At 36.6% G+C, this 144,179-nt stretch overlaps 3 protein-coding genes across 7 annotated transcripts; 2 read left to right on the top strand and 1 right to left on the bottom strand.

The window, feature by feature from the left end:
• Window positions 1-31,945: 31,945 nt before the first annotated feature.
• LOC129277678 (glutamine synthetase-like) lies at window positions 31,946-45,114 on the top strand. The gene is made up of 7 exons (XM_064110672.1): window positions 31,946-32,721; window positions 35,069-35,241; window positions 40,257-40,418; window positions 41,018-41,164; window positions 41,957-42,096; window positions 42,534-42,721; window positions 43,324-45,114. Exons 2-7 carry the CDS (start codon window positions 35,079-35,081, stop codon window positions 43,619-43,621), a joined length of 1,098 nt encoding a protein of 365 aa, XP_063966742.1. The 5' UTR covers window positions 31,946-32,721; window positions 35,069-35,078; the 3' UTR covers window positions 43,622-45,114.
• A 2,199-nt stretch (window positions 45,115-47,313) lies between these two features.
• LOC129277676 (uncharacterized) lies at window positions 47,314-110,316 on the bottom strand. Of its 5 annotated transcripts, none has more exons than XM_064110716.1 (34): window positions 110,079-110,316; window positions 106,775-106,847; window positions 105,723-105,823; window positions 103,973-104,062; window positions 102,139-102,374; window positions 100,308-100,457; window positions 98,759-98,818; window positions 97,121-97,384; window positions 96,549-96,668; window positions 94,644-94,817; window positions 92,149-92,344; window positions 83,310-83,506; window positions 82,259-82,386; window positions 80,438-80,546; window positions 79,051-79,125; window positions 73,495-76,430; window positions 71,459-71,513; window positions 70,984-71,112; window positions 70,324-70,494; window positions 69,139-69,309; window positions 67,229-67,333; window positions 65,989-66,096; window positions 64,051-64,221; window positions 62,761-62,931; window positions 62,336-62,440; window positions 60,683-60,790; window positions 59,148-59,318; window positions 58,368-58,472; window positions 57,089-57,259; window positions 55,974-56,035; window positions 53,258-53,358; window positions 52,615-52,777; window positions 51,755-51,870; window positions 47,314-49,086 (listed from the first exon to the last, which is right to left on the bottom strand). In XM_064110716.1, exons 2-34 carry the CDS (start codon window positions 106,819-106,821, stop codon window positions 48,914-48,916), a joined length of 7,239 nt encoding a protein of 2,412 aa, XP_063966786.1. In that variant the 5' UTR covers window positions 106,822-106,847; window positions 110,079-110,316; the 3' UTR covers window positions 47,314-48,913. The 5 variants fall into 5 exon arrangements, with proteins under 5 accessions (XP_063966786.1, XP_063966787.1, XP_063966788.1 ...); XM_064110717.1 differs by having other exon boundaries at window positions 83,310-83,485; window positions 110,079-110,169; XM_064110718.1 differs by lacking the exon at window positions 62,761-62,931 and having other exon boundaries at window positions 47,622-49,086.
• A 16,698-nt stretch (window positions 110,317-127,014) lies between these two features.
• On the top strand, window positions 127,015-138,897 carry LOC129277675 (1-acyl-sn-glycerol-3-phosphate acyltransferase alpha-like). Its single transcript, XM_064110635.1, has 5 exons — window positions 127,015-127,082; window positions 129,321-129,454; window positions 130,640-130,821; window positions 135,169-135,264; window positions 138,213-138,897. Exons 1-5 carry the CDS (start codon window positions 127,015-127,017, stop codon window positions 138,306-138,308), a joined length of 576 nt encoding a protein of 191 aa, XP_063966705.1. The 3' UTR covers window positions 138,309-138,897.
• The last annotated feature ends 5,282 nt before the right edge of the window (window positions 138,898-144,179 follow it).

The following is a 144,179-nucleotide window of genomic DNA, read 5'->3' as shown; positions in this document are numbered from 1 at the left end:
ATGTTCACTTTTCTTTCATCCAGGCCACTTCCTCACATCCACCAGGCTTTCAGTCTGATGATGAACCATCACACAACATTCACAGTGCTTCACAATAAATATTTCACTTCTGTTCATACATGCAATAAATATTGTGGAAAACAAATAAAAGGCGTACCCATATTCAAATACCGTTTAAAAGGACAAATATATTATACCTTTCGAGAAAAATCAGCACGTTAAATATCTTATAACAAAACATAATTATGGGGCACTGCAAGAAACTTATGTTCAATTGCAAATCAAGCGTAAGTCTTAAATTCAAATTTAAGCGTAATAAGGTCGAGTTGCAATCGCAATTCAACTACATGTTTAATCAAAGGACTTTCCCTTGATTTGGGACGTGTGATTGAGTATAACATTTCTCGCAAAATGCCCTAGTAACATTAAAATTGTTCTTTCGTTTTAAATTGTGTGTTATTATTTTTGACAAGCTGTATTCCTGTCCGAGTAAAATTTCTTAGTTCTCTCCAAAACTGTGCTCAAAATTGTTTCCAAGATTGATAAAGAAATTTTTTCTTTTGTATCATTATCATTCCACAACTTGCAAACCGTAGGTCCTGGAAAGAGTGAAGAAAAAAATGGCTATATCCAAATCATAGTAAAAGGACATGATGGAATCTCCCAGATTGAGGTAGCAAGCAGAGACCAGAAGTCACCAGAGTTAGCAATTGTGCAGATCTGTGTGTAGAAGAGAGAAAAAAAGAAATAGTTTAAATAATCAAATCAAAGTATGAATTTAATTATCGTGATGATTGATGACGTGCGGTGGCATGTAATTCCCGGTCAACAACAAATGATAGTAGGTTTAGACACCTGAAAAATTCCACTCAGAACACTGGTGCTCTACCTCAAGTGATGTTTGTGTAGGCCCCACTCCACTTCACTACCGCTACACTACCGTACATGTACGCCACACCTACCCGGGTAAGTGTGTAGCGTAGTGTAGGCTGTAGCAGTACTCCAGTAGTGAAGTGGAGACTACACGAACATCACTTGAGGTACGGTGCTCTCTGAGTCTCTGTGTCATTACAAAGATTGCATTTATCTTCATTGTTGAAGGCATTACGCATACATATATGCAGCAACACTCTAATCAGAAAGAAACACCAGACTCTAATTTTGGCCCACCCAAGGGTTCATTACATGCCGCCGCGCACAGAAAATTCAAGCAATAGAAGTCGTGGACCCAAGAAGTGAGATCCCAGCACGCGCGACCCACTAGTTAGAAATCCACTGCCAAACGCGGTTCGTGGTTAGTATACTAATACTAACCTCGCAATACGTACTAGTAGTATACTAATACTAACCTCGCAATACGTGTGAGTGATTTTGGCCAGGAATCAGGGTAATCACTGCTGAAAATTTGTCTGGCTTCATGACATCGGCATCATGGTGATATAATTCTGTGTATAATAAAAACTTAAACATTCCTCTGAAACAGCAGATTTTCAGCCACGGTCCATACCACTCAGTGCTCCTAAATAATTTAATTGCCTGCCTGAGTCCTGACCAGTTTTAGAAATCTGAAGAAAAAATCTGCTGGAATTGTGCCACTCACACGTATTAAGTATACTAACCCCGCACCACGAACCGCGTTTGGCAGTGGATTTCTAACTAGTGGGTCGCGCGTGCTTAGCCTGGAGGCGTCTGGGATCTCACTTCTTGGGTCCACAACACACGACTTCTATGGCTTGATTTTTCTGTGCGTGGCGGCATGTAATGAACCCTTGCTTTGGTGGAATTGTACAAAAACATTATTTCTAAAATAAAAACTTTTTAATTTTAATAGTAGTTATGCCAAAATGCATGATTCTAAACTTATATCAGATCTGTATCTGTCATCTGACCTGAATGCATCGTCAGAACAAGTACAGTTTCCAAACATGCTTACCTTGACTTTTGACTGGATCAAACAGCGTAGCCTGCAACATGCATCGGGAGCGAGTGAATGGGACCGTGCAGCTTGGAGTTTTTCAATAGTTAGTAGAGCAACACAACGAAGACTGTCGAGTGGACAAAATCGATCTTTCCAGTTCACAATTCAATAAAAAACGGGCAAAATAACACAGTTCTGGTTCCCTTATAGTCTGAAGTTGTCGAAAACAGAATTCGGATGTCACATTACATGAAGAAAACGGTAAATTCGGAAGATATTGAAGAGGTCAGTAAGGTGATTCAGTGTATTATGCACAGAGGGATGATGAGCTCGATTATTGTGTGACGTCATTATTCTCGACTGTTTTCACTGCGTGAACTGTCGGTCTGGGGGGCGGCTGGGGGGCTTAGAATGGTCTCTAATAATTTCATTTCTTGCATTTCCACGACATCGATAAGACTTTTTAGTGACATATTTGTGTATAAAAAGACAAGACCTTTCCATTCATATATAATTTGTCTATAATCATCACTTTCGTGAATTTTCTTTGTGTGTATACTTTAAATAAAAAAGGATCGATCAAGCCTTTTCAGGGGATGGATACAGTCTGTAGGTCTGGAAGTATTTCCTCTTGAAGTAGTTACCGGTATTGATCAGGCCTTCTCAAGTTCAGGCTTATTGTTTCGATTGAAGCATTGAATATATTGTCTGCTGTAACCAGAGAGAGTTCTGTTGTAGTAGGTCTATGGTGAAGGTGATGGACACAGCTCAAATATGTGATCTTCTCGTGTGTGTCGGCAGAGGATACCCAGAAGATAGAAAAATCTACTAATGCAAATTTGTATCACAAAAAGCTGCTCACTTTGATTTAAGATCACAGACTTACAAATATTTACCTAAGAACACACAAGTTGTAGCTGAAGAATAACTGTCATATGCGATTTCAAAAAGTCTCACTGTCTATTCTTGCAAACAATGATTTAATATTTTCTTTTACTAACATCTTGAGCATTAATTTGAAATCAACTGTCACATTCTATGCAACATCCTACTCTGGTCTGTAGGCAGATCCCTGTATTTGAATTACACAAGGGTCTTTCATCTTCATATGTATATACATGTATATGAGTGGCTATTTGTAAGGTATAAAACCATATTTTATCATTTGAACAAAAATCAGAAATAAAAATGAATTTTTCCCAATCGATTGTGGGCCAGGCAGTCATTTAGCACCGCCAGATCGACGTATTCAACGCCAAACAGGGCAGCATCTTTTGGTATGACTCGGCCGAGGCTTGACGCTCTATACCATACCTACTGAGCCAACACACCGTTTACCCACATAAGATTAATTCTTCATGTATGTTTATTTTCTTTTACTTATTTTTGCCTTTTCTCAACAAACTTTGCTTTAACAGTGTAAGAAAAATATTTGAAAATCTTGTGTTGAAATTTAGCATCTAATATAGTGGCATCATTTTTATTCCAGCTGACGAAGCATCCAATGGCCGACTCTCCCCTAACCAAACAATTAACTTTAACCGTATAATTGGTTGGAGCTAGCAATGACTGATAGTACCAGTCAATGTTTGTATTGGCAGCCTCTGTTCCTGAGTAGGAAATGATGATCATCCTCAAACCAGCTGATTCCAAGGTCTCGGGTCAACTGTTTGAACTTGACCTGATAATACCTACCTTTATTAGTCTTTCCATACAGAAATGTTTGTTTGCAGGTTGATGACATGTAGGACATAGTCTGCAGTCACAGACCCTGATTGAAACTTTGATCAAAAAGTGTGTCTTTACACAGAACTAGCACAAATACAACTACCAATTCAATTTCTTAACAAGAGAGGCCAATTACACAAGTCATTGGCAGTCATTGGTATACCAACAAATATCTGTCTTTGCAGCAGCCTTCTGCTTTTAGCAAAAATAGCTGGATTTCTCTCCTTTTTTTTAATTTTTTCAATCCTAACACCAAACATGAATGCCATACATTTATAATGTTCTCATATTTCCAGACAGTGTTTGGCACAATCGGTCCTATTCCCAGAAGGTGATTTTACCTTTAAATCTATTCACATTCTAATCACACAGTGTGTGAATGTAAGGACCCTGCAGTTATCCATCTTGTATTGAATAACAGCCCAGTTGCCTGTCAAATGAGCAATGCATGGTAGATTTTGCACTAGTTTACATGAACTTTAAAGTGATGTTCCTATATTGAGAAAGAAGAAAACATTTTGTGAGCTTTCAATTTCTTTTCATTAAATTAGGAAGAAAATCGTAGACTACAAGGAATTAGTTCACAAATGCATGCATTTTTATATCATGAGAAAAAAATAACAAATGAGCCAAAACAAAATAGTGAAAATACTAGTTTGTTTTATTTTGCACCATGCATTTCAACAAAATATAAATTGACAGATTATGATAATACATTGATAATAAAAATAAATAGTAGGAACTAAACATTTGTTACTTTCAACTAGTTGAAAGAAACAAATATTTTAAGTGATTTTTCAATAACTTGTAAATAACAAGGGTTTTTTTAAATAGGTTGAGTTTGAGACAACCTTTTTTTTTTACAATTAAAACTCTCAACCGGCCCTCGGTAAGTTTAGTGCCTAATGATCGTAGGGATGATTTTTATGATTTATAACAGTTTAATATTTTCAATCATAATGTTCATGCTCGGAAACTGACTAGTTCCACCCCACGTCTACCACAGTGGCAAGAAGTCGGGCAGTAAAGTTCCACCAGTCATTTATTCCAAGTCCGTGATGACACCCTGCCTTATTGTAATGTGTTTATGTGATTGAGGAATGATCTCTTGGCATGCCGATTCACAATGCACGTGCTCTTGCCCTCACGTGCTCTTGTCCTCACGTGGTAGTGAAATGAATGAGGGTTTTGTTTGTCATACATTTGATTGTTGACATTGGACTTGAACACTTCCAAAGGATGAGCATTTCTAGCCTGGGAATGTTCCAGGGTATGTTTTTCATGTTCTTATATGTCGAAAGCCATTGACAATCCCAGAAGACATTTGATGCATTTTTAGTGGGTGACACGACATTTGCTCAGGCGACAATTGCTCCGGGCTTTAGATGTAGGGTTAGGATTTGGGTTGCAATAGGGTTTTATGTTAGGTTTAGGGTAAATGTTTAGGATAGGGTATAGTGTTAAATAAAGGGTTGAAATTAGTAATTCCCTTAGTGTTATGGAATTTAAAGCGGAGCAATTGTTGCCGGAGCAAATGTCATGTTACTGTTTCTTGACCCTGTTCTCATCTACTTTCTTAAACCAGTCCATTGGAGAACTAGTTAACGTGCAATTGGTATTGTTTAAAGCGGTCTTGGAAGCAAACTTAAGTGGTCTTTCAAACCAGTTCGAAAATCCGCCTAGCGATGTGGTTTTCGAGATTGCTTTGCCTCATACACTGGTTTAAGCCTAGTTGATGACAATATTGTTCTTCCGGAAGCGGGCTTCTCCCGGAAGTAATGAAGTGTGTGCATATTTGGCTCGCTACTGGGTACATACATTACACCATGTGTATGCAGAATACTGATGATTATGCCTTCGCAATGGTTTCAAATTTCGCACTCAAATGCAGTCAACTGGGAGCGTTTCCTTTGTAACAAGTCCACTTTATGTGAAGTGGTTTTGGAAATCATTTCAGGAGAAGATGAGAATGCTCGTGAAGCGATTTTCTCAACTCGTTTTGCGAAGTGGTTCAAGGGAAACCAGTTCAGGGAAGTAGATGAGAACGGGGTCATTGTACTTTGATCATGAAAGACCAGACCAACGCTCCTATCTCATTTCATGTAGATTTGATATCATGTTCAAAGTTTGGTTCATTCTCAAATAAAATAAAAGAGGATAACATCATCAAAGGTCAAGAAAAGTTGGATTGAATGAATGAAGAAAAACCAAACAAGCATAACACTGAATATTTCGTCATATTCAAATGGAAACTTTATGACATTATAAAGTTTTGCTTATTCAATTCCTGCCGAGCTATAGTATACAAATATTCCAGGCTTTGAGAAGTTAGCGGAATTATTTGTCCGAAGTTGGACTGGCATCACTATTTTTGCGGCCCCGAGGGAAAAATAGTAATTTTGCCAGTACAAGGATGAATAATTCCTTTCTATACTAACAAAGCGATCTTCTAAACTGGTTGAAGGGAAATCGGTTCAAGAAAGTAGATGAGAATGTGGCCTCTGTGTGAGACATAATTGGCTCCCTCACATCACTTTGATATGCATGATGCACTGTTTTGTGCAAATAACATACCTGCCAACCCTGGCAGACAAAAAATGGGAACAAATTTCCAGAAATCAGTACAATATCAAATTTCCTATTCAAACTACAGAAAAAGGAACACACAACTGACACAAGATAAAATGACAATTTTCTCCCCCCCCCCAAAAAAAAAAAAGAATTTTCCTATTTCCTATATAAAACAAATTTGCAAGGCCTTTATTTCAGAAGTATAGAAAGGAATTATTCATCCTTGTACTGGCAAAATTACTATTTTTCCCTCGGGGCCGCGAAAAATAGCAGTGCCAGTCCAACCTCGGCAAATTTGTAGGGGAAGGCGGGGTAAGTTGAGCCACCGCCCCCAGGCCAATAATGAATTAGTTAGACATTATGGTGGTGTCATGTATTGATGACCCATTACATAACCCTTAACCCCACCACATTGTTTTCAACTTTGAAACAAAAAGTACTTTTTTAGAGGGAAAAGTACAAATTTCAGCCAAAAAAGTAAAAAAGGGTGTGAAATAGATAAGTGTTTTTTACACACACACTTCTTTACATATAATAAAGCATATGAACAACATTGTCAGTCCAGGTATGGATCTTCATTCTTGTCACAGTTTTTTACATGATGGATACATAAGAAATGTGTGGATGCGAAATTATCGCATTAAGTTCGGACTGGGGTAAGTTGAGCCAGCAAACATGGGGCAAGTTGAGCCATGGTAATTCTTATGGTAATGTAAATGAAAACACAATCAAACCTTAAAAAGCCATCGATATGCAGGCAGAAAAGAGCAAATTCACATGACAGTTCTTCTACTTTTAGAGAATGTTAGTATTTTTAGAGAATTAGCAAGTGAAAAGACTTTAAATAAAAAATTAACATGCTGGTTCTTCCCGCATACATTTTGTACATAGTTTTTGTGGCTCAACTTACCCTCGAAGGTGGCACAACTTACCCCACAGATGGGGCGAGTTGTGCCACTTGTCATCGTTTTTTTCAAAGGTCACAACGACTTTCAGTGTGGGGTAGAAAGTTGAATATAGGTGAAAAAGACTTCCCAATAATCATATTTAAAGGCAAGGTACTTATTTCTACAATATTATTAGTCATATCAATTCTATCATGCAAAATGCAAAAAGTGTCACAACTTACCCCGCCTTCCCCTATACTATAGCTCGGCAGGAATTGAATAAGCAAAACTTTCTAAATTCAGAAAGTTTCCATTTGAATATGATGAAATATGCAGTGTTATGCTTGTTTGGTTTTCTTTATTGATTCAATCCAACTTTTCTTGACCTTTGATGATGTTATCCTCTTTTATTTTATTTGAGAATGAATTCAACTTTGAACATGGTATCGTATCTACATGAAATGAGATAAGAGCGTTGGTCTGGTCTTTCACGATCCAGGTACAATGGCCCCGTTCTCATCTACTTCCCTGAACTGGTTTCCCTTGAACCACTTCGCAAAACGAGTTGAGAAAATCGCTTCACAAGCATTCTCATCATCATCTCCTGAAATGATTTCCAGAACCACTTCATATAATAGTGGACTTGTTGCAAAGGAAACGCTACCAGTTGATTGCCTTTTTTAGCGTGAAATTTAAAACCATTGCATAGGCATAATCATCAGTATTCTGCATACACATGGTGTAACTTATGTACCCAGTAGCGAGCCAAACATGCACACACTACATACATTTCTTCCGGGTGAAGCCCGCTTCCGGAGGACCAGTATTGTCGTCAACTAGGCTTAAACCAGTTTATGCGGCAAAGCAATCTCAAAAACCACATCGCGACGCGGATTTTCAAACTGGTTTGAAAGACCACTTAAGTTTGCTTCCAAGACCGCTTTAAACAATACCAATTGCACGTTTAACTAGTTCTCCAATGGACTGGTTTCCACTGAACTGGTTTAAGAAAGTAGATGAGAACAGGGTCAAGAAACAGTAACATGACATTTACTCCGGCGACAATTGCTCCGCTTTAAATTCCATAACACAAAGGGAATGACCAACTTCAACCCTTTATTTAACACTATACCCTATCCTAAACATTTACCCTAAACCTAACATAAAACCCTACTGCTACCCAAATCCTAACCCTACATCTAAAGCCCGGAGCAATTGTCGCCTGAGCAAATGTCGTGTCACCCAATAAAAATGCATCAAATGTCTTCTGGGATTGTCAATGGCTTTCGACATATAAGAACATGAAAAACATACCCTGGAACATACCCAGGCTAGAAATGCTCATCCTTTGGAAGTGTTCAAGTCCAATGTCAACAATCAAATGTATGACAAACAAAACCCTCATTAATTTCACTACCACGTGAGGGCAAGAGCACGTGCATCGTGAATCGGCATGCCCAGAGATCATTCCTAAATCACATAACACATTACAATAAGGCAGGGTGTCATCACGGACTTGGAATAAATGACTGGTGGAACTTTACTGCCCGACTTCTTGCCACTGTGGTAGACGTGGGGTGGAACTAGTCAGTTTTCCGAGCTTGAACATTATGATTGAAAATATTAAATTGTAATAAATTATAAAAATCATCCCTACGATCATTAGGCACTTAGCATACCGAGGCCTGGTTGAGAGTTTTAATTGTAAAAACAAAAGGTTGTCTCAAAGTCAACCTAATTAAAACAACCCTTGTTCTCTACAAGTTATTGAAAAATCACTGAAAGTATTTGTCCCTTTGAACTAGTTGAAAAGGAACAAATGGTTACGGTATTATTATTATATATGTAACATTACATTGTCAATTTATATTTTGTTAAAATGCATAGTGCAAAATAAAACAAACTGTATTTTCACTTTTTTTTGGTTCAGTTGTTATTTTTTTTCTCATGATATAAAAATGCATGCATTTGTAAACTAATATGCTTTCACACTGCACTTCCTTAACCCCATACTATCCTAAACCCCAAACTATCCTTATCCCCATACTTTTTTTTAATTCACACTGTCTTTCTTATCCCCATATTATTTGCTTAGCCGGGGTCAATGCCTCAACCCCGGATTATCACACAGCTCATGAATATTGATGATTTCATCATACAGAGCGCAATTAACGTGCAATTTTGACTTCTGTGATTGGCTAAGCCTAATGCCTAGCCCCACTTTTCCTTAGCCCAGTTACGTTTCACACTGCATCTTTTAGCACCGCAATTGTGGTGTTAGCAGTAGACAAACTGGTTATACATAAACCAGGATTAATAGACCATCCGGGATGAACCTATCAACAAAAATGGACAAAATAAGTACACTGTAAAGATGGTGTGTCAAATTTTCATACAATGCTGTTTAAAATATGAACCTTACACTGGTTGTTTAAATGGCCAAAACAAGTGTTCAAAGTTTAACTTTTAATATTAAATTTTCAATAAATTAAGCAGGATTGTTCAAAACTGTTACACAACAGCTGTAAGGTTCATACTGTAGTAAACAGCGTTGCATTATATCATGCAGCGTTTTCACTTTTACTGTGTATAGACCAGATGGCAAATTTATTCTCAAGAATGACATAATCGGAGTATATCGGACAACCCGTCCATGATAATCCTTTACTATTTACACATTCAATATTTGACTTTAATCTTCTTGACAATTGAACCAAATACTTCTACGAGAAGTAGGACATCCTTATCTCCCTTTTTATTTCATGGTCAGAGCTGATTGTCACAAACAGTATTGTTTTTAAGCCATTGGTTCCAAAGTTCAAAGAGAACTCCTTGTTGGTTTATAGAGTAAACTCAAACTATTAACAATAAAATCCTGACAGTTGTCAGAGTGTTTGTATATGAACAAATTGTAGTAAATTCCGGGGGGGGGGCACTTACATTGACAAGTGGATACCATGTGCGACCAAAAAACACGTAAAAAGGATGTCTTTTTCAAGATAGGGCACGTTACGTAAAGTGATAAGGGTGTCAAAAACAGAAAAATAATGAAAAAAGGGTATCTATTTCGCTAGGAAAGCTACGTGTTTAGGGTCAAATTTGCAGGGATGATTAAAAAAATTAAAATGTTTTATAAAGGATATCCTTTTTGCCCCAACACTACGTGTTTAGAGCCCAATTTGCGCGAGGTGTGGAAGGTAGGGCCGTACTAAACCAAATAGTGTGTAAAGGTAAAACCGACGACCGACGGACCCCTGACATAACAATAGAATATTGCTGTACTTGTTTAGGGGTTTATTTCAGGGAACAGAGTATCGTTTTGTTTCCAATACTTGTTAAGGGTAGGGTTTCCGATGCCAATACTTGTTAAGGGGTGCATTTTCAGAATATGGAAAATATGTGTTTAGGGTGCTTTTCGAGACCCCATGGTCGCGCATGGTATCCACTCGTCAATGGAATTGCCCCCCCCCCCCCCCCCCCCGGAGTAAATTGAGGGGGAAGGGGGAAATTGGTTTAAATCTACTGTTGAATGAGAAAGAATATAAAATGAGAGGAGCAATCTAAATCTTGTTTCATCAGAATTGTTTATAGAATAAGCGAGTTATGGAAGTTTGAAGTCTTGTTGTACTTTCTATGGGGATCCTTAAAGGGGAATCCAACCCAAATGAAAACGTGTTTTTATAAGGAAAAGAAAAATCAGACAAGTTGATAGGTGAAAGTTTGAACAATATTGGACAAACAACAAGAAAGTTATGAATTTTCAAAAGTTGTCAATATTCGTAATCACTATACCCATGGACACTTCAAATTGGCCGCATATGGGATGTCATAGTGATGTAAGGCAAGGACTACTCTTCCATGTACTCCAATACATATCATGGCTAAAATGGCTAAAAAATTGCATTTTTCCCAAAAGTTTTTTTTCAAATTATAATTTTCTTTCATGGGGACATAAAACAATATACTACCTGGGTTATAATTAGATTACTGCCCCAGGGGAATGGGTACTTAGGAGAAAACCACAAATCCCTGATAATAAAGTACATGGCCTATGGGAAAGTTGTCCTTGCCCCTTGTCATAATTTACTTACCCAGTTGCCAATTTGAAATCTACATAGTATTATTGATCTGTTTTACCAGGGAAGTGTTATAGAAGGAAATGAAACTCGAAAAGTTCCCTTTGTAGCATGCGCGGAGCCGTTGTTTTTCTCCATAATTGGCTTAATCCCACTCTATCAGGCAAGCTCGTAAAATGATCCCCTGCAGTCGGTCGTAAAGTCCGCTCACGGTCGCGACAGCTGGCGGAAGTACAGGACTCGCGCAGTGCAATATGGGATAGGCTTATCTGCTAAGATGGACGCCGAATGTAAACACAGTGACATTGACGATATTCTCGACGAAGAATTGCTGTTAGAGCCCTCCGTTTGGGAAGTCAGCGACTTGGCATCATCTGTTTGCACATGTGACATTCCGTCTACGGAAAATTTGATTCAATGTCGCGGACCCGACCCCCCATCCTACTTGTCCCATATTTAGATAAAACTAGTCACGGTTCTGCTGCCGTTATTACACTGTATGCCTGATTTTATGGTTTTAATAGCATTAACATAAATAAATTTCACATTAATTACATTTGTATTCTTCGAAACACAATTCTTGGTTTCAAGATAAATAATTGAATTCAAATATCTTTAAAACTTAACAAGTTAGTCTCCTGCATTGTCATTGCAACGAGACTTCGTCTTCGGGGACTGTATACACCTCGTAAGCCTGCGCTCCGGGCCTACGCTATGCCGGTAGCTGTGCAGCCTGAGCCGCACGCAAAATCGTTCCCATCGAAACTGAACTTAAAATGAAACTTCCCAAAGCCCACCAAACACAGCATTTAATGATTTAATAATGGAACATAAACTGAAATAAATAAATCATGGTCATTTCTATGCAATCTTATACCATTATTCAGCTGCACGAAAGTCGCTTTCCATGCACGCGTGGCGCTCGAATCGAGTCGATCAACGGCCAAACTGGAGATTTCGGTGAAAATCAACCAACTTTGAAGTACCATAGCTTTTAGGCACGCGAGAACACGCCGATGAGACAACTACCATCATAAAGATATTTTATTCCTCTTCACTTACATATAACAGAAGAATAGCCAAGATTAGCGGGTCATACAATGAAATCTATATATCATATCATATACAAAAATGTAAACAATTAGATAACAAATCTTGTTACTCCGGTATACGAAGGGTGAATTTGATGAATGAGATATCGGCTGAATCGTTAGAATACACTGGGTGCGAATGTGATAACTACGCATGTCTCCAGCAATCAACAGAGTGGTGCGCAGCCAAAACGTGTACATATAACTTTTCACTCTGAACTCAGCTATTGAGAAATCATGTAAATGACGTCGTGTTATCGGCTCCGAGGTAGTGAGATCAAAAGACGAAGTCGTTTGGCTAGGAGAGCGGAGATTAGGAGCGAGGCAGGGAGAGCGATAAAAGTAAGCCTTCGTTGCGTAATCATTGCGGCCTGCAGGGGTATTTTGGGGGCTGGAGGAGATAATGTGAAATACGTAAAATAAAGTGGAAAATCAGAAAATTTGTGTACAAAACAAATGGAGAATTGTCCACAGAATCCGCCATTTTGAAGCATTTTTGCCAATTTAAGGATCCCACAGAAAGTACAACAAGACTTTTCAAACTTCCATAACTCGCTTATTCTATAAACAATTCTGATGAAACAAGATTTAGATTGCTCCTCTCATTTTATATTCTTTCTCCCTCAAAATTAGATTTGAACCAATTTCCCCCTTCCCCCTCTATTTACTACAATTTGTTCATATACAAACACTCTGACAACTGTCAGTGAAGTTTATCAGGATGTTATTGTTAATAGTTTGAGTTTACTCTATAAACCAACAAGGAGTTCTCTTTGAACTTTGGAACCAATGGCTTAAAAACAATACTGTTTTTGACAATCAGCTCTGACCATGAAATAAAAAGGGTAATTTTTAAGGATGTCCTACTTCTCGTTATAGTATTTGTTTCAATTGTCAAGAAGATTGAAGTCAAATATTGAATGTATAAGTAGTAAAGGATTATCATGGACTGGTTGTCCGATCTACTCCGATTATGTCATTCTTTATTTTATCATTATTTATTTATTGGTATATGCACATATATTGACCAGCAGCAAGGCTGAATGTGTCAATTTACAATATCAATACAAAGTACAAAAAATCAAGTACAGTAAATATAATTTTTGGCTTAATGATTGAATGGCATTATGGAAATCAATTTACATGGGGATATATTTATTTCTTGAAAACAAAAGGATATATAAGAGAAACAAATGTGAGGGAGCAGGGGGGGGGTAGAAGTAGAAATGTATTGCAGAATGAAAAACTTGAGACGGTGAAATAGAGGGAGGTCAGAGAGACTAAAGAGGAGACAGAAACCAAGAACATTAGTGAACATTCTATACATTCACATATTTCTTGGCACAAAGTACACAAAGAAGGATAAAGAAGAATGGGAGTAGGAGAATAAAGGAAAGAAGAAGAAGGAGACAAAGAAGAAAAAGATGAAGAAGGATGTGTTGAAGAATGAGAAAAAGAGGGGAAAGAAGGAAAGGAAGAAGTTGACAAAGAGGAAGGAACGTCTGCATGTACAAACAATCCATAACTATTTCAAAAGTAAATTAAAGGAGAATGAAACTCTTGGAGCAAGTTAGCTTTTGTGAAAGCAGAACAACCAAAGAATAAGATCAACAAAAGTTTGAGTAAAATAGGACTAGCAATAGAAGAGTTATGAGCATTTGAATGTCGAGATCACTAATGCTATGGAGATCCTATCATTGGCAATGCGACCAAGATCTATGATGTCACAGATGAACAACTCTCCCCTTTTGGACACTGAAAATATACCCCAAAACATCTCTTTTTGCTCATTCTAATCATATGACAAACGATTCATCAGTGATATAATGTTGTGAAACCTCTGTACTTGTCCTCTCATAAAGAGAACACCTCACCTTGTGACAGACTCTATACAAGTGAGAATATAAGTGAAATAAGTACTAAAGTAATGAGGGAGTTGTACGTGTGTGACATCACAGATCTTGGTCGCATTGCCAATGGGAGGATCTACATGGCATTAGTGATTCAATATTCTAATGCTCATAACTTTCTTATTATTCATTCAATCCTCCTCAAACTTTCAACAATATGTTTCTTTGATTTTTCTCTTTGATATGGATTCAGCTGGTTTCAAGAGTTTCATTCTCCTTTAAAGGCACGCATGCATGTTAAATTTGTCATAAAGATCAAGTTTGTAAGTGTCTCGACAAAAAAGGTATTGTTGATTTCCGAAATCTTTCGTTATTATTCAATTTTATCTGCCAGTGTTTCCATCAGTGAGGTATGCCAAACTGGGCATGTATACTCAAAAACTGGCCTGATATAACAAGAGTAAACCGTCACCATGTCTTTAATTAGTGTTTTGCACTTCCTAAGAATACACAAAGTATATAACTTACGAGATGCCTTTGAAACTATGTTTATATTATACAAATATACCAGGCTTTGAGTAAGTATAGCAGGAATTATTTGTCTGAGGTTGGACAGGCATTCCCCGAGGAAAAATAGTAATTTTGCCAGTACAATCGAGGTGGAATAATTCCCTCTATTTACTTTCAAAATAATGGCCTGGTATGATTTTAAGTTTTGAAATAGTATAATTAACTTTGTAAGTAAATGGATCTAATGCATGAAACTTGACCATAAGGGTAATCAAGTATCACTGATAATTTGCACCATTGTCAGGGGTCACGTGATCAAGGTCAAAGGTCATTTAGGGTCAATACACTGACTGTTGTGGTATCAACTTTGAAATCTTAACCATGATTAAGTTTTGAAATAGTATCATAGTCACATGGTCAAGGGTCAATGAACTTAGTAAGAATAGTGTTTTTTGTAAATAATTATTCATCTTCGTTGTTTTCAAAATCAGCAATGCTGTTATATTGAATCGCGTAATGCAGGCAAGACTGGCAGATGCGTTCCTCTTGTAATATTTTACTCTCCTGTGGTATTCTTTGTTGTGATGAACAAATTGATTTGCACCAAAGTAAAAAATGATTTTGATGAATGATCCAGGTGTTCATGAAATCCTAAAGCTACAAGAGTTACAGGAAATATGGTAAAATTCATTGCAAAATAGTGTTTTCAAGTTAACATGATGATTGTTTAATAAACACCTTTGAGTATTCATTTCAATGTTGATTTAATTGAAACAGTATTTTGCAATTACAGATACTGCAACTCATGTGGGATTATGACTCTATAGACCTCTGAATTCATTCATGAAAATGATTTGATTTTAACGGATACAGAAAAATCAGACAAACAAAACACTGAAAATTTGATGAATATCAGACAAGGAATAACCAAGTAATGACATTTCAAAGATTTGCATTATTCCTGTGAAACAGTTCTGTGCATGTCCTCATGAATATTCAATGAGCAAACTGATGACGTGGAGCGTTGTGGCCCAGTGGATTAGTCTTCGGACTTTGAAACAGAGGGTCGTGGGTTCGAATCCCAGCCATGGCGTAATTTCCTTCAGCAAGAAACTGATCCACAGTGTGCTGCACTCAACCCAGGTGAGGTAAATGGGTACCGGTAGGAAGTAATTCCTTAAAAAGCTGTGTGCGCTATGAACGCCTAGCTTAGCCGGGTAATAAAGGAGCGCCTTGAGCACCTAACAAGGTGGATATGTGCGCAATATAAATACCCTATATTATTATTATTATATCCCACTCAATCTTTGTATTTTATTACATGAAATTATGTTTATTCACATTTTGCCCTCCAAGAATTAAAAAAAAATTGGATTGACAACTGATTTTAGTGCATTAGATAGAGTTGCTGCAACATGTTTCATTATAAGGGAGACATATCATACACGCATGTATGAAAATATGAAATAATTATGTCATATAATACTATAAGAAACATGAAAGAGGGAATGGGACATCATCAGCCCCCCCCCGGGGGGGGGGGCACTTCCATTGACGAGTGGATACCATGCGCGACCATTAGGGTCTCGAAAAGCACCCTAAACATGTATTTTTCATATTCTGAAAATGCACCCCTTTTTTTCATAAAATATTGCCAAACTGTAAAGTTGAATAGCTTTGTTATTTGTTATCAGATTTTGATGAAATTTCCAGCATTTTGCTCAGTCAATTTTACTCTATTAAGATTTAAACCAGGGAGTTGAGAGTCTACTCCAAACTCCCTGCTGAAACTCATCGTTTGCCTGACTTTCCAACCATGATCTAGTCCCGTGCCTACCTTGAATCTCTGTTTGACGTAGTGTCTAAACAGGAAATATTTGTTATCTCCAATCTCAGTGTCGATCTTGATTATCTATTAGGAACAATGAGAAGTCATATGGATGTATGAGGTTATGCTTTCAATGTCCATAATATAGCTAGGTTCATACTAATACCTAACTCTGTCGGTTCCAAAGTTCCATCAAGGATTAACTTTAAACTGTAGGGTTGGAAATCATTTGTTATTCTTTAGGGGCTATTTTTCTTTCAAACTTTTGAAGCTTTTTGGTTTATATCAGTATTCAGTAGCTACTTCTTTGTGCATCAAGCAACTTGTGCAGTAAATGAAAATATTAATATTCTGCCAAATGGATAATACTGATTTTTAAAGTATTTATGAATATCGTTGGGTGTCCTGTTTTCCTTTTTCTGTTTTCTGTTTTTACCAAATTGCATTGTGCTAAAGGAGAAATCCCCCCCCCCTTATTTGGCTTATTCTAAACTTCTTGTCATAGTAGACTATTTTTAAAGAAGCACGTTCTTTTTGAAAGTATATACTACTGTCACACTTGTGAAGACCAACGAAAGCATATTTCCAATGACCAAGTCACTGTTCTCACTACCGTCCTAAAACTAGTGAAAACTAGTTTAAAGTTTAATGAAAACGGTTGAAGTAAACTTGGAAGCGATCTTCCAAACCAGTTCGGAAAATCACCTCGCGATGTAGTTTTCAAGATCGTTTTCCCTCCTTAAACTGGTTTTAGCATAAGTGAGGACACAGCCGTTCTTCAGGAAGCGATCTCAGATTTTGAGCGCGCTACTCCCCACACTGTGTAGAATGTCTACGCTGCAATTTCGAATTTCGCGCGAAACATGTCACCCCCATTGAGAGCGTTCACATAGCAACAAGGCCACTTTACGTGAAATGGTTTTGAAAACCACTTTCGGCTGATCAAGTGGGAACGCTAGCAAAGCGATCTTCCAAACTGGCTTCGTGAACCGATTTCCAGTAAACTAGTTTTAGAAGGTAGAATGAGAACAGTGTCATACCATCGCTCAGTTTGGTCTCTGTTTCGTTGGTAAAACTGTAGCATAGTAGCAATGAAATGTGTGAACACAGCTTATCGAATGGTAGGAATGGCCATTTGTGTCAAATCCATCCATTGTTTCCAAACAATGGCAGGTGTTCACCAAAAAGCATCTAGTTATTATCAAATTTTTAACTGATTTCATTGTTCTAGATGAAACGATATGTTTGTTATTGAGTAATCTTACAAAACATATACTTGAAATGATGTGGGTTGATAGTGCATTGTGATTATTCTTCTGACAGACACTCCTGGTGGGTGTTTCATAAAGCTGTTCGTAAGTTAAGAGCGACTTTAAGAACGACTGGTGATCCTTTCTTGTTTATGGTAGATTCATTGGCGATGGTTTAGCGTGTATGTAAGAAAGGATCACCAGTCGTTCTTAAAGTCGCTCTTAACTTATGAACAGCTTTATGAAATGGCCCCCTGGTTTAGAATTTACCCATATTTGCTTGTTTCATTGTTTGCTTAACTTTCTTCTCGGGCTCTGCATTCATAAGTGATACATAACTTTTCACAATATAGCACACACCTGTGTGATACAGAGTTATAGATTTCAGCAATAGATGATATAATGAAACAAATTTTTAAATGCATTTTGAATGTGCTATGCTAACGAAATTTATAAAAATATTAAATGTTGAATAGAAGTGAAAGGTTTTAAGACCCCCGAAATTATTAAATGAATTCAATATGATGAATTGTCAAAGACTTTTCAAGATCACATGGGGGGCTCGGGGCGATTGCCCCCCCCCCCCCCACCTCTAATATTTAAAATAGCCCTGGAACATTAAAAAAGTGCCCCTGAAAATTACCACGATATTTTGCAGATTTAGTCGTGGGCTGTGAAAAGTAGCTCCCCCCAAAAAAAAAACCCTGGTCGATGCATTTTATTGTTATTGATTACAAAATTTCATTGGCCTCATCATGCAAATGTATTTAACTATCATTGACCCAGTTCAATTACGATTTACACATATTGTGGAAAAATTATTTAAAAGACCATATTTGTTTTGGTTCAGATCATGGTTTATTTGAAATTACTTCCAATCTAAATGGAGACAGAATTATTATTTAAGTAGTGTATTGTGAATTTAGGAAATATTGAGTTAATGGAGATTGTAAAAAAGCTGTAAATGTATACTGAGGCTACACAAACTTTTATACCACTGCGTATTGTGAAGCGCAGGGACAGATCCAGGATTGATCAGGGGCACTTTTCACAAAAATTACCAGCCCCCCTTTTCCTGTACAAATTTATCAACAAAGCAGAAAGGGTAAGGGGGCATGCACCCTCTCCCCCTTGGGGATCTGTGACTGGTGCAGTGTAGCTGGGCTGTGAAAATAGATAGTGGTAAAACTAATGTTATCTTTCATATTGAATAGCATGCGTCTAAAGCGTGAGAAACGTTTCTGTACTAATATTTGTCTTTTGGGGCGGAAAACACAGTCATTGACAAATAGTTTTAATACATATGTTTACATTTGTTTACATTTCAAACGTAGAAGATTCAATAATGAACACAGCACTGGGTGTATGATTTCATATTTTGATTCATTTATTGTCATATTTACTATCTTGGCCATATAGAGCAGGGGCAGGGGAGCTGTTGCCCTCCCCGGCATTTTCAATTTTCATTTTTTTCCCCTCAAAATTCGCCGCAGAGCATTGTGCACTCAAGCCTTTGCTTGTTGCTTTACTTACATTAATTATAGTCTTGAGCAGTTTGCACACCCGCCCCTCCCCAGAAATAAATTTCTGTGTAAAGTCAAATTTGTTGTTTAAAATCTATGCACTTCTATTCTGTAGACCACTTCATTTGGAGAAGGAAAAGAACAGCACACCACACAAGGGCATAATACTAGCATGAAGCTACTAACACTAGCTCCATGATACTAGTATTATGTTATTCATAGACACCGTTCTCACTAGGGCCGTCTGCACCATACCGAGTTTTCAAATTAGCGCGCTATTTCTGATCCGGCAAATTATCCCGATCTGAACAATCTCGAGATTATTTGCAATGTAGACGCAATTATCGCGCTAGTTCGTAGGATTTATCTCGAGATTGCAATCCCAAGTCAACTTGGGATTATTTGCAAAATAGCGCTCTATTTTACGAATTATCGCGCTCATTCGTAGGTGCAGACGCACTCGGGATTATTTATTCACGGCGTCAGACCATAATGCATCGATGCTTCGCTCGAGCAGGAATCGCTCTTCTTGCGATGGTGGAGACGGGGTTTCTTGAATCTCGAGATTAATCACGAAGAGGGCCGATCGGGCTAAAATCTCGAGATTGAGCAAACTCAGGATGGTGCAGCAGCGCCTTTTATGTTCTTAAAACTAGTTGACTGGAAACTAGTTCGCGTAGTGAGAACGGTCAAAGCATTCTTCCAAACCAGTTCGGAAAATCACCTTGCGATGTAGTTTTTAAGATGGTTTCGCCTGAGTACTGGTTTTAACGCAAGTGAGGACACAACCTTTCTTCGTGAAGCGATCTTCGCACATTTTGAGCGCGCTACTCCACAGGACAGGTGTAGAATGCCTATGCTGCGGTTTCGAATTTCGGGCGAAACGTGTCACTCCACTGAGAGCGTTCCCATAGCAACATGATTGCTTTATGTGATGTGATTTTGAAAACCACTTTCGTATGATCAAGTGAGAACTCTAGCAAAGCGATGTTCCAAACTGGTTTCCTGAACCGGTTTTCCAGTAAACTAGTTTTAGAAATCGTAATGAGAACAGTGTCATAGTATATCTTCGACTTGTTTTGCATTTTCTTGCTAGTTATACACTCTACCTGAAAGCAAAAGAAACTGAGTTCATTTGTTTTCGAGGTCTTCTCAAAACTGTGATTGGCCTTAGCTTTTGCAAACAGAGTGGAGAGAACAATAGTGCAAGTTCATGATGTCATAAAGTCTTGTTAAGTGAGTCAATGCAAAAGTGCTTTTTTTATGGGTCACATTACAGACCTAAATCAAGAAGTGCAGTATTTCCTTCAGGTCACGGTGCAGGAAGTACAATTGGAGCAGCACATTCTTGTCAATATACTTAAAGCCAAAGGGATGCTCCAGGCTGAAGATAATATAATTTGAATAGATAAAGAAAAATCTGAAGGCAAACATAACACTGAAAATGTGATCAAGATTGGACAATGCATAAGAAAGTTATGACATTCCAGTAAAACAGTTTTAGGCATGTCTTCATGAATAAAATTAGGTTTATTCAAATTTTTTCCTCCAAGAACTAGAAAAATTGGATTGACAACCGATTTAGTGCATTGGATATTCATTCCTGTAACTTATTTCATTATAAGGGAGACAAATCATTTACACATGTATGAAATAATGAAACAAATATGATTTCATGTAATAACATAAGATAAAGTAAAGTAGGGATCATCAGCCCACCTAATGAATATTCATGACGATGTACATATAACTCAGGCCGTTCAGACCGTCACCCGGGGGAAGGGGGAGAGAAATCTTATCTCTTTATGACCAACCGTCCATACATCCCCCGGTGTCCGGGAGATTGGCACCGGGGGACGAGTGGGCTAGGTCATCGGCATGGTTACGTAAGGCGCGCCTGCACATGATAACGCGGGAAATGCAATTGCTTGCAGCTAGCCGAGCACTAGCACAGTACTGAGCAGAAGCAGTTCTCTTGACACCACATTTCGCGCATGCGCACTTAAGATTAAAACAGGTGCGCGATCTCGGATTACGAGCCAAGGTCGCTCTTCCTTCGAAAAACCCACGGGATAGAACCGGGAGACGGGGGACAATCCTCGAGACCGTCCAGACTGTCGATTTTCCAGGAGATGTCCCGGGTACCGGGGGATGTCCTGGGTGACGGGGGACAGTCTGAACAGGGGGACTGTTTTCACAGAATATTGCAAAACTTTAAATAACTTTGTTATTTGTTATCAGATTTTGATTATATTTTCAGAATTTTACTCCATTAAATTTGATATATTTTCAGCCCAGAGTACCCCTTTAAATTCACCTGACAAATTTATTTGAGCAACTAAGAGAGAAATCAGACAAGTACAGTACTGAATATAAAAAAAATGGATGTTTAACAAGAAAATGAAGAAATGGTATTATTTAAGCTTTACTTGTATCCTTTAAGAAGGGTTCAGCATTTTGTAAGCTACCCATTTGTGAAGAAAATGGGTGTTGCTTTATGTGCATGTACTTAAATGCATTTAATATGGGCCATGGACCTTAAATCTTAAAATTCCGTCACATCGGAATCAACAATAGCTATCTAATTAAATCATTTACCTAATTCAATTGATATATCTAGACTTTACTAGCATCAAATTGTATTGATATCTTTATAAAGCCTTTGCTCTGTGTGGCATGTCCATTATGGTTGTCAAAGATGCTACTCTGTTGGTAGATATAGTGACTTTTGGAGTTGGTATTTAACTTAATAAAGGCTTACATAGAGCAGGATACGGAAGCACTGTTTCTTTGGTATTAAAAGAATCAATCATTTGTATCAGAGCTATTCAAAGACCATGCAGTTGGTTGAATGTGTTAGCAATTTTGAATTCCCTTGTGGATGGGGCGTGAAATGAGATTGCATTGTGTTGTTTAGTGGAAGAAATGTAATCCGTTCAAGACCAATATACAAACTTTGGTTTTTGTTCATGGACTTGTTGGTAGCTTTATGTAGATTAGATCATCCTATTCAATTTACATGAAAGGACTTGAACTTTGCATGTGTAAGAATTTAGAAATCTTTTCCTGAAAAGACCGTGCACTGAGTGATTAATATTATTATGTGTTGAACACTTTGATATGTTAGAGTTCCCTTTTTCTATTGATGTGGATCGAGTTTTGCATGCATCATTGCCTATTTCAAGTAAAAATTGGTGTACAGAAATTTGAAAATAGAATAGCGAACTGATTTTGCTATGCACGGTTTAGTGAAGTCTATTTCTGCAAATGTTTGCATGGCTTTAAAAAGGAAAATCTGAACTAACTACTCTTTGAAAGGTCATTAGCCTGGTTGATTTCTTTTGTGATTGTATGATATAATCGCTATGACCATATAGTACAGTGTGTAATTGGTTTCAGAGAATCCAAGCTATGCAAACTGGAGTTCAATTTTTTTTAAATGACTCGGTTTGCTCTCACAGGAATTTTCACATACTGAAGCATATCCCCAAATTTAGTTGTGGTGTTTTATAACAAATTGTACATCTATATATTCTGAACATGCGTACCAGCTATAACAAAAAATCAATTGAATAAAACCCCAGTGAGGGTTGATTGCTCATTCGTCAAAGTAAACAAAGCTTCTATGAATTACAAAACAAACTCATACCATTGTCTGACTACATATGAAATACAATATGGGCTAAATTTGCCATGCATAATTTAATTTACTACATTTTGCTGTAAGACAGTTTTCATTTTGAAAATGTTATTGAATTTGCATACAAGTTTTTATTAATCACATCATTACATGGATTACAATTATCATGATCATTAGGGCAACTTTTGCTTATAGTATAATTGTATTTCATCCCTTTCTTATTTTTATTCTTTCTTCATTTGCAGGCTCACATCTACAATGAACTGGGCTACACGGCTGAAAGGAACAAAAGTGCCCTCCTCTTCCGAGACTTGGACCAGCAGTATTCCATCTTTCAAATACCACCTTTTCAGATCCTATGGCCCATAATATAACCTTATTCCTACAAGGGGACTGTTTCATAAAGGCAGTGGCGGATCCAGGTGGGGGCAATTTTGCCCCCCCCCCCCCCTTTGAGAGCCTTTAAAAAAAAAAATTTTAGTGGATAATGTCTGTCATGCACTTGTGTAGACTTTTTTTTCTTTGCTTGTCAAATTTTTCCTGACATAAATCACCATCATTGGAGAGTGAAGACTTTTTTTTAGGGGGGGGGGAGCCTTGTCAAAAATTTTCTTCAACAAAAAATGCCCCCACCCGCCCCTGCATAAAGTTATTCATAAAGTTATGCACACCTTTACAAGCAGTTGGAATATAGCAAGCAAAATGTTATTTGTTGTTCCATCATTAGGGTCCCTGTAACACATAGCGTAGTGATTGATCATGTAATGTATACTTACAATTGATTATTGATGGATCATCACTTGTAAAAATCATCCTTGTGATTAATTGCAACGCTTTGTTTAAAAGGATCCAGATGTCGAAATGAAATCTAGATGTCCTTATACCACAACTAAGGTGAGAGGAAAGCATTACTCAAGCTTTGGTGATCATAGGCTGCTGATTATGATTTGAAACATATGTTTCATGCACATGTGTAGACTTTTTTTCTTTGCTTGTCAAATTTTTCCTGACATAAATCACCATCATTGGAGAGTGGAGACTTTTTTTTTTTGGGGGGGGGGGGGGCGCTCGTCAAAGTTTTTCTTAAACAAAAAATGCCCCCACCCGCTCCTGCATAAAGGTATTCATAAAGTTATGCACACCTTTACAAGCAGTTGGAATATAGCAAGCAAAATGTTATTTGTTGTTCCATCATTAGGGTCCCTGTAACACATAGCGTAGTGATTGATCATGTAATGTGTATTTACAATCGATTATTGATGTATCATCACTTGTAAAAATCATCCTTGTGATTAATTGCAACGCTTTGTTTAAAAGGATCCAGATGTCAAAATGAAATCTAGATGTCATTATACCACAACTAAGGTGAGAGGAAAGCATTACTCAAGCTTTGGTGATCATAGGCTGCTGATTATGATTTGAAACATATGTTTCTAAACATGTTTTAAATCTTGATTCTGGGATAAAATAGTGGCGCATTAATGCGGTCATAGATGCATTGGGGCTATTTCACTTGAAAGTTAGACATGATTATTTGTTTTATTTGAGAGCAATGCTGGCATTGATTCTGAACTACGTACTTCCAGTATTCATGTTAGGAATCCTATCTTTGTAATATCGAACATGGATCAAGAAAACAGAGCTGTGATCATGTACACAGTACAGTACTGTAGGTGGTACGTGTGTACATTTCTTCTCAAATTATTTGCTTTTGTTGATATGTTTTCATTGTTGTAGGCCTTCATGTGAGCTGAATGATGCATAGTTCTTCTTTTTTTAATAATCTATCTTTCTTTTATTCATTCCTCACTTAATTCCAGTGCAAATAAACTGTTCATGCCTGAAATAGCAGAGAAATTGATTTTCATTTGTGTTTTTTAGTTTATGCTATAAAACCATCAATATTGGAAGGAACTAGAGTTACATGCTGTAGTCAAATCAGGACACCAGAATCCACATACCGATATATTAAAAAAAAGAACTATGCATGGCATTACTTTGATAGGAAGAAGTATAATTTTTTATTTCTTCCTTGCATTGTATCATATATTTCTCATAACTACAAAATTGATTGAAGATTCACCATGAATAGGAGTTTATGCGTCAAGCATTCCAGAATGATTGAGAAAAAAATATTTTCCTGAAAACTTTAAAAGTGAACATACCATATTCTGAAGTCAGGTTTAAATTAAACCCTGGTTTAAGTATGGTGAGCCAATTGGAGCACAAATCCATAACAGTACACACCCAATGTTGTTCATAATTGCCTGGGAATGATAACTCAAGCATTTTGAAGTATATTTCCTCATTATGAAAGCAAAAGGGACCAAAATGGTAAACATAAGAAATAGACAATATAAACAGAAAGTTTTTAATTTTGGCTCCCCATAAGTTTTATCTCAGAGTTAAATTGTGGTCCAAGTTAAACCCAACTTCAGAATACAGGCCACCAAATCCATTTATGTAGTCTCCAGATACAGACCCAGTCTATATAATTTCATGTTTTCAGCGGCAGCATGTCAAGCAACATATGAGACAAGCTAAGACTTAGTCTCTTGTCAATGACAAATTCGAAATCTTCTATGTAGTCTGCAGGCAGACATTGATTGACACTTAAATAAGCAGGTCTTGATGCAAGTCTAACATAATTTCCACTTCCAACTTCCAAACATTCATAGCAGAATGAAACACGCCATATAAACTAAAACAGCAAATATTGCTCATTTGGATTGAGCATGGTTTGATTCAGCTCGCGTAGGCTGAAAATTCAGACCACTTTGCACCTGTCAACTATTTCCTGTGTTTACTTTCAGTGAAGGTCTATAGATGTAAAAATGTAGTCTACTCCAGCAAAATCTCAAACCTTGTGTGTTCATGCATGGTTGATTGTCCAACCGTGTAGTTGTGCGACTACCGAGGACTGCTTCTACCAGACAGCAGATATTTCTGGAGAGGAGCCAAGAAACAATCTGGTAAAAGATAGGAAATATCAAATGGCCTTCATGCTTGAAAGTATAACCACACCCTAGTCAAAAGAATCAGATTTTCCCCATATGTGTTTGAAAGAATTCTATACTCAGCTTTCATGGAATCCTCGATCCTATATTCATTCCTCATTGTTTCATCATTTAAATTGTGTTTTCCAATTCAGGTGGAGCAACTTGTGACCCCCCCCCCCCCCTGAATAAGAAAATATTGATATACAAGTACATGGCATGTCATAGTAATAGACGAGTGGATTTGATAACATTTATGTTTTTTCTGCCTTTGAAAGTACTACTTTATATGTATTTCCCTGCATTTTTGTCTCACCTGTATAGCAGAGCGAGACTTGGCTCCGCTTTTCCGACGGCCAGCGGCGGCGGCAGCGTCATCAACATCAAATCTTAACCAAAGGTCAAGTTTTTGAAATGTCATAACTAAGAAAGTGTATGGACCCCGGGTATGGACCTAGTTCATAAAGCTTGGACAAAAGGGTAATCAAGTATCACTGAACATCCTTTGTGAGTTTCAGGTCACATGACCAAGGTCAAAGGTCATTCAGGGTCAATGAACTTAGATTATATTGGGGGAATCAAAACAAAATCTTAACCAAGGTTAAATTTTTTAAATGTCAATTCTGAAAGTATGGATCTAGTTCATGAAACTTGAAGCATCAGTGAACTTCCTGTGTGAGTTTTAGGTCACATAACCAAGGTCAATGAACTTTGGCTGTGTTGGGGGTATTTGTTGAATTGCCATCATAACTTTGAAAGTTTATAATAATAATAATAATATTCCGCATTTATATAGCGCTTAACACATCGGAACGACGTCTCTAAGCGCTTTACAGATATATTATTACCCCGGTCATCGGATCCTTGCATGCCCGCATACAATGTATGCACCTTCTCCACTCCCTGGGGAGCATTCCAACAAGAGTTCTAAGACTCAATTGCTAGGCATACTACATAGGCTTTCGCATCCTACCGGGTACCCATTTAACACCTGGGTGGAGAGTGGCAAATTTTATGGATCTAGTTCATGAAATGTGGACATACGGGTAATCAGTATCACTGTTCGTCTTGCACAAGTCTTGAACAGTCACACGATCAAGGTCAAATGTAATTTAGGGTCAATGGACATAGTATTTTATCATCATAATTATGATTGATGTTTTTTGTGAATGATTATTCTGTAGTTGTTTTCAAAGCCAGCACTGCTGCTATATTGAATCGTGTAATGCAGGCGAGACTGCCAGAGGCGCTCCACTTGTTGTTTTTTACTATCAGATTCATTGCGTTTCTCGGAGTAATTCTTAAACATTAATGCTGCAGTCACATTTCCACTACGGCAGCCGTACGGCGAGTCGCAAACAGCCGTTTTATTCATTTTTATTCAACCATCCATATGTAGCTGGTACAAAAAATGTATAAACGGCCGTTTTTGTCTCGCCGTAGGGGAAATGTTACTGCGCCATAAAAGAGATCAATTCAAACTATGTTATGTAATGCTTCTATGCTCTTCTCCATCTTTGCCCCCGTTTGTCTTGATGTTGATCCAAGTTTATAAAATCTTTACCCATCATAAAGTTGCCTGTTTATGCATATTGTACTTTTTGTATAGAATAATTACAAATGTGTTGCAATAATGGATTTTTTTTTAAATCTTGATTTATTGTGATGCAGAAGTCAGATGTATTTTCTGAAAATAAAATTCTTGTGGATAATATTTGTATTTTTCATTGAAATATAAATGGTAAACAATCTGTTCTTTTACTATTTTGATGTGGTGAAAATGATTGTTGGAAGTGTAGCATTGAGATTGAGCATGAGAAGAGGGGAGAGAGAGTTACATTGAGAGATAGATAGACAAGGGAATAACAAGAGACTGGAGTGAGGTTTTTGTGTTTTAAAGGTCAAGTCCACCCCAGAAAAATGTTGATCTGAATAAATAGAGAAAAATCAAACTAGCATAACACTGAAAATTTCATCAAAATCGGATGTGAAATAAGAAAGTTATGACACTTTAAAGTTTCGCTTATTTTTCACAAAACAGTGATATGCACAACTAGGTGAGCCAGTCGATGATGTCCATCACTCACTATTTCTTTTGTTTTTGATTGTTTGAATTATACAATTTTTCTTTTTTTTTATAGATTTGGCAATAAGGACCAACTTGACTGAACCGTATAATATTAAACAATGCTTATTCCACATGTTCAGGGAGGAATTAATCGTTGTATCACTTGACAATGAGGAGAAAATCAGAATATTTTATATTATAAAATACAATGAAATAGTAAGTGGATGACGTCATAGTCTCATCATTTGCATACCAGCCAGGATGTGCATATAACTGTTTTGTGAAATTAAGCGAAACTTTAAAATGCCAAAATTTTCTTATTTTACATTCGATTTTGATGAAATTTTCAGTGTTATGCTTGTTGGATTTTCTCTTTATATTCAAATCAACTTTTTGTTGGGGTGGTCTTGTCCTTAAAAGCCCATGTACATCCTAGTATACCTGTTTATCAACATATTCAAAGTTTAAGCATCACTCAAAAGGTGATTTTATAAGGGCCAAGGAGTGACAGTGTATTCCACGCACCCTTATCGAAAATATTAACACTCATCTGGCTGCCCTTTAAAAGCGTTTTTACCCTTTCTCACCCTCCCATATTTTTAGAGTTTACTTTCATTCAAACGTCGTTATTGACATCCTGAAAGCTTGACAGAGGCTGGTCAGACATAGCATCATGCATTGTAGTTCATTCATTAAATTAATATAATTCCTTGTCACTGGAGAAATTATTTTTGAATAGTGATGAGTGTTATTGTCATTCATTTTCCTATACACAGTGCAATTAACCAAAATCTCAAATTTCCTCTCTTTATCTTTACCTGTGGTTCTGATAAATGATCAAAATTTAATTGTTCGAATTTTCTCGATACTTTTAAATCAAATTGTTGTTTGGGATAGACTTGGTCTAAAAACAAATATTGAACCAGAAAATAAAATCACAGGTAACTTGGTAAAAGCAGAAGATAAAGTTTTATTGGCCTATACTGGGAGAACAAATGTATGAAAAAATTGAAGTATTAAAGAGGTGGGAGACAAGGGAAGAGAAGAGAGAAAGGGGAGGGTGGGGCGGGGGTCAGGCCTTCCTTCATAGTAAATCAAGTATTACTTGATGGATAGCATATTTAAGCTAACAGAATTATCAGATCACAATCTTTATATCAGATGGCTCCATTTTAAACTACTGAGATGAAAAGACAGAGGCATATTCCAAGTGGTTACCTTTTTTCAAGTAAGGATTGGGAAAAAGCGAAGGTGAGAATAGAAAAAAGTATAAATAAAATACAAAAAAAAGATAACAACTTTGTCTCTACACGCTCTTTGGGCAGATCCAAAATATCACGATGGGGAAGGGGGGTGGGGGTGGGCAAATATTGCCCTAATAACCTCACCCACCCCCCCCCCTCAAAAAAGGGAAATAAATATCTCTCTTTGTAGGCCCTATACAAAGGCTAAAAACCTATAACTTCCTATTGAAACAAAGAGACACCCCCCCCCCCCAAAAAAAAAAAAAAAAAAAAAAAAAAAAAAAAAAAGATACAAAGAACAATTTGCTCAAAAAGGAAGAAAAATGCATATTTCCATTCTCGGTTTCAATTCTGTCGAGGATTCTGCCATGGGGAAAAATAGCCGTTCAATCAGATCAAAACCTGCTTTGAATTGCTGATTAGAGGGGTACTCCAGGCTGGAAATAATAAGATTTGAAGAGATCCAAAAAAAAATCGGACAAAGCCTATAACAAAGTTATGACATTTTTAACATTTGCACTATTTAAGAGTAGGTCTGTACTAAACATGTCTTCGTAAATATTCAATGGGCAAATTAAATCCTCATGGTTCGTTTGTAGTTTGTAAATTATTTCTATTAAAAAAAAATCCTCCAAGAACCAAATAAAAAGAATGATTGATCAATTATTATTTAATGCATTAGATATTCACCGCAGCAACTTATTTCATTACAAGGTCTATGCACACCTTTATGAAAAAATGAAATTATGATTTCATGTATAGGGAGAGTGGAAATGTTACATCATCCCACCTAATTAATATTCATGACGATGTGCATGTAACTATTTTTTTTATTAAAAAAACTTTGAAATTCAATCACCTCGTCATTTGTTGTCAGATTTTGAAACAAAAAATCCTAGCACTTTCTCAGTGAATTTGACTCTATTTATGTAGGCCCTATAATTATTTTCAGCCCGGAGCACCCCGTTAAAGGGATGGTCCATGCAGGCTGGAGATATTTATATCTCAATAAATATAGTAAAATTCACAAAGCAAAATTCCGAAAATTTGATCAAAATCTGCATTAATCTCGCATTAATGCATGTCTTATGAATATTCATTAGATGGGCTGATGATGTCATATCCCCATTTGTTCTTTTTTATCTTATTATAATTATTGAAATTAAGTTTATTAAAAAAATTTCTACCAAGAACTAAAAAAAAAAAGCAACAAAATTATTGGATTGACAACTGATTAAGTGCATTTGTTATTTACTGCCGCAACTCAATTCATCATAATGGAGACACGTCATTTACGCATGTATGAAAAATGAAACATTTATGATTTCATGTAATAACAAAAGAAAAAGGAAAGTGGGGATGTGACATCATCAGCCCCCCTAATGAATATTCTTGACGATGTGCATATTACTGTTTTCACAAAATATTGATAAAATTTGTTATTTGTTATCCGAATTTGATGAAATTTTCAGCATTTTGCTCTGTGTATTTACTCTATTTATTTAGATATATAAATCTAATATTTTCAGCCCGGACCATCCCTTTAACCAGTGGCGTACCTAGGATTTTCCACAGGGGGGGCAAAATCGGCCGCCCAAAAATTTGACAAGCAAGTGCCTTTAACTCAGGACAAGTACAGTGCGGCCGTGCGGGCTCCACTGAGGTCAAACTTTCCCACTCATGATAATTACGAGGGATAACTCGATGATGGGGAGGGGGGTTCACCGGTACAACCCTGAAGAAATATTTGTCGCAGTTTAATTATACCAGAAAAATATATATATTCGTGAATCTGAGGAAAAACCAGCAAACATTAAGAAAGTTATTAGAATTTTTAAGTTTTGGATCTCATATGAGCAGCTGTCCCATATGTTATGTAATATAGAATGCATAGGCCTTATAGGCTTTACATTTCAATTTTTAATGGTTCATGCTGACAAACTTTTCTTTATTATATCTGTTGATATAGGTCTACTGAAGGTACAATAAAAACATTTTCCATTTTTTAGTATACTACATTTCATTGATTTTTTACTGCACGATATTGGGGAGCTGCTCGCATATGACGTAGCAAATGGAGAAAAAAATCCCCTTACCATGTGCACCTTTTTGGCTAGGTCTGCACCACCAGACTAGACACGCCCCTGCCACGCCCCGCCAGCCCACGCCCCGCCAGCCCGCGCCCCACCGAGGCCAATCCAGTAGGGCCGTCTGCACCATCCCGAGTTTTCAAATTAGCGCGCTATTTCTGATCCGGCAAATTATCCCGATCTGAACAATCTCGAGATTATTTGCAATGGAGACGCAATTATCGAGCTAATTCGTAGGTGCAGACGCACTCGGGATTATTTATTCACGGCGTCAGACCATAATGCATCGATGCTTCGCTCGAGCAGGAATCGCTCTTCTTGCGATGGTGGATCACTATTTCTAGTTCAGTGTGGAGGAGACGAGGTTTCGTGAATCTCGAGATTAATCGCGAAGAGGGCCGATCGGGCTAAAATCGCGAGATTGAGCAACTCGGGATGGTGCAGCATATAGAGATATATACGGTACTAATAATTAGTATACATTTCTATGGGCCAATCCAAAACCGTGCACACAGCAGTGCCCTGGGCGGCCCTGGATCCACACCCAAACAGCTTATACACACTGTCACACTGACCAGGCCAGGGACGTGTGACGTCCCCCTGCGCCTGCATATCGCATGCACTGCACTGACATATAAACACATGACATGAACCCCAACATTGACATAGGGACACAGTAAACACATGACATGAACCCAACATGAACGCTTGTACGAAACATTGAAATAACCTTCCCCTATCTTCCCATATCTTCGAACAAATAACATGATCATCATCTCAGATTATGGTTAATTGATTATGTATATCATCTGGGCATCTGATCTGATTCTGAGCTGGGGGACATTCCCTTTTGACTTTCAGGCACTCATGTTCTCCGCACCATTGTATAAATTTGTAATGCATCCCGCAGTGCATTCCATAATATTAGTGATGCATGATATGATGATCATACAGATATATCTCTATGAACATGATTATGAATTCCATACATCTCTCATATTGTTAATATTCCAATTCACTGGTATTTCTCCGGTCCTTTTATTTCTAAACATGCCACGCAGTCTTTGAACGCAGAATTAAAAGGTGGAAGTACAGACTTCTACGGTTTTGTTTCCAAACAATCGGTGTGTACTTTTCGTTCGCGACATACGTACACCCACGTGCTCTTTCAAGGACATCCATACACAACACGCGTGATGGTTGATGTCATTGACAAATCATGCTTCCGCAACGACCATACCAATGAGAACCTAAATTCTGCACACGGCCAATGCAATGGCCAATGAAATGATCGGAGCTGTGACGTCATTTTCGTGGATGGTTCACAAATTAATGGAACATGATAATTCCCGCAAAATCGCTTGCCGTAACATTCTTGATTGTCTGCTCAGCGGAGAAGTAACGTTGCGTTGGGATCTCTTCTCGATTTTGTAGTACTTTGTACAACTTAGGTGAGTTACCTTACAATAATCCTACGTTTACTTTTACGGTACTTGTTTTGGCCTCCCTTGTTTTTACTCCTGTTGCTAAGTATTTGTACAAGCGGATTCATATCGGCCTCACTTGATACCGCGCCGGTAATGTACCGTACCGTACCGGTATGTACATTACAATTTACATGTTGCATGTACCGGGTACGTTCCAAGTTAACGAATACCGTACTCGTTCAGAACTTGGCAGACGAAAAAAAAAGCACGCGCCCATTCTCTATATTCTGGAAAACAATTTGCCCTTAACTAGATTCCAAGAATTCCCTCAGGAAACGAGGATTGCTGCTAAACCAACAATTATTTGTAAGGAATGTTAAAACCGAATTTCCAGGCCATGTTTACATGACGAACAGGCCACGACTTAGTAGAGTGAAGCTTTTTCGCATGCTCGCGATCGCATGCGACATGACCATGCGACGAGGCGATATACCGGAAACGGAGATGGCGCGGCCGCGTAGGTTTCATGCTTTTGCAGCATGTGTGGGGAGCGTGTGTGTAATTGAATTTATTTAACTTTAAGATACGATAAATCGAATTTGCTCTCGGGCCTGACGTTTGTTAGACCCTGAACTTTAATTTGATCTTCCCGAACTCTGAAGTAAGTTCCCGCGTTACGTTTGGCATTTCGAACGTGGATTCGGTGTTCAAAATAAATGCGATCATGCGTGTCGCGCGCTAAAGTTATCTCCTGCAAAAATGTGGTCGATCATGGTTCCCGCGCCGCGCCCAGCTAACTGGCTAAGCAAAGAAAATGCATGAATGTGTATACGGTACCGTATGTTGCACGTGGTTATGTGTGTTCCATCGTTGAGTGAGAGAAGGGGTAACAAATTCCATCGTTGAGTGAGAGAAGGGGTAACAAAGGGCGAAGCGACCTTCTGATGAGTGACAATGCATGCATGAATAACATGCAGTGCGGCCAAGTCCCCGAGTGATGATGTGACAATAAAATGCCGATTGATGAAGAGGACTGTGACCTGTGTTATATGTATGCCATGGACCTACCACCACTATCCATGCCATGGTTGAGGGTTCACTTTGACTAACTTTAGTTTGAGCTTGTCATTTTTCATTGCACATAATTTAGATCAATTCAATGGGGTCAGGAGTAATAACACTAAATCTAAACAGAATCTGAAATATGCACCCTACACTGCACTCGGACTCTTGATTCGTACTACTACTAGTAGGCCCTAATTGATTTGTTTAAAATGTGGCTGATGCTTGTTTGGACAATATTTTTCCTAGTACTACTACTAGTAGGCCTATTACTAGATCTAGATCTAATTATCTCATAGATAATGAGTTTTGACAGTCACTGAGTCAGTTCAGAAATAGTTACGTTTTTGCCAATTGTAAATGAATTTCTTTTTATTTAAAATTTTAACTAATAATTTATTTTAAAAAAAAGGTCTGGTCAAGTCCACCTCAGAAAAATGGTGACTTGAATCAATAGAGAGAAATCAAGCCAGCATAACTGGAAATTTCATCAAAATCGGATGTTAAGTTACGGCGTTAAAAAGTTTTGCTAATTAAAAAAAACCCAGGCCTACATGCAAATGAGAGTTGATGATGTCCCTCACAATTTTTCAAAAATTGTTTCAATTAGGGTCTGCATACAATATTTCATGTTTTACAGATTTGGCCAACTTGACCGAACCATAAAATATAAAAAACTTTTACAAGACAAGAAAATTAGAATATTTCACATTTCATATATAATAAAATACCCCCAAAAGTTGATAGTAAGTGACGCGTGACATCGGTCTCATTCGTATACCGCTGTGCATAATTGTTCTGTGAAATTAAGCAAAACTTAAAACTCATAACTTATTTTACACCCAATTTTGATGAAGTTTTCAGTCTTCTGCTTGTTTGAATTTTCTCTTATTCTAATCATCTTTTTGTTGGGGTGGACGTGTCCTTTAAATTGGTTGATGTTGTAACTTCATTTGACAATTAAAATGTGATTTGTGAAGATATCAAACATGACAGTGGGGAGAGACTTGCCAACTCGTCCATTTGCACCAATGCACAAAATGACTTTAATTTGTAAAACTGTCAATGACTCTTGCACGGAAGGATGGACAGATAGGCCTATCATAGGCCTATATGTCCATCCTTTTGTATAGGCTATGTTACAAGTTTTACTCACAGCCCAGATGGGGAAAGTATATGGACTATTGGACTTGGCTCTATTCTAGTTGTCCATGTTACCTCAGCTTTTGACCCCCCCCAAAAAAGAAAGTTGTATAAACATCTTTTTCCCAATGTTTAAATCTCTATTTTCTTGTATGTTATATATTAGGTAACTCAAAATGGCTGAATACTCGGCAGCTACAGATAAGACAGTATCAGATAGATATTTGACATTGGATACAGATGGCCATTGTCAGGTCATGTACGTCTGGGTCGATGGCTCTGGAGAAAACCTGAGAGCCAAGACGAAAACGATGGATTTCGTGCCTGAGAAAGCTTCCGGTAAGTTGAGAAGTCAATTATTGTAGGTCCTTATTTGCCTTGCTTAGAAAATAGCAACATTATGTCAAGTGTTTAGTGTATATTTTTGTTTGTGATTATTTATTTCAAATGGTATATGGAATGAAAAAGCATTAGACCAAGGCTTGTTTCCAACATCGACATGATTTTAAAAACTTATTTCAGGGCTCCACACTAACCCTTTTTTTCTACTGGTCCAACCTGTTCATGTCGGACCAGTAGATACAGTTTTTCCATTTTCTACTGGTCCGAACCTAAAATTTTCTGGCCCCCAAAAATAAAGAAAAACATAAAAAAGTCTATAGAGTTTATTTTGCCATCTTTTATTGTTTATATTGCCCCCCCCCCCCAAAAAAAAAAAAAACAGTACACACTACACACAACATAATTCATGAGAGCCATTTCTCAATTTTGGATAGCCATTTTTGTCTCGCCTGCATTGCAGAGCGAGACTATAGGCGCCGCTTTTCCGACGGCGGCGTCGTCAACATTGAAATCTTAACCAAGGTTAAGTTTTTAAAATGTCATCATAACTTAGAAAGTATATGGGCCTAGTTCATGAAACTTAGACATAAAGGTAATCAAGTATTACTGAGCATCCTGCCTGAGTTTCAGGTCACATGACCAAGGTCAAAGGTCATTTAGGGTCAATGAACTTAGACCATGTTGGGAAAATTATTTTCAAAATCTTAACCGAAGGTTAAGTTTTTGAAATGACATCATAACTTAAAAAGTATATGGACCTAGTTCATGAAACTTGGGCATAAGGTTAATCAAGTATTAGTGAACATCCTGCTCGAGTTTCAGGTCACGTGACCAAGGTCAAAGGTCATTTAGGGTCAATGAACTTTGGTTAAGTTGGGGGCATTTGTTGAATTACTATCATAACTTTGAAAGTTTATGGATCTAGTTCATAAAACTTGGGATATAAGAGTAATCAAGCTTCACTGAACATCCCCTGTGAGTTTCAGGTCACAAAACCAAGTCAAAGGTCAGTTAAGGTCAATAAACTTAGGCCATGTTGGGGTAATTGTTGAAGTGCCATCATAACTTTGAAAGTTTATGGATAGAGAATGAATGAAATGTGGACATGGGTGTAGTTGACAAGTCTTAAGTCACCGTTCAAATGTCATCTATGGTCAATGAATGTGGTATTATATCATTATATGAATGGTGTTTTTGTGAATGATTATTTTATAGTAGTTTTCAAAGTTAGCACTGCTGCTATGTTAAATTGCGTAATGCAGGCGAGACTGCCAGAGGCGTTCCACTTGTTTATTAAAGATACCAGAGCCATTTTCATAATTTACAAAATAGGAGAAAATATCACTTATAATTTTTATATCAGATATAATTTTTACTGGTCATTTCGGACCAGTAAATCTGGCCATTTCTGAAAAGTTACTCGCCCGACAGCAATTTTTACTGGTCTTGGACCGTCGGACAAGTGCCAGTGTCGCGAGCTGCTTATTTGAAAAAGACTTGTGAGCATCAGCTTGGCACTAACAACATGTTTGTGTTTTTTTTTTTTTTTTTTTTGGTCTAGCTTTTACACTTTTAATGGGTTTACCTAATATGCTATTTAAAAAAAATTTTGTTGTGGGGGAGCGGAAGTAACCGAAAAACAGTTACAATATCGATTGATTTGCATTGTCAATCCTTAGTTTAGACCTGCATTCTAGTCAAGTAGATGTTTGATACGTCAAAGCCAATTAGACTGAAACGAGTGTACAAAAAGGTTGAACTTGAAAAGTTTTGGAACATAGTTCGTAACCGAGTTTATTCACATTTTGACATCTAGTTCACATTTGTACTTTATCTTCAAGCGTCTGGAGTACACCTGTCATACATATATATCAGGAACTATGAGATAATGTGAAGTACATGTATATATTAGATAAGAAATGATATTGACATTCAACTCTACATGTATAAATGGCTGATAATTTCGTTGCAATAATTGCATTGTCTGGTTTGATTAATGGGTTCTCATTGTGATAACCTTTTGATTTTACGACTTGTACCTTTGGCTTTGGATATACTGGTAAAACTACTTGTGATTATTAATCCCCTTATTTCTGATCTCTTGTCTTTTTTTTTTTTTGGGGGGGGGGATCGTGATCAACAAATCACAAGTTGCAATTTGAAACTTTTTGAAACTTCAAAATTCCATCATTTTGTAAGCAGTTGGGCAGATCTACAACTTTGTGCCCTCTGAATATAAAGGCCAAGAAGATACTGGTTAAGATTACAATTGGAAATTTACAAGAAAATGATTTTGTGCCGCTCTGAAGTTCATGAAGTTATGTCATAAGAGATTTCTGGACATGTTATTTCTATTTTCTTTAGCATCCATTAAAGCCTATTTGCAGGAGATATTATTGCAAATGAGTTGCTCTTCCCCCCACCCCACCCAGTGAACATTCAATGATTCGGTCTCGCTCGCACTAGGGGGTTAGGTTTAAACTTGTCTTAAAAATTTATAGTTTCTCATTTTTGATCAACCAAATGAGTATTAGGTGCCGTGTTCTTTTCAAGAATGTATTTATCTCCCATTGAAAATGAAAAGCCTTTAGAAAGAGAGCTTTGGGAGCATAACAATAAATTGTCCTTGGCGAAAACGTAGTAGTGTCTCCACAAAGAAAATGGTATCTTTGTATACAACGTTTATTGACATGTTAAATGCAACCCGGTTTGACGCACATCCGCCTGTTAAATTCTGACACACCCAATCTTTCTACCACATATTCAGAGCAATAGAAGAGAACTTCACTTTGATTTTCTCATGCCCTACCCTGTTGTGTTTATTTAGAATCCCATTTTTGTGGATTTAAAGCCAGACTCGGACCATTTTGTTTATTCACATGAGCGATTTTGGCTCTGCCTGGGTGTAAAGGAATATTGACAAGACTGCAAAAACACCATATGGGTGTATTTGCTTCTGTTTGTGATCATGCACATACTTAAAAAGTTGAGAATTGATCTACTAGCTGTTTAATGTCTGAAATGTTAGGGTTGATGAAACTATTGTGCATGAATTTTCATACCACTTCTCCCTACAAATACAATATGCTCATGTGTACAGTTAGAAATGCACCAACAGTACAATACCAATGATGTAGTAGTGTGTGTAATACTACAGTTGCCTGTGTGTGCATAGTGCATATACATAAATGTGTGTCTGCATTGTGATAACATATGTCTGTGTGCAACATGTTACTCACAAGGGAATTTTCACTATTTGGGATGATGCAATCACACGTGCATGAATGATGCATTTAATATACATGTATCATGAGTCACAAATTTACCAATTTAACACCCTGCCAAAATGTTTATGGATAGAAAAGAAATTGTGGAAAATGGCAGTGGAAATGGAGTCTTGTCAATACTACATGTAGCTAAGATTTTTAGTACAATATGTTCAGTAAATCCTCTATGTATACTACATGTACATGTGTGTGTACATACACATGTATGCGTCTGCATTGATATAACATCTGTGTGCATCGTCGTAATTCCCCACAGAGGAATTTTTACTTGAGAGAGGAGTACGTGTATGTATGATACATTGGGGCCTATAACAAACTATAAAATTCTTTTTTTAAAGTCTTGATGGATGAAAAGAAATTATGGAAATGGCAGTGAAAATAAAAATTGATCAATACTACAGGTAGTTAAATGCTTGATTTGTATGTTCAGGAAATCCTCTTTGTAGTAATTCACAGATCCTAGCTGTTCTATTTATGGCTTTACCACTGGCAGACTTCCTTATTGCCAGGCTAGAGCCAACATACATACATGCTTAAAGGGGTACCCTGTTTAGAAAATGTATCTGAATCAATAGAGTAAAATTCATTGGGCAAAGTTTCATCAAAATCTGATAACAAAATCTGTGAAAACAGTTATATATTATGCACATCATCATGAATATTCCGGTGGGCTGATGTCATACCCAATTTGTCTTTTTCTGATGTTATTACAAGAAATCATTTTTATTTTATACATGTGTGAATGATGTCTTATTATAAAATAAGTTGCAGCAATTAATGTCAAATGCATTGAACCAGTCATCCGTCGCAACGTTTTTTTAGTTCTTGGAGAAAAAATTAATAAACTTGTAATAAAATACAAAACAAGTGGGGATTCGACATCAGTTAGCTAGTTGAATATTCATGAAGACATGCATAGCACTGTCTGACGGAAACAATGCAAATGTTTTATAAGTCATAACTTTTTGTCTTTGTTATTCCTTGTCCAATTTTGATCATATTTTCAGTGTTATTTGTCCGATTTTTCTTCATCTGGTCAAATAATCATTTTCACCGTAGAGTACCCCTTTAAGGCTTTGTATGTTATGTACAGAGATTGTCATGTTGTACATTAGTATCAGTATGCAATTATTGCAAAATCTTATCCTGTTCTACACTTTTTATCTTCCACTTCATTAGGTAAATCTAACGTGCATGCGCGTTAGTTCGCATCAGCGGTCTTCAACCCTCTGCGCTACTCGCCCGCCTCTGCCTGATCAAAATGGTTCTAGAAATCATTTGCAATCCTTGGTAATTTCTTGAAAAGTTTGCAACATTTGGTTTAAATTTAGCAAAATAAAAAGTAGTTAGCGCAGTCAAAGGTCCATTTGCACACTTGGTCTTGGTCCGTGCGATTCGAATGTTGGCCATCCAAATTTGCTCAGGGGAAAATTTGGGATGTCCCAGTCTGCCATTGTGAGTTGCCAATTTTTGGTATCAAAATGAAGTCTAAAATATGGGGGTAAAAATTGCTTGCGATCGAAATACAAGTGGGTGTGGCGTATAATGTAGATACAACGCACAGAGACTTTGAGACCGCAATGCAATTAACACATGCAAAATTACTGTTTAAAAGGGCTACTTTTTGTCACAATCCCCCCCTATGTTATCTTGCAATACCTAATTTTCATTAAACGCAATCATCCCTTATTTAATTTCTATTCTAACTTTTTTTTTTCTTTTCAGACTGCCCTATCTGGAACTTCGATGGATCAAGTACGGACCAATCAGAAGGATCCAATAGCGATATGTTCCTCAAACCAGCTGCTCTCTTCAGGGATCCATTCAGACGAGGAGAGAACAAGCTCCTTATATGTGACGTCTACAAGTACGACTGGAGACCAGCTGGTGAGAATGACACCCATTGATTTGATTAATTGATCCCAGCTGCCATTGTTTGCTTCGTTATTTTAATAGCTGATCAAATATCACAAAATTAAAAGGAGCGTCAATTTTCCACTTTTAAAAACCTAGACAAATATAGAAATGTTGTAGGACCATCTGAAATGCTTTTAATCCTATTAACCCTTTTATTTTAATAGTCCTTGTCATTCTTGATTTTTTTTTTCTTTTTATACCAAGAAGATATAGAATGTAATAGCATTTCTAGAAGGGGGTGGATTGTCAGGCAGGGTACAAGGAACTAAAAATTTGAAGTGAAGAAGAAGAAATCTTCACAACCAGATGATAAAATAGCATATTTTGCTTTTAATTTAGCCTCAGGTGTTAGTGTTGGAAGAGGTGTATCACATATTTCTGAACGTAGATGTTGGGATATACATGCATGTAAATTTGAGTGATTTCCGCTGGCACGATTTTTCTTCAATATGCCTCTGCTGATCTCGGTTACAATTTCCAACATATCTGATTGTGAATAAATATTCATGGGGGGGGGGGGGAAGAAACCTGGAGAAGTGCTGACATTGGAGTTGTTTTTCCCTTCATAGAAACCAACTTCAGGAAGACCTGCAACGAAGTTATGGATAGGGCTGCAGATACAGAACCATGGTTTGGAATTGAACAGGAATACACTCTCCTAGGCAGTGATAGATGGCCCTTTGGCTGGCCCAAGGGTGGCTTCCCAGGACCACAGGGTAAGTGGAGCAGCAAAATAAAAAAGTCCCCCACATGTAATGAAATATAAAAACATGTTACAAATTCATGTGACCAAATTGGACCTAGAATTGAATTGCTAACTTTAATACAACAATGGGACAATATTTATTTATGGTTCGAGGCTAATGGATTCCAATTGTTCCTGCTCAGATGAACATGTCTGTCTTAAAAGTTCAAGCCTACTGGATGGCATTTTTAGGGGGGATTATTTTACATGTAGGAGGGTTCCAAAGCATGAAGTGATTTAGCATTCCGGTGAAACTGTAATATTAAGTTTATTTGTACAGCTTCTGTGCGTTAAACATAGATGTACACATCTTTGAAATCTACTCTCAATCTTCAAATTGGCAACCCAGTTATATGTAAAATGAAGAATTATGAAAAATTAGAATTCATGAGATTTTCCAGCTTGCCAATTTAGTGAGCCTTCAGTTCCGAGCACTGGAAATTGTATATTTTCATTACATTTTTTCTTGTATTCCATATATAATTGGTACTTCTTGCCAGCATTCAGGATTAATAACTCTAGATGTCTCAACTGAAGATTTGTAAACCAAACTGCAGTGCCAAGGTCACTAGATCAGTTTCACACCCTACCCCCTCCCATCTCATCCCAAATATCCACGAGAGTTAGCTTCTCATTTCATGTAATGCATAAATATAGGCCTACTTATTAATATTTCTGAGCTTCCAGTATCATTCACGTTCTCCAAGACTTGAGCAACTCGTTAAGCTTATGAATTTTCTTTTTCCTATTTTCTCTTTGATAGGACCATACTACTGTGGTGTGGGTGCTAACAAGGTCTATGGTCGTGATATTGTAGAATCTCATTATCGTGCTTGTCTATATGCTGGAGTTAAGATTGCAGGTTCTAATGCTGAAGTCATGCCAGCACAGTGGGAATTCCAGGTAAATTGGTGATTCGCTTTGAATAGGTTTACTTTTTATGATAAATTGCATTCATTCAATGTACAATCGGGATATAACTCCTGTTGTGAGCAAGAAACTTCTCTCAAGTCAGGGGGTGTTTCATGAAGATTTAAGTATGACTTAAGAGTGAATTAAATGCTGATGCATATATGAAATGCAACATGCAGTCTTATTAATACGCAGTAGAGCCCATCCTCTTGGCATACCTTTTTATAACGCATGCCACTAACTATGCATTTTGTCAATCTTTGTGAAACACCCCTCCGGCCTTTTTATGTCATGATAAACAAGTGAAAAATCACAGCATCTCAGAGCTCTTTGGCTTGTTTTATAACTTGCTAAATCAAGAAACTAGTTTTACTGAAGCTGGACTTGGCATTTAAGTATATTTTTAAATATTTTTGTTTGAAATCCAGGTTGGACCTTGTTTAGGAATTGAAATGGGTGATCATCTGTGGATGTCTAGGTTTATCCTTCACCGTGTGTGTGAGGACTTTGGCGTCATCGCGACCCTTGACCCCAAACCCATGGAGGGAGACTGGAACGGCGCCGGCGCTCATTGTAACTTCAGCACCATTGCCATGCGTGAGGAAGGCGGCATCAAGTAAGAACTCTCTTTGATAACTTTTATTAAGTACCCTTTCATTTGGATTTTAAAAAGTACGAACAACTTTGATGACACCTTTATTGCGGTAGTCAGATTCTCAATTATTTGTATTCCCATAATGTTGCAATCTGATTATTTTGACATTGTAAACAAGCATTGAGATGCAAAATTGATAACAGAGATTCGCTTCCATGTTACAACAAAATTGGATTTAGGCATGACTTAATTTGGCCTTGCAATGACGGGATAATCACAAAAACCTACTTATTTGGGGTGTATACGAACATATCCAAGTTGAAAAGTATCTCATTTAACCAGTTGGATGGGCAATATACTAGCTTTAAACCAGTCTACCCATTGGAGACAGAAAAAGTGGCCTCTCAATTCAAGTGACCATTATAGACATTAGACAGGTTATATAACACACATTCCTTTCTAATAGGAGGCAACTTCTGTGATCACTTAAAAAACGGCTTTTACTCAGTAAATGGCCGCTTAGACGTTTTGCCAGTACTTTGCTTTTTGTAATTTTTTATGACAATTTTTTGATTATTTAATTTTCCTTGTTTTTATCAATCTGTATTTCATGTTTGTTACAGACACATGAAGGAAGCCATTGAGAAGCTGGCCAAGAGACATAAGGAGCACATCCGAGCTTACGACCCCAAGAACGGGGAGGACAACGCTCGTAGGTTGACAGGCAGACACGAAACCTCCAGCATCGACGACTTCTCATCGGGTGTGGCCAACCGCGGAGCCAGCATCAGGATACCCCGCCAGTGCGGCATTGACGGAATGGGATACATGGAGGACAGGAGACCGTCCTCAAACTGCGACCCTTACCGCGTCACAGAAGCTTTGATAAGGAGTACCGTTCTTGACGACTGGGAATCTTAAAAAAAAAAATCATTGCCCCTTTTTTGTTTGTACTGTTTCAAATTAAAGCTCATGACAGTTTTCAAAACTTCATTTGCACTTCATTTTCCCCCCTGGCCTTCCCAAACTTGTCATATTTTCCAACACGAAACTGGAGGATTTTATCAGGAATGAGGGATGAAGCCCTAAATACCAATTTGTGGATTCCATGGTCGGTCAAAGAAAAGTTGCACGTCGGTTAGGATATGAGCTCAATTTGACCATACTGCCATGGTCATTTTGAAGTCCCATATCACAAGAAACAAGGTGTGAGCGAAATGCAATATTTCATTCTGCATTCTCTTATGATAGTGAAAGGCATTTGCTTCCATGATATGATTACGCGGCAGTAAAAAAAAAACATTTCATATTAGTAAATCTCCTGCTATGTAGGGGATAAAGTACAGACTATACATTATAAAGCTATGAGATGCCAATGTATTTAAATGTGGCTGAAATGCTACTCTTTTTACGCTACCGTCAATGGAGATGAAATAATCTGATTTTGTAATTGCAATGTTGTACGAGAAATTTAATTGTCTTCCTACTAAAGCCGAAAAGATGAATAGCTCTTGTAAATGAAAAGGTCCGAACTTTCTTAAATTTACCATGACGACATTGACGAGCCACGGAAATTTTCAGTCGAATCAAATTTTACCATGTTTATAGCTGTATAAGTAAAACATTGCATACCGATTTCCAATTTTATCCTCGGAAGACGGTGGATTTCATTGTTTTAAAACATCAACCGTTTGTATTTTCTTATGTTCTTAATTAATTCTCCCCCCCCCCCCCCCATTCATTTCCTTGCATTGTGTGTGCTGGTTATGTTTATTAAGTGTCTGAATTTCTTTACCTCTGCTAGACAGAAACAGTTCAAAAGTAGACCAAGATGATCCAATCAGAAGCAAAATAGCAATGCTAGTATGCTTCACTTCCAAAATTCACTTCTACTCCCTCTTTTTGAAATATACTACATTATTAATATTTTTGGGGTTTATCTCCATGTTTCTTTGTAATGTATTGTTAAATATTTTAAATATTGTCTATATATATTTTTTTTTCTATAGTAGGAGCAAGACTCCCTTGCTAAAAGTATTATGAAAACCATCCCCCTTTTCATTTGAAAGTATTAAGTCATTCTTGCTAGGGGAGGTATCCATTACGAAAGGAGATATATGTATATTTGTTAAATATTGAGTTATTCTCATTCTTTTTAAAGGCACAAGTTGTGTATTAAAGCTCCAATTATGTTCATAATGTGTTCTGCACTTGAATTTTATTATTACAGGGTTTTAGTTGGGTTTAGCAATGCACCAAATTGCAGTCCTCCAATTCATGTAGATTTTACTGAGGGGTTTATTTAATTTTATTTGTAATTTGAATTCTGAAAAAATATTCCAACTTGTTTAAATGTGTTGCTTGCACAAATGTTTCTTGTATGTTATTTCAATAAAAGTATCTTTATATATGTATGTCTAGTATTTTTATGATTTATTTCTGAGAGTCGGTAGTTGAGGACAAGTCCACCCCCAACAAAATGTTGATTTGAATCAAAGGAGAAAAATCAGAACAAGCATAACACTAAAAATTTCATCAAAATCGGATGTGAAATAAGAAAGTTAAGATGTTTTTAAAGTTTCGCTTAATTTCACTACAGTAATCTGTATATCCTGATCAGAATGCAAATGAGGGGACCGGTGACATCACCCACTCACTTTCTCTTGTGTATTTCATAATATGGAATATCTCGATTTTTTTCCTCGTCATGCAAAATAAAGATTTATTCCTCCCTGGATAATGGGAATTACAATTTTTTAAGCATTTGTGGTGAAGTGAATTTGGCCATTGTCATTTCTGTAAAAAATGAAATATTGTATAATTCAAACAATAAAAACAAAGATGGTCATCGTCAACTCATTTGCATATCACCGAGGCGTGCGTATAACTGTTTTGTGAAAAATAAGCAAAACTATGAAATGTCATAACTTTCTTATTTTACATCTGATTTTGATGAAATTCTGTGTTAAGCTTGTTTGATTTTTCTCTTTTGATTAAAATAAACATTTTTCTGGGGTGGACTTGACAAGGAGAAGGAGTCTGATCATGATACTGAGATAATTGCATCAATGTGTAATTTTTAGAATGGGCTGAGAGAAGGCTGCAGTTTGGGATGAGGGATCAAGGAACGAATAGTAGAATTAAAGGATGAAAAATGGGAGGAAATAAGGTGAGAGAAAAGAAAAGGGTGACAGAAGGATTTTCAGCTAGGAGGAGGCTGTTTGGGATGATGGATAAAAGAAATGAGGAAGAGTAGAATTAAAGGAAAGATGATGAAAAGTTGAAATGAAGTGAGGCAAAAGGAGATGATAGATGGAAGGACGAGTGATAAAGGAAAGGGTGGAATGAGAGAAGGAATGAAGTGAGATATAAAAGGAGGAGCGATTCGTGAAAGGACTGGTCACTTGTTTTATCCGTCAGTTACCATAAGAACTGCTCATCAGAATCGAGGAAAGTTGTAAGATCTGACAAAAATGTTGATGAAACCATGGACCTATGAAGAGATGGACATTCATCGCTTAGATAATGAATTCACTAACAGGTGACGGTAATTGTCATCTGAATAACATTCTCTTCATACTAGTCTTCTTTGGTCCTATGATCGTCACCGTGAGAAGGGACTGAATTAGTTCGTGATTGGACATTTATATTTCACAAATTATATGCGCAGTTGATAGAAAATCAATGAAATAATGGATAATCGATGTGCAGTTTTTGTTTACCTTTGTTAATCTTAGTTCCATGTGTTTTATTTGGGGAAATGTCTGCATATTTTAATATAGAGGCAATATTGTGATTGATTGTTTACCATTTAAAATTCAATTTTCCCAAGTTTCTCCATAATATTCCAGATATACGTGGCACATAACATGTGTAGATCGTGTATCTTTCAATGTTATTGAGGTCCTTATGTGTGAGCGGTAGTTAGCGGATCGAATAATATCATATTTTATATCATAAAAATCGTCTGCTTCTCTAGTTTGCTGATCCATATATGAAGCATATTGACTGAAAGGCACATACTGAAACAGGGGATCAGCCAACAAAAATCAAGACCGGGAAACTGTTCCGTCTTTGAGTGATCAGATACCCTTGGTAGTCATGGTAATTGCTATTGTTACAACACCTGTATGTTCTCATTAAGATGCGCATAACCAGGTGACGGTGACTATCATTGGGTCAAAGAAATGCTCGCGTTAATCGTCCATCTTTTCATAGGTCCATGATGAAACGCTCATCTCATGCGTCTACCTTTTCTCCTGTCCCTAATCCTCCTTTTACTATTCCTTTCCTCTCTCTCCCTCCTCCCATTATCTCCCTCTTTCTTCTCTTTTCCACCCTCCCTCATCATCCCACCCCTCTTCTTCTTTCCCATCTCCCTCTTCTACCTCCACTCCCTCTTATCCATCCCATCCCTCCTTCCCTCTCTCTCGTCGTCATCCCTCCTCCCCTCTCGGTCCTCCCCCTCCCATCCCTCTCTCTTCCCATTCCACCTATCCCTCTTCTCCATTTCTTCTTTCCTCTTCTCATCCTTCCCGTTCCACCTCCACCCCCTCTATCCATCCCTCCTTTCCTCTCTCTCTTCCTCTTCCCTCTCGGTCCTTCCCCTCTCCATCCCCCTTCCTCTTGTCCCTGTACATCCTCTCCCTTGCTCTGCGTTTTCATTCACACCGAGATCATCCAATACATCTCATCTGCCATTCACTTTACAATCACAAATACAGTCAAGTCAACCCTTAATCATTTCATCTGCTAAGTTGACGCAAGTTTTGAGACCAGAACATGTAGAGCACACACTGTTTACAAACTATGGAAGACCATTTTCACTTAAGTCAATTGGATTTCTCTGGTCCTAAAATATTCGACTTAGCCGACTCCTTTGTATTGTTTTTACTAATAAGAAAACATCAACAAATTCTCTACAATTTAGTATAAATTATTTAATCAACTCTGTACCTGTACATGTAAATGTATACAATATCAAATCTGGCATAATTATCACCTCACACGCAGGATGGTTAAACAGAATGTGACAAGCAATTTGTCACGACAACTAAATAGTTGGTCTGAAACTAAATCCTAACGGGAATGACAGTTTGACACTGGATAGGAAAAATAAAACTGTTTATAATCTTACTTGATACTCCGATTTATAAGGCTTTAGAAGGCAATTAAGTGAATCCTATTCAAATGAATGTATGCGTACCAATGCTACATGACTACGAATTTGACCTCACACATAATTCTATTATAATCAGTGACGAGAAGTCAAGAGTAAAATATAATGACGGGGAGGGGGACGGGGTGTTGCACAAAGATTTAAGAATGACTTGGAGTTGCACTCAAATGCCTACTTGCGTGCAGTATAAAAGGCATGACCGCATTGGTCAGATCGTGCCAAGAGGACGCGCACTACTGCGTATCAATAAGATCATATCATGTACGCATCGACATTTAAGTGCGACTGTAAGTCATATGTTTTTTAGACATAAACAATTTACCCCTTCAAGGGATCTATATTACTATTTCATATCAACAAACAAGTTTTGTTCAGAAATTATTATAATTACACAAACTAATTAAACTCAAAACACTCGGAGCAGAAAGTAGCAGTACATTGTGCACGTAATTCTTACTACATGACCTTTGACCTTGTCCTGAAACCAATGCAACATGATCGGTGATACCTGATTAACCTTATGTCAAAGTTTCACAAAATACGCCATTACACTTTCAAAGTTATAACATTTCAAAAAATTAATCTTGGTTTATTAGGATATCAATGCTGACGGTGCCGCTGCCGCAGTCGGAAAAGCAGAGCCCATTGTCTCGCTCTGCTATGCAGGTGAGACAAAAATAATGAAGAAAGTGAACCCAAGTCATTTCTTGAACCAAACCTTGAGAACTCGAGCTCTTTAGGGCAAAATACTTGCCCTAAGGTTTAGATACATGTACGCATGGAAAATGAGGTTCTCAAATCCTATTTTGATGCGGAATATGAGCATAATCTCAATCATAGATAAACAGTAACATAATCACCGACGAGTGGTTACCAGGCGCGACCAAAGAAATGGGAAAAAAGGATCTCCTTTTCAACATTGGGCACGTTACATACGTAGCGTAATAAGCGTGTCAAAAACACTTTAAACATGATATTGGGAAGACTAGAGTATTAATTGTCCAACAAATGGCATTTCATGACGACAGTTCTCCTCACTGTGTAGAGCACTGTTCAGGATCGTCGTCTTCTTCTTTTCGTTTCTTCTTGTTGGCCATCATATCCAACATCCTGTCATGTAATGTTCCTTGGTACGGTGGGGGTGGTGGGGCTGGTACCCCGCCCTCACTGTCACTGCTATGTACGTGACTTGTATTGCTGTCTACATCTAGAAAAAAAAAAGCATACAGGAAAATAATTACAATGAAAATACGACCGTCCGGTGGCGTACACAGGATTTTTGGTGGTGGGTTTTCAAGCTGAAAGAAATGTTGACAACCCCCCAAAAAAAAAAAATACCGGTAAGTAAAAAAAAAAAAAAAAAAAAAAAAGTCTCCACCACAAATTTTAGGTCCTTTCGTACCCAAACAAATTCGACAAGCAAAAAATAAAAGGTCTTTATCATAACTTTTAGGTCATCTTGGACCTAACACAAATTTGAGAAGTAAAAAAAAAAGGTCTTCAGATTTTTTTAATTCTTAGGGGAGGGTTTGATGACCACCTGTAACTCCCCCCCCCCCTCTCCTGCGTACGTCACTGCGACCATCCGAGAATATGAAGGTAGAAACACTTCGGTGAATTCCCAATACAGTGCACCACCTATCGGTTGCAGCAGACAGGTCATTTTCTAACTCGACATCGTAGGCATAGGTCACGACAGTGCTACTGTACTTTAGTGCGACTATGTATACCATCCACTGCACTGCGGAGGAAGAATTCACCGAAAATGGTCTAACTTTCGCGCAAAGGAGTATACAGCAAATTTCTCTCCGACCTCCTGGACCCTGGTTTACAGTATATACAAGCAGCATAATCGCATGCATGCAGTGTGCACCACAGAGCTTCATTTGGATGTTTACCTTTTTCCCATGAGGCTTTGTGAATCCAATGAATTGCAAAGGCATGCAGGCATGATTACCCAATCCTGATAAGCATTTCATGATTAAAAAAAATCAAAGATTTTTCAACAACAGATGTCATAACCTTATGCAAAGACGGAGAACAGATTTGTCAGTGGAAATTACTGACAAAGCTTTTAAGCAAGACACTCCCCTGATGGTAAGAGGATGGTGTTTCAAACCCAATTTTATGTTTTAAGTAAATATAAACAACTATCGAGCTAAAAACATGTAAGACTCAAAACGGAATGTTTTGAAAGGCGACTCTCTATGACCATGTCATACAAGAAAAATATGAACGCAAAAGAGACGGGGATCACGATTCAATGACATCACTTGAGTTATTTACTTCGGGGTCAGACATGCACTGCTCACACTCCAAATTAACCTTTACTACCTCGGTCTAAACACACAGAATTTGGCGGGGCTTGAATGAGTTACAGAATCGGCATGGGTGAACATTTGACTGAGAACTGTCCCACCGCAACCATGTACTGTATTTGTGCTTTGATTATAAGATTCATGCTTGTGATTCTAAAATCTATAACAAATTTGCTTGGATGCACACGGTCACCCATTTCACAGAACGAAGACCCTTGAAAGACCGAAAATTGGCAAGGTCTTTCAGCAGTCTCCAAGATCACCAAAATTTGTGGCTTCGAAAGCCTTCTGGAAGAACTCCGAAAGGGATATTTATAGTTCATGTCTTGCTGTACTTAGTTAGACTAGGCCCACGGTGATCTTCCAATGGTCTCTCAGAGATCTTTCAACAATCTTTTTAAGGACTTTTACTGGTCTTTAAATGATCTATCAAGGAACTCTTGTTCCTTGTCTTGCTGAACTTCGACTAGTCCCACAGTGATCTTCCAATGGTCTTTCAGAGATCTTTCAGCAAACTTTTAAAGGACTTTCACTGGTCTTTAAATGATCTATCAAGGAACTCTTGTTCCTTGTCTTCCTGAACCCACGGTGATCTTCCAATGGTCTTTCAGAGATCTTTCAGCAATCTTTTTAATGACTTTCACTGGTCTTTAAATGATCTATCAAGGAACTCTTGTTCCTTGTCTTGCTGAACTTAGACTAGTCCCACAGTGATCTTCAAATGGTCTTTCAGAGATCCTTATGTATTGATCTTTCAGCAATCTTTCTAAGGACTTTCACTGGTCTTTAAATGATCTATCAAGGAACTCTTGTTCCTTGTCTTGCTGAACTTAAACTAGTCCTACAGTGATCTCCCAATGGTCTTTCAGAGATCCTTATGTATTGATCTTTCAGCAATCTTTCTAAGGACTTTCACTGGTCTTTAAATGATCTATCAAGGAACTCTTGTTCCTTGTCTTGCTGAACTTAAACTAGTCCTACAGTGATCTCCCAATGGTCTTTCAGAGATCCTTGTGTATTGATCTTTCAGCAATCTTTCTAAGGACTTTCACTGGTCTTTAAATGATCTATCAAGGAACTCTTGTTCCTTGTCTTGCTGAACTTAAACTAGTCCTACAGTGATCTCCCAATGGTCTTTCAGAGATCCTTATGTATTGATCTTTCAGCAATCTTTCTAAGGACTTTCACTGGTCTTTAAATGATCTATCAAGGAACTCTTGTTCCTTGTCTTGCTGAACTTAAACTAGTCCTACAGTGATCTCCCAATGGTCTTTCAGAGATCCTTATGTATTGATCTTTCGGCAATCTTTTCAAGGACTTTCAGTCCAGAGAAATCTCAGCAAAAATCTTGAGGGACCAACGAAAGATCATGGAAAGAGTAAACGAACTTCAAACGATCATTGAGAGATTGCTGAAAGACCACTGGAGGACCATTTTCCTCACAGACTGCTGAAAGTGCACTAAAAGACCACCTAAAGTGCGCAAGAATTTCTTGATCTTTCAGGACTCTCACAATGGACTTGGTCTCTATGGAATGGGGGTTTAATGAATTCTCACCTGTCAGGGGTTGAGAAGCTTGTACTTCTTGTGTTTTCTTCTCAGCAATGCTCTTCAGCTTTTCATACTTCCCTTTCCAGTATAACAAATGTTGTTTTAGGTTGGAGTTCCTTTCGCTGTCACACAAAATAAAATAAAGCAGTGGGTAACTAGAAGCAAGAATAATCAGCTAGATGGACAAACGACCTGGAAACACAATGCCTACAGCAACCGCTTCTGGGGAGGGTTTCATCAATATTTTTGTCCGACAAGTTGTCAGATCTGACAACTTTCCTTGGTTTTGATTGGCTGAGAGGCATTGTTACTATGGTAACTGGCAGATATAATGTCTGACAAGTCCTTCCATGAAACGCTTCCCTGATTAGCAAGGGCAGGCATTTAAACACTTAAATATTCTTGAAATTTAATATAAGTGCTGATAGGTGTTTTGGTTATAGAAAATATTAGCACCTGCCACAACACTAAACATGAAGTCAGACTGGTGTAAGAATTGACACCATTAGGTGTTAAGCTATGCAATGGTCATGAACCCAATATTTTGAGTATTATCAAACTTTGTTCTGTAATAAAGAGTCAGAATCCTGGTCATTTTGTCAAAGGTACCATTTAAATTCTTTATCAAATGTATATCAATCCTTTCTTCACTTATTCCTTATTATTTTTTTACAAAATTGATTTATTCATTTACTCATTATTATTATCAATATTATTTTGGGGGAGAGTCTCACTTAGTTTGAAGATAATTCAATTCTTTTTCATTGATGTTATATATTTCAACAATGAAAATTAGTATAAGATCGATTGAATTTTTGATTGATAAAATAATGCAAAATATAATTGTTTGATGGGTAAAGACTTACACTTGTTCATCCCGCTGTTCTTTCACGGCACCATACTTCTTTTCAGTTAACTTCAAATCCTTTTCCATCTTCTTGATTTCAGCGCGTAGGGAGAGGATCGAGACATCGTACGATGCTCCCGACCCACAGATCCCGGCTTCCGCAAAGTTTCCCAAGGAGAGAACTGAATGGAAGATGAGAACAATATTAGTTACCACTGACTATTTTGATATTACCAAAATTATGCGATATTACCGAATAGTGAATATTAATGGTTTCATGATTATGATGTTATATGGCAGTGACACGATATACCAGTCCAGTAGAGTAAGATTATTAAAATTGACGTCCTTAATTACAATTTCAATACATACATGTACATACATAGATAGGGGCATTAACAAAGCTCATAAAATGGATTCTATCTTATATACAGCTGATTTCATCGGTTTATGAACCACTCCTCGTAATAATTTATACAAAATAAGAGGCAAAATAACGAAACAGACGAACCACCTGAATGAGCACCTGCCCATTTGTCCTACATCTTCTCTCTCTTTCACTTTATATATCTCCCTCTCTCTATCTTTCTCTGTTAAAAGACATCCAAATACAATATTACGCTAACATTGACATTACGTTACAAAGCACAAAGATCAATTACTTGAATTATCAGCCACTCTATTGTGTTCCCGTCTCAGCTCGTGTCTATATTCTTTGTTTTTCTCATCAAGGAACTTCTTCTCCGACTCCAGATCTCGGATCCTGTAAAAAGAAAGAAAGCTTGACGTATAAGTATTAAAGACTATCTTTAGTTTTGGTAAGTCCCCCCAAAAGTGAATGTCACTATTCCATATCATTACTAGATTATACCCGGGGGGGGGGGGGGGGGGGAGGGGGACTTCCATTGACGAGTAGATACCAGGCGCAACCATCGGGTTTCGAAAAGCACCCAAAAGAGGTATTTTGCATATTCTGAAATGCACCCCTTATCAAGTATTGGCATGTGAAACCCAACCCTTAACAAGTATGGGAAACAAAACGGCACCCTTGACAAGTATTCCCTGAATTGACCCGCTAAATAAGTACAGCGATATTTCCATTGTTTTATCACGGACGTCGGCTTTACCTTTAATTACATGCATTGGGTTTAGTACCGCCCCATGTTCCACACCTCGCTTAAATCGGACCCTAAACATGTAGTGTTGGGGCAAAAAGTACATCCTTTGTAAAGCATTTTAATCTTTTTTATACCCTCACAAATTTGACCCTATACACGTAGCTTTCCTAGCGAAATATATTCAATTTTTTCAATATATTTGTGTTTTTGACACCGTTAATACGTTACGTACATAATCTGCCCGATCTTGAAAAAGATATCCTTTTGACACGTTTCTTTGGTTGCGCCTGGTATCCACTCGTCAATAGAAGTGCCCCCCCCCCCCCCGAGATTATATCACTGTATGTGCCCCAAAACGGTTGCGGTGTGAAGGATATAAACTAAAAATGTGTTTTATTGAATGAATTTAAAGGGATTGTCCGGGCTGGAAGAATTTATAGCTTAAATAAATAGAGTAGAATTCACTGAGCAAAATGCCAAAAATTTAATCAAAATCGGATAACAAATAGCAAAGTTATTGAATTTTAAAGTTGAGCAATATTTTGTGAAAACAATCGTCATGAATATTCATTAGGTGGGCTGATGATGTCACATCCGCACTTGTTCTTTTGTATTTTATTATATGAAATTAGGTTTATTCAAAAATTTTCCTCCAAGAAATAGAAAGATTGGATTGACAACTGATTTAGTGCATCAGATATTTATTGCTGCAACTTATTTCATTATAAGGGAGACATATTATTCACACAAGTATGAAATAATGAAAAAATTATAATTTTATGTAATAACATAAAAAAACGGAAAGTGGAGATGTGACATCATCAGCCCACCTAATGAATATTCATGACGACTGTTTTCACAAAATATTGCTAAACTTTAAACTTCAATAACTTTATTATTTGTTATCCGATTTTCTCAATCTTTGAATGGGTCGAAAATGTCAGGATATGTTTATTTACAGTAGCTTTCTAATATCCGATTACTAAATGTGTAAAGTAGGTGTTCAAACCACTATCTATATAAAAACAAAAACATTACTGAGAGAGAGGGAGGGCTAGAATTAAATTCCTAACTGCCGAAAAAATGCTACATTTAAATTCTTATCGGTAAAAAATGATTTCAATGACCACTAAGTTTTTGTAATATTGCAATGGTTGATGAAACTCAAGGATAGTTCACATGACTGACCATTTACCAAAGCTAAAAACCAGCTTTGAGGAGAACGAGAGCCTTTGAGCAAGTTAGCTTGTGTGAAAGCAGAAAAATCCTAAAATAAGATCGATGAAAGTTTGAGTAAAATTGGACATGCAATAAGAAAGTTATGAGCATTTGGATTTCTTGATCACTAACGCTATGGAGATCCTCATATGACACATGTACAACTTCCCCATTATTTTAGTAAATATTTCACTTAAGATTTTCTCTTTTTATCTAGTCTATCGCAAGATCAGGTATTCTTTTTTTCAAAAGAGGACATGTAATACAGGTTTCACAACATTATATCATGGATAATAATAATAATAGGCATTTGTATAGTTCCATCTATCTAGAAATAATTCTGAGGCACATTGTTATTATTATTACCCTGGCTTTAGCTCGAGCTGTGTTTCAGTGCATTCAAGGAATAAATCCTGCCGGATAAAAGAATTGTTTATCAGATCATTAGAATGAGCAAACAAAAGATCTTTTTGGTTATATTTCCAGTGTCCAAAGAGGAGAGTTGTACATGTGTGACATCACAGAACTTGTTCGCATGGCCAATCTGTGGATCTACATAGCAATAGTGATCACAACACCCAAACAGTCATAACTTATTTTTTTGTCCAATTTAACTCAAACTTTCAATGATCTTATTCGATGACTTTTCTGCTTTCACACAAACTAACTTGCTACGAGGGATTCATTCTTCTTTATTAAAGGTACATGTAGTGTTATACCAGGGCCCCCGTCTTACAAAGAGTTACGATTGATCCAATCAATCTCAACTCATGGAAATCCCATCCATACCATAATTTTATTCAACAAGGAATTCGCACAATCTTAGTAAACAAAGAGAATCACACTGAATCTGCAAGAGAACGATGTATGTATGAATATACAACATATCCGGAAAATATTTTGAACAAATCTGCATTTTAGATGTTGACGTTGCTGGCCATCCATAGTTGCGTTTGATCGGATCAATCGCAACTCTTTGTAAGACGAGGCCAAGGTGAATTTGCTTTCAATTCAAAATTTACTCTCTGTGATTCATCCTTACCTGTCCTCCAACTTGACGACTTTTCTCTCATGCTCCATTCTGAGTGCGGTGATTTCCCAATTCTTGATATGGTAGAGAAAAGATGATTGTGAACTGGATTATACATATCAACAGGGTAAACCCTATTTTGGGTTTTTCAGACCAAGTTTAATTCTACTTGGGTGACACAGCATTTGCTCCTGCGACAATGGCTCAGGGCTTAAAATTTGGTCTAAGATGTAGGGTTAGGGTTGCAATAGGGTTTTATGTTAGGTTTTAGATAGGGTATAGTATTAAATCCAGGGTTGAAGTTGGTCGTTCCATTAGTGTGTGGAATTTACAGCGGAGCAATTATCGGCGGAGCAAGTGGAATTTCTACTGGAGAAGGGGGGGGGGGGGATCAAATTTGTCTCAGCCATGAAATGTCCTAATTTTTTATGAATTTTGCATATCGCACAACCAGGACACAAGTATATATAAACGTTGTCAACATGGTTTCTGTACAGCTGACCCAATATTTTTTTTTTCAAATTTCATTTCATCAAATAATGCAGATTTTTGTTATAATTTCCCTCATATCAGGTATTTTGACATTCATCCTAGGACTGGCTTCATAATCACTGTGCCTATGTAAAAAAAAAGTCAATCCAACACCCAACACAAAAGTTCAACACCGAACTTTGAACTGGAACCAACGTACATGTGGGCAATTCTTGAAAATTAAAAAAAACCTCACCAATCATGAAAAGCGGGTCTTTTGGCCTGAAGCTTCCACCCCATGCACTAAACCCTGGGGGGTGGTTTCACAAAGAGTTCAGTGTGACTTAGAGTCACGCTTAAACGCCAATGCACACTTGTTATTCAACACGTAATCTGATCGATGGATACACAGTAGCGTGCGTGATCTTACATATGTCACATGTAACATTTTTATGAAAGACCCCCCTGTTTATTCACACAGGCTTTCAAGTAAATGTAACTCTCCCCCCTCTTTAATACGTTTTTCCTGCTTCCCCTTACAGCACCATCAGCAGCATCTTATAATGGATACCGGCCAATCACAAATGTCCATATTGTTATTATTATAATATCTATCTAATCAAGACAATAACATAAAATCATAGTAATGGACATACCACTCTATCTCGGGCTTCTTTGACCTTGGTCTTTTCTGCCTCCAGCTCCTCTTCTAGTTCCTTACACACGGCGTTAGTCCTTGACTCCGCCTCACCGACATCTCGGACAGAGCTCATTGACGTTTCCTTTACCTGCTTCTTCATCTTCGCGCATTGTTTCTCCAAAAGCTCCTGGTGATGAAAATGAACAAGATTGGATTATAGAGTACCGAAGTGATGACGTCACAAAAAATTTTTTTTTTGCATTTCAGCATTTTTGATACCATATTCTGGTAAAGCATGATGGAAAAAAAAACCCGCTTTCAAACTTTGGTGAGAATTGGTTCATGGGGGCCTGAGATATGACCTTGTGAATACATAATAAGCCCCATTGGAGTCATATTTAGAACCAGGCCAATAATACATCGACTTCAATGGGGGTAATTATAATAATAAATGTGATTTGTAATGCGCCAAATCCACTCTGCAGAGTGCCCAAGGCGCAGTGAAAGAAAGAGAGAGAGAGAAGAGTACAAATACAGAGATAAATTAAGGAACAATTAAGAATAGGAAGCATTGAACAGACTCGTCTTAAGTTAGCGTTTAAATGTGTCAATGGAAGTGCAGTCACGGATAACCTGGGGAAGGTCATTCCAGTGAACAGGGCCAGCGTGAGCAAAAGCCTGTGCCCCCCATGTATGAACAGATTTGGGAACTAGGGAACCAGAGTTGGATGAACGAAGGGACCTGACAGCTAAGCCGCCATATTAATAGGCACTGGCGTTCAAGGAAAAATCCTACCGGGTACCCATTCACCTCACCTGGGTCGAGTGCAGCACAATGTGGATTAATTTCTTGCCGAAGGAAATTACGCCATGGCTGGGATTCGAACCCACGACCCTCTGTTTCAAAGTCCGAAGACTAATCCACTGGGCCACAACGCTCCACACAGAATCATAACAATTGGTAGAATTTTGCTTACGTTAACACCACATTAAATTCTAAGTTTGTTGACCTGAAATGGCCATTCATTTCAACTACCGGTAGATGAATTGACCTGAAATTCGTGTCAATGACCAGTGATACTTCAGCGTTTCATTATGTCTAGGTCTTTTAAGAAATAAGGACATTATAATTCCAAAATTATGACATTAAAAAAAATCAAACTTAGGTTAAAATTTGTCATGCTGATGCCATCAGAAAAACAGAGCTTAAGTCTTGCCTCTGCTTTTTACATATTAAACAAAACATGGCTATAACTAGGAGTAAGTAAAATATAATTTGGAAGAAGTAGATTTACCTTTTTGTAAGATATGTCTCTCTTGTCTTCTTTGACTCGGTCAATTTCTTCATCTTTGGCTCTGAGATTGTTTTTCAATTCCTCACACATACGCTGTAATTGTGACTGTTGGGCAGACAAAAAAGTGACATATAATCAACAACGAACTTAGAGACAATTGTTAACATTGATTTGAATATTAAAAAGTGGTTACATACAAGTTCATAATGCAACAGGAATTCTTGTTAGACATAGCCTCTCCAAAAGGGGCTCAATTTATCTTTGTTTTTCAATTGGGTACAATAATAATAATAAGAATAATAGCTGGATTTATAAAGCGCTTTTTGCCAGAGGATACAAAGCGCTGCTATCGAGCTACCATCACCGGCACTCAGTGCATGCAAGGAATTACTCCTGCCGGGTACCCATTCACCTCACCTGGGTCGAGTGCAGCACAGTCTGGATAAATTTCTTGCTGAAGGAAAACACGCCATGGCTACGATTCGAACTCACGACCCTCTGTTTCAAAGGCAAGAGTCAGAACCACTAGACCACGACGCACCCACAATATAATTAGAACTTGCCTCCATTTTGAAATTTTAAAAAGGTGATTTCTTTTTTAATCTTATTGGCCTGAATAATACATTTTTGGGTTGAGTTTGGTTGATGATTAAATTTCCTACAATTTTAAAAGAGAAAAATAAAAGTGATGATAAACAAAGGAGCCACCTATAAATACGATAAGAAGTCATAAATTCATTCTCATTTTAATTGGATTTTGATATTCAATATGTCACTTACCACTTTCTCTTGCTCTTGTCGAACCTTAGCCTTCTCAGTTTCCAGCTCTTCTTCTAACTCTTGACAAGCAGCATCTGTTCTTGACTCTATATCATCAATTTCTCGGCCTTTACTAAGTATCGTTTCTTTAACCCGGTTCTTCATTTGGACACATTGTTGCTCAAGTTGTTCCTAATTTTGGCAAGTGAAGTAATAAAAAAAAAAAGAAGTTGACAACCACGTACAAAATAATACTGATGAATAATAATCGGGTTACTTATAAGACATACATTGCCTGTATCTAAGCGCTTACAGATATGTGACTACCCAATATTATTTAATCAGATATTTCCCGCCAGTTGCCAGAGAAACACACAAAGTACTGGACAAGCTACAATGATTTTTACATCCTACTGGGTATCCATTTAGTGCCTAGATGGAGTGTGGCAAAGTTTGACGTCTTGGCGAAGGACATGAGGCCGCAGTAAGATTCAAACACACAATGACCGATTATAAGGCGCGAGAGTCAGAACCACTACACCATGGCTCTAATGATAATAATAATAATAATAATGATAATAATAATAATGACAATGATGAAAAAATGACAACAAACACAATAGAAATAATGGAACTTGTGAAGTGCTCATGGGGCAAATACTGTAGTCATTATCATTCTTTCTCCCTCCCAACCGTTCCGGGTGGGTGTTTCATAATGCTGTTCATATGCTACGAGCGATTTTACAAACAACTGGTGATATTTTCCTTTTTATAGACCAACCTGAATAAGAACATTTCATTCAGTATTTCAAAAGCTAAAAATCATTTCATTTAATGGTTTATTCTATAGACATGTATTGCAGTAAAAAACTGAATTACACATGCTTTACAGGGTATTGCAACATACATGGTTAATAAAATACAGATACAATTATTTACTTAAAATTTGTACAGTAAATCATTGATAAAGATGAATACATAACAGAAGAATGCATATAATTATTGATAGTCATATCTGATAAAACTCTTAAAACACGATAAAATAATAGTAATTAAAAAAAGATCACAATTGTTAAACATGTAGATTAAACGTTCAAGAATCTTGGTGAGAAAATCGGTTATTTCAAAGAAATAATATTGGACAACACATAAAAACCAAAACTTTAGAAATCAGAATTTAGCATGAAATCGTCAGTATTCTTCTCATTTGTTCAGTATCAAATACTGAAAATCAGTACTACTTGGCAGCTCTGGGGCCAGTCTAACAAATAGTTACAATTGATCCAATCAATCGTAACTCCATGGAAATCCATCAGTGTCATCATTTTTTCTGCAGGAAGTTTGCAAAATGTCAATTGTAAACAAAGGAGAATACACCAAATTGTCAAGAAAACAATGAATTTATGGATATACATTCATATCTAGAATTTTTTTTTAACAAACATGCATTTTTATATGTTGACTTTGCTGGCTTTCCATAGTTACAATTGATCGGATCAATCGCAACTCTTTGTAAGACGGCCCCAGTTGTATATCAAGTCTACTGCCCTTCCTACCTGCTTTTCTTTTGCTTTCTGTAAAGCGGCTTCTAGTCTCTGTTTGTCTCCTTCTGTTTCTTGTACGGCTCTTCTCAAGTCCTCACACTCTCCTTCCAATCTCATCTCCTGTTTAAAGTAATCGATCATCATTACATAAAAGAAATTAGATGAAATGTTATTGTGCAATATTAATATTATGTATTACTCACATGATATGAGATGACTTTCATACCCTCTCTATTTCTTCCTTTACCTTTCATTCTTTCTTTCTCTCTCCCTGTGTCTCTCTCTCTTCTTTTCCCTTTAATTTCCTTCTTCATCTATATAACATGTATTATTTCTTATATCTGTATACACTACATTTTGTTTGCCCTGCCATTGGCATTTAGTTTCACACTTTTCCTGCCAGGGAGCTGGGTTTTAATTATATTCCTTTGATTCAAATGTTTACATGTTATTTCCGTCTTTCCGCCTATTTTGATGTATTGTTAATGTTTTGTTTGAAGGCAAATGGCAAATAAAGATGAATTATATATTATTTTATTCATACTTGCAAATTGATATAAGAGAATCATATCGGAATATCTTGGGAAATTTTATATAAAGAGCAAGTCCATCCCAACAAAACTTGATTTGAATAAAAAGAGAAAAGTCAAACAAGCATAACACAAAAATTTTCATCAAAATAGGATGTAAAAAAAGATAAAGTTGTGACCTATTTCATAGTTTTCACTTAATAACAAAAAACAGATATATGCGCATCCAGGTGGTTGTTTCATAAAACTGTTCGTAAGTTAAAAGTGACTTTAAGAACGACTGGTGATCCTCTCTTGTGGTAAATGGTATATTCATTGGCAATGGTTTAGCGCGTAAGAAAGGTTCACCAGTCGTTCTTAAAGTTGCTCTTAACTTACGAACAGCTTCGTAAAACGGCCCCCTGGTCGACATGCAAATGCGGGATCCAATGACGTCATTGACTGAATACTAGTATTTTTTTTCTATTTCATTATAACAAATGTGAAATCAAGTTTGCTTCCTCCCTGAACACATAAAACTACAATTGTTGTAATTCATTATACTTTGGTGAAGAGTCCCCTTATTGTGAAATATGCAAGAATGATATATTGTATAATCCATGCAACAAAATGCAAAATATGAGCGAATGGCATCATCAACTCTCTCATTTGCATATCACTGTGTTTTGTATATTACTGTTTTGTGAAAAGTAAGCGAAATTCTAAAATGACACAACTTTATTTCAAATCCAATGTGATGAAATTTTCAGCTCCATCTTACATATATTATACCCAAGTTTTGTCACAGTTGGACAAACAGCAACCAATGTTCGCATAAGGAGAGTTTTGCAAGTAAACTATTTGTGACGAACATACAGCAGACGGACGGACGACATTTGGATCCCCGAGCCTCGCCTTCACCTCCGGTGGACGAGACAAAAAATGAAACTTACCATTCCATGAAAGTTTGGACTAGAATCCTATTTTAGCCTGAACCCTGCCCGAGTTTACATGTAATCATCAGAACACTATGTAATATATGGTTAATCACACATTTATTTTTTTCTATATCAATTTCCAGGACACCTACTTCATTTTGTCATTCAAAAAAGAGCTACGTTCAGTAGAAAAGTGAAACATTTTAAAGGAAATTTACCTGTTTGTAAGAAATATCTCTCCTGTCTTCTTTAAGTCTGTCAATTTCCTCATCTTTGGCTTTGAGATGATGCTTTAATTCATTGCATGTCTGTTCATACTGTGACTGTTGGAAAGAAAATAATTATAAACAACAAAAGTGAACCCTAAAAGTTTCAATAACTGAAAAATTGTTGATTTAATTATTAAAAAAGACCTATGAACTGAAAGGCAGAATTAAATGAATGATAGAAGTCTTAAAATTCAGAAAAATTGATATTTTGGTTTTTATTTAAAAAATATATGTGTAATTAATTTGGGTTTGTCTTAGTTATCCAACGTTTATTGAAGAAAAAAGTGAAAATCTAAGCCAAGGAACAATAGTAAAGTATCAAAATGAAAAACATGATAATTATGGCAAATGAAGAACATGTAAATTTTGCTTACCACTTTCTCTTGGGCTTGTCGAACCGTAGTCTTTTTAGCTTCCAGCTCTCTTTCTAACTCTTGACAAGCAGCATCAGTTCTTGACTCTATATCATCAATTTCTCGGCCTTTACTTAGTATCGTTTCTTTTACTTGGTTCTTCAGTTTGATGCATTGTTGCTCAAGTTGTTCCTAATTTTGGCAAGTGAAATAATTACCGGTAAACATAAGTTGAAAGTACAGCTGAATATTAATTCGAACAAAAAACAACAGTAATAATGATATAATAAGAATAAATCTAATACTAGTAACAATAAAAATGATAATAATGACAATAATACTACTAATAACAAAAAAAAGATAATAATTTCCATATAATGAAAACAAAATGTGGTTTTCAAAGGAAATATCAACCAATGGCTTCACTAATTAGACATGAAATCAATCAACATTTATAGCATATGAAATTAATACCTTGAAAATAGGTCCAAATAATGACTCAGATGTGATATTCCTTCTTGTCCCCGACCCCCCCCCCCCTCCCTCATTTTACTCATAATCATCATTGCTGAGGAGTGGTTCATGTTAACAAATATTTGTTACTATTGTTAAAAGCTACTAAAATCCTTGCATTTGATTGGCTCAGAGCATATTAGCTAGTGAAATTGCTGACAAAACTTTTCAAGGAAATTCTCTCTGAAAAGTTTTCACTGATTTTCAGAATTTTGCAACATAACAAATCCCAATTTCACGAACACAATTGACATGGTCATGTGAACTAAAACAATGGTCCATTTCAAAAGTTTTTGAATATTTTACTTGGTCTAAATCAGTCCTTAAACATAGCCGCAGCGCTTGAAAAAAAAATTGAAGTGGCAGATTTCAAATTCCGGGGAAATCCGCAAGTTCGCTGGAGAAAAAACATGCCTGGTGATGAAATGTTTTTGAAGACTTGCAAAAATTTTCAAATTAGATTCATGACGTAGGTCAGAGATTATATGTAAGGTAATAATGCTGCAGAAATTCTTGTGAGACATATTCTGTCCAAAAGGGGCTCAATTTATCTTTGTTTTTCAATTGGGTACAATATCATTTGAACTTGCCTCCATTTAGAAATTTTTAAATAGTGATTTCTTTAAATTGGTCTGAACAATACATTTTTGGGTTGAGTTTGGTTGATGAATAAATTTCCTACAATTTTAAAAGAGAAATATAATAGTAATTTTAAACAAATGAGCCAAATCAATAGGATGAGAACTCATAAATTCATTCTCATTTTAATTGGATTTTGATATTCAAAATTTCACTTACCACTTTCTCTTGTTCTTGTCGAACCTTAGCCTTCTCAGTTTCCAGCTCTTCTTCTAACTCTTGACAAGCAGCATCAGTTCTTGACTCTATATCATCAATTTCTCGGCCTTTACTAAGTATCGTTTCTTTTACCCGGTTCTTCATTTGGACACATTGTTGCTCAAGTTGTTCCTAATTTTGGCAAGTGAAATAATTGAAGAAAAAAATTAAGTTGACAACCAAGCACAAAATAATACTGAATATAATAGGGTTACTTATAAGACATAAAGCTGTTCATAAGCTACAAACGAATTTTGAAAAACTGTTGAACCTTTCTTGAGGTAAATGATACACACTGAATTTTCATTGATGTCAATTAAGTTCCGAAAAAAAGAGTCACCTGTCATTTGCAAGTTACCGTATTAGTAACTTACATGTACAAACAGCTTTAAGAAACACCCACCCAGTGCACAAGTGTTTCAAGGAATATATCTCCCTGCTTAGTATTTACTTACTACACCTGGGTAACGAGCAGCAAAATCTATGATGAAAACAGCCAACACAGAAATCCACACCTGTTGGGTGTTTCATAATCTGTTCAGAAATTAAGAGGAACTTTAAGAATGACTGGTAAACCTTCTTACATGCTAAAAAATCACCAATGAACATTTTCACGGTATTAAAGTATCATTTACCACAAGAAAGGTTCACAATCGTTCTTAAAGTTAGAAACAGCTTTTGGCAAATAATCCTGGGACTGATTTCTAGGATTGATTGCATGATTGTGTATGATCAATTGTAAAACCTGCTTCACCATCAATCACTAAGATTTATGTTACAGGTTCCAGGGTTGAAGGTACGCGACCCTGTCTTAATGGAGAAACTTACATCAGGGGTCTGTAACATAAAACTTAGCAAGTGATCTGGGGCTGATTTCTATGATTGATTACATTGATTATTGTGTATGATCAGTCATAGATATCAGCCTTATGATCAATTGCAAAGCTTTATGTTACTGGGTTCAGGGTTAAAGATACACAACCCTGTCTTAATGGAGAAACTTACATCAGGGGTCTGTATCATAAAACTTAGCAAGTGATCTGGGGCTGATTTCTATGATTGATTACATTGATTATTGTGTATGAATCAATCATAAATATCAGCCTTTTGATCAATTGCAAAGCTTTATGTTACTGGGTCCAGGGTTGAAGATACGCGACCCTGTCTTAATGGAGAAACTTATATCAGGGGTCTGTAACATAAAGCTTAGCAATTGATCATGTAACTGATTTCTACGATTTCTTTGATTATTGTGTATGATCAATCATAGATATCAGCCTTATGATCAATTGCAAAGCTTTATGTTACTGGGTCCAGGGTTGAAGATACGCGACCCTGTCTTAATGGAGAAACTTATATCAGGGGTCTGTAACATAAAGCTTAGCAATTGATCATGTAACTGATTTCTACGATTGCTTTGATTATTGTGTATGATCAATCATAGATATCAGCCTTATGATCAATTACAAAGCTTTATGTTATGGGGTTCCAGGGTTGAAGATACACGATCCTGTCTTAATGGAGCAACTTACATTAGGGCCCTGTCTTTATGGAGAAACTTACATCAGGGGCTCATAACCTAAAGCTTAGCAATTGATCTGGGGCTGATTCCTATGATTGATGACACTGATTACTATTTATGATGAATCATAAAACTCAACCAACAATCAATTGCAAAGCTTTTTGGTACAGGATTTGAACCTGTCATCTACCGATTGGTGGTCAGCGATTCTACCACCAGGTCATTCACTGGTTCCAAGATTTTTACTCTGTTATTTTTTTTTCTTTTTCTTTTTTAAATAAAATTGATGATGATTCTAAACATAACAATGCAAATTTAATTGTTTTTTTTTCTCAATTGTTCTTATCTTATATAAATAACTCTACTGCACTTCCTACCTGCTTTTCTTTTGCTTTCTGTAAAGCAGCTTCTAGTCTCTGTTTGTCTCCTTCTGTTTCTTGTACGGCTCTTCTCAAGTCCTCACACTCTCCTTCCAATCTCATCTCCTGTTTAAAGTAATTGATCATTATTCTAAAGTTTATTTACACTTAAAAATTGATTAGTAATAGAATCATATCTGAATATCTATGGAATTCCAATTAAAGGGATGTTCCGGGTTGAGAATATTCAAATCTAAATAAATAGAGTAAAATTCACAAAGCATAATGCTGAAAATTTCATCAAAATCTGATAACAAATAGCCAAGTTATGGAATTCTAAAGTTTAGCAATATATTGTGAAAACAGTTACATGCACATCGTCATGAACATTCATTAGATGGGCTGATGATGTCACATCCCCACTTTCCTTTTTCTTATGTTATTACATGAAATCATAATTGTTTCATTTGGTCATATATGTGTGAATGACATCTCTCCCTTGTAATGAAATAAGTTGCAGCAATAAATATCTAAAGCACTTAATCAGTTGTTGAAGGCAAATATTTGAATAAACCTAATTTCATATAATAAAAATAAATAAATGATAAATGATAAATCCATAATTTATTGTTCGAAATAGACATGAAATGAAATACTCCGAAAATTTGCTTTGCCCAATTGATCGTGGGCCCGGAAGCCGCTGTGCAGCGCCAGATCGACGAGGCTCTATCCCTTTAATCGTTGAACGCCAAACAGGGTAGCAGCAACTCCCATCTTTTAACGTCTTTTGGTCTGACGCGGCCGGGGTTTGAACCCCCGACCTCCCGGTTGTGAGACGGACGCTCTACCAACTGAGCCAACACACCGGTTAAAATACAAAAGAACAAGTGGGGATGTGACATCATCACTTTGCTCATTGAATATTCATGAAGACATGCCTAGAACTGTTTCACCGGAATAATGCAAATCTTTAAAATGCCATAACTTTGTCATTCCTTATCCGATTTGGATCAAATTTTCAGAGTTTTGTTTGTCTGATTTTTCTTTATCTGTTCAAATAATATTACTTTCAGCCTGGAGGATTCCTTTTAAGGGCAAGTCCGAGTTTACATGTAATTATCAGAACACCATTCTATATAATATATAGTTAATCACACATTTATTTTTCTAAATCAATTTTCCAGGACTCCTAGTTCATTTTGTCATGTAAAAAGAGCTACGTTCAGTAGAAAAGTGAAATATTTTAAAGGAAATTTACCTGTTTGTAGGAAATATCTCTCCTGTCTCCTTTAAGTCTATCAATTTCCTCATCTTTGGCTTTGAGATGATGTTTTAATTCATTGCATGTCTGTTCATACTGTGACTGTTAGAAAGAAAGTAATTAGAAAATAAAATAAGTGAACCTGGGGGCCGTTTCATAAAGCTGTTCGTAAGTTAAGAGTGACTTTAAGAACGACTGGTGATCCTTTCTTGTGGAAAATGATGTTCACCATTATATGCTCATTGGTGATTATTTAGCGCCTAAGAAAGGTTCACCAGTCGTTCTTTAAGTCGCTCTTAACTTACGAACAGCTTTATGAAACGGCCCCCAGGTGGGTGTTTCATAAAGCTGTTACGAAAGATGTTACGCACGTCTGGAGCATTTTCTTAGGTCATATCTCAATTATAGAAATATCACATAGCATAAGAAAGGATCACCAGTCATGCGTCAAGTCATTTGTATCTTACAAACAGCTTTATGAAACACCCACCTGCTTTAATGCATTTTAGGATAACATATTGAGGGTATGATACAGATCGCAATTCTCGCTACCCCAAATAGCGATTTCGAAAAGATCCGGGAAAAATCCCTGTAACGCGCATTGCATTATGGGACAGCTTTTCGGTATGGCAACTTCCTGTTCGGAAGTCCTACTGTATGCACTGTTGCGATTCAGATCAACAGTGCCGTCATCCACAAAAACACAACGTCGCTTTCGCTCGGAAAGTTCGTGATCACAACCCTCTCTTTAACGATACAGTTTAACAGCCTTTTCTGCTAAAGTCACTAATTCTGCCCGACGCTTTCCATTGCACGGTATTCAGTTAAGATTTTTTTAAGTTCCGAAAATGATTTTTTATCCATTTTGTGGTCGACGAAAAATAGAATGGAATGAATGCTGCAGTGTATATATTTAGCGTCTAGTCAAATACGATCGTGATGTCAGGCCGGTCGCTAAATGCAAAATTTTAAGATATTCATTTTTTGTTTTATTTATTTATAATTCAAATGGAATCTAAACTGACCAAATTAAATAAAAAGTATTATAATCTATACATATTACGCTGATTGGCATTGATTTCAGCGTGGTGGATAACTCAGTATCGCGAACCTCGCGCGAGCATGACTCTGAACCGGAAGTGGTGATGACGACCCGACGGAGTGAAAATTATCTCGTCTCGCGCATTATGAGATTTTTTTTCCTATTTGGGGTAGCGAGAATTGCTCATACGATTGCAATGAAGACGGTACACAAATTTTGTTATCTATAAATTTCTGACATTTGTTTGCCATTCCCATCCCAATTTTACAAACACAATTAACATTGTCATGTGAACTAAAAGAATGGTTCATTACAAATGTTTTTCAACATTTTACTTGGTTTAAATCAGGCCGTAAAGATGGTGGCACCTCTCTAACAAAAAAAAAATTGAAGTGGCAGATGAAAAGAAAAGTCTTTTTAATTTCAAATTCCAGGGAAATCCGCAAGCTTAGTGGAGAAAAAGCATGCCTGGCGAAGAAATGTTTGTTTCTTTGAAGACTTGAAAAAAATTTCAAATCGAATTCATGATACAGACCAGTGGTTATATGGAAGGTATTAATGCTGAAGAAATTCTTGTGAGACAATGTCTTTCCAAAAGGGGCTCAATTTAATTTTTTTTTCAATTGGGTGCAAAAGCAATTGAAATTGCCTCCAGTTTGTAATTTAAAAAGGTGATTTCTTTTTCAATCTAATTGGTCTGAATAATACATTTTTTGGGATGATTTTGGTTGATAAATGAATTAACTATAATTTCAAAAGAGAGAAATAGTAGTAATAATAAACAAGGAAACACCTATCGATATGATAAGAACTCATAAATTCATTCTCATTTTATTTGGATATTGAGATTAAAAATTTCACTTACCACTTTCTCTTTTTCTTGTCGAACCTTAGCCTTCTCAGTTTCCAGCTCTTCTTCTAACTCTTGACAAGCAGCATCAGTTCTTGACTCTATATCATCAATTTCTCGGCCTTTACTGAGTATTGTTTCCTTTACCCGGTTCTTCATTTGGACACAATGTTCCTCAAGTTGTTCCTAATTTTGGCAAGTTGAAATAATTGAAACAAGTTGAGGGCCTCTGGCAGTCTCGCCTGCATTACGCGATTCAATATACCAACAGTGCTGACTTTGAAAACTACTATTTAATCATTCACAAAAAATGCCATTCATATAATGATTTAATACTGTTCATTGACCCTAAATGACATTTGACCTTGATCATGTGACCTAAAACTTGTTAATCATACTTGATTACCCTGATGTCCACATTTCATAAACTTTCAGAGTTATGATGGCAATTCAGCAATTACCCCCAACACGGCCAATGTTCATTGATCTTAAATCACCTTTGACTTTGGTCATATGACCTGAAGCTTGCACAGGATGTTCAGTAATACTCGATTACCCTTATGTCCAAGTTTAATGAACTAAGTCTATATACTTTCTAAGTTATGATGACATTTTATTAACCTTATGTCCAAGTTTCATGAACTAGGTCTATATACTTTCTAAGTTAGGATGACATTTAAAAAACTTAACCTTCGGTTAAGATTTAATGTTGACACCGCCGCAGTCTTACTCTGCTATGCAGGCGAGACAAAAAATTAACTACTTGACAAACAGGCACAAAAGAATACTGACGAATAAGACATAAAGCTGTTCGTAAGTTACGAAAGATTTTACTAGAAACTGGTGATCGTTTCTTTTGGTAAATGATTGGACAGGATGACTGGATTTTCATTAATGTTAATTAAGTTCCGAAAAAAAGAGTCATCTGTCGTTCGCTAGTTATTAGTAACTTACAAACAACTTTAAGAAACACACCTACCCAGTGCACAAGTATTTCAAGGAATATATCTTCCTGCTAAATATTTACTTACTACACTTGGGTAACGAGCAGCAAAATTTATGATGAAAATAGCCAACACAGACATACAAACCTGTTGGGTGTTTCATATAGCTGTTCAGAAGTTCAGGCAAGACAAAAAAAGAGGATCGATGAAAAACAGGAGATAAATGGCAAATGAATGATTTGAAGAAGTCACTTACCACTTTCTCTTCCGCTTGTCGAACCTTGGCCTTCTCGGCTTCCAGCTCACTTTCTAACTCTTCACAAGCAGCATCAGTTCTTGACTCTATACCATCAATTTCATGGCCTTTACTGAGTATCGTTTCCTTGACCTGGTTCTTCAGTTTGATGCATTGTTGCTCAAGTTGTTCCTAAATTAGACAAGTAAAATAAGTGAAACTAGTTCAACGCAAAGCTGAATAATGATAATAACAAAAACAACAGCAATAATAATTAAAATTATAAAAATGAATAAATAATAATAATAAAAATGACAATACAACTAGTAATAATACAATAAATAATAATATTAATAATGACCAAATAATGAAAACGAAAATAATGTCGTTTTCAAAGGAAAAATCAACCAATAACAATTAATTAGACATGAAATCAATCAACATTTTAATGAATACCTTGAAAATGGGCCCAAATGATGAGATGACTGATTCAAAAATTATGCTTCTCCTCATCCCCTTCATCTCTAAAATCATCATTGCTGAAGAGTGATTTATGACATGATTTTTTTTTCATTGACTATCATTATAAGCTACTAGAAATCCTTTGATTGGCTCAGAACAAAATCAGTTGATAAAAACCACTGACAAAACTTTTCACGCAAATGCTTGATTGATTCTTACCTGTGCTTCCATTGCCTTCTGGAAAGCAGCCTCCGATCTCCGTTTCTCACTCTCAGCGTCTTGCATGGCTCTTCTCATCTCTTCACATACTCCCTGCCACCTGGACTCACTCTCCTCATGTATCTGCTTCTGTTAGTGATCAAATGTAGATTGATAATAATAATAATAATAATAGGCATTTTTATAGCGCCATCTATCTAGAAACAATCTATTCCGAAGCACATTATTATTATTATTGTTACCCCGGCCTTAGCTCGAGCTGCCTTTCAGCCCTCATTCATTCAAGGAATTAATCCTGCCGAGTACCAATTCACCTCACCTGGGTCAAGTGCAGCACAGTGTGGACAAATTTCTTGCTGAAGGAAAACATGCATGGCTAGGATTCAAACCCACGAACCTCTGTTTGGGAGGGGGGTAATTTTATTTGCTTTGAAATTAAAAATAAATGAAGAAAAATAACTTATGGAGCACTAACCTTTGTCATGATTTCAGAATATTCTGCTTCAAGTTCAGCCTTCTCAACTTTGACTCTGCAAAGACATGAAAAATGGACATTAGACAGGAAAAGATACATGCAAAGGTGTGTTAGCAAAGACCCGTCATACTAGGGGATATTTACAATGGAGCAGCAAGAATAATTTTGCTATTAAAGGTCAAGTCCACCCCAACCAATAGTGGATTTGAATTAAAGAGAAAAATCCAACAAGCCTAACACTGAAAATGCCATCAAAATTGGATGTAAAATAAGAAAGTTATGACTTTTAAAAGTTTCGCTAATATTTCACCAAACAGTAAAATGCACGGCTCAGTGACATGCAAATGAGAAGGTCGATGATGTCCCTAACTCACTATTTCTTTTGTTATTTATTATTTGAATCATACAATATTTCAATTTTTGCAGATTTGACGGTAAGGACAAACTTGACTGAATCATGACTATTAACACAATAATTCCACATGTTCAGGGAGGAATAAAACTTTCTGTCACATGACAATGAGGAGAAAATAAGAATATTTCATACAATAAAATACAAAAGAAATAGTGAGAGGGTGACGTCATCAGACACTATATAAATCATATGTATTACTATTATTATCAGTCCCCTCATTTGCATACCAACCAGGATGTGCATATAACTGTTTTGTGAAATTAAGCAAAATTTTAAAATGTCATTACTTTCTAATTTTAAATCTGATTTCGATGATTTTTCAGTGTTATGCTTGTTGGATTTTTCTCTTTTCACTCAAATCAACTTTTTGTTTGGATGGACTTGTCCTTTACAGTCAGACGGCAGGTCCCAAGAAAGTGGCTTCTTTCATCCAAGTGATATTCATGACTTGAGATGTTTTGCATATTTAATGAGCTTGATGCGGACCAAAACACCTCTTTTCATTCGGTCATTGCTGCTATAATTGTGCATCGAATTTCATGAATTTGGTATCATTGTAAAGAAGAAGAATCATTCTTTCAGGTCCTGTGTTTGAATTTATTCAAAGATTTTGTAATATAGGTTAAAATTTTGATCTAAAATATGCTACAAAACAATTATTTTTACCTGACAAAAGCTGCTATTTTCACTCTTTATTTTTGTTCGAGCCCAAATGATTTTTAGATCATGATAAAGCTGAATATGTATGCTTTAAAATGATATAGGTTTCAAAATGAAAAATTGGTTTAATCGGGTCAAGATCACACTTCTCATTTGCCAAGTACATGTACATAAAGCAGCTTGAAAACAAGAATACTGCACTCTGATTGGTCAAAGAGACCACACACGGGCAAATTCCAATGGTTCCAGAGCCTGGGTTCATGGGAAGGTCACACTTCCCATGTGGTAATCTCCTCAAATACCCCGCGCCTGTTGTTCTGTGAACCTTATCCAGCCAATCAGAACTCTGGATTTCATGCAAGTACAAAATTTCAGAAATCTCGTCTTGTACCTTGGTGGGAAAAGTGTGATCTTGACCCGATTAAAAGGTGCCGCACATAAAGAGTGGCATTGTGAGAAAGTACAGAAGTTCAGCTTTATGGTGATATAGATATCATTGAGGCTCAAAATAAAAAGTTTTGCACAATTTGCAAAAGAAAACAGAGGAAGAAAATTCAGTTTTGAGGCACATTTTCAGGCCAGAAATTTACTTATTTAACAAAATATTGTATACAAAATAAATGACCAATATGAAAGAGTAACATTTACTCTATCTGATGGTGCAATAATATTTCATTTAACTTGAGGTTAAAACAGGTAAATTCTTAGAGAAAGAAAATCTCAAGAATCACGAGATTTTGCAAGGAGGATTCAGCCACGAGATGATTTGGATGAATCTGGCCTTTTTGCTCATTAGCATAGGGACCTGCAGTCTGACTGTTTAACAAAGAGCTGTTGTAAAATATTGTGATCATCTGAGATCAGGTGTGTATCCAGAATTGACCAGGGTGGGGGGGGGGGGGGCAAAAGTTTGCTGCTAAGCCAACTACACGTTGTAAGGAAAGCAATAACACAGACTCACCTAGTGAGGTCATCTTGCATTCTCTCCAACTCATCAATCAATTCTGCATGTCTGGTTTCTAGCTTAGTCATCTGGTCCTCTTTCCGCTTCTCTTCTTCTTTCAAAGCGTTCATCTCATCTTGGACACTGGACAACCTGGACTCCAATTCCAGGATTTCTTCCGTCTTCAAAGTTTCCTGCTCCTGCGACACTCTGGCTAACATTTCCTCGAGCTCGGTCAGCTGCTGTTCTCTTGAGTTCTTCTCTTCTTTCAGAGCTTCCATTTTCTCAAGAACATCCGCCATCTGCTTATCTTTCGAGTCCTTTTCTTCCTTCAAAGCCTCCGATTCTTCAAGAACAACGGCAAACCGTGATTCAAGCTCCGCTGCTTTGTCCTCCTTTACATTCTTCTCTCTTTGCAGTGACTCCACCTCTTCCAGTACTTTGCTCAATTGAGATTCCAGTTCTGCAACTTTGTTCTCCTCGCTGGTCGACCCTGAAGCGTTTGCTAATCTAGATTCCAATTCCATGATGTGAGCTTCTCCAGCATCCTTCTCCTGCTTAAGACTTTCTATCTCCTGCATCCCAGTGGTCAACCACGTCATCAGCTCGGCTATTTTCTCTTCTCTACGAATCTTATCTTCCTTCAGGGACTCCAACTCACGCAGGACATCATCTGAGTCTGACTTGACAGCGCTACCTTCTGCTTCACTTTCCTTGACTTGCTGGACACTGGCAAGCCTTGACTCCAGCTCACCTATTTGCTCTTCGTTCTCTATCTTCTCTTCCCTTAGTGCATTTACCTCTTGGAGAACGGAGTCAAGCTCCAATTCTAGCTCTGCCACTTTGGTCTCTACTTCACTCTCCTTCTCATGTGCATCCTCACCTAATCTTGACTCAAGCTCAGAAATTCTCTCATCTTTCTGTGCTTCTGCTTCTCTCAAGGATTCCATTTCCTGGAGAACGCTCGCCAAACGAGATTCAAGCTCTAAGACTTTATCTTCTTTCACATCAAAGTCTTCCTCTGGTGCACTAGCTAATAGCAACTCTAGTTCAGCAATCTTCTCTTCTTTCAAGTTCTTGTCTTCATTGAGTTCTGTGGTCTCCTTCATGAGATTAGCCAACTTCATCTTCAGCTCTGTAAGTTCCACCTCTTTCTCGCCCTCTTGCTCCTGGAGAACGGACAACCTTAATTCTAGCTCCATCATTTTCTGTTTGTTCAAGTTCTCCTCATCCCTCAGGTTTTCCCTCTCCTGTATAACACTGGCCAGCTTTTCTTCCAGGTCACACACCTGCTCATGGATGACTGCCTCTTTCTTTTCATCCTCCATCTCCACCAGTATGCCGGCCAGTCTAGACTCCAGCTCACCCATTTGTTCTTCCTTCACTAACTTCTCTTCCCTTAGTGCATTTACCTCTTGGAGAACGGAGTCCAGCTCTAATTCTAGCTCTGCCACTTTGGTCTCTACTTCACTCTCCTTCCCATGTACAGTTTCACCTAATCTTGACTCAAGCTCAAAAATTCTCTCATCTTTCTGTACTTCTGCTTCTCTCAAGGATTCCATTTCCTGGAGAATGCTCGCCAAACGAGATTCAAGCTCTAAGACTTTATCTTCTTTCACATCAAAGTCTTCCTCTGGCGCACTAGCTAATAGCAACTCCAGTTCAGCAATCTTCTCATCTTTCAAGTTCTTGTCTTCATTGAGTTCTGTGGTCTCCTGCATGAGATTAGCCAACTTTATCTTCAGCTCTGTAAGTTCCACCTCTTTCTCGCCCTCTTGCTCCTGGAGAACGGACAACCTTAATTCTAGCTCCATCATTTTCTGTTTGTTCAAGTTCTCCTCCTCCCTCAGGTTTTCCCTCTCCTGTATTACACTGGCCAGCTTTTCTTTCAGGTCACACACCTGCTCATGGATGACTGCCTCTTTCTTTCCATCCTCCATCTCCACCAGTATGCCGGCCAGTCTTGACTCCAGCTCACCCATTTGTTCTTCCTTCACCATCTTCTCTTCCCTTAGTGCATTTACCTCTTGGAGAACGGAGTCCAGCTCTAATTCTAGCTCTGTCACTTTGTTTTCTACTTCACTCTCCTTCCCATGTACAGCCTCACCTAATCTTGACTCAAGCTCAGAAATTCTCTCATCTTTCTGTGCTTCTGCTTCTCTCAAGGATTCCATTTCCTGGAGAATGCTCGCCAAACGAGATTCAAGCTCTAAGACTTTATCTTCTTTCACATCAAAGTCTTCCTCCGGTGCACTAGCTAATAGCAACTCTAGTTCAGCAATCTTCTCTTCTTTCAAGTTCTTGTCTTCATTAAGTTCCGTTGTCTCCTGCATGAGATTAGCCAACTTCATCTTCAGCTCTATAAGTTCCACCTCTTTCTCACCCTCCAGCTCCTGGAGAACGGACAACCTTAATTCTAGCTCCATCATTGTCTGTTTGTTCAAGGTCTCCTCCTCCCTCAGGGTTTCCCTCTCCTGGATAACACTGGCCAGCTTAGCCTCCAGGTCACACACCTTCTGCTCCTGGACAGCTGCCTCTTTCCTCCCATCCTCCATCTCAACCATTATGCTCGCCAGTCTTGACTCCAGCTCTTGAACTTTCTCCTCTTTCACAAGTTCTTTCTCCTGCAACGCAGTTGCAAACTTTGTCTCCAGTTCCACAACCACTTCATCCTTCTGGACACCCTTCTCTTCCAAAGTCTCCACCTCCTTCAGGGCTTCAGCTAACCTTAACTCCAGTTCAACTACTCTTTGCCCGATCTCCTCCTTGCCCTCCATCTCCGTACCTTCTGCAGCTGGTCCCTCTGCCTTCTCTTTCAATTTATCATAAGCCTCCTGCAGTTGCTGTCGGAGTTCAGAGGTCATTGATCGGTGGCGCTCTTTCTCTGCATCCAGCAGGAACTCGAGATCCTTCTTTTCATTTTCTGACTGAGTCAGCTGAGCTGTAAGCTTGGCCTGATGAGGAAAAAGAAAAAAAAGCACCTTAATTAATTGGTTTTTTGTCTCAGTATTCTTCAGTGATGGTGCACTTAACCTCTGCACCAGAGCTTTCTAACATTTCACAGTGTTCAGACATGAAAATAAATGAAGTCCCCACTGCAAGAAAAGGAAACTTGTGGAACAAATTAGCTTGTGTGAAAGCAGAAAAATGAAAGAATAAGATCAACAAAAGATTGAGTAAAATTGGACAAACCATAAGAAATTTACGAGCATTTGAATCTTGAGAACACCATTACTACAGAGATCTTCCCAATGACAATGAAAACAAGATCTGCAATGTCAAATTTATACAACTTCTCCCCTTTGACACTGAAAATATACCCCCAAAAATGTATTTTTCTCAATTTCATGATAGGGCAAAAAATTCATCCAAGATACAATGTAATGAAAGCTGTATTACATGTCCTCCAATAAAAAAGAAAACTTGATCTTGCGAGAGGCTACAAAAAAGAACATTTAGGAATATAATATACCAAATTAATGGGGAAGTTTACATGTGTGACATCACAGTTTTAGGTCGCATTGAGGGATGGAAGGATCTACACAGCATTAGCAGAGATGCCAACCCTCCCGATTTCATCGGGAGGCTCCCGAAAATTCATCCCAACTCCCGCCCTTACGATTACCATCCTTATCCTCCCGAAATTACGATTTTTTTTGCATTGATCAAATTGGATTGGAAGTACATGTATCGTCTGCTAATTTTAGCATGTAGTAACTCCATTACGTTCGCTGCTACTAAATTCTGTGTGAAAGGCAGACAAATAAGGAGCAGCGAAAAGCTGGTGCATGTGATATGCCAAACGGGAATCCACTGTGCACCAGGCCGGTAGGCCCGGCTAGCTTCGCGAGGCGTGTGCGCTCGCGGCCGATGGATTTGTCGAGTCGTGCGGTGGAATATCGGTGTGTGATTTTGGCGTATTGATGGGTTGATATTGACACGAAATGGCGGAAAATCAACAAAAGAAGACCAAAAAATGGTCTCAGAAGTATAAGACTGAATACAGTCTCCAGTACCCGTGTATTCGGAAGTCGGAAAGAGGAATTTACCATGCATTTTGCACAATTTGCAGCGTGGACATTTCAGTTGAGCACGGAGCCGGAGGCCGTGATGATATTCGGAAGCACGTAGGGAGCAAACGGCATACGGACATTGCGAAGACGAGATCTTCGAGTTCGAGCTCCACTAGTACCCTGTTGACTTATTTCACCAAGCAAGGGACCAGCGAGGAGGAAGACGTTACCCGCGCTTTAATAATAATAAAGAGGATAATTCCTCATTATTATTGTTGAACAGGTACTTTTCTTCTATTGTCCCCTCATTTTTTTTACATGTAAAAATGCATATTTTATATTTTTCTTAAATTTTTCTGTTAAAAAAGTGGGAACAATGTTTTTTTTAAAACATGTGAAATGCTCCAAAATAAGGGTCAGATTGCACCAGAGAGCATCTAGAAACCCAGAGCTGGACCCCGGCCGCAAGCATGCGCACATAATTTGGTGTCGGTTGCAAATCCTCCCTAATTCTGATTTCCAAAAGTTGGCATCTCTGCATTAGTGATCTCCATATACAGTTGCTCATCACTTTCTTACGATTCATTCAAAATTCCTCAATTTTTCATTGATCCGTTTCTTTGATTTTGCATCAAACATGTGTCAAATAATATGTATATTTCTTTTAAATTGCCCAAAAGTTACACTGGCGAACTATGAACATGATGTGGTAGTATTCTCATAGCGGCGGTTAAGTTTTTGCTAGGTTATTTTAGACTTTCATGGAGTGCTAGTTGCGCTCTCATTTACCACATACATATTATTTGAAACCTGCGGCAAAAAGTTGTCAAGAAATAATCTTTGTAAAATTAGACTAGAATAATAAACAGTGAATTTCAATTCTTAGTGAATTTCAATTCTTAGTGAATTTCAATTCTTACTGAATCGTAAGAAATATACAGTGAATTTCAAATGAGCAATAATATACAGTGAGATTTCAATTAATCATTTAGTACATGCCTTTGTTATGAACAATTTTAGCATTTATTTATCAGGGGGTTTTGGGGGTCTAACCATCCTGAAAAAAGATGAAAATCCATATTTTATTGTTCGAAATAGACATGAAATATTCAGAATATTTGCTTTGCCCAATTGATCGTGGGCCCAGCAGCCGCTGTGCAGTGCCAGATTGACGAGGCTCTATCCCTTTAATCGTTGAACGCCAAACAGGGTAGCAGCAACTCCCATCTTTTAACTTCTTTTGGTCTGACGCGGATGGGGTATGAACCCCGACCTCCCGGTTGTGAGACGGACGCTCTACCAACTGAGCCAACAAACCGGTGTTGACTTTCTACTCAAGTTGTTTATAGCAGACAATGCTGCAGAGGCTTGTCCAGAAATAAACCTTTACCAATACCTGATTTCCATTCCATATTTTAAATAAGTCTATCCTGACCCTGAATTTTTCAGTTATGATTGTTTGAAATTTCATTGACCGAACATGATAGGATTTGACCTTTGATCTAATGAAGAATTGATGGAGAGATGAGGAAATAAATGAAATAAACCAAAATATACTAACCTCAACATTGCTAAGATCTTTCTCCTTTCCTTTCAGATCCTCTCTCAGATTGGCAATTTCACTCAGGTATTCAGACTAAAAGATAAATAAATATTTGGGGTTTTTTATCACAAGGAAAACAGACAAAAACAGACCAAACTGAAAAAGTCAAATATACTTTTATAATAAAAATGTGTTATCAAACAAACAAACACAGAAGAGAGCCATACAGAGAGATTCATAGAAAATATTGATGCATTTCTTATGGTTTCATGTATTGGCTTAAAGTGATAACAAAACATATCCAGTTAATGCTTTTTGCCAATCATACTATATAAAGACACATCATATCGGTGAAAAGGCAAAGTTTTCACAAGCGCAAGAGAAAGTGGTCTTGTTAACACAAGGGAGTTATTTGTTGTAGTTGTATTAGTTTTTAAATGTTTAATCTACATGCTTTATAGCAATTGTGAATTTATTCTAATTACCATTATTTCATCGTGTTTTAAGAGTTTTATCAGGAATAATTGTACCAATTAATTATATGCATTCTTCTGTTATTTATTCATCTTTATCAATAACTTACTGTGCAAATTTTACGTATGTGATTAATTTTAATTGTGTCAGTATTTTTTTAACCATGTATGTTGCAATACCCCGTAAAGCATGTGCAATTCAGTTTTTTACGGCAATACTAGTCTATTAAATAAACCATTAAATGAAATGAAATTTGCGACGATTCTTCGTCTTCTTCAGGAGTAAATGACAATGATAAGACCAATTATGATCAGAAGGCGCATCCTCTGACTGACATTGCTATGAAAACTGGCTGAAGATACGGACCCTTCAAATAAATAAACATATGATTGGCAAAAAACATTAACTAGATTTGCTTTGTTTTGTATATATATATATATATATATATATATAGACATAGAGAGAGAGAGAGCCAACAAAATATGTATATATAAAAGAAAGGGAAATTGAATAGAACAATATGAAAACACAAAGAGCCATATTACATTGATCACTGAAATATGTACAAACATCATGTCTATTTCAAGCATCGAATTCAAAATTTGTTGATCTGTTATGACCCTTGACCTTAATTTTGTGTTTTGAAATGTACGTCAAATGACCAGGAATACTTGATCACTATCAATTGATTTCAAACATTGCTTACTAATTTGGTGAAAACACCCCCAAGAGGTATCATTTCAGAGAGAAAGAGAGAGTTGCCTGAAAATTAAAGTCAAACTCGAATTGGGATCGATTTCAAATAAGGTAACTTCAGAAATAGATTGATAGCAAGCTCAATTTGAGTTTAATTCACATCTATCCTGAAGACATGGCTCAGGTTTCACATGAAAACATGGCTCAGGTTTCACAAAAAGACTGTTCTCCTCACCTCCTGATCTTTGATGCACTTATCTTCCCATTTGGTATACTGAAGAAGTTCGTCGTACTCCTCGGATTTCTGCATCAACTGAAATCTTAGATCTCCAATCTCTTCCTTCCTATTGGATTTGAAATGATAGTGAGGGAAGCAAAATCCACAGAAAGATGAGATTCAATGATGGCATTTTTTTCCTTCTTCTAACTTTTTGTTATACTTATTTATTTCTGCATTGGTAAAAATAATCATAAGGTGCTTCCATTTTCATAGCATAAGAATCTTACATGATCCAGTGCTTTAAAATGTTTAAAAGGAAATGATCACTGAATTCTTAAATTGACAACAGGTACTTGATGGAACGTGATATCTTGGAAGTACAGTCAGGCATGATGGTGGAGCCCAAACTGACATAAGGATTAGAATCAACAAGGCTTGGAATGCATTTAAAATGCTCAACAATGTATGGTGGTCACGGCAGTACAGTACAAAGACCAAACTCAAGCTATAACGTCTTACAAAGAGTTGCGATTGATCCGATCAATCGCAACTATGGAAAGCCAGCAAAGTCAACATAAAAAATGTATGTTTGTTCAAAAGATTTTCTAGATATGAATGTATATCCATGAATTCATTGATTTCTTGACAATTTGGTGTGTTCTCCTTTGTTTACTAAGGACATTTTGCAAATTTCCTGTAGAAAAAATTATGGCACTGATGGATTTCCATAGAGTTACGATTGATTGGATCAATCGTAACTCTTTGTAAGAAGGGGCCCAGAGCTGTGTCCTTTCAACTCTTCTTTATGGGGCAGAATGTTGGAGAATGACTATCAATGACATCAACAGGTTGTCAACCTTCCACACAAAAAAACTTGAGGAAAAGATGCAGATTTTGGCCACAAACAATAACAAATAAAGAACTACTTTGGATAGCACATGTCCTGAGAAGAGAGACCGAAAACTTTTCAAAATTAGCCTTGCATTGGACACTAGAAGGAAGAAGAAAGAGAGGGAGACCCAAGACCACCTGGCATCGTACTGTTGAGGAGGAGGTGAAGTCAATTAACATGACCTGGGGGGGGGTGTTGAGAAAGAGGTCCAGGGCCCGTCTTACAAAGAGTTACGATTGATCCAATCAATTGTAACTCTATGTAAAACCATCAGTGTCATAATTTTTTCTACAGGGAATTTGCAAAATGTCCTTTGTAAACAAAGGAGAACACACCAAATTGTCAAGAAATCAATGAATTTATGGATATACATTCATATCTAGAAATTGTTTTGAACAAACATGCATTTTATATGTTGACTTTGCTGGCTTTCCATAGTTGCAATGATGGCCCCCAGAACTGCCAGAAGCGGAGATCCTTCGTTGTTTAAACAGGGTAGATTAGACTTCTTTCCCTAGGTCATAAAGTTGGTATTTTCTAAGGTTTTCGTACAGATCAATCTTTAATTTATCTAAGTCTTAGCTTGAATAAAATAAAAAGAGGTCCTGGTCTTTTTTAATTTAATCATCCATTATTGAAAATGATGACTGTTTCCCATATTAAAATAACGATTAAAGATACAGTTATATTTTATGCAAAAGACGAGGTAAAGTTTGATCGAAATCAAGTATTTGGCCATTATTCAACTGCTCCTTTTTTGTCACATATTTAGTTTTAAGTCATATAAAAGGCGGCAATCCTGTATAGTGCTACATATAATAAACATAGTTTTCTTCTGTTTGACAATTTTTCCACATCATGAATTACGTCCGAGCACCGTGCTATTTTCAAGAATGTGAAACACTGTCACATTCATATTTTATACATGGAAGTTGCTGACTTACACTGCAAGGAGTTCTTCCGACTTCTCGTCTTTAGTCATCATCTCCTCCAGCCTATCCTTGAGGGCGCCATTCTCTTTCGTCAAAATTTCTACAGCATCTTGTATCTCACTGTCGTCATCAGCCTTCACCTACATTGAATAAAAACAATTTAATTGGTAAGAAATAAAATAAAGAAACATTCATGCTTAATCAAACTAAAAGAGGATTCTTATCTTAGTATACCGTTGTAAGAAGATAAAACTATTTTTAAATATAACATATTTGCTTCTAAAGAACACATGACCGACCTCCCAACCGATTCCTATACACCCCCTTCAAACTTTGTATAATTAGTTCGGCATAACGCTATGAATACCAATTTTCAGAATTCTACTTTGCTGCAAACCATGTGGTTAAAGTAAAGTCAAAATTGGCTTCAAATTGCAGTCGATGATCAGAAATGCCGACCTTTCAAAGTAAAAACTAGTAATCCAGAAGCTCAAAAGTAAACTTACTTGTCATCAATACTGAAAACTCTGTTGAATATTCTCATTCTGAAAACGGAATCTTCCATTTTTTTTTAGGCTCAGATTCAAAATCCATGATAAATCCAAGAGAAAAACAACACACGATTGAGTCAGTATTCAAGTAAACACTGCGCATGTGATGATAACAAGAGGACCAATGTGGACAAAGAGACATGATCATGCGTGTAATGAACATTATTGAACACCTTCAGATGAGTTCGCCACTATGAAATGTGTGTATTAAATGTGTAAACATGTATATGTATCTATTCATGCTAAAAAGGGTAATAATTAAGGTAAAATGCATAATGGCATAATTAGACATGAAAATCGCAGTAATTATGACTTTAATAGTTGGCAGCTTTGGGTGATGGTATCATTATGATTTATCTAATTGAATCTGCTTTTATGCCTTGAGAGAGGTTCAAAATAGTTTGGAATTTTGATATCAGTATTCACAGCACTATTCGTGACTTTAATCGTTTGAATTGACAGGTTTGAATGTGAACTTCCCCTTGTTTGTAAACTCCCCCCCATACATGTACCTCCTCTGTCTGACATCCCATTTCCCTGCTGTATTCTACAGGTTCAAAGCTGTAGGCCGTATCCTCCCCAAAGCGGACGCTGGCCCTCCTACGCTTGGTCTTCCGAGAGTAATCGATATCCAGGTCCGGTAAGTCGGCAGCCAGGTCTTGCGGACACACCATAGCTCTGAATTCCTCTGCATTTTCATCGTTGAATTCTGCAAAGACAGGGTATCCAAAAGAACCAATTAGTTGGAGAGTTCACTGTTTAAGAGGACCCTAACGTGGCAAATTTCTGGGGGGGGGGAGGCTTTAAAGCACTCATTTGTAAATCATAACAGTCATTTACTTGTCACAAAGTGGACCCTAACCTTACAACCCCTGCGTTTTCAGGGGTTCTCCTCGTCTTTTCCTTCAATACTTACCGGGATAATTTGTTGTGTTTTCTATCTTTATCGTCACGATACTTAATGATTATACTGACGTTTTGTAATGCCTGAATGTAAAACAACACACCTTTGTAAACACTCTTGTATGTACAGAAAGTAAAGACGAATAAATATCATATCTTATTTTGAAATAAATATACATGTAATTAACATAAAGAAAATTATATCATGATCTGTCAATTAAGAGAGCCCATCGGACAGTATCATGGTCCTACATTCTAAAATGTAAAATTCTGTTTACTTCAGTTTGGTCAGTCTATTACTTATTGCGCTATCTTTCTTTCTACGAGTTACACCGGCGCTAATTAAGCTGCACCTTGTAGGTTCAGTTGGGGAGCTATTTCATATGACAATCTGTTTCATCAATTTATCATTGTCAACTATTTGAAACATCAGGAAAAAAATCATGTCATCTACAATAGATTACCCGTGTTTCAGAACCCAAGTCAAGCACATAACTGCATTCATTTTCTCTTCTCTGGGATAGGTCTGTTCTTCCCATGACTTCTCAGTTGAGCACCCTTTTTTTTCTTCAAAGAATTGTAACTCAGTCTTTATGAACTGGGCCACGGAAGATTCCAGTTTGATCATTTCAAACTGAAAACTTGGATACAAGACATGACAAATGATTGTGTACCACTCTATTTTACAATCTTCCATTAAATAAAAAAAGGTTTTAGGTTATTATGTTATACCACAAGGTCAGTCACAACATTGCGTAATTGACTTGTTTACTGATGAGTATCGCTAAAACCCTATTGTACACAGCCATACCCAATGAAGCTAAATAAAACAAGCTTACAACTGTGCATAATACAGCACTAGTCACTCATTGAAACAAGACACATCTTAACTATCACAAAAGTGCAAGGTAAAAACTGCACCTTTCTCAGTTTGATTTGTTTCATTTCAAAAAGATCATTTTGCTCAGCACGATTGCTGGTAACATTGAGCCAAATATCGCAAATCCCTCACAGCAGCACTTGAATCAATTGAAAAATTTTGTCAATTGCTAGACTGCATATTCAGCTTGTCTGTCATTCACTTACGAGCGAGACAAGCTGTAGTATGACCATGACCTTAAAAAATTGATGTGTACTGACAGAGGGTTCCCAGCTTTTCAAGAAAACAAAATTCCCTGATTTTTCCCTGATGAAGTTTAAGAATTCCCTGATAATTGTTTAAACCCATTCCCAGTTTTCTAATAATGTAAAACTAATTAGTACCACCATAACCAATCATTCAATGGATGTTGTTTTGATATGCAACAAAATATAAAAGAGTCTGACTGACTACCATGCTTTTGACTTTTGGGCTGATCAAAATTCCCTGATTTTCTCCTCATTTGAGGCATTTTTCCCTGATTTGAGGTATTTTTCATCAAATTCCCTGATTTTTCCGACTGGAAAAAAGTAAAATAATTTTCCCTGATTTCCCTGGGAACCCTGTGACAACGCAACAGTAGGTAGCAAATTATGCAAAGGTGTTACCACGATTAATGAACGGCAAGACACAAATACACACGTACATAAGCAAGTAAACAAACACAGATTTTAAAAATAACTTAGAGTAAGTTCCCTTTGTAGAGCATGCATATTGTGACAGCATTCTAAAAAAAAGTTCAACTACTCCATGCAATTAATGCAGGTGACTTGACACATATATATACCGTGTTAACACGCACCGGCTCGCGGTACAGATCTGCAAGCCTGTGCAGACTCAGCTCTCGGATTATCTTGTGTTGCGTTTACACATTGCCCAAACTCGCGGATCAGACTCGGCACACGGGGCAAAAACACAGATCATTGGATAAAATTTACATCATGAAACACACTCTAATTGCCGGTGCAGACTCGGCTTCATGTTCATACGAATAAAAATGGCTGTGTCTGCACCGGCTCGCGGTTCTGATCCTAATATTTTGGCGGAGCAAAATTGCTGTGTCTGCACCGCGAGCCGGTGCAAGTTAATCGCATTTACACGCATTAAAAAAAGGTGAGTCTACACCGGATTTCGGGTTTGCACCGAGAGCTGATGCAGCGTGTAAACACGGTATAAGATGCAAGTCGGGTTGCTCAAAGAGATTATGTTTTAGTTCTATTCCACAATCCAGCAAAATCCTAGATCTATTCATGCAAATCTAATGACTGCCGTAAATGAAAAGGGAAGGGTAAGCTGAGATGAAGAGAAGAGAAGTATTAAAAAAGTATTGTGGGACAATAAAAAAAAAAAACTTTTTGAAGAACACTGACACAAGCTTGTCTGAGCCCCGTCTTACAAAGAGTTATGATTGATCCGATCAATCGCAACTATGGAAAGCCAGCAGCCTCAACATCTAACATACATGTTTGTTCAAAATACTTTCTAGATATGATGTATATTCATACATTCATCTTTCTCTTGAAGATTCAGTGTGATTCTCTTTGTTAACTAAGGAGATTGTACAAATTTCCTAAAGAAAAAATTATGACATTGATGGATTAACATATACTTGAAGTTGATCGGATCAATCATAACTCTATGGAAATTCATCAGTGTTACAATTTTTTTCTACAGAAAATTTGCACAATGTCCTTTGTAAACAAAGAGAAGCACAGTGAATTTTCAAGAAAACAATGAATGCATGAAAATACATCATAGAAAATATTTTGATCAAACATGCATAATAGATGTTGATGCTTGCTGGCCATCCATAGTTGTGATTGATCATATCAATCGCAACTCTTTGTAAAACGGGGCCCTGATGATGTTACAAGATACTGGGAATCAAAGCAGCAAAATCATGCATACATCTTGTATTGGAAGGATTTACTTACCAAACAGATTCATGAAGTTATTGATTGATGGCACATGGAAGATGGATTTTGGATGAGGAAATGAAACATTCATTGTGAGAATGAAAACACAAAATTAATTAACATAATAAATATACTAAACAAACAAGACTGTAATACACTTCATACAGAGAACTAACACAAGGTATTAGCAATATTGTGTCTCGCCTACTTGTAACTTGTAAAAATAACTACTATTGCTAAATAAACTAAATATTGCGATCTCCATTGCCACGCAACAAAATAGTATCAAATAGTATCAAAACCTCATTATGAAATATCTGGCAAAGAATAGAACATCAAATAATATTTGAGAAGGGCCATTGCTACTCCCTTTCAACTTCCCCTTCACCTACTCCACCGCAACAACAAAAAAACAATAATAAAAAATATTGGTGAAGGCTTGAGGAAAATCCATCAAAGGTTAAGAAAGTTATCAGAATTTTAAAGGTCAAGTCCGCCCCAGTTCTTGTTGTCAAATCAGTAGAAAAATGAAATATTGTATAATTCAAACAATAAAAAACAAAAGAAATAGTGAGTGAGGTATGAGGCGCTGAATGTACCATTATTATATAGAACAATTATTTGTTATATAATCATTATTTATTAAATAATAACTATTATTTATATATAATTTACATTTTATTTGTAAATAACTACTATTATATAAAATATCATTTCTAATTATTTATATATAATTCCAAGTAATACTTCATTATTTGTAAATAATAATAGTTCGACATTCCATTATTTATAAATAATGATTATTTGTTTTTCATTATTTATAAATAATGATTATTTGTTTTTCATTATTTATAAATAATGATTATTTGTTTTTCATTATTTATAAATAATGATTATTTGTTTTTCATTATTTATAAATAATGATTATTTGTTTTTCATTATTTATAAATAATGATTATTTGTTTTTCATTATTTACAAATAATGATTATTTGTTTTTCATTATTTATAAATAATGATTATTTGTTTTTCATTATTTATAAATAATTTGTTGAGTTTTCCATTATTTATAAATAATGATTATTTGTTAAATAATGAAAACGTCTACTTCATTATTTATAAATAATTTTTTCGAGTGCACCATTATTCTCATTATTTATAAATAATCATTATTTAATGTTCGAGTTTTCCATTATTTATAAATAAAGATTATTTGTTAAATAATGAAATATCTACTTCATTATTTATAAATAATAATTTTGTTTCAATATCCCATTATTTATAAATAATCATTATTTATAAACAATTTTTACAGTTTGCCATTATATACAAATAATCATTATTTATATACAAATAACCATTATTTATTAAATAATGCCATTATTTATTAAATAATGCCATTATTTATTAAATAATGCCATTATTTATTAAATAATGGAAAACTCGCTATAACATGCAAATGTGGGACCGCCCATGATATGAATATTCATGATGCGATTTCCTTTTTCGTGATTTTTCTTCACAAATTTTTGTCCATTTCCTCTTCATAATGACATTTCTTGAAGCAATTTTCTAGGGATATGGTCTGATTGTAATATTCTTCATTTTCTATATAACTTCGTCTTCGTAGAAATATCAAAAAGTGTAATTTTATACGATTTTTCCTACAGTTCACAATCCCCATAGGCGCGCGTGTACGGTAGGGACAACCGGTGAATCGACGGAGTGCTCTTCATCGAAATACTACGTTGGTTGGTCCCCGGAAGTGGCGGGCGGAATTTAGCCCGAATCCTCGATGGAAGTCGATCAAGTGCATATGAGCTGAGAGAGTGAAATATCAGTGTACTTGTACAGGCCCTTCTACTTTTTATAAATATTTCTTGTTGCTTTTTTTGTTAAGTTAATTTTTCCTGGTGTAGAGATAAGTTTCAGTTCTAATAATGCACTTCAAATACATTTTGGAGTGTCTGTTTGAGGCGTTTGGGGCGATTTCACCCTGGCCCCAAAATGCTCGCAACGACAATACGGGGGCATGATGACCCCTAAATTTTTAAAAACTTATTTTTCTATTGAAAATTATCACAAAATTCACCAAAAGTGTGCACGAAAGCCTTCGTATTTCACTTTTAAAACTCCGAAAAGTGCCCAAATGACAAGCTTGGTCGCTTCGCTGTGTCGCTTTCAACTTGAGAACGTTTACGCGTCTGCTCCCCCCCCCCCCCTCCTCCGAAAGAAATTCTGTATACGGCCATGCTCTAAAGAGCCTGGCACATTGATTTATGTATACTTCATTTTCATTATTTTTATCTCATTATCATCATGGCCTTACGCAGAATTTTTTCCGGGGGGGGGGGGTGGGGGGAGCAGGACGCGCGTAAACTTTCTCATAAAAATCTTGAGAAAGCGAAGCGACCAAGCTTGTCATTTGAGCTTGGTCGCGTCGCTGTCTCGCTTTCAAGATTTTTTTGAGAAACTTTACGCGCGTCCTAGCTGCCCCCCCCCCCCCCCCGGTAAAAATTCTGTGTAAGGCCATGATGATAATGTGATAAAAATAATGAAAATGAAAAGTACATATAAATCAATGTGCCATATGCTCTTTTGAGCATGGCTGTTCACAGAATTTCTTTCGGGGGGTGGGGGCAGACGCGTGTAAACGTTCTCAAGTTGAAAGCGAGACAGCGAAGCGACAAAGCTTGTCATTTGGGCTTGGTCCCGTGGCTGTCTCGCTTTCAAGATTTTTTTGAGAAAGTTTACGCGCGTCATGCTCCGGCCCCGGCCCCCCTGGAAAAAATTCTGCGTAAGGCCATGTTGATAATGAGATAAAAATAATGAAAATGAAAGTATACATAAATCAATGTGCCAGGCTCTTTAGAGCATGGCCGTATACAGAATTTCTTTCGGAGGAGGGGGGGGGGGGAGCAGACGCGTAAACGTTCTCAAGTTGAAAGCGACACAGCGAAGCGACCAAGCTTGTCATTTGGGCACTTTTCGGAGTTTTAAAAGTGAAATACGAAGGCTTTCGTGCACACTTTTGGTGAATTTTGTGATAATTTTCAATAGAAAAATAAGTTTTTAAAAATTTAGGGGTCATCATGCCCCCCGTATTGTCGTTGCGAGCATTTTGGGGCCAGGGTGAAATCGCCCCAAACGCCTCAAACAGACACTCCAAAATGTATTTGAAGTGCATTATTAGAACTGAAACTTATCTCTACACCAGGAAAAATTAACTTAACAAAAAAAGCAACAAGAAATATTTATAAAAAGTAGAAGGGCCTGTACAAGTACACTGATATTTCACTCTCTCAGCTCATATGCACTTGATCGACTTCCATCGAGGATTCGGGCTAAATTCCGCCCGCCACTTCCGGGGACCAACCAACGTAGTATTTCGATGAAGAGCACTCCGTCGATTCACCGGTTGTCCCTACCGTACACGCGCGCCTATGGGGATTGTGAACTGTAGGAAAAATCGTATAAAATTACACTTTTTGATATTTCTACGAAGACGAAGTTATATAGAAAATGAAGAATATTACAATCAGACCATATCCCTAGAAAATTGCTTCAAGAAATGTCATTATGAAGAGGAAATGGACAAAAATTTGTGAAGAAAAATCACGAAAAAGGAAATCGCATCATGAATATTCATATCATGGGCGGTCCCACATTTGCATGTTATAGCGAGTTTTCCATTATTTAATAAATAATGGCATTATTTAATAAATAATGGCATTATTTAATAAATAATGGCATTATTTAATAAATAATGGTTATTTGTATATAAATAATGATTATTTGTATATAATGGCAAACTGTAAAAATTGTTTATAAATAATGATTATTTATAAATAATGGGATATTGAAACAAAATTATTATTTATAAATAATGAAGTAGATATTTCATTATTTAACAAATAATCTTTATTTATAAATAATGGAAAACTCGAACATTAAATAATGATTATTTATAAATAATGAGAATAATGGTGCACTCGAAAAAATTATTTATAAATAATGAAGTAGACGTTTTCATTATTTAACAAATAATCATTATTTATAAATAATGGAAAACTCAACAAATTATTTATAAATAATGAAAAACAAATAATCATTATTTATAAATAATGAAAAACAAATAATCATTATTTGTAAATAATGAAAAACAAATAATCATTATTTATAAATAATGAAAAACAAATAATCATTATTTATAAATAATGAAAAACAAATAATCATTATTTATAAATAATGAAAAACAAATAATCATTATTTATAAATAATGAAAAACAAATAATCATTATTTATAAATAATGAAAAACAAATAATCATTATTTATAAATAATGAAAAACAAATAATCATTATTTATAAATAATGGAATGTCGAACTATTATTATTTACAAATAATGAAGTATTACTTGGAATTATATATAAATAATTAGAAATGATATTTTATATAATAGTAGTTATTTACAAATAAAATGTAAATTATATATAAATAATAGTTATTATTTAATAAATAATGATTATATAACAAATAATTGTTCTATATAATATTGGTACATTCGGCGCCTCATAGTGAGGGACATCATCATCTGTCTCATTTGCATGTCACTAAGTTGTGCATATCACTGTTATTTTTGAAAAACAAGCGAAACTTTACAATGTCATGACTTCATTATTTTACATCTGATTTTGATGAAATTTTCAGCGGTATGCTAATTTGATTTGTCTCTATTTAGTAAAATCAAAATTTTTCTGGGGTGGACTCAATCTTTAAGAATGATTTAAGAGAAAAATGAGGTGATATACTGAGATAATACTTTGTGAGATTTATGCTACTACTGGCTAGCCATAATTAAACCCACAACTTCAAACCAGAGTTTAAATTAAACTCAACTGCAGAATACAGGCCATACAGGCAAAGACAAAAACTGCAGTCTCCGCCTAGATTATAGGCCATGGCACAGGTGATGCTAAACAAGTAATAATCATAACTCCTAAATATGAAATATTATAACTCCTAAATATGAAAAGGATGCACCCCGAACAATCAGGGTTCCCAGCTTTTCAAGAAAACAAAATTCCCTGATGAAGCTTAAAAATTTCCTGATAATTATTTAAACCCATTCCCAGTTTCGCATGTTTTTTAAGTTGTTGCGGTGAATAACATGCATTTTCAATATGAAAACAATAATGTAAAACTAATTAGTACATGTACCACCATAACCAGTCATTCAATGGATGTTGTTTTGATATGCAACAAAATATTACAGAGTCTGACCGACTACTGAATCTCCACTTTTGGGCTGATCAAAATTCCCTGATATTACTCTCATTTGAGGCATTTCTCCCTGATTTTTTATCAAATTCCCTGATTTTTTATCAAATTCCCTGATTTTTCCCTGAATGGAAAAAAAGTAAAATAATTTTCCCTGATTTCCCTGATGGGCTGGGAACCCTGGACTACCATGCTTCAACTTTTGGGCTGATCAGAATTCCTTTTCCCTCATTTGAGGCATTTTCCCCTGATTTGAGGTATTTTTATCAAATTCCCTGACTGGAAAAAAGTTAAATAATTTTCCTTGATGGGCTGGGAGACCTGACAATCCCTTACCATTGCTACTGATGCTGCTCACTGATTCACTAGAAATGGAAGTTCGAGGATCGGTGTCCGATGTATCTGGGAGCGATGACGTGTCGATGCTTGGTGTCTCTGAGACCGGGCTTGCCTGGATTTTCAGCATGGCAGGACGGGAGGGTAGTATAAGGGGCTGCAGCTGCATGCCGGGGCACCAGGTCTCGCGTCGGGGCTGCCCAGGTGAAAGAGAAAATGATTTAAAGATTAAAATGCCATTCGTAGTAACAATTTTAAAACAAGTTAATATTGAATCCAATAAAATGACCAACCAAGTGTCTGTATCAGACCTGCCAACCTCTGGGAATGAAAAATTGTATTCTGTGATTAAAAAACTGTATTTTTCCCCCCCCAAAAAAATGTATTTCATAATCAAAGGCATGGTGCGCATGCTCATCGCAGTGCTCAAGCTGCATGCAAGCTAAAATGCGGACTGCTCTTGCAGATGAAAAAAAAAACATTGAAACATGTGTATATCTCACCCTGGTTTTAATAAAATGATTGAAAAAAAAAGTTACCTGAAATTACATTGATCCAATAACCATACTTGCGTAAGTTTTATGAAATAGGGACATATAAAGATGATTTTTCTCAATAAATTACGAATTTGTACAAAAAACGTACTGTCGTATTTTGGTTGCAAAAACGTACTAAATACGCCGAAAACATACTGGTTGGCAGCTCTGCTGTATGTATGAATCAAAGTTATGTGCGAAAGGATTCTGCAAGAAATTGTGTCATTGCTGAGAAATAAAATTAATAAAAAGCATGACATTCAAGTTGCTTGTCAGGTCCTTTACCGATACATATATTAATACTGTGTCCCACATGTGCTTATCCGTGCGGTGATTGTCAGGGTTAACGTTTTCAGCTTGGATTTCATGATTTAACAGAGGTAGGTTAGAGTAAAAGTAACAGATCTAGCCCAGGACGAAGGGGGGAAATCCCCCCTTGACATTTGTCAAAATAAATCTGTAACATGAATAGATCGTGCCATGACCTTTAATGACTTTGTGAAGAGTGGAAATTGTAGACAAACGCCTTGGCAAAGGGGGGAAGATCATTATTCTATGATATCAGGTTGGTAAGTTCTGTTTGCTACGCTGCTGCAAGGAAACACAAGATGTAGCATTTATAGATGGGTGACAGCTACATACAGGTTCTTAAGTACAACTCAGTCAGACCGCAGGTCCCTATGCTAATGAGCAAAAAGGCCAGATTCATCCAAATCATCTCGTGGCTGAATCCTCCTCCTTGCAAAATCTCGTGATTCTTGAGATTTTCTTTCTCTAAGAATTTACCTGTTTTAACCTCAAGTTAAATGAAATATTATTGCACTATCAGATAGAGTAAAAGTTACTCTTTCATATTGGTTAGTTATTTTGTATACAATATTTTGTTAAATAAGTAAATTTCTGGCCCGAAAATGTGCCTCAAAACTGAATTTTCTTCCCCTGTTTTCTTTTGCAAATTGTGCAAAACTTTTTATTTTGAGCCTCAATGATATCTCTATCACCATAAAGCTGAATTTCTGTACTTTCTCACAATGCCACTCTTGATATGCGGCACCTTTTAATCGGGTCAAGATCACACTTTTCCCACCAAGGTACAAGACAAGATTTCTGAAATTTTGTACTTGCATGAAATCCAGAGTTCTGATTGGCTGGATAAGGTTCACAGAACAACAGGCGCGGGGTATTTGAGGAGATTACCACATGGGAAGTGTGACCTTCCCACGAACCCAGGCACTGGGACCGTTGGAATTTGCCATTGTGTGGTCTCTTTGACCAATCAGAGTGCAGTATTCTTGTTTTCAAACTGCTTTATGTACTTGGCAAATGAAAAGTGTGATCTTGACCCGATTAAACCAATTCTTATTTTGAAACCTAGTATATCATTTCAAAGCATACATATTCAGCTTTATCATGATATAAAAATCATTTGGGCTCAAACAAAAATAAAGTGTGAAAATAGCAGCTTTTGTCAGGTGAAAATATTTTAGATCAAAATTTTAACCTTTATTACAAAATTTTTGAATAAATCCAAACACATGACCTGAAAGAATGATTCTTCCTCTTTACAATGGTACCAAATTCATGAAATTCGATGCACAATTAGAGCAGCAATGACCGAATGAAAAGAGGTGTTTTGGTCCGCATCAAGCTCATTAAATATGCAAAACATCTCAAGTCATGAATATCACTTGGATGAAAGAAGCCACTTTCTTGGGACCTGCAGTCTGACTGAACTGCTTCCATGACTTTTAGTAGTCACTATAGACAGGTGGCTGCTAAGTGAGAGATTGTCACTAAACACATGTGCAAGTGCACACTGATATGTCGTTATCAGATTGTCATCATCTCTAATAATCAGATACTGTAAATTCAACATTCTAAAAATCAAAACACACAACAGACTGCTTAGCCAATCCCTCACAAGTCAAATTTTGATGAAAGTAGTTATGCCAAACGTACCTTTCTCTTCAGCTGCTTCTTGGGGGTTCCCCCACCCTTCGAGACGACCACCATGTTATTGAAGTAGTCCATTTTTTCCTGCATTTCTTTCATGACTTCCTTCTTCATCCTGTCCCTTTCTTGGCTCAAGAGGGCCTCCTTCTCACCATCTGTCAATGCCGATGGAACCTGCGACTGAGTTTGAAAAAAAAAAATCCAGGGCCCATTACATGAAGCTTAGTGATTGATCGTAGGGTCGGCTTTTAAACTTGATCATACACAATAATCGATACAATCGATCGTATTATTCAATCCCATCCACGATCAATCGCAAAGCTTTATGTTTCGAGCCCCCTGATGTAAGTTTCTCCATTATGACAAGGTCATGTATCTTCAACCCTGGACCCCGTAACAAAAAGCTTTGCAATCGATAATAAGGCTGATATCTGTGATTGATCATACACAATAATCAATGCAATCAATCATAGGAATCAGCTCCACGATCAATCGCTAAGCTTTATGCTATGGGCCCCTGATGTAACTTTCTCCATTAAGACAGGGTTCGTGTATCTTCAACCCTGGACTCAGTAACATAAAGCTTTGTAATTGATCATAAGGCTGATTTTTACGACTAATCATAACCAATAATCAATGCAATCAATCATAGGAATCAGCCCCATGATCAATCACTGAGCTTTATGTTACAGGTCCCTGATATAAGTTTCTCCATTAAGACAAGGTCGTGTATCTTCAACCCTGGACCCCGTAACACAAAGTTTTGTTACTGATCATAAGGCTGATATCTATGATTGATCATACACAATAATCAATGCAATCAATCATAGGAATCAGCCCCATGATCAATTGCTGAGTTTTATGTTAAAGGGCTAAGGCTGATAAAGTGATATCACATTATACAGCTGCAAGGAATATCATACAGAAATTACAGATATTGCCTACCTAGAGTTTGAATATAAAATTTCATTTCCCCACCAGTTATATTTCTTCCCCAAGGGATAACATTTTGCCTGAAGCGTGCAGCGCTGAGGGAAAAATATTCTCCCGAGGGGGAAAATATAACTATGGATGGGAGTTGAAATTTTATTTATTAAAAAGATGGACCAGACAATTTTTGTTATATTATATAGTCTACATGTAGATTTGCCATCAGAGAATGCATTCAGCATTTGGCTTTATATAATATATATATATAATGCTTGCTGCAGCGCTGATCCATCTACGTTATAATAGAAAAAATGTTGGAAAATACAGCACGCGCATTCTTCATGCAATCGATGCATAAACACTAGCGTGTACATCTCGTAAACTAGCTGATTAGCGAACTTATAAGCAGCGAGTGACGTCACCTTTGTGAATATAATGCTGCAGTTTACAATACAACGCAGTTATATTCTCTTGAGGTGACGTCAAAACCTATAATATACTAAATGCGATCCTCGCAGCTATAGTCATGTGATGGCGTATTGACCTATCACTGATTCGAATATGATGAATTTAGAATCATAAAACTAATTTTGGACCTAAAGTTGAATCTAAAGTTGAAGTATACATTTGAATATGGAGAATAAACCTTATTGGTTAGCATTTCTATTCTTTAAAAAAGCTAAAACAGTATTTTAAAATAGGGGAATTCTGAGACTATATTTAACCCTAATAAGACGGGGGGGGCTGATTCAGCCCCCCTCAACATTTTTCGTGATAAATCTGCCGCGCAAAATTCTTTCATCTTTATGTAACATGCCCCCGTGGAGAGCATTTCACGAGTAGTAAGTGATTTTCACCAGAGTTCTGTTATAAGCTACCAAAATCCTTGCATCTGATTGGCTCAGAGCAAATTAGCCAGAGCAAATCACTGACCATTTGTTTCATGAAACCTTCTCCCAAGTATAGTTCTTCTGTACTTACTTCTTCTAATCTTTTCTTGAGAGTGTGGATCTCTCTTTTCATCCTCTGCATCAGGGCCTCGTCAGACAAGATCTCATTCATCACTGGCTTGTTCTTAATCGTTTTAGCCCGAGTCGCAAACTGCATTGGAAAGGGTGTGCGAGGGAAGCGTTGGTTATTACATTCATCTTCGAAGCAATGATGAAAAACCTAATGACCTGTTATTCATTTCAACTTAGGTTTTTTTTTTTTTTGCATACAACCTTCAAAACATGGTGGGGGGTAGGTATATTTGCCTTATTTTTACACATAACCCAAAGCATAATCCTATAAAATATGTACATCTGTCTCCCTATATGTGAAACCTCCTGATATAATCTTCATCCATTTTTCTAGTTCTTACAAAATATGTAATGCTTTGAAATAAGCATAACTTGAGCCAATTATGATGAAATAAAAGTAAGAATGGGGGAAAGTTAAGGTCGACAAACAAAACATTGATTAATTTATGAAACGGCCCAACTGTGTGATTTTACTTATTTTCTTCCTTTTACCAATAGAGGGCAGCACAAGAGATTTTACTTGGGACTGACCTGTAGGGTAGATTGTGTCTGTTCCAGTGAGGCTGCCGTGATAGTACAGATGATGGCCGTCTTGGCGTTCCCACCCAACGATGACGATAAGATCCTGGTGAGCTTGGAGTCCCTGAAAGGGACAAAGTCAGCTCCTGAGGCCAGACGATTGATGACCGTCCCCAGCACGAAGAGAGATTGGTTGATATTACAGGCTTCCTTGAGTCTTGCGCCTTCCGCCTTGGTTTCCGTCGCCCGCTCCGATCCGGCAAGGTCGACAAGGTTCTGAAAATTAGATGGGGATATGAGAAAGGAAACATTAATAATACTTTGCTCCATTAACAAGAACTAATTCTGCTCAGGGGCCGCAGAAGCGGGGGGTTTCCATTTTTTCCAAAAACGTAAAAATTACCATATGATTGTGATTTTTTGCATGGTCAGCGCCCCCCCCCCCCCCTTGCTGCTCAAGACAAATAAATCTCTTGGATTTACAGAAATTTCTTTGACTTGGGCAAAATTTGTCTTAGGAGAGGCAAATAAGACATGCTTTGCATGATATGTTCTGAAAAAATGATTTTGATTTGGCTGTTTGATTGACTTACGGAAGGTTGCAGCCTGAACTATTTTCCTGTTCATTTTCTATAAATGTATAAGACATATGGGGAAAGTGGTTAGGGTCATGCCAGAGAATCTCTAACTCTGTGGCTATGGGTAGCTGCTGACTCCTGTGTGAAAGGTAATATGCTTTTTACACTAGCAAAAATTTCCTTTTCCCCATACTATAGGTGGGGCTAAATTGCCATTCAGCTCCACCTATAGTACAGGTTAAGCTTAGTCCACTTTCTTTTTACACAGCGTTTTTGCAAGTGGGCTAACGTCATCTATAGTCAGGGTGCTACATAACTTTTTAGAAGCACTTGCCCACGTATAAATTTTTAAATAGTTGGAATATCCTTGCCCAAAAATCTATTTCACTTGCCCGAAATATCCTTGAAAAAAAGTTTTACCTATTCAAAAGAAAGCTTTTCGGTTTTATAAACCATTGACCTTTATCTCTCTTTTGGCATGAACTGATCTACCTTGTCATTGCATTTCTTTTTCCAAAGTGATTTTATCTTGCCTGCCATGACCAAAATTAGGGTAAATATTATATCGTATATCGACCCTAATTTTGGTCATTCTAATGTGATAATTTTTTTTTCTAACTTTTACTTGCCCTGGGCAATCGGGCAAGTGCTTATGTAGCACCCTGCCTATAGTACAGAATTATTTGGCCCTCCAAAATAGCAGGATTATCCAAGCAATTGCGGCACTAAGAGTGATAGTCCGGGGCTAAGATTGCTAGTGTAAAAAGAAACCTGGCCATACCAAGGACAGTGCTTGATTCATGCCTTAGGGGCAATGGAGCCAGCACTGTTGTCCAATCAGAAATAAGCACTCATTAATGGCTACCGGTCACTAGTCAGGGATTACTAAATTACATTTGAGATAAAGCACGCATTTCCTCAGACGGGGTCAGGCAGAAAATTTTGGCGTTTATGAAAAGGGAAAAAAATATCAGTATGGGGTTTAATAGCAATAGTATGGAGTTAAGAAAATCTGGTGTAAAAAGCATGTAAGTGAATGAGATAATTTAGGAGCTGATGGGTTAATGCTTACCAGATGGGCTACTTTGACTGCGCCATCACCTTCCTGTCTTCTCCCTCTTGATTCAATGATCTACACAAATAATAAACCCAAATGCCATTTAAAGTAACATTAGGGAGCTTTCACAATCACTAGACACTTTCTGAAAACAGCAGTGTCATCTTGGACTCTGGACAAATGACATCTTTGTAATTTTTCTTCAGCTCTGAAAACCATGAATTATGCAGATTTCTTGTCTTACCGTGCTTAAATCAGGCACCCTTTGCTTTGCCAAAGCGTGCATTCATAAATGGACTTTTCTTAGTGTAAGCGATGAAATATGCATAATTATAAAGACAATATCTGCATAGTCCATGGGTATGTATCATGGTACAATTGAAACCTCTTGAGAATATGGGCCTACATAATAATAATAATAATAATACATGAGATTTATTTAGCGCACTTTCCATCTTGATTAGATGCTCAAGGTGCTTCAGAGCAGAACAAAAACTATTTACATATAATACATGTCTGAACAATAAGTCAATGTCTATCAAAAAACACTCTTATACAGGTATGTTTTCAGGTTGCCCTTGAAGGGTTTTCAAATTGTGTGGGAGAGAATTCCACAGGCTAGGCCCTGCATGAGCAAAGGCCCGCTCCCCGCATGATTTCTTAGCAACTGGAATTTGTAGGAGATTAGATGATGAGGATCGTAAATTTCTTGAGGGTTGGTAATTATGCATCAAAGACCTATTGTAACTGGGGGAAGTTCCATTGACTATTATGTGTTTATTTTATTCATACATCAAAAGTTTCGTAGAACGGGTGATAATTAGTCAGTCGTTTATGCAAAATCCTTTAAAATGTGACAAAACAAACATAATTTTCCTCAAATTGGATAAAGATGTCATTTTGACTCACTAGTCTCTCACAATATTTCTGCTCAATCATTGAGTAAGTTTTGAAAAAAGCATTTGAAGTTAAGAACCAATTTAAACTAAATATAGATGGTCAGTTTCGGTCTGTTCAACCATTTGGCTACTGCACCAGGGCCGCGTCTAACAAAGATTTACAATTGATCCGATCAACCACAACTATGGAAAGCCAGCAACATCAACATCAAAAATGCATTTTTGTTCAAAATATTTTCTAGATGTGATGTATAATTATGCATTCATTGCTTTCTTCAATGTTCAGTGTGCTTCTCTTTGTTTACAAAGGACATCATGTAAATTTCCTGGACTCGGAAAAAAATGTATGATGTTGTTGGATTTCCATAGAGTTTAAGATGATCTAGGACCAATCTTGATCCAATCAATCATAACTCTATGGATATCCATCAGTGTAATAATTTTTTCTATGAGAAATTTACACAATGTCCTTTACAAAGAAAGAGAAGCATAGTGAATTTTCAAAAAAAAAACAATGAATGCATGAATATACATCATAGTAAGAAAATATTTTTGATATTTTGGATGGCCGTCCATAGTTGTGATTGATCAGATCAATCGCAACTCTTTGTAAGACGGGGCCCAGATCCATCGTAACTTTTTGTAAGATGGGGCTAAGAACTTACCATACAGAATATGGTGTGGGAACGACTGCTGTGTTCATTCATATTGGTTTGCCCTACGTGTCGCCTGGCATCTCCCAACCTCATGAATTTCAGGATTTGGCTGGAGCTTGTGCATACCTCTTCAGTAAGGTTACTGACGTAGACACGCTCCTGGTATAATAATAAAATGAATAATAATAGTTACATTTATATATTAATAATAATAGGAATTTGTATAGCGCCATCTATCTAGAAACAATCTAATCCGAGGCGCATTGTTATTATTATTATTATTATTACCCCGGCCTTAGCTCGAGCTGCCTTTCAGCGCTCATGCATTCAAGGAATCAATCCTGCCGGGTACCCATTCACCTCACCTGGGTTGAGTGCAGCACAGTGTGGATAAATTTCTTGCTGAAGGAAAACACGCCATGGCTAGGATTCAACCCTTGACTCTCTGTCTGAAAGGTGAGTGCCAGAACCACTAGACCTCGGTGCACCCACATATAGGGGCTATAGGGTTTCATACTTTTATTTCTAAGAGCTTTACATTGTAATTATTATTACCCCGGTCACAGGCTCCATCACTGTTCCACACATAAAGTGCCCCATCTCCACTCCCTGGGTAGTATCCTGGCCAGGCAACCGTTTCTCGGTGCACACATGCCAATCTAATTGCATTAATGGTACCCATTTAACACCTGGGTGGAGAGTGACAAACATGGATAAGTGCCTTGCCAAAGGACATTAGAATCGGGTGGGATTCGAACCCCCCACCCTTGGTTTAACCCTAGATCTAGGCCGGGGTACTTTGGGAGACCATATGGCCGGGAGTCTCGCAGGCGGAGGCCCCCCCTAGAAATCATGGCCGTCGATTGCGCGATCATGTCGAAAATTGGCATGCAGGTTGTCTGGGACCTAATCTACAAAACTGTATGGTAATTTATTTCATGCGAATTGCTACTAAATGATTACGCTAATTTATGCGTAATTAGTATGCAAATCATACTTTTCCTCCAACTCCCTAAAGAAAGCTCCAAATGTTGTAATTTTTTGGATAGAAACTCTTTGTGGTGTTCTTAACAAATGAATGTGAAATAAATTGGGATATCAGATCAATTTCTTATGTATTCTATTTTTTTTTGCAATTTCTTATGCATTTCTTTATTTTTCATTGTTTTTTATTAACTTTGTAGGGGACGCTTTTGAGATCGTAAAGAGCATAAAAAAAATCAATTGATACCAGCAAAACTAAAAATAATCATTCATTTATGATTTTTGGTTAAAAACACAATTTGCATTGAACACAATATCATGTTTTTGAGCAATTTTTGGTCTGACATACATTTAAAAAATGTTGCGTACTTTCAGATCCGCGTATCAGGTCGTCGTAAAATTGGTTTCAAAAGATTAAAGACTTGAAGTAAAATGTCGGCGAGCGGTGCGATCACAAAATTTCGCATGGCAAAAATATTGCGTGAGAACAGCCAGTACAGAAGCGCAGAAGCATAAGCTTCTGTTGGTTGACCTTAGCATATGAAAAGTTTATTGATTGGTTGATGATAAAATATTGGGCGTGTCAGATAAAATAGGAGACGTCCTTACAGAAAAAAAAAAAAAAACATAAATGAAAATTTAAAAAAATTTCAGAATACCGATTTGAGACAATTTTAGCGAGCTGTTATCTTGCTGAGTGTTACAAGAAAAGCTACAAGAATATTTAAGACAATTTTCAGAATACCACCCTGGGTTAATTTGCACCTGAGGAAAGGGGAAGGGAGAGGAAATTACCTCCCTGTCCCCATACCATACACCATACAAATTCATGACGCAAATCATTATCATCACTTACCCCATTTTCTCTGATGTTGAGTTGCTTCTTCTCACTGGTGTTGGAAAGGAGGTCCGTGATTGCCTCGTTGTACAGCTCCACGTAGCTCACCCGAAGCAAAAACTCCCTGTCTGGTGTATTTTCAATGGAGTCAAAGACCTCATTAATGGTACTGGGGATGATACCAGGTGAAAGACGCGACCCTTGCATCGTGAAGGTTTTCCCACTGCTCGTTTGTCCGTATGCAAATATTGTGCCTGTGAAGTCACAAGTAGTGACACCAACAATAATAATATTTCATTTCAATTTCTAATCCCAAACATTTTTTTTCAATTCAATTCAATTCAAATAAACATTTATTTTCTTCCATTTCATTACATTTGTCGTGAACATTAATTCCTACAAAAAATTAATTTGTTATGAAGAATATAAATATGTACATGTTGGGTTTAAAGAAGAAGGCGTATACCCTAAAAGCCGAGGCTTGTGGCGGGATACGCCTATAGATAATAATGAATAGACAAATAATTTCTTTGTAAACATTTTGTGAATGATAAAGATATTTTTTCTGTAAATAGTGTAATTACATTATTTTGTCATAGATGACTACAATTATCTGATTCAGTTTTAGTATAATTAATACTGAATTCGATGTACAAATATTGTGATTTATTCCCAATTCATATTTAAACTACAAATGCCATTATTTGGGGGAAAACCTCGATTAGCACTTTGCTATTATGTTAGCTACAATTACAAAATTTTCCTTTTGTGCGTGCGTGATGTACTATTTTATGTACTTGGCAGTGACATTCGGTAATTAATTCAATTCAATATTCGATGTTTGAAAAAAAAAATACATAACAAAGCTCTGCATACTATTACCCAGGCTACATGGATTACATCCTACCCACTTAATACACCTGGGTGGAGAGTGGCATATGTAGATAATTGAACTCATATACTCAATTGAAATCAATTAAAATCAAAGAAGCAATATTTAGGGTGCAGCGAATCTGTACTGTAATTCAATGAAGAACATACTAATGCAGTGGCAGCAGTGCACAATTAAAACAAAGGCTTATTATCTTATCTAAAAAAAAATTAAAAATGCACAATGAGCACAAAAATTTGTTTCTTCAGTAGCTAAGGAATGGTTTTTATCTTTTTTTCCCCTTAAAAACAATGTGTGATGACATTCCTCATTTCCTTTTATTTCGGTGTTACTAATTATTTGGGTATGGTAGTGGATTATATTACCGAACACTTTATGAATTCAATCATATCAAACGCATTATTCTCATAAAATTCACCGAACTTTCACCATAAATACACAAATACCTACAAAATATTAATTTGTAAAAATTTTGCCAAAATCATTTTTCTTTAAATGAAAATTACAATATAAGCTTCCAATCAGACCCCTCTTCGCATGTGAAATATTTTGGTCACTTGAAAAAGGTATCATATTAACAAACGTGTGTTTTCTATGGGAAAAATTGAGAAAACAACGAAATCACTGATGAGCTATTTTGACCATATTTTATCATTTTGAGAATATAAAGACTGAAAATGTGTTTTTGACCATTTTTCATCATCTTTCTATTCAAGATCCCTTTGGAAGGATGTTGCAAAGTTTTGAGCGTATATAATTATTTTCTGACGCGTATTATGCACGCGTTCGGTAATACAAAGTCAGTCGGTATAACAATCACTCACTATATCAAAATCGTTAAATAGTTGATCATGAATTACATCATTCTGTTATCATTTCCTCAATTTGCATGTGAAACCGGCCAGACTAAAGAAGATGGATACCAAAGAGATGTTAATTTGTTACAACAATATATCTTACCATCGTAGCCATCCATGGCTGATGCAATGATTGGATGTGCTATCTCTTCATAGACGTCAACGGTTGTCTCATTCTCATCAAACACACGATCTTCATACCAGAAAAAAAAGTGCATGGAACATCATTTCATTTTAAAGTGCAGGTACATGTATGTAATGAAAAAAGGGGGAAGTATCAATTATTATTAAAGGGAAAGGTTGCCCTGGCAAGGAGTTATTTTTCACAAAAGCAGAATAATTACAGAAAAAAAATATTTGTGAAGGTGTGACGAACAATCCATCGAAGAATTAAAGAAGAGTTAGAAATTTCTAAATATTTTCATTTCGAGACCATCCGCCAGCATAAGCCCATTGCCATGTAATATTAATTCCATGAATTCACCATTTTTAATGGTTCATGGGGAAGAAAAATATTGTTATTACAGAAGCAGGTAGGAAATGATGTGTCCTGTTAGAATACTTGAAGATTAATACCCTATCCCAAAGCTTTAAACAGGCTTTGAGCATAATTAGAACAATGAAAGGGGAAGTTCAACCTGATGAAAACTTTGTTTTAAAAATAGCAGAAAAAATAATTTAAAAATATTGGTGAAGGTTTGATGAAAATGCATTAAAGATTAAAAAGTGTATTAAAATTTTAAGTTTTTATTTGTGACGTCATTAACGAGCAGCTGCCCCATATATTATGTAATATAATGTCAATAAATTTCATTTTTTAATGGTTTGCGATGACTTATATTTTATTTGCTTTTTAGGAGTGGATGTAAAATAATTTGTGTGTGACATACTGAAGGTACAATAAAGACCATTTTCAATTTTCTGAGAAAATGACATTTCATTGATTTTTACCATACGATGTGTAGATAAGCTGCTCGCATATGAACTTTTTTATTCTTTGATGGATTTCCCTCAAACCTCAAGTCATTAAAGGGGAATCCAACCCAAATAAAAACTTGTTTTTATAAGAAAAATAAAATTCAGACAAGTTGATAGGTGAAAGTTTGAACAATATTGGACAAACAACAAGAAAGTTATGAATTTTTAAAAGTTGTAAATATTGGTAATCACTATACCCATGGAGACTTCAAATTGGCCGCATATGGGATGTCATAGTGATGTAAGGCAAGGACTACTCTTCCAAGTACTCCAATACATATTATGGCTAAAATGTCATTTTTCCCAAAAGTTTTATTTCAAATTATATTTTTCTTTCATGAGGACATTAAACAATATACTACCTGGGTTATATTTAGATTACTGCCCCAGGGGAATGGGTACTTAGCAGAAAACCACAAATCCCTGATAATAAAGTACATGGCCTATGGGAAAGTTGTCCTTGCCCCTTGTCATAATTTACTTACCCAGTTGCCAATTTGAAATGTACATACTATTAGTGATCTCAATTTTAAAGCAGCTATAACTTTCTTATTGTTTGTCCGATTTCTTTCAAACTTTCACCATTCTGTTTAATCTATTTTTCTCCTTCCCAACACAAAATTTTATGGCCAAGGCTGGATTCCCCTTTAAGTCAAACCTCTTTATTATTTTTTCTGCTATTTTTACAATAAACTTTTTTGTCAGGGTGAACTTCCCTTTAAATCAATCTAACGAAAAGAAAGTCTTGGTCATGTCATAGTCCTGACCTGCCATAAATGGAGATTATTACATAACACATTACGTGAACAGAACAATTGAAATTGAAAAAATAAATAAAAGTATAAAAAAAAACACTTTAAGGCTGTAATTTTTACCAAATGTATATGGCTTTCCCGTGGTCTTCCCCCTTGCATCGTATTGCTGGACGTTCTTGCCCTCGGCCTTCCAATAGTGAAGAGCGTCATTCTCTGTCTCTCTGTTCAGTAAACATATAAAGTCATCAAATTAGCAACAAAATTGAAAATGATAATAAAATTATAACGATAAGTTAAAGATTATCTTTGTAACAACAGGAAATGAAATGTTCACAGAATTGAACCAAACCTTACACAGAATTACGAAAACTTTAAATAAATGATATCTGTCATATGATTCATTCAAAAAATGTATAGAACAAGGTCTGAAAACCCCTTTATCAAAGCTAAAAACAGTCTTTGTACTATCTTTGACAATTCAAGAAGAATATATAGCCATTGCATGATGTTAAATCTATATTTCGTGATATTAGAACACTGAAAATCAAGTAGCCTTACATTGCACTTGAAGTGAAGCAAAATTGCTATCTTTATAATCACTAATAATAATTGGCTTTTATATAGCGCGATATCATTCTACAACTGCTCAAAGCACTTCAAAATTACATATAATACCCGATCACTGGATTCGTAGCTTTTTTTTTAGCAGCCTGTTAGGCACACACTTGCTAGAACCAACCACTTTGATGGTTGTTTCCTAAAGTTACCCAATTAGCACCGAGGTGAGAGACTTGGCAAAGTGTGGATTGACGCCTTGCCAAAGGAAGCTTGGCCATGGTGGGATTCGAATACACGACCCTCTGATTACGAGGCGAGAATCAGAACCGCTACACCACTATGCTTCCACAATCACTACCCCAGAGAGAGACCCTTCACACAACTTGACACAAGGTTTATGATGAATTGCAATATGAAACTTGAAAGAAGGATTCTGATTGGTTCCTGGTCAGAGTTGTGAACAAAGTAAGCATGGAACAATGATCTTGATAGGACATCACCATTTAACGATTGATTGCACACCATTGTGTAAAAGATCCAACTTTATGTAAACATACAACCATAAGCTGAGTATGCCTTAAAACTGTAAATATATGAAAATCAAGGTCCTTTACCTTTTGATGAACGGCCTTAGCCGAATGGCTACGTGAACATTATCCATAGTGTTCTTCTAATAAAATTCTCAACCTATACAACAACAAATAAAAAGAAAACAAAAAAGGGTCATCACTTTTTAATTACATTAAAATTACTTTTATGTTTATAAGAAACCATTTAGAAGATCATCTGAGGCATCTTTTTTTTTGCTCCTAATAATGCGGTTGTGCCATCTTCGTGATCACTGGAAACAAGGCAGTGCTACTTAAAGGGGCAGGCTACAGGAGTGACCATCCTGTGTATCATTAAAGGGAAATCCAGCCTTTGTCATAAAATGTTGTGTTGGAAAGGAGAAAAATAAATAAAACAGAATGGTGAAAGTCTGAAACTTGAAAGTAATCGGACAAGCAATAAGAAAGTTATGGCTGCTTTAAAATTGAGATCCCTAAGACTATGTAGATTTCAAATTGGCAACTGTGTAAGTAAATTATGACAAGGGGCAGGGACAACTTTCCCATAGGCCATGTACTTAATTATCAGGGATTTGTGGTTTTCTCCTAAGTACCCATTCCCCTGGGGCAGTAATATAAATATAACCCAGGCAAATAGTATATTCTTTCATGTCCTCATATAAGAAAAATATAATTTGAAGTAAAACTTTAGAACAAATGACATTTTAGCCATTTTATGTAATTGGAGAACATGGAAGAGTAGTCCTTGCTTTACATCACTATGACATCACATATGCGGCAAATTTGAAGTTTCCATGAGTAGGCCTATAGTGATTACCAATATTTACAACTTTTAAAAATTCCTAACTTTCTTATTGTTTGTCCGATATTGTTCAAACTTTCACCTATCAACTTGTCTGACTTTCTTTTTCTTCTAACAACAAGTTTTTATTTGGATTCCCCTTTAAAGAAGTGAAAAAAGAGAAAAGAAAAGGAGAAAGAAAAGTATTACAGAGATAAATGTGGTAATGTTACTCTAAATATTACATATTAGAAATGTCATTCATCTTGCTGATCATCAAAGTATTACCCGGTGATGCCCCTGGCTAGCAATATGGAGAGATTATGACAAAGGAACAACAGTAAATGGCAATAATACTTGAAACAAACATTATTCAATCACTTCACTTCATCCTGTTTCTACTCAATCCATCACTACTCGAGCCATATTCAGCTCATCTCATCTGGTTTACAGTCCTTTTCAGGACTGACTTCACTCACTTTCAATACCTCTAATTTCCTCTTTTCATCCTTTCTCGTCTTTCCACTTCAATTTTTCTACCTGTATTTCCTTTCCCTTCTTCATATTACACATGGTGAACCGGAAACAACCTCCACATTATTCAATCATATTGAGGAAAACAGTGGATTGCAAGGGTGGGGTTATCTCTGTGCTATTTTATATTTAATTATGACAGTAATATGATTATTTTTAATCAGGCTAAGTCACAGTTTAGAAGATGAAAGTGTAGTCTGACTCTGACTGCCTGACCACAATAGGGTGCAGTAATACAGGAAACAGTCAGGTCAAATGCTGGATTTTTAAAAACAAGTGGAATGCCTCTGGCAGTCCTGCCTGCATTATGCGAATTAATATTATACATTAGCAGTGCTGACTTTGAAAACAACTAAGGTGAATTATTGCGTCATTTTATATATATCTTGTCGCAGAGCAAGATTTTATTCCTTAAGAAATATAAAATTGATTGAAGAGTAATTAAATTATTAATGACTGGAATTTAAAAGAAGTATAGATAAATTTTGGCAAAGAAAGCACTTTGAGCTTCCATGACTCCTCACACAACTTGACACAAGCTTATCAAGTAATTGTTTTCAGAAATAATAATCCTAGTGTACCTACCATACCAGAGGCGACTGGGAGTTACAGGCTCGCACATTCATCCCATATCAGATGATGATTTATAAGTATTAAGTAGACTAATTAGCATCTCAAAACAATCTTAAATTATGTCCAAACTTACCATTAATTAATTTGGAAAATTTGGATGATGGAAACTTCTATTCCATTTTATTTGCCTTTCGGGAAAATGCGTCATTTATATTTCTTCTCAGAGAATGATAGTTCATTCCCAAAGATATACAGTATATTAAAATTGATTCTATAAAGTCATTACCCTCCTACAATTTCAAAACATGTCCTGATTGATCATTCGTTAATAACGTTAAAGTTTGGAAACTGACTATTCCAATCATTTACTTTTCCAACTTTGATACAAATATGCATCATTTATCTTTCCTTTCTTTTTTTTATTTATTTATTTATTTTATATTTTTTATGTATTTATTGATTTTTCAGTCATTTCAACAATATAAAACAAATCGGTCCACACCTCTCTCTCTCTGGGCATTGTGGCCACTCACACAACCATGCGAGGTTAGTTGTATAGTGAGTGATTGTATTACCGACTGGCCTTGTATTACCGAACGCGCGCATCATAGCATCAGAAAATAATTTAATACGCTAAAAATTTTGCAACATTCTTCCAAAGGGAACTTGAATAGAAAGATGATGAATAATGATCAAAAACACATTTTCAAAGTGTTAATATTCTAAAAATAACACATTTTCAAAGTGTTAATATTCTAAAAATAATAAAATATGGTGAAAATAGCTCATCAGTAACTTTGTTGTTTTCTCAACTTTTCCCATAGAAAACACACGTTCGGCAATACGATACCTTTTTCAAGTGACCAAAATATTTCACATGCGAAGAGGGGTCCGATTGGAAGCTAATATCGTAAAAAGGTAAAGGAAAAACGATTTCGGCAAAATTTTTACAAATTTATATTTTGTAGGTAATTGTGTATTTAGGGTGAAAGTTTGGTGAATTTTATGAGAATAATGTGTTTGATATGATTGAATTCATGAAAAGTGTTCGGTAATACGATCCACTACCATACTCCCTGGGTTAATCTGATTGATACACGTCTGACAAAACTCAAATACACACACACACACATCTCTCTCTCTGTTCTCTAGACTCATCCCTCCGCCACTCATCCTACGAACGAGGTTATAATATAACCGCTTGGTTCGGAGATCACCAACCATGCGCCGCGCCACCAACTCCGCTCCTCCGAGCTCCCCGGCTCGGCCTCACCCCAGCTCTGAGGCTGGGCTCAGGTTCAGCTCGGCCGCAAGCCGCGCAGCAGCGAGACTGGATTTCCGAAAATCAACATTAAGTCAAACTTTCTCAGCACTGATTCCTTGCTTATGAAAATCAAATTAGCCAGTATATCCGAAAATCTTATCATTTTACAATGGAAAGGAAATTCATACGGTACATACCTCAAACTAAGTGAAAACGCAGTTCAGGGAAGAAGCCGACAGGCGATAGTCTGCATCGCATCGTAATTCAAATTCAAATTATCCGCTAAACAAAAAAGTTCGTTGAACTCACATATATATACATCCGAGGATAAATACTATGGTATCTTCAAGGGGATTTTTTCCCCATGAACGAGTCCAATATATATTGCACTGTTCTATGTATGACACAGTTGATAGTACATGCGCGAATCAAAGTGGGGAGGGGGCATATGGCCCTGCATTGGGAAGCGGGGGTGCTGGGGGTGCTTCGTGTATTATTTACCATAGGCAGCACCCCCTGGAAATCTGGTAGGTATGATCGAATGACAGAAATGTATCTGGATCTGGATGTATACGATGCAGGGCCCTTCTGGGCATAAACGCATCGGGTACTTGACCTGGATTTTGCCGGGACCGGCAGGTGCAATACACCGGGTGAACACCCTACTCTTTGACGAATAGTGTATTGGTTTTAACGTGCATACATTGTAGGTTGTACCTCTCCTATACACGGGACCAACATTTGCGACTTGCGTCCTTTCCGATGGACGGAGTGTTTTCCAACTGTATTCACACCTGCACTGAATACAGTGGTGAGGCACGCTAACACACAACGCTATAGCATCAGACTTTTTTGTTAGACGCGTAATGAAAATGAACTTTCTGTAGGACCCCCCCCCCCTTTAGAATTTTCCAACACATTGCTTGAAATAGTGCTTAAATTGACCTTTTTCAGATCGGAATATCAAATATTTTCAGCTCGCGCTTCGCGCTCGCATTATTGGTTTTCATAATAAAGAAAATGTATTTAGAATGCCCTAAACACATGCCCCACATGCACACATGTTTATTCAGATACGCAGCATTTTTTATTATTTTTTTAAATTTAAAATCTGCTTAAATTATAAATTTCTTATCATATATTTTTCTTTCTAAGAATTAAGCTAAGATTTTATTGTCATATATATATTGATATTATATATATGTATATATCGCGCTCGCATTAATTGTTTATTTATATACCTATCCTATTCATGATTTGTATACATGTATTTGATTGGTATATGCGAGATCTTTTTTCACGGGAAAAGATTCTTTAACAGTTTATTTCTCTATTTCTTTTCCGAGTTTCAAGACTATAGAGTATCGTGACGGGATCATGCGGTAACCTGTAAGATACGATAGTCTTTATTATAATAATTATTATTATTATAAAAAACAAAATACAAATAAAATTAAATTAAAATTTAAGAAGAAAAAAAAAGAAAGAAGGAGAGGAACAATTTTAAAGGACACGTCGAAGAAAAGAAAGAAAATAATAGTAGGCCTAACGAGTTGGCGGTAATAGTCAAATATGACTGGTCGCCATTAATATCCAACAAACAACAACGATTACAAAGAGTGTCTAGAATCAGGGCTGTCGCTAAAGGGGTGGGGGTGTACTGAATGCGAAACTCCCCTAATACTCTGGATATCGCCGGTAAATCTGCGCAGCCGTCGGGGCAAAAAATGCGAAAAAGGAAAACTACAGAAAAACAAAAGGGAAAAATGAGAAAGAATGGGACGGTAGGCGAGGTTTTGAGATAAACCTGTAAAATTGTGGAAATACAAAATGCGAAGTTTGAGATGCTGTCCGTTTGGGAAAATAACTATTGTCTGTTATACAAGAGCAGCTAGGGGCTGTTGGACTGACGCCTGTCGGAAAAAAATAAACTGTTGGGTCGCGCAGGATTGTTCCAACTTCTAAATCTGCCCAAAATTTTCAGCTCGCGCTTCGCGCTCACATCTATCATTTCATAGGCGGAAATCCCAGGGGGGACGCACCCCCTAACTAAAATAGTAGGGGGACACAATATAAAATGCCCCCTACTATTTTTGTTCTTCATCAGCTTAGAAGGTTCCCTTCTGGGTCAGTGTTTCTTAAAAATAAGAAAAGAAAAAAAAACAGCTCGCAGTATGTTAACCGTAGGCTATATATCTCTATGTATGGTATGCACTCGTTTTAATTGTTTATTGAGAAGCAAAGCTTGTTCTTCATTGCAAAATGTTTTACAGCGTTCAGTTTTGATCAAGTTGGAATATCAACATTTTGTTGGGCATGATAACCCTTCGTTTTCATTATTATACAAGAAGTGCAAAGAATGTTCCGTATACAAATTCAGCTTGCACTTCGCGCTCGTAATAATTGTTTATTGAGAAACATAATTGTATTGATCTTCTTTTTTTTTTTAAGTTCTTGGAAAGTTCAGTTGTCAGGTCAGAATATTAAAACATTAGCTCGCACTCGCATTATTGTTTAGTATACCTTGCTTTGAATGTCTTAAAGGGATGGTCCAGGCTGAACGTATTTTATATCTAAATAAATAGAGTAAAATACACAAAGCAAAATGCTGAAATTTCATCAAAATCGGATAACAAATAACGAAGTTATTGAATTTTAAAGTTTATCAATATTTTGTGAAAACAGTTATATGCACATCGTCATGAATTTTTAGTAGGTGGGCTGATGATGTCACATCTCCATTTTCCCTCTACTTATGTTATTACATGAAATCATAAATGTTTCATGTTTTAATACACGTGTAAATGATGTGTCTCCATTATGATGAAATATGTTGCGGCAATAAATAACTAATGCACTTAATCAGTTGTCAATCCAATTGTTTTAGTTCTTGGTAGAAAATTTTTGAATAAACCTAATTTCCTATAATAAAATACAAAAGAACAAGTGGGGATATGATATCATCAGCCCACCTAATGAATATTCATAAAGACACGCCTAAAAAGTAAAACTGTTTCACCGGAATAATGCAAATCTTTAAAATTCAATAACTTTGTTATTTGTTATCCGATTTTGATCAAATTTTCAGCATTTTGCTTTGTGAATTTTACTCTATTTATTGAGATATAAATATTTCCATATATTTTAGCTCGCGATTAGTGCTCTAATACCATGTTCTTATTAAAAACAGAAACGGGCTTGAACTGTCCAGATTTTATGTCTGAATAAAAAAAGATCTTATTCTTGGTTACAAAGTATCAAATTTTCAGGTCGAGGTATCCAAAAATTTTCAGCTCGCGCTAACATTAATTGGTTGATTAGATACCCATACTATTTATGATTGTAAAAAGTGGTTAACCTGTCAAGTTTTTCAATCAGAATCTTTAAAAAAAATCAGATCGCGCTTCGCGCTCGCATTATTTGATTGGTGTCTTTGGTGAGATATATATTATATTCACGAGTCACTGCAAACTGTCGTTAGTAGGTGCCTTTTCAGCCGATCGGGGGAAATGTGAATGGAAATATTTTCCCGCCCCTCTCTAAGTGATGAAAGCTTGAACTGTCCCTTTGGTATGGCGAAAGAAAATGTGACTGATGAAAACAGATTTTTCATGACCAAGAGAAAAAGGAAAAAAAAAAGAAAAGAGAATTAAGAGAGAAGGGTAAAATATGGTAGTATTTTCTGAATATTATGTCAAAATCTATGATCGCAAAATTTGATTTTTGTAAAAAGAAAATGACAATTTTTTATCACACGCTTTGCTCACTCGCAACTTTTTATTAATTTTAAACGCCATATATTTAGCCAACTCAAAATTTTCGTCTCATCACGCAAGGATGAAAAATGTAAAACGCTTCTAAGCCTCATGGTCGTTGGTCGTCGGTAATCGGTACGATATCTGTCGGTAATCAAAGGCCTCCACACCCCGTACTGGAAAAAGGCCTATGTATATATAGCGACGCCCCCTGCTTAGAATGTACAATTTTCAGCTTGCGCCTCGCGCACACATTATTAAAATTTTGATTGTTGAAATATGGATTATTTTCATGGGTACGATCAGGCCAGAACGTATATTAGAAATTCTGCTCGTGATTCGCGCTCGCAGCAATTATTTAATTACATACACATCTTGTTCTCGAACACATGCAAACATTGCTCAGAATGTTCAGTTTTCAGGACAAAATATACATGAAAAAAAAATGCTCGCACTTTTCAATTAGGGCCTAGGGCTTATATGAATTTATTTACCTGTGTTTTGTAAGAGTAAAGCTAAGAAGTGACTGTCATATAGGACTACCCGTTCAAAGAAGCAAACAAAACTCAACTTTGAGCGGCCGATCGGGGAAAATACGGGTAATTTTTTTGTCGCCCTCCCCCTTATTGGCAATATCTGGATCCGCCCCTGCGCCATATTCTCTTCCCTCTCCAAAAAATGGGGAGATACAGGGGCGGATCCAGCTTTCGCCAATATTCACCCATATTTTCCCCTATCGGCAGCTCAAAGTTGATTTTTGTTTATTTGAAGGGGTATAGTCCTAACACTCACTTTTTAGCTTTATCATGTTTATTCTAATAAACAACATAGAATCTCATATAAGTCCTAATCGATAGTGCGAGCGCGAAGCGCGAGCTAAATTTTTTTGAAATTTCATGCATTTTGTCCTGAAAATTGAACACTCTGAGCTTCGTGATCCTGAAAAAGATTCATATTTAAATAAAAAATTACTGCGACATTTTTACGTTCTGGCCTGATCAAAATGGGATCTGTTAAGGACTGTTTGCAGTTACTGTACCCCTGAAACCGATACATATTTTAACATAGGCGGATCCAGGGGGGGGGGGCCGGCCCCCCCCCCCCCCTATTGGCGGAGCAAAAAAAAAAGGGGGGAAAGAAAGAAAAAGAAGGGAAAAGAGAGGAGAAAAAAAGGAGAAACATAAGAGGAGTAAGACGAGTGAATAAAATAAGATGAGGGTAAGACTTGGAAAATAATAAAAAAATCTTTCATGTCGGGATATAAAATTTTCGCTCGCGCTTCGCGCTCGAATTGCCTTTTAGGTGATTTACATATATTGCTCAATATGGAGCTTAAAATATCAAATTTTAAAGTCAATATACAAAACATATTTCAGCTCGGAAATTGAACTTTCATTATTTTGTTTGATTTTTTTTAAATTGCTCTGTAAAAATTTCTGTTTTATGGTCTGAATGTTAACATTTTCTGTTTGCGTTGCGCACTCGCAAAATTTGATTTGTCAGGTACCTATAATTTTCCTGTATTCTATAAAGTTATCAAAATACCCCTATTCAGGTCAGATTGTCAAAATGTATAAGCTAGCGCTGCACGCTCGCATTTTGACTGGTGAGTTATGTATATCTCAATATTAATTCTAGAACAAACTACTTAAAATCCCCATTTGATGGCAATTACTCATCCTTTTCATGATTTACAAAGCTCGCGCTTCGCTTTCGCATCAATTGTTTAGTTATATACTTATCCTTTTCACGATTACAAAACGTGCTTAGAATTTCCATTCTTCAGGTAGAAATATCAAAATTTTAAGCTCGCGCTTCGCGCTCGCATTATTTGATAGTTGAAATATGTAACGTCTTCATGACTAAGAAGCTGCCGTTAACAGATCCTTTTTTATCAGATCAAAACGCATATTACAAATTTCTGCTCGTGCTTCGCGCTCGCACTTTTTAAATAAGACTTATGATATTATTGTAAAGTGGATAAAGATCGCAAAGGATAAATGATGCGAACGCAAAGCTTAGTTATTGTTATTTTGACCTCGGACCGAGACGTTGTATTTTAATTGTCATCGTATGAAAATAACTTTATTTTCCTATTCCTCTTCCTAAGCGCTAAATGAAACTTGTCGATATTCCATTCTGAAAAAAAAACTGATACAATTCATGTTGCAATTATTAGGAATTTATAAAAATTTTATTATCTTATCTATTAATCTAATAAGCCTATGAGAGCACGAAATTATAAGGTCGGAAAACTGGACATTTTAAGCATTTTGTAACCATGAAGAGGATGCCGGCATGGGCTAATATATTTTTAACAATAATTCGAGCGCAATTCAAAGGCCGAAATTTTTGACATAGCCTACAGCAATAAAAAGGGGATTTTTGAGTTTGTTAGAATCAATCCTTTTCCGGTCTGATTGTCAAAACGTATCAGCTGGCGCATTTTGATTGGCGAGTTTGAGTTATCACTAATCAAAATGCGAGCGCGCAGCGCTAACTGATATGTTTTGTCATCAGACCTACCCATGGGCGGAAATCCCAGGGGGGACAGGGGGGACGTGTCCCCCCTACCCAAAATAGTAGGGGGGACACAATATCAAATGTCCCCCCTACTATTTTTGGTATTTTACGATGGAGAAAAATGCATCATTCACATTCGAAATAATACATGTATTTTGGACTAAATGACCTTACATTTTGGGTGAAAACCTTCGTTTTTTTTTTTTTTTTGGGGGGGGGGGGCTTGTCAAATTTTCCAGAGTGACTAAAATAAGATGAGGGGAAGACTTGGAAAATAAAAAGAATCTTTCATGTCACTATATGAAATTTTCGCTCGCGCTTCGCGCTCGCATTGCCTGTCAGGTGATTTTTCAATATGGAGTTTAAATATCAAGTTTGGAAGTCAATATACATTACACATTTCGGAAATCGAACTTTCATTATTTTGTGTGATTTACAAACTGATTTTTAAAAAGTGCTCTGTAAAAGTGAGAGCTTCATGGTCTGAATATTGACATTTTCTGCTCGCACTGAGCGCTCGCAAATTTCGATTTATTAAGTACCTATTATTTTTGTGTATTCCATTTAGTTTGAAAAATCAAGTCTGATAGTCAAAACGTATCAGATAGCGCTGGCTACTCGCTCGCATTTAATCGGCGATTTATGTATGTCTCAATATTGATTTTCATGACAGTTTATCAAAGATTTTGGCTCGCGATTTGCGCTCGCATTAATGGTTAAAAAATATTTTGACCGATGCATTCTATTTATAATCACAAAATTGCTTGAAATGTCCAGCCTTCAGGCCATAATATCATCAGATTTCTCGCCCTCATTAGGCATTAATAAATAAGATATTAATAATTTAACGATTAAATTGTCCCTTTTGTTTCATCTCGCACCTAGCAAGAGGAATAGGGAGATAGTCATCATTTTCATATGACATGTCCCAAGGATGTCCCGGTCCTATGTCAAAACTCAAATAACAATGAAAAATGTCAGCTCTTTATTAAGTGCGATCCATATCAACCTCACAATTTTCCTACAAAGTGCTTGAAATATATATAGCTGAGATGGACTCTTTTTCAGATTTTTCATGATAAAAGAGGTGTAGAATGCCTAGATTCTAGGTCTAAATCTGAAACACGCGCATGTTTATTCAGATATTCAACTTGTTCTATATTTAAATCATTATCCAGTTTCAGATCACAATATCAATGAATAGAGTGTCTCGTTCTTAGGTCTAAATCTCAAAATAGTTCCGCTCGCGCTTCGCGTTCGCATCAATTGTTTAGTTTTATACCTATTACATGTTTCAGTTACAAAAAGTGCTTAGAATTTCCATTCTTTAGGCAAAAATTTAAGCTCGCGCTTCGCGCTCGCATTATTTGATTGTTGAAATATGTAACGTATTCATATAGCTAACCTTTTCCATCAGTAAACATCTGCTCGCACTTCGCGTTCGAAGTAATTATTTAGTTGCATATACATCTTTTTCAGGATAACAAACATTGCCCAGAATGTTCAAATTTTAGGAAAAATACATAAAATTCCCCCCCAAAAAAAAAAAAATTTGCTCGCGCTTCGCGCTCGCATTATAGATAAGGATTATGATATTATATATTTATGTTGAATTATAAGAATAAAGCTAAAAAGTGGCCATGAGGACTACTCCTTCAATGAAACAAACAAAAATCATCTTCGAGCGGCCGATCGGGGATTAACATACGGCTGAAAAAAAAAATTCGCCCCCCCCCCCCATTGGCGAAGGCTGGATCCGCCCCTGTTGTCCCCCCTACCTTTCGGGACAGATTTCCGCCCATGGACCTACCTGAAACCGGTACCTGAAAAAGGTATATTTGAACTGTATGGATAACACGAAGAGCATAGGCGCCTAGCAAGAGCGCACTGGTAGCGCGAGCTGAAAATGTTGATGTTCAGACCATAAGACAGACATTTTACAGAATATTTCTTAAAAATCAATGTTAATCAAACAAAATAATGAAAGCTCGGTTATTTTTGCTCCGCCATGGGGGGGGGGGGGGGGAGCGGGCGGGGGGGCCCCTCGGCCCCCTGGATCCGCCCATGAGATATCCCCCATCCCCTGTATGGTGGTTTTCATGCCTTTCTTTTCCTTTTCCCATGCAGGCCAGTTTGACCGGCCGCGCCCAATTAATTAAGACCCCGCCCATTGGCCGTTTTGGTTTCCCTTTTTTATTCAGTTAGCTGGAGCAGTGTTGGTAGAATGGTATATTAAAGTCAGGGGTTCTTAGTGTTTCAAAGTAACAACGGGTGAACCAATAATTTTATAATGGTCTATTTCTATTCGATGGGCAAGCCATGCACGACCAAGAACCTTTAAATTTTCTGAGAAAATCCCGCCATTAAAAAAAAATCTTTTGTTGGTAAACAGACAGTAAGATCGCACGACTGCCGCGCCGCTGCTCGCATTACATGGCACTTCGAGTCACGCGCCGCCTGCATTGACGGTCAAAGTTGAAGTTCGTTCGTGTACGCATGGAGCTATAGCTCTATGGTGTACGTATGGTACGTAAACAATTCATGGTTCACCTCGGTACCGGTTCATTGACGAAATTGCTACATTATGGACTGGATCAATACACATTGCTAGCTGGGATTGAACACTAGCCTTTAGTTTTAATTGACTTGGCATGGATGTGTGCATCGGCCAACCTGAATTGGGCTAACCTGCTTGTATTTCTGCTGTGACTAGTCTAAAGCCAAAGGACCTTCCTTAGTTTCATTCAAACTGAAAAAAGTAAACTCCAAAGAGAGCCTGGGCTGGGCAGGAAGATTTAAGCTTGGTGCCGGTGGTTTGAGAAAACAAAACAGGATGGAGCTCGACTGGATACAAATATTTGTGATAAGTGTGTTACTGGGACTAATACTCTTGTACGAGTTAAGTAACACATTCAAGTACTATGCTAAAATGACTCTGTACTACACATTGCTGCAAATTGAGGCATTTATTGTTGTCCTATTGTCACTTCCCAGGCCTCGAGATCCGTTGAATCATCGGTAAGAATGTCTCTTGTGAAACTGAAAGGGGAGGATATGAAGAAGGGGAGATTAGGGGAAGGGAGGAGGAACAGAAGAGAATGGAAGGGTGGTAAGCCCCAGGCATTAGTATAGTGAGTGATTGTATTACCGAACGGCCTTGTATTACCGAACGCGCGCATCGTACGTGTCAGAAAATAATTTCATACGTTCAAAACTTTGCAACATCCTTCCAAAGGGAACTTGAATAGAAAGATGATGAAAAATGGTCAAAACACATTTTCAAAGTTATGATATTCTAAAAATATTAAAATATGGTCAAAATAGCTCACCAGTGATTTTGTTGTTTTCTCAATTTTTCCCATAGAAAACACACGTTCGGTAATACGATACCTTTTCAAGTGACAAAAATATTTCACATGCGAAGAGGGGCCCGATTGGAAGCTAATATCGTAAAAAAGAAAAATGATTTCGGCAAAATTTTTACATATTTATATTTTGTAGGTAATTGTGTATTTATGGTGAAAGTTTGATGAATTTTATGAGAATAATGTGTTTGAGATATGATTGAATTCATGAAAAGTGTTCGGTAATACGATCCACTACCATATACTAATACTAACCTCGCAATACGTGTGAGTGGGTAACCGTAAGCCCCAGAGGATCGAGGAGGTGGGGATGAGGATGAATTAATAGTACTATTAGGGACAAGAAGACATGGTACCTCAAGTGATGGTTAGTGTACAGGTCTATGCACGTAGTGTTGTGTACACAACAAACCACCTTGGGTAGGGACAATCGACAAGAAGGAGGGATGAATAAGACAAGAAAGAAGTGAAGGACCTGCTCAGTGAAAATTAAGAAGAGGGTCGAGGAGGTGGTTAAGGGGGCAGGAAGGGGAGGAGGAGAAGGGGACAAGGGTAGATGAGAGGGGGGGGGTAAAGACTAAAGAAGGGAATTCACAGGAGAGGAGGATGAATGAGAGTTAATTGAGAGTAGGAGAGGCGCAGAGAAGGAAGATTATCAGAGGTGGTTCCGTGGTGGTAGAGGAAAATGTAAAGGAGGCACAGACTGGGAGTAACGATGACAGAACATTGTCATATCTTTGATAGAGAGTTGTGATTGATCCGATCTGTATATGGAAATCCATCAACGTCATGATTATTTCAACAAGATGTTTGCACAATGTCCTTTTGTAAACAAAGACGAAGAGAGGATCGTACTGAATTACAATGAATGTATGCATATACATCATATCTATAAAAAGTTCTGAACAAAAGATGTTGACGTCGCTGGCTGTCCATACGGTTGATCGGATCTGTTGCAGCTCTTTGTATTAAAGACAAGGCCTTGGATCATGATAGTTGATACAAATAAATCATGTCATTTAATAATTGTCATTTTTCATTTGAAGTGGATCATGACAATTTCTTTTCTTGGGGTATAATTTTTTAAAAGAAATTTGCTTTATATTTCTTAATTGGATGTTCGTTCCGTATGTACTCTGCTACATTTCTAGTATCTTTTTAATTCGATTTAGTTACTGTATTTTATGTTATTTTATCAATGTGACATAAGTCGACTTTTGGCACTCATTCAATGAACAAGGTTATGATATAACCTTGTTCTCAGTAAATATCTCCATGTGTGGCAAAATACGGATGGCAATGTTTGGCTTATTTTCTCTATTTCTTTGGGACAAATGCTTGATTTTTTTACACTGACAGTTTCCATTACACCTATTCGTCATACAACTTGGCCCTTTAGTAAATTTGATTCTTTAAATTATTTTTTTCTTAAAGGTCAAGTCCACCCAAGGAAAATGCTGACTTGAATAAATAGAGAAAAATCAAACTAACATAGTGCTGAAAATTTCATCAAAATCGGAAGTAAAATAAGAAAGTTATGACATTTTAAAGTTTCACTTATTTTTCACAAAACAGTGATATGCACAACTAGGTGAGTCAGTCGATGATGTCCATCACTCACTATTTCTTTTGTTTTTTATTGTTTGAATTATACAATATTTCATTTTTTATAGATTTGACAATAAGGACCGACTTGAATAAACCATATAGTATCAAACAATGCTAATTCCACATGTTCAGGGAGGAATTAATCGTTGTATCACTTGACAATGAGGAAAAAATTATAATATTTCACATTTCATATACAGTAATAAAATACAAAAGAAATAGTGAGTGGATGATGTCATAGTCTCCTCATTTGCATACCAGCCAGGATATGCATATAACTGTTTTGTGAAATTAAGCGAAACTTTAAAATGTCATAACTTTCTTATTTTACATCCGATTTTGATGAAATTTTCAGTGTTATGTTTGTTGGATTTTTCTCTTTTTATTCAAATCAACTTTTTGTTGGGATGGACTTGTCCTTTAATTAAAAATAGAGATAAAAAATGAAAATTTTCTTGCCATATTATTTTCCACCAATAGAGGGCGTACACAAAAATATGCCCAAAATTCAAGTTTTTGAGCGCTCTAGTGAATACAAAAATTATTCCCAAGTTACAAATGAAAAATAAATTGCAACTGTATGGAAATAAGTAATTTTGGTCACAAAAGTGATATTTTAATCATTTTTTAAAGTGTGTGCTCTGTACAGCATTAGCATGCCATAGTCCAACCTGTAGATTCCCCACAGGCAGGGTGGTTGCAGTGAACAAGTGACTTTTGGCTGCTATGTGTAGTGTAAATTTGCGATATCAAGTACCGATTGGTTCTACCATACTAAATATTTTAGCATAGAAAGTTTAAAACCTTTGAACATAGGGACACAGTCACATGACACATACATGTACTGCACACATTTTTGGGCTCAGTTTTCAAGAGGACGATTCTCAAACCTGATTGCAAGTTCACCACTCTAAGCAAAAAGGTTTGTCCACCCCAGCCAAATTTGAAGCATAGCCAATGCTGAAAATTTCATCCAAATCGGATGTAAAATAAAAAAAAAGTTACGACAGTGACATTCGAAACTTTCATAAACTTTCACTTATTTAAGAATAGCAAGCATTATAAATATCCTGGTGGATGTGCAAATTAAGGAACTGACTATTTCTTTTTTAGTTTATTATAAGAAATATGTCAATTTTCTACTCTATATATTGATGTGAAACACGGTTTCTCCAGGAACGCATGGAATTACCTTTATATTGTCAAATCTGCAAAAAAATGAAATATTGTTTAATTCAAACAATGAAATTAACAGAATTCGTGATTTTTAAAGTGACATGCATGTACATATGTACAATGTATCATGTTGTGCTAACTTGTGCATGGTTGGACATCGTTAAAAATTAGCAAAATTTCCCTAACTATCTCATATTACATTTGGTTTTGATGAAATTTTCAGGGAAATTCTTGTTTGATTTTTCTCCTTTTTATCATCATTTTATACGCCCGTCTCGACGGAACGTATTATGGTATCACGCTCGGTGTCCGTCCGTCCGTCTATCTGTCCATCCGTTAACTTTTCCTTGTAAACGCGATAACTTCAATTTAACTTAACCTAGGCTCACATAATTTGGTGTGTATGATACTAGCATGGATCCATAGAGATATATACTAATAACGCTAGAGGGCGTACTTCGTCAAATCTCTGTGATTACGCGGAGACCGGCCGCCATTACTCGATAGGTCTTCGCAGCCTGCCATGCGCGTACAGTACCTATGGGGCATGTACAGTGATAACACAGAAACGGAACAAAATGAAGACATATGAGCTCGAAAGCAAATGGAAAAGCAAAATATTGTAAATCGCACTGGATTAAAGTTCAAAGTAACAAAGAATCTATCAAAACTGAGGACAAAACTGCCTATATAGACCTATCTATAGGGCATAATATATCCTACAAATAATACAGTCCAACGATAATATACATCCCCAATCGTTTTTGCTTTGGTCATAATATTTCGATGTATCATATATATGACTTCTATTTTCTGATGATTTGGAAGGGATGAATATTAAAAATAACATGCAGCTAGGCCTAGGCATATCGTTCTAGGTCCTGCAAATTTAACATGATCTGGTGTTCAAGTAATTGACCTCAGAAATTTCATAGGCCCTTTCACAGTGTCTGATGCATCCGAGAAGCTATCGAAATAAACACGATTGCATTTTTTTTCAAGTATAGTTTCCTAATTACTATGATGCTGATTGCTGATAATTTATTTCTTTACTTTTGATAATTTTTATATTTCATTTTCCATATAGATCTACACATAGAAATCATATATAGAATATAGGGCCTAACTCCTTTCCCCATGGATTTAAACTTCGATGTTACCAACATCACAATAACTCGTGAGTCATAAAATGACTTTTATTGATAATATTTGAAAATGATTTATGCATTGGTCCAGTTAATTGATAAGTTTATGATTTAAATTTCCAATGCTGTCAACCATCCGGTCATATTGATTACTTATATACGTGCGAGCAATTCAGAAATGTTTGTTGACAGCAAAATTTAATTGCATATCAAATGCACGCATGCAGCAGTACAATTTTGCAATGTACAGGAGGCCATGTTTACCGTGTATTATTGACTTGCAAACATTTCAATATTTCGGAGAGTAAACAAATTACAATGCGTGTTTAACGCAACATAGAACAATTTCACTTTGATTTTCTGGAAAGTCTAAACTTGATTCACTCCGGCTGAAATACTATGCAGATCGGCAAACCGGCTGAAATGTTATATGTTGATATAATTATGGCCGGCGTTTGTGATCCTATAATGATTGGACCAATATTATGTGAACAAATCAAGGATAGAATAATAAGAAGGAGAGGAATAAGGAGGAGGAGGAGAAGAGAAGAAAAAGGGCAGGAAGACTGAGGATATTTGTATTATACTACAAAAATTATTATTATGAAAACTGAGTGTATAAAACCAGTTGATAACAATATCATGAAAGAGATTCATAAATGCAAACTTAATAAACTTATCATATAAAAACGGTTGCAAAATTGTGAGTACTATAAAACCAAACATAATATTATTTGAATATTGCAAAACTGAAAATACTTGGAATAAGATGTTATACAAATTGTCAGCTGTTGAGTGATCATCATAATTACCTGTCTTGAAATTGTGTTAATTAACTGTGTCTGTGTTAACTTTATGGCAAAGATTTTCACAAACACTGGCACCGGCCTATGTCATAAACCGGTAAACATGCGTTTTGCATATTCAGTTTTGTTTGTCATTTTAAAAGTATAACTAATTTGATCTTCTAATTTTATTCTTTTAATTTCATTGGCTAGCCTAAATATGGACCTGAGTTTGATTATTCAGGTTTGTTTTATAATAAGGTTTTCACAGATGAACAAAATTATAATATCATTTACATACGGGGCCGCAGAATGATTTTGAAACAGGGGGTGCATAAAATCACAATCATTTATTATGTCATGTTCATTTTCACTTTAGAGAGAGATCCATGCAGTCGCGCGCCTTGTATTTTATTTTGATCATAGTGTGTCGAAGTAATTTTGATTGGGTGCGTTAGCACTTACAGTGCTTGTATAGTGACTGCACTACGAGTGCTGATTTTCTAGTTCAAATTTAAACAAGAAAGTCAGCACTCGAAGTGCAGTCACTATACAAGCACTGTAAGTGCTAAATTAGCACTTCATTTTTTACAGTGAGTGACACTTTATACACCCACCCCTTAAAAAGCGAATAAAAAATCGATTCTAACTTAAAGTGAAGGGAATTAAAAAGCAAATAGTTATTGGAAACAGTCATTCTCTACATTTTTAAATCAATATTTCATTTTCGGTGCCATATAGGCCTGCAGATTTTGGGAATTCATTATGTTCCTATGAGAAAAAAAAATCAACACGTACTATCTGAATTCCATGGATTTAAAATAAATCCAGATCGGCTGTGAATGGTAACCAGCCAAATTTTTGTTATATTTTTAATCTGTAGGATTAACTTTTAAATCTCAAATGATTTAAATTCAAATCTTTTAACTTAATATGTTTAAATCCTATATGGTTTAAATCTTAATCTAATATTCGGCTGGTCACTATTCATAGCCGATCTGGATTTATTGTAAAACCTCGGAATTTAGAATGTACACTGGTGTAACGCCAAGAACAGTAATGAGATACCCTTTATACTATACTTGCTATTATAATAGCGCATAATCAAAGATCAAAACACTAACTTATACAAATTATTGTTAATGATATATTTCTTACAAATTAAAGCAAGTTACATATAGTAGGCCTATATAGAAATTAAAATGTTATATCTAGCATAAACAAATTGGTCATGAGAACATCAAGTGACGTGAATGAAGGAAATGTGGAAAAGGACGATGCAGTTAAAGGTAGGGATATCCAGCGGAGAAGATGGGCTAATTCACTGTCTTTTGAATTAATTGTCAATCTTTCCATTAATGTACGTTGTATATTTTTATTTTATCTGATATAATAAATATTATTATCTATTATTATCTAAAATAGACCTATAAACAGAGAGGTAAATGCAAAAATTATATAAGAGAATTTCATCCCGAGAAGTCGGGTATAAATGCCAAATTCACAGCATAATCCCCATGTAATCACACTAATAGTTAATTGAGATGCAATTTGTCATTTATATTTTCGATTGTAATGAGGTTGGATTCTTTTCTTCAAGAAAAAAGGCCGGAGACGGCATCCCTTTTTCACAGCGTTACAACGCACGAGCTATGTGTACATCCGGGTACTTCTGCAAATCAAGACCTATCGAGCAATGGCCGACCACGCTCCGCGCAATCACAGACGTTAAGTACGCGCGCCTATGGCGACTCCGCACTCTAGCGTAATTAGTATCATCTCTATGCATGGATCCCAGGAAGCCTGTTGATTTTGAGGTCAAAAGGTCAAGGTCACAGTGACATGTTTTCACCTTACCCTGCTGCTATTCTTGAAGCGCGATAACTACAGTTTAACTTAACCTAGGCTCATATAATTTGGTGTGTTTGATACTAGCATGGATTCCAGGAAGCCTATTGAATTTGAGGTCAAAGGTCAAGGTCACAGTGACATGTTTTCACCTTACCCTGCTGCAATCCTTGTAAACGCGATAACTTCAGTTAAACTTAACTTAGGCTCATATAATTTGGTGTGTATGATACTAGCATGGATCCCAGGAAGCCTAATCATTTTGAGGTCAAAGGTCAAGGTCACAGTGACATATTTTCATTGTACCCTGCTGCAATCCTTGTAAACGCGATAACTTAAGTTTAACTTAACTTAGGCTCATAGAATTTGGTGTGTATGATACTAGCATGGATCCCAGGAAGCCTAAACATTTTGAAGTAAAAAAGTCAAAGGTCAAGGTCACAGTGACATATTTTCATTGTACCCTTCTGCAGTCCTTGTAAACGCGATAACTTTAGTTTAACTTAACCTAGGCTCATATAATTTGGTGTGTATGAAACTACCATGAATCCCAAGAAGCTTATTGATTTTGAAGCCAGAAGGTCAAAGGTAAAGTCGCCACCTTCTACTTTTCTTGCTTGCCCAATAATTCCATTTTCCGTGTTACAGACGGGCGTATTATGTGCTCGCCTTAGCGACACTCTTGTTTGCTGATGGACTTGCCCTTTAAAGAATGAAATGCAAAACAAAATAATAACCTGATATAAATGTGTTACTTCAATTTCCTTTCATGAAGAATTACATGTATGAAGCAACAAACAAATTAATACAATCATTGTTAAAGATTTACTAAAGTTGTGATTATTGTTGGAAATATAATAGTGAGCTATCATAATTCTTTTCTTAAGTTTTAGGAAGAATATCATGAAAAATTTGTCAATGGTTGCAAATGATTGTTTTTCTAATGCCATCCACTCCCCCACACACATACAAAAAGAAAGTTGAAACTGGTCTCAGGTATACAATTTGGTTGTTTTCCTGTACACAGCCTTATCTGTGTGCAGTTCGTACATAAACAATTGAGTCTGTTATTTTACACTTCCAATTATTTTTTAGCAATCGCCAGTAAGTTGCATTATTTAAAGGTAAAAGACAGTAGTTGCAGCAAACAATTATTTCATGAGATAGCCTTTAAAGTCAAGGATAATTGCCACAGTATTATCATAGATCAGATCTGGTACATTAAAATAAGCTTATCTTCATGAAATCATAAAATTTTAGCTGAAAACTGATAATTCACTAACACACAGGAAAGCATATGTGGGACAGTGTATTAATATTGCTCGGAAAAATACCAGACATTTGAAGGAATTCCGTGCTTATTTTGCTAATTTCTTGGCAATTATGCATTTTCTTCCAGAGCCACTTGGCACATATTTTTTATTTATACATACAAACACTTGGGTGGAAATTTTATTGGATTCTCTTTGAACTCATTTTGAGATCGTTATCAAAACTGGTATTTATCTTTAAATGCAACCTTTCAGTGTTTCACAATTACTTTGAATCAGATTCCTCCATTAGCTCATTTTATTATAAACCCATAACCTGTTAATAAAGAGATGATCCAGGCTGAAGATATTAATATCTAAATAGAGTAAAATATACAGAGTAATAAAGTGCTGAAAATTTGATCGAAATTGGATAACAAATTACAAAGTTATTGAATTTTAAAGATATAGATTATTCCGGTGAAACAGTTCAAGGCATGTCTTCATGAATATTCATTTTGTGGGCTGATGATGTCACATCCCCACTTTCCTTTTTCTTGTGTTAAATGAAATCATACCGTAATTGTTTCATTTTTCATAAATGTGTAAATTATATCTCCATTATGATGAAATAAGTTGCAATGTTTTAGTTCTTGGTAGAAAAATTGTATTATAAACTAATTTCATATTATAAAATACAAAAGAACAAGTGGGGATATGACATCATTAGCCCAGTGAGCCCACCTAATGAATATTCATGAAGACATGCCTAGAACTGTTTTATACCGAAATAATGCAATAACTTTATTTGTTATCTGATTTTGATCAAATTTTCAGCATTTTGCTCTGAATTTTACTCTATTTAGTGAGATATGAATATCTTCAGCCCGGAGCATCCCTTTAAAGACTGCATCCAAATCAGGGAAACAAGTACACGGGGCTCGGTAATTTAGCCCCCAAAATGCTACAAAGTCCACTGGAAAATAAAAAAAGAGCCCTGGAAGATCCCATTCATGGCATGTTTGAGCATCCATGGTTAGAGCTTATTTAATATTGCAGATAGTACAGCTGTAGGTTGTCAATAGCAGCCCCCAAAATCGAAGAATAATTTTTTTTTGCCTGGTCCACATGTGTGCTGGAGTCTGTGGAAAACGTGTTATAGTAAAATCATTCAGTCTCCAAATGGGTTATAAGTCCACTTAATGCATGATTGTGCTCTGGAATTAGATGATAACTAGACTTATTGAACAGGTTTGATGAATATGGACCCAGAAGTATGTTGTCTTTAAAGGTAAATTCCAGTTTTGGTAACGATCTCAAAATGACTTTTTACAGAATCTAATATCATGACCACCCAAGTGTCTGTTTGTATGAATAAAAAATATGTGCCAGAGGATTCTGGAAGAAATTGTGTAATTGCTGAGAAATAAGCAAAATAAGCGCGGATTCGGTCACTTCCGTCGGGTCTTTATTCCAGCAATAATAATACACTGTCCCACGTGTGCCTATCTGTGTTGGCGATCTTCAGTGTGATCGTATTTCAGCTTAGATTTTATGATTTCACAAAGTTCAGTTTATGTTAGTCATACTTACTCTTGGTTTTACAGACTTTCTCACGAAATTAGTGTTTTACTGCAACTACTGTAATTTAGCTTTAATATCAGCTTGATTTAAAGCTTCCTTTCACTTCCAAAGTTATACAAACAAATCTTTCTTTGCTGTTGTCGAATCAGGGTCCCGTAACACAAAGGTTGGCGATTAATTGTACGCTTGATTTCTACGATTGATTGTACATTGTAGCCAATGGAATCAATCGTAGAAAAATGTTCTACGATCATTGCTAAGCTTTGTATTACGGGCCCCTGATCGTGATTCATTACCAAAGCCAAATGTTTTGTCAAGACTTCTTCAAATATTGACTTAGTTTTCTTTTGTGAACCTCATATTCATATTACTTTGTTTTGTTGTTGGGTTTTTTTTGTAGATGGGTCTGTAGGTTGATCTCCAACACCAATGGCCTGTTTGGAATACGTGCTGAAGTCCGAGGCCTTCACCACCTTGACTACAATAAGCCGGCTATTGTTGTCGCAAATCACCAATCTTCCATTGATTTATTCAGTAAGTATATACCTAGGTCAAAGGTCATTCATGATCACAGAATGAGCTGAGCAATTAGAAGTAGATTTCTTTTTTAATAAAAAAAATATTATGTGCTCTTGTGCAATAAGCGTTTCATAGCAGGGATGGTAAGACCTTGCATCTGAAACTCTCAATTACTGAATGTTTGTTTTGTTTGATTACTTTAATATGGGGTATTGCAAGAAACTTGCCATCAGTTGCAAATCTATTTTCAGTCCCTAAATCGACCATATATGACTTGCAATTTTACTTGCAAATTTGCGATGGATTGCTAATCTGCTTCTTGAAACAAGGAGTGTAATCAGACTTGCTACAGTTAAAATTGATTTATCAATTGTAAAATTGCAACAGAATATTCGCAATCGATTACAAATATTGTCTGCAACACCTCCTTTGTTATACAGTGCGTCCCACAAAAAGGAAACTCATTTCAGAGACAGATTTCACAGTTATTAGATATATGTTTTTACTATAAATTTGATATTTATGGTAAGAGTGGAATTTCATCTTTAATATGAGACCAACATTTTAGCAAATTGCTCGCGCATGGCAGATTACAAACAATAAATATTTAGGCATGTCAGAAATGGTTTGTGCAGAAACTCACATGTGAATCTGAATCCACTCTCATTTCAGGGTTCAGTGAGAGAATCTTAACAAAGAATACAAAACAAATGCTAATGAGCCAGTCGTCGAATAATCGCGGTCGTCGTACCATGAACCAATCTTGTTCAATCTTTACTGCGCAACCTTATTTTAACATTAAACTTTCAAACTCGTCTTGAACATTAATGGGTGAAGTGTTCATCTCATATTAGGTATCAAAATATTGAGAAATAATTGAATTGTATGATGTAAATGAAATATAATTCATTTTTCTTTGAAGTAAAAAACGACATGGGAATCCCAGTTTTCCTTTTTCCTGGGACGCGCTGTATATCAAGAGATGATTTTCAAATTTCATCCCTTAATCTAAAAATACATGTAAATCAGTGAAAGCAACTAAACCTTTAGTGTAAGAGAATGCTTTACGCAATACTGTGTTATTGGAGCCTTTTTTTTTCACTCACCCAAATATTTCCTAATTTGTGGTTGATATGTCAATCTTATTCATTCTAATTTAAAGTACACCGTTAACCTTTGATATCTTTATTTCATCTGTAGGTATGTTTTCGTTCGGCGTCTGGCCTAAGCGATGTGTGTGCATTGCGAAGAAGGAGCTTATGTTCTCCGGACCATTTGGTGCAAGCCTCTACCTGTGTGGGACTATTTTTGTGGATCGCCTTCACCCGGATAAGGCCAGGAATACCATGGACCAGACAGTCCAACACATCAAGGATAAAAATGTAAGCCCCATTTTTTATGTCGGCCTATTCTTTCTGACATTCATCTCTTTTGTTTACACATCTATCTGTCTATATAACCATCTATCTATCTATCTATCTGTCTATCTATCTGTCTGTCTATCTAATCTATTTAAGAACTACATCTCTCTCTATATGTATCTATCTACCATATCTATCTATCCATCTATTAAAGATCTGTCTACATCTATCAGTATCTACATACATGTATCTCTCTAGCTAGCTAGCTATCATTGCCAGAGTTATTGAATTAGGGATATTAAACCTTGCATTTTATAAACGAAATAATTTTTTTTTACTGATAAAACTTATAAGAATCCTTTACCTCCGTTAGTACATGTATGTCCTCCCTATCCCTTATGATTTGCTTATTTTAAACCAAGAGAGTACCGAAGTATGACGTCATCAATTTTCCATTATTACATGTCAGCATTTTTGATGCCATATATTGGTAGACCATGATGAAAAATTCCCTAAACCCAAATTTGGTGGGTATCGGTCCATGGGACCCCAAGATATGACCTCATGAATACATAATTATCCCCATTAAAGTTAATGTATTATTAGCCTGGTTCTAATAATAGTAATAATAGGCATTTATATAGCGCCATCTATCAAGAAATATTCTATTCCGAGGCGCACAAGAAAAGAAAGAATGAGAGAGTTTGGATGAGTGTCAAAGTGTCAATAATACTGTTTGAAAAGATAAGACTTCAGTTTAGATTTGAAGGTCTCCAGTGATGGTATAATTCTTAAATTCAACTGCAAATTATTCCAGAGAGAAGGTGCTGAGGCCGAGAAAGCTTGCGCACCATATGCTACACGTGTCTGGGGAGTCTTAAGAAGTTGCTGGTGTGATGATCTTAGGCAACGAGCTGGTGTATAAGGCATGACAAGGTCTTGTAGATATTTTGGTGCCTTACCATTTAACACTTTCCAAGTGACAAGAAGTATTTTAAATTCTGTACGCTTCTGGATTGGCAACCAATGTAACTTATGGAGAATGGTGAAATGTGTTGATATTTTGACATACCAGTTAAAACCCTGGCAGCTGTATTCTGAGAATACTGAAGTTTATTGACATTGTGTGAGGTTATATTAAAAAGAAGAGCGTTTCCAACATCTTTAATAGGAACCAGGCCAAAAAACATTGACTTTAATGGGGCTGATTACATTTTCATGAGGTCATATCTAAGGCCATAGTGAACGGATTCCCACCAAATTTGGGTTGTGTGGGGTTTTTTCATCCTGCTCTACCAAAATATGGTATCGAAAATGCTGAAATGCAAAAAAAACTAAACAAATTGTATCATTACTGTGGTACTCTATTTGAAGCCTTTGAAAATAAGGGGGGGGGGATTAATTCTCGTATCAGTAACCCAGCTCTGAGGGTGAGTGCTATTGTGCATCCATTTAATTAGATTACGCATTAAAATGTGTCTCCAACTGAGAAATGCTGATAACTGCAGCTTTTGTCTATCTGATTGTGAAAATTGGTTTCAATGGACATGAGACAATCTGACAATGGGGGGATGGATGATGAAAGCAGCAATGAGACCATTGAGGATTGTTAGACAAAATTAGAATTACAAGTAGCCCAATTTTTCATGCGTTCATTGGACCAAATTGCAGTCTGACATGTTTACATGTAGCACTACTAGTACAGTCATTAGACACAAGGGCCCGTATTCTGAACTCAGGTTTAAATTAAACCCTGGTTTAAAGTTGTGGTTCAAGTATGGAGAGCCAATTGCGGCACAAATCCTTAACAACATTAAAAAAAACATTCATAGGCGCAGGCTCATCCAATAAGTTAATCACTACACATCTTTTGAGAGACGGTTTAAGAAGTTCTATGCTGCCGATTTCACGAAGTGAAGAAGGGAGGGAGTTCCAAAGGCGTGGAGCAATAGAAGAAAAGGCACTGTCTCCTAATCCCCTTAGGTGTGATGGGTATTTATTAACTTATCAACTCAATTGACAATCAAATTGTTCATAATTGTCTGGGAATGATAATTGACAGATTTTTCTTCATTATAAAAGCAAAAGGAAACAAAATAATAAACATAATGAATAAACAATGTAAATGTAATTTTTGAATTTTTGGCTCTCCATAATTTTAGCAGAGTTAGACCGTGGTCTAAGTTAAACCTTACTTCAAAATACAGGTCTTAGAATTCTAATTTGAATATAGGAACCCACAGTACTGTGAACTCTAGTGCCCATCTCACAAAGAGATGCGATTGATTCGAAATCAAACTCGTAGATGAGATCGATTTCAAAAGATTTATTATTTAAAGAGATAGGAATTATAAAGATCAGTCACAATTTGAGTTTGATGAAGATATCTCAGAAGTCTTTGTAAGACAGCCTGGATGGAACCACAAATGTAAAAAAGAGAAAATCAGTACACTTTGATACTTTGTAGTAAAAGTATAGTTATTGAAAAATATCTTCAATGAGAGACCAACACCATGTGCGGTCTCACATTGACTGTGTGTCATACATGTAAATAGCTAGTATTATATCCTACATAGAGTAAATCCTGTATAGTGATTGGTTCAAGTAGCATCATGTGACCGAATATATTTCAACTATGATGTTGCGTGACGTCAGACCTCGATATATTTTTGGATATACCAATATTCTGACGTCATTATTTCACAAAACTGGATATCTCGGCGCACCGGCTTGCGCGCTCTCTCTCCCGGGCAAGTCCAGCGCGATGTGTCAGCGCAGACACTAATCTGCGTTCCGCTGAGCGCGGTGGCTCGGAGAAAAGTAGGTAATTCAACGCAAGTAACATGACTTTGCATGCTCAGCGCATAGATTTTGGTTATAAATTATTAAAAGTAGGATATAAAACAAATATATCGGGCGTTTCATTCGAAAGCATAGTGGGAATTATTAATCCTCGGTTGGACTGGCAAAACTACTATATTTCCCTCGGGGCTTCGCCCCTCGGGGAAAAATAGTAATTGCCAGACCAACCTCGGATAAATAATTCCACTATACTTTCTCAAAGCCTGATATATTTGTTTACTGTACAGATGTGTTCAGATATAAATTTTGAGATACATGTACACCTATTAAATAAATTGCTTTTAATTCTTTTTGTATCTAGTGAAAATTATTTTGAGAGGAAGAGTAATTGTTCTTTTACTCATTAGGAACATAATTATTGTGGTATTGAGTAGTGAATTAGATATAATTTAAGTGGGCCTATATCACTGGCGTATCCAGGGGGGGGGCACAGCCTGCCCATGCCCCCCCCCCCCCTTTGAGAGGCACAATTAAAATTTGTAATATAAAGATGCTGTTAAAACACAAGTGTGCCCCCCCCCTTTTGATGGTGAAGACCTTTTTTTTTTTTTTTGCCTGTCAAATTTTTCCGTGGGGAAAATGTGCCCCCCCCCTTTCGGAAAATCCAGGGGCCCGTCTTACAAAGAGTTACGATTCATGTAATAGCTCTATGATCCGATCAATCGCAACTATGGATGGCCAGCAATGTCAACATCTATTATGCATGTTTGTTCAAAATATTTTCTAATTGTATATTCATGCATTCATCATTTTCTTGACAATTTGGTGTGTTCTCCATTGTTTACAAAGGACATTGTGCAAATTTCCTGTAGAAAAAAATTATGATGCTGATGGGTTTCCTTAGAATTATGATTGATTGGATCAATCGTAACTCTTTGTAAGACGGGGCCCAGGATCCACCCCTAGCCTATATTGCAAGGATATACTCCTCAGAATGTTGCATTTTGGGTAATAAACGTGGCCAGATTTGATTACATGTAGTTGAGGACTTGATGTGGTGCTACATGTATAGGAAGTGGCTGGTTTGTATTCCTTCATTAATGTAATGGGCGATTCCATACGTGTCGTACGGGACATTTTGACAACAATTTCTAGTTTCCCAGCCGAATGCTTGGGCAATTAAATATTCTTTTTTGTCAATGATAAAGCTATAGTGGGTAGTCATGTGAAAAACTAATAACCAACACAAAAAAAATTGATTATGGGTAAATTATAGGTGAAAATGTTGTGTGTCGTACGGGACGCAGAAATGTCCCGTACGACACGCAACATTTTAAGCTCTAATTCACCTATGGACACCATATTTTTGTTGTTTGTCAGTTTTTTTCCATGTCTACCCAGTAGTACTTTGATATTACCACAAAGCAGATTGAAGTTCTTCATTCGTTTGGACAGCAGGTTGAAAAAATTTGTGAAAATGGCTGATTTTTCTAGCATGGAATCGCCCTAATGGGTTATAACGACATGATTATTTTAAAGTATTGTATAATATTTATCTATTTCTAGGTTAAAGTTTGGATATATCCTGAAGGGACAAGAAATCGAGAAACGGGTCTACTTCCTTTCAAGAAAGGAGCTTTCCATCTTGCCATCCAAGCTCAGGTAAAACCATTGACTAAGGCCCTGTTTCACAAGACCATCATTAACTTTATGAACAGCTTATATGTTCTACAGGTTATTGGTTCTACATGTACTAAATGTTAGGCTATGTTATCATGTAAACAACTTTTCTGTGAAAATGTGCCTTATTATTTGCAATTCGGTGGATTCACAATACGGTGCGCCATCTATCGGTAGCAGCAAACCGGCCAAATTTCTGACTTAAGGGTTGATATCGTGCGCACGCTGCGCACAGTGCTTTGTGACTGTGATGCTTCAAAAATGAAAACCATATGGCAAGAATTCACCAAAAACGGTCTAAATATCGCAAAGAAATATGTGGGTAAATTTCTCTTCTACCTCCTGGACCCTAGTAAACAGTAATTATGCAAGCCGCGTAGGCAAGCACTGAATAATCGCATGCATGCATGCACTATAATACTAGCGCGCACAACACAGATGTCGACTTTTTCCCATGAGGCATCGCGAATTCCGGCCTGTCCGCTGCACCCGATAGATGACGCACCGTATCGTGAATCCACCGAATTGATTGGCCTTCCATTAAAGGAAATACATTCCTTGAATTCATAAATGGTCGCCTTTTATTATCCCCATGTTTTGTAAAAATCATCAATCTACTTTTAGACAGTTTTTAATCATATACAGTTGAGGCAAGAAGTTTATATACACCCAGGAAATTCAAAGAAAAGTTGACACTTGCCAAACATAAAATTTACTGTATTGTATAAAGTATTTGTGCTATCATGACAAATTTGATATTTCATCACATTGCTTTGTCATCAGGAGCTGAAAAATATTAAGGTGTCATTTTTTCCCCCAAAACCCAAATATTACTTTTTTTTTCAGAGAAAATTTCACCTGAAATATACTTCAATCCCAACTTCATCCCAATCATGTGAAAGAGCTTAATAACGCTCTTTCATTTGATACCAAATTTGTCATGGTAGTATTTATATTTATGAAGATATAGTAAATTTACAATGTTTGGCAAGTGAACAAATTTCACTGAATTCCATGGGTGTATGTAATCTTTTGGCCTCAACTGTATAGACCTTCCTCTGTTTAATGCCTTCCTGTTATATTCTTGTACATACACATGTATAATATGTACACAGCCATTATATCTTTTATTTTTTTAACTTGGGTTTAAGTTAAATTCTGGTCTAAAGTTCGGGTTTAACTATGAATATCCAACTATGATACATATCTCTAATAGTGCAAGTTCTTTTTATCAGCTCATTTGAATAATACACAGAACTGTCGTGAAATAAAAACTGATATTATTTTTCACCATTTAAGCAGAAGGAAAGAAAAACATAAACATACAAAACAAACAATGTGATTGTGAACAGAAAATTGTGATATTTTCGGCTGCCCATAGTTTTAGCATACATGTAATTAGACCATGGCCTACATAAAATAAAGTTAAACTTGACTTCAGAATATGGTGACACGACGTTTGCTCCTGCGACAATTGCTCCAGGCTTAATTTCATCTAAGATGTAGGGTTAGGGTTGCAATAGGGTTTTATGTAATAGGTTTTAGGGTAGGGTATAGTTTTTAATCCCAGGGTTGAAGTTGATCGTTAATTTTAATAGTGTACATGTGGAACTTAGAGCAGAGCAATTGTCACCGGAACAAATATCATGGAATACAGAATATATACCTATGACTTTAAAGAAGTTTGATTTCATTTAAATACATGTACAGTGTATTTGATATCATGTTTGTATTGTAAAGCATAACACCCATGCAGTGAAAAAAAATTTATTTCATTTTTAGTGGCTACAGTACCTTTCACAACCAATTGCCTAATGATAGTAATGATGGCAATAAAAGCTAGTTTTTATATCGTGATTTTCCCATAACGGCTCGAAGTGCTCTACAGGATATTATAACCCTGGTCATTGGATTCATTTCAATCCCGCACGAAAAGTGCACAATTTTCACTCCCTGGGGAGCATTCCTTGCATTTTTTGCAGCCTCCTAATGACGCTGGCAAATTCAAACATACAATAACTGTCGCATCCTACCAGGTACCCATCTAGCATCGGGTGGAGAGTGGCAAGGTGTGGATTAACGCCTTGCCAAAGGACGCTAAACCGCGGTGGGATTCGAACACACGACCCTCTGTTTACAAGTCGAGAGTCAGAACCACTACACCACGGCTCTTCCACGGCATAAACCTGTCACTTTAGATAAGCTTCGGTATTGCAGCGAATGGGGAATTTCGGGGGCTCTTTTGTAATTTTACAGGGCTCTTTTGGGCATTGCGAGGGTGAACTCGCCCCGAGCCCCCGTGTAATTTTTCCCTGCATCCATGTGTTTTTTTGTTGTAAAATAACCATTCTTTATTCATCAAACAAAATATATTCACAGTGCTAACATTTGCCTCCATTTCTGGAGGGAAATACATGGTTTTCTGGATTTCACATTTTCTTCTATCTGTAAACGATATCTTAATAGGTAAAACAAAATATTAAACAGCCTTTGAATCGTTATTTTCCTTTTAGATTCTTTTCCAGCGAAACATTTATAAATGGTATATAAAGCATAATTCAAAATTATATCTACATCATTTTTTTCTTTTGATCTAAATGAAATTCCTGATAATAAATGACATGGCTGGAAATGAAAATTTGGCAAAATATATTTCTGTACATTTTCTTCAACTTTTTTCCAAAATATTATCATTATGTTACAAGAGAAAAACATATGACTGCAATCACCTTTTTGATCACAGTAAAAACATTGGTCATTTTCTTTTAATTTCCATTTAAAAAGGTTAGCTGGTGTTGCCAAAATATTATACATGAACTTAAAATTAAAATTGACCAGTACATTGTCCTTAACAAACTTTAACTTAAATAACCAAACATGTGTAATTGTTAGTTTGATACCAATCTTCAATTATTCATTCCTTTGCACAGGTTCCTGTTATTCCAGTCGTGATCTCATCGTACTCTGATTTCTACAGCCAAAGAGAAAAGCGATTTGGAACCGGTAAGCATTCTTTGGTACCTTGAAAATGCATTTCCTTCATAGTTCCCTCTAGAAATCTAAGATCTTCAGGAACCGGGATGTTGACAACTCCTAGAGTCAAATGCCCATTTGGTGAAAAAGCTTTTGCTGAATGGACTCTCTTCAACAATACGCAATGTCAAGTCTATTGAGTCATTCAATGCCAACGTTAATGCATCTATTCTCATCATATTTCAAATAACACCCCCGCTCATATGTAATAATTCCCTCTGCACCTTGTAATAGGAACTACTAGAGGAAAGGCCCTCTCTAAATGCTATATACTGTGCGTATCAAAATGTTTACAATTAGAAATAATCTTGTAAAATTATGTATTTATAATATCCTGAATTTTTTTCCACATTTTAAAATTGAAACAGATCTCTTTAAGCAAATGATTATAAAACTCAAAATATCTTTCCGTTTGAGTGAGCACCACTTACTTTTGAAAAGTTCGTGAAAAATGATTTGCGCAGAACTCGGAAATAGTTATATATGAATAAAAGTAGACATTAATCATCAAGATGGACAGTGCTCACTCAAGTGTAATATTTTGTCAAAAATTTTACTTTCAGTTGATAGATGAGATCCAAGTCGAAGAATATACATTGGTGCAAAAAAGTTAGTGAACCCCACCAGAAAATGAACATTTTTAAAAGTGTTCAAGTTCTGCTATCTTTAGATATTTAAATGTGAAGTCAGGTGATAAAATATTACATTCAATATGATTTGTTTCTCTGTGGTAGCAAGACACTGTAGAGTTGTTGTGTACATTCAACACTTTTTAAAGTGTAAACTTTTTATTATGACGCACGAGGCATGTTCCATTCAATTTATTGATTCATGCAGTTTTCGGCTAGATGCTAGCACATACATGTATTGTACCGTCAAAACTTGTTTTATGATGAGAGCGCATAATGTATGCATTTTAAGGGGAAGTTAATCGTGACTGAAATTAAGGCGATTCAAATGAAAGTAGTAAACTGGAACACGCAGACAAAATTGTAAATTGGATAGAAATAAGTATAATACTCTGAAACAATGAATAAGGTTGTATTAAAGTATACTGTAGAAGCTGTTATTTTCGCGTACAGAATTTTTCGCGAATTGCGGGGGTCCCGACATTTTCGCGGGTTGTTAAATTCGCGATCGGAAGATGTAGACAACATTTCCACAGCATTTAAAAGAAGCAAAACTAGTGCTAATCACGTGCAAATCACTTCTCCTCAAAGTTTCCATGCTGATGTGTCTTTTATACATAAATATGTCCCTGTAAAAACAGTTACAAACTGTGGAAAAAGGTGGTTTAAATTTCAAATTTTTTTACCTTTAGATCTGAAAATTCATCATGCCACAGTTTGATCTGTAATTTATAGGGTTAAGCAATCTTTAGAATTTGTGTTTTGTTCTATTAATTTTTCAAAAAGTTGGTAAAAGTGCAAAAATGTGGAATTTTGTGAACAGAATCTTCACCTCTAAAAGCCCTGGTCATGTGACTTATGAATGGCGCTCTCGTAACAAGAACAGCAAATTATCCGTCTCTCCTGATTTTCACATTGTTTTGAGGTCTAAATTGCAGTTATATGCAGGATTACCAACCAAGGACAACTACATAACGTTCCTAATCTTATATTGGATAAGATGTCTTACGACCTAAGAAAATCTCAGAAGGGAAAGCCTACAAAAACCACTGGATCTGTACCATCGAAAAGGCCAAACCCGTTCTCGCACAACATGTACAAAGCTCTACCGGATCAGCTTACCCCCAGCCAGAGACCTGGGGAGCCAAGCCAGGTAAGCAGCCCTGCCAACACATCCGTGATTACACCTGTTAACGGAACTAACACCTCTACGCCTGACCGCACATTCCAAGATCAAGACTTCGAACAATCTAAATTGGATTTATTCCTAACAAAGAAATTCGAAGCTATGCTTGAAAGGGCTGTTGATCGGCTTGCTAAGAAGATTGAAGCTGTTGAGTCACTTCTAGGGGATTCCCTGGAGTTCGAGCGACAAAGGGTCAATGACCTTCAGGTCAAACAAAATCATCTAGAGACCAGGATCAAGAACTTGGAAGAAGAAGTGGCAAAGAACGGAGCCGCTACTAACAAATCGGAACGATTCTCCAGGAGAAATAATATTCGTCTGGTTGGGATCGACGAGTATCAGCAACCAACATCTCTTCCCGCCGATAGCGCATCTTCATCCGATAGTTCATCAGCTTCTGAACCTCACCAGGAAGATTGTATCACGCTAGCCGAAGACAAACTACGATCTTTCTTCGGTATTACGTCGCAGGTTGAAAGAGCTCATCGTGACGGTAGGAAAACCAACGGAAGACCTCGTCACATTCTTGTGAAGCTTTTGTCATATCGCGATAAAGTTGATGTAATGAAAAGAGCTCGCTCCGTTCTGAAAAACCAGAGTTTCTTCATCATCGATGACCTTACCAGCGCTGACCTCCAGGAAAAACGTAAATGGTCCAAACAGGTCCAGGCCCTTTACGCCCAAGGAACCAAATTGCGTTTTTATGCAGGAAAATGGCGACTCCGTGGAGGTGACCCTTTTAATTTTGAGTCTTCATCCGACGACACCTCTCGCATCACAACCATTGGTCACGCTGGAGTAGTGTTCTAATTTTCTCAACCCGCTGTATGAACCAAGGTTAGTTTCAATCTCCCTGTGACGGCAACGTTCCTTCTTTTTTTTTACAAATAGACATAAAGAGATTAACGTTTTCACCTTCGTTTTTTCCTTTTTTTTTTTATCGCTATTCATTTCGATAATGAGATATCATCCTTCTCAAGTGATTAATTTTAGTCTCCGAATCATCTGAAGACCTGTGGTTTTGATTTTTCGTGGGATGTTTACAACTTGATCACTGAGATCTCGGACTATTATCATGATTATACAATCATTATCAATAACTTCCTCGATCGTTCTTAAGACGGCATGATTGAATTTTATCTTTTCGCATGTTTCATGTGTTTTCGCATTCATGATTTTCCTCCAGGTCAATTAAGCCTCAAGTACTTTTTTTGTTGCAACAATGATGTCGACTCCTTAACGAGAGAAAATTTACAAATTTGATGTTTATTTTGATTTTGATTATAATTGACTATAATTATGTCGAGAAGAAATAACTCGATGTTCGTTATAATTTTACTATGACAATATGCATCTCCTCGATCTGGATATCAATGTTATTATTCGTATAAATGTTAAAAAGGGGAAACTGCTTTCTTATCTTTCAATCTTTATAACATCTAAGTGCTGTTAGTGGATATTTAAATTAAAGAAGGCCTACCATGTACTAAATCATTCTTATCTCGCCTATATACGATCTATTTAATTGGCACCCTTTCACCCATAGGCTCTACTTTTATATTTCCCAACATTGATCCGTTTTTTATGCATCTAGATACCTTATTCGTTTGCATGTTGTGTGTTCACCTAGCTTTAGGTTCAAGCCTGAGGCAAACCATAAATTTATAAATCGAAATCATAACTGAATCGCACAAAAAATCTCGTTCACCAAAAGTAGATTATGTTGCTTATTAATATAATTCATGTATAAATCACTTACACGGATGTTTGTGTGAGTGTGCTTTAAGTCCTAGCTTGCACCAATTCTAAACAATCTAGCTACACTACTTATTAAGCAGTTAAGGGTGGATGCAGGATCTTACACACTCTGATTTACCGGCCATCAATCATTTGTATTCATTTAATGTAGAATCGTTATCCCACATGATGTTGGCATCTGTTTTTTGTTTGTTCTTTTTGTAATATGTGCAATCTAATCACTTAAATACACTGGTTTTATTGTTTTCCTTTCTCGTACGTTCATGATTTTCTTAAAATGAGTCGATTAGAAACCACATGCGCTTTAGCACCGTGTTTACAAAAGACATTGACATGATAGAGGCATTTACTTTATTGTATCATAATTTCTCACAACTTGAAAAGTCTCCCTACCAAATTTGAGAAATCACAATGTTGAAGCTTACAGGGTATGATTGTCTCTTCTTCATGTTCATCCAATCATAGTGTCAACGAGATCCAATATATAAAAAGTGTTTACTTTCTGATTGATATCAATTGCCATCTATTTTTAACAGAATCACGCATCTCCTTTTCATGTTGGTCATCAGTATCTGATTTATGTTCTATTGGTACAGTTTTCCCCACTTCGAACATGCTGCTTTGTAATTTCTCTTCCCCGTTATAATATATCTGAATTGATCAGTAGCAAATAGCTATTTGCTATATACTACGTTTTATTTTCCTAAAATCATACTCAATTTCAGTAAAATCAAACTCATGGCTACGCGCCTCTTGTTACTTCTATCAAGACACCTATACTGTTTTATCGCCCAAGGTGTGCTTGACGTTAAGCTTGATGTTCATCCAATTTCAAGTTTTATCAGGAACCAAATTTGCAAATTTGTTATATAATGTTAATACGACTAATTGAAGCACATTTCATTGCTAATTTGCTTACCACTCCTTGATACGGATAACACATTTTGCAGATGTCTCCTTTTGTATTCATTACGCACCAGCAAACTTGACAATAGGTTACATCAGAAATTAAACTTTACTGAATTAAGCGTGCTTGGAGCGCGAAGCCTTATCATTGGCTTTCTAATGACCTCCTTTTCTCTTTTGTTTGGAAATGACTCATTAAAGGGTTAAATGCAGTGAATTGTTATTTTATTTGTCAATTCAATATCAGTGACGAAGGGAAACTCCCTGGTATATTTTGGACTTATCGAATTTACCGCGTAGAGGCTCCCTGCATCGCGCCGGTTCCTTGGGGTGCAGTTCGGGTCGCGGTGGGGAGCTGTGAGGCTTTTGCCGGGGGTTGGTGGACCGGGACAGCACCGGAATCTCCAATTCTGGGTGGCGACATGTTTGCGTCTGTTCGTGTGGTGCAAATATTCGAATTTACTGCTGTCCCGGACCGCCGGCTTTCCGCCGGCTTTCGGGGGGAGCCTCGGGGCTCTCCGCTGCGACTCTGGCTGCATTTTCGGAAGAATCGGTGCGTTAATGAGTTTCGCCAGCGTCCCTGCAGTGAATTTGAGAACTACCTAGATCTTGCATCGTTAACACAATCTTTAATCATTGCAATGTTTTGGGTCTTTTTTAATATTTTGCCTCTTGTTTTTTCCCTGAGAACCACTTACCACTGACGTATATTTACGCAATGATTTTTTGTATGAATATTCATATGAATATGATCGATCTTAATTCTTATTCTACAGATCACACAGGCTTAAATCCTGCTTCCTGCTTTGCTTTTTTTTTTAATTACTATTTAGCTTTCTCCATTTGATATGACCTCGTTTGTTAGTTTTAATAGATTTCATCACGCTTCAGGAGAGACGGACACAGTATGATTATTTTTTTTTCTGTCCTTGCCTTATTTTGCTTACTTACGTTCTTGTTGATATTTGTTGCTTGTTTGTTTACATTTGGCCTATTTTAAGTTATTCACTAAGGATCAGTCAAGTTTGCTTCGTTTTCATTTTCGTCCTGTTTTTCATCACCTTTATTTCCAACCCCCCCCCCTCCAAACTTTGCACTGCACAAGGTCATTATATATCTTACACTAGTTTTCAATTCCCCTGCTTTATTTTTGTTCTTTCTTCTTTTACTCCCCTTTTATTGCCTTTTCACTTACACATTTTTTTCTTCTCCTCTTCTCTACACATACTCGGGAACAGGCACGTAGCACAGTGTATTGTTTCCTTTAGGTTTCGTTTAACCACCATCTCCCCTGCTAATGACGGATTTTTCTAGGTTTCCATTTAGCTCTCTAAATAACGATGACTTGTTGTCTCTCTCGGCGCAACATGGCGTTACTCGCACAC

This window comes from Lytechinus pictus, chromosome 15 (genome assembly GCF_037042905.1).
Source record: "Lytechinus pictus isolate F3 Inbred chromosome 15, Lp3.0, whole genome shotgun sequence".
In the NCBI taxonomy this organism is placed as follows: Eukaryota; Metazoa; Echinodermata; class Echinoidea; order Temnopleuroida; family Toxopneustidae; genus Lytechinus; species Lytechinus pictus.
This window is presented reverse-complemented; position numbering and strand designations above follow the sequence as displayed.

Bases quoted from the DNA above. Each gene is read 5' to 3' on its own strand.
- LOC129277678 (XM_064110672.1), top strand. From the start codon at position 35,079: ATGGCTGAATACTCGGCAGCTACAGATAAGACAGTATCAGATAGATAT. The intron at 35,242-40,256 runs GTAAGTTGAGAA...TTTTCTTTTCAG, and splicing joins CGTGCCTGAGAAAGCTTCCG to ACTGCCCTATCTGGAACTTC. The intron at 40,419-41,017 runs GTGAGAATGACA...TTCCCTTCATAG, and splicing joins GTACGACTGGAGACCAGCTG to AAACCAACTTCAGGAAGACC.
- LOC129277676 (XM_064110716.1), bottom strand. From the start codon at position 106,821: ATGGATAATGTTCACGTAGCCATTCGGCTAAGGCCGTTCATCAAAAG. The intron at 105,824-106,774 runs GTAAAGGACCTT...TTTACTGAACAG, and splicing joins CTAAGGCCGTTCATCAAAAG to AGAGACAGAGAATGACGCTC. The intron at 104,063-105,722 runs GTAAAAATTACA...TCTGGTATGAAG, and splicing joins GGGAAAGCCATATACATTTG to ATCGTGTGTTTGATGAGAAT.
- LOC129277675 (XM_064110635.1), top strand. From the start codon at position 127,015: ATGATTGTTTTTCTAATGCCATCCACTCCCCCACACACATACAAAAAG. The intron at 129,455-130,639 runs GTAAGTATATAC...TTTCATCTGTAG, and splicing joins ATCTTCCATTGATTTATTCA to GTATGTTTTCGTTCGGCGTC. The intron at 130,822-135,168 runs GTAAGCCCCATT...ATCTATTTCTAG, and splicing joins AACACATCAAGGATAAAAAT to GTTAAAGTTTGGATATATCC.